This window comes from Cimex lectularius, unplaced genomic scaffold, assembly GCF_000648675.2.
Source record: "Cimex lectularius strain Harlan isolate CLEC.00 unplaced genomic scaffold, Clec_2.1 scaffold133, whole genome shotgun sequence".
NCBI classification, from domain to species: Eukaryota; Metazoa; Arthropoda; class Insecta; order Hemiptera; family Cimicidae; genus Cimex; species Cimex lectularius.
In genome coordinates, this window is record NW_019394230.1 from 551,093 (window position 1) to 695,271 (window position 144,179).

General features: G+C 34.4%; 3 protein-coding genes across 9 annotated transcripts; 1 reads left to right on the plus strand and 2 right to left on the minus strand.

Annotated features, from left to right (window-relative positions):
* Positions 1 to 41,472: 41,472 nt before the first annotated feature.
* Positions 41,473 to 52,044, plus strand: LOC106667346. Of its 2 annotated transcripts, none has more exons than XM_014395238.2 (2): positions 41,473 to 41,574; positions 51,594 to 52,044. In XM_014395238.2, exons 1-2 carry the CDS (start codon positions 41,527 to 41,529, stop codon positions 51,996 to 51,998), a joined length of 453 nt encoding a protein of 150 aa, XP_014250724.1. In that variant the 5' UTR covers positions 41,473 to 41,526; the 3' UTR covers positions 51,999 to 52,044. The 2 variants fall into 2 exon arrangements, with proteins under 2 accessions (XP_014250724.1, XP_014250732.1); XM_014395246.1 differs by having other exon boundaries at positions 41,517 to 41,635.
* Positions 52,045 to 53,425: 1,381 nt separating this feature from the next.
* On the minus strand, positions 53,426 to 92,178 carry LOC106667194. Of its 6 annotated transcripts, XM_014394985.2 has the most exons (29): positions 92,063 to 92,178; positions 91,808 to 91,972; positions 91,664 to 91,723; positions 91,546 to 91,605; positions 91,403 to 91,489; positions 91,281 to 91,337; positions 91,144 to 91,221; positions 87,199 to 87,273; positions 87,086 to 87,127; positions 86,838 to 86,954; positions 86,717 to 86,776; positions 86,584 to 86,637; positions 86,400 to 86,504; positions 84,883 to 84,960; positions 84,728 to 84,796; positions 84,406 to 84,498; positions 84,270 to 84,341; positions 84,042 to 84,098; positions 80,381 to 80,479; positions 80,264 to 80,314; positions 80,146 to 80,199; positions 79,975 to 80,076; positions 79,793 to 79,867; positions 74,353 to 74,397; positions 71,929 to 71,958; positions 71,778 to 71,849; positions 71,086 to 71,181; positions 61,448 to 61,606; positions 53,426 to 53,993 (listed from the first exon to the last, which is right to left on the minus strand). In XM_014394985.2, exons 1-29 carry the CDS (start codon positions 92,141 to 92,143, stop codon positions 53,538 to 53,540), a joined length of 2,649 nt encoding a protein of 882 aa, XP_014250471.1. In that variant the 5' UTR covers positions 92,144 to 92,178; the 3' UTR covers positions 53,426 to 53,537. The 6 variants fall into 6 exon arrangements, with proteins under 6 accessions (XP_014250471.1, XP_014250509.1, XP_014250491.1 ...); XM_014395023.2 differs by lacking the exon at positions 86,400 to 86,504 and having other exon boundaries at positions 92,063 to 92,177; XM_014395005.2 differs by lacking the exon at positions 86,400 to 86,504 and having other exon boundaries at positions 86,539 to 86,637; positions 92,063 to 92,177.
* A 3,074-nt stretch (positions 92,179 to 95,252) lies between these two features.
* LOC106667330 lies at positions 95,253 to 100,492 on the minus strand. Its single transcript, XM_014395218.2, has 13 exons — positions 100,347 to 100,492; positions 100,088 to 100,237; positions 98,829 to 98,897; positions 98,710 to 98,769; positions 98,566 to 98,652; positions 98,341 to 98,502; positions 96,668 to 96,808; positions 96,532 to 96,600; positions 96,396 to 96,455; positions 96,256 to 96,342; positions 96,134 to 96,190; positions 95,457 to 95,552; positions 95,253 to 95,344 (listed from the first exon to the last, which is right to left on the minus strand). The coding sequence occupies exons 1-12, from the start codon at positions 100,398 to 100,400 to the stop codon at positions 95,505 to 95,507; spliced, it is 1,044 nt and encodes a 347-aa protein (XP_014250704.1). The 5' UTR covers positions 100,401 to 100,492; the 3' UTR covers positions 95,253 to 95,344; positions 95,457 to 95,504.
* Positions 100,493 to 144,179: the final 43,687 nt, after the last annotated feature.

The following is a 144,179-nucleotide window of genomic DNA, read 5'->3' on the forward strand; positions in this document are numbered from 1 at the left end:
CTTGCAATTGATTGATTGATTAAACGCCGCCGATCTGGCCAAGCGAGAGGCTTCTGTTTTCTTAGAAACTTATTACCATCTTATTTACTTCTAAACGTGCACAATAAACACAATTTTCCCGCCTTTTCTTGTTTCTATCACAAAATTCATCGAATGTTTTTCATTATTTTTATTACTCTTCAGATATGAATAAGCAAATAGACGCACGTGTAATAATGTCATCCCAAAATAAAGCTTCCCAACTTTTTTATGACGTGAATAAGAGAATATAAAAACTTTTTTTGATCTCAGCAGCGAAAGTTTTGTAATGTTAAAGTTTTCTGTAGCAGCAGATATTAATTTGATATTAATTTCCACTGCTTCTAAATTACTTCTATGTTAAGTTCATTCAACTGCTTACGTTTTACCTACGATGCGTCACGTACAGGAATGTTAAATAATGATTAAAATATTGTACGAACAAGAGAAAATTTATTAAAAATTGGGTTATGAAAATTTAAATGGATATTGGGATCTGAAGACAAGGTTAACGTTGTAGATTTTTGACTAGTATATTTATATACGATGTTTAATTTTCAGATAAATTTCATTTTGTGTTAAAACATTATTGAGATCAGGATAGAAGACAAAAATGGAAAATTAAAATACGTAATTTGTCAGAAGGAGAATATGTGAGAACAAACTCAACACGACACGCAAGGATGGCACAATTATACAGAAGACAAACACTTTGAGCCCTGAAGATGACCTCAATAAAAGATCGAAACGTTGGCACGATAAAGAAAATGTTTTTTTGAAACCTACATCAAACCCGACCGCATCTCACGATATCTGAATAACCAAACTCAACTGAGCTGAAACCATTTTCACTGGTTATAATCTAATCATACCTATAGACAAACCTGTAAATCACGCCTAAAATTAATAAAACCTAAAAAAACAAAACATCAGATAACGTCCTCCAGATCGTGGGGCAAAGTTACAAAAGTGGGATTTGTGTTTTGAGATTTCCTGTCTCCGAGAAGAGCACTACTAAATTCTCGCTTCGTACGCGCATAATTTTTCTTCACTGTAAAATTTGAAACATGAAGGACTCGACGATGATGTAAGCGGTTGCATCTGTACTAAAACAGGGGGAAATAAAAAAAACAATAAAAAAAATAAAAAATAAATAAAAATTTTTAAAAAACGCGAATTAAATCACAAATATATCTTTAGGCTGTAAATTCTTAAATTTTACCCCAACATACCCAAATAATCAGAGTGTAAAGGGTTTTGATCAAATTTGAAAAATTTTAAAGAAAAACTCTAGGCATTGTTAACCTTCCTGTAACCATGTGTGGTGTTTAGTGATAGGTGGCACTCTCAACACGACAGACAAGAATGACACATCTACACGGGAAACAAACACTTTGAGCCCTGAAGATGTACTCAATACAGATCGAAACGTTGCATGATAAAGAAAATGTTTTTCTAAAACCTACGTCACACCAGACCGCACCTCACGATGTACAAATAATCACTTCCTGTAACCCTTTTTTATTCTTACAAAATTATAAACACGAATTTTTTCTGTATCCTGGCTTAAAACATATCCATGTAGAAACCACCGAATTAACCGCCTGAAGACAAACCACCAATCAGTTAAATATCAAAATCAGCAAAATACAGTATTAATCACACTAAAATATTCTAGGGATTGCGGAATTAACCGCCGCAGTGCCCCGGATTAGACGGAGTGTTAATCATCCCGACACTTACGTACACGACCAGACGAGAGAAATTGAAGAGGATGTGTTGCTGTGTATGATTCGGTTACGAATCTGTCAATAAGTCTTTCATTACTTATGAGATGATTGCGTGGGAGCTGAATAGTGGATAAGACAGTAGGGTGATCAGGGGGGAAGGCAAACTAACCAGTTTATACAGAGGATTTCTTCGTAATATGATGATAGATATCGGTGAGAATAGGAAGAACAGCTGCATACTTGATAAAGAAATACGTATTAAATTGTTCTAATACATTATTCCCGGTTGATAAAAGTGGGTACTCCATGACAAGCCAGTTGAAGTTCTTACTTAACCATGAGGGAAAAATTGTGTTGAAATAGTACAAACAGCGAATACAACCAAGTTCACTTTAAATAATCGCCCTCAGCTCAATTTCATAAGAAAATTATTAAGATTATTCGGAGATCGTGAGATGCCAAATGACATAGGTTTTAGGAAAATATTTTCTTTATCCAGCCAACGTTTCGATCTTTATTCAGAACATCTTCAGGGCCTCGGATTGATAAACATTGTTTAAATTTTACAAATACTTACGTAGGAGGTGAGAAAAAAATCGAATTTACACAATGCTAGAAAATTTGAGATTAAAAAATGAATTAATACAATGGTAGAAAATTTAGAATTAAAAAAAAGAATTTTCTAGCATTGGATAAATTCATTTTTTTCACATCCTACATGTATTTGTAAAATTTAAACAATTTTTATAAATCCCAGGTCCTGAAGATGATCTCAATAAAGATAGAAACGTTGGCAAGATAAAGAAAATGTTTTTCCATAAACTAAGTCACACCAAACCGCATCTCATGATATCTAAATAATCATTGACTAACGGTAAAAAAATGAATTTAAACAATAGTAAAAAAATTAATAGAAAAAAATGTTCGTTTTTTTAATCTAAAATTTTCTAGCATTGTATAATGTTTTTCTCACTTTCAGCGTGTATTTGTAAAATTTAAACAATGTTTATAATTCCCAGAACGTGAAGATGATTTCAATAAAGACTGAAACGTTCAGAAATCGTGAGATGCGGTCTGGTGTGATGTAGGTTTCGGAAAAATATTTTCTTTATCGTGCCAACGTTTCGAACTTTTCTCGACTAATCACCACAGAAAAGACTGAAACATTGGCATGAAACAGAAAATGTTTTTCTAAAACCTCAACGCATCTCACTATCTCAGAATAATCATTGATTAACGGTCACTAAACACCACACGAAATTATTAAAATTGAAGTAATCAATAATTGAAAAAGCAAAGTTTGACCGTAGCAAGCTTTTCTATTGGAAAAAAAAATGGTTGGCCTAAGGTTATGCCATAGTTATAAAGTACTTTCTTTTATAATTGTTTCCAGATGAAGATAAAACAAATAACCTAATTAGAATTAATTTTCGGTCATTTTTTAAAACAATGAAATATACGTTTAACATGTAGAATTATTTCATTAATTTTGCTATTTATGTTTTGCACAACGATACAATTCAATGACAGGTTATTTGAAAGCAGATTTTATTAAAAGGAGGCACTCTTTGATGAAGCGATTCCTATTAGTCCTAAGAAATTAATTCAACTCTTTCGGAAGATTATTGGCGTCAGCACAAAGCAAGAAAATTGCTTCAGGGCGTACTGGTCCGTTCTCTTCACCCGAAAGTACAAATCGCTTATCAAAAAGCTTCGGATTTTTATCCTTTCCACAATCGAAAGGCAGTAATTATTTGATTTAATACGTTTATGAAATACATAGAAATCACAAGCATATTTTGTAATGGTAAACATGGCCAACTTTTGGACGAAATTCACCGGCGGAAGTGTGATTACTCTGGACAGTTATGTAGTTGGCCCCCATTCCCGGATGGATCAAGAAAAATTATACTCAACCCTTCTAGTCCAGAGATTATAAAATTGGCATTGCTCGTCTCGATAATTTATAAGTAATGAGACAAATATACTGTTGCACGAATAAACAATAACATATGAATATATTTATTTCTTAACGCAGCAACAACAATAAATAATTCTGTTGTTCAAAGCAGATAATCTCTATACCAGTAACTCATTTAATAGTTGTATTATTTTTTTGATGAGCTATCTACTTACGTTCATTAATGGGAATGACCTTATTATGACAAGCTGAGATAGAAAGAGTACGTGATGGAAAACAGTCCGAAATATGTTTTTTCTCAACTTACTATGCATAATAAAATATAATTATAAAAGCAAGACCTAAAGCCTATATGGGATATATGCTATTCAACTATTGGGTTGTACCAAACACAGCAATTTCAAAATTAAACAAACACAGTAAAATAAAATCTTACGTAACCTAGTCTATACACCTTGGTACGTGAAGAAGGACTTACGTAGGGATATTATGATCCCTAAGGTCACGTCGGAAGTACAAAGATTTGTCGCTGAACATCAGTTTCGCTTCAGCCAGTAAGAGAATGAGGTACCGACTTAACTCATACATATCGGAAACATCGTTACAAAGTTGAAAAGAACAGAATAAAAATTGTAAAACTTTTGTTCCAATCCAACTTGTTTTCAACGAACCGGATTTCGAGCTTTTAGCTCATCATCAGGTTGAAGGAGTTCTTCAACCTGATGATGAGCTAAAAGCTCGAAATCCGGATCTTTGAAAACAACTTATTGTGAGTAGGAACTATCTTTTTAAAAAGGATTGAACACCGCACTCACTCCATCATTCATCATTTCTATTATTGCCCCAATGGTTTTATAAGAATATGTAAATATTTGTTTATTCTATATATATTATTGTAAAATTAATCGTTTTTGAATGACCAGTTTTAGTAAATAAAAAGGAAAAAACATTCTTGCTTTGACTTTGTGGCAAAATTCGGAAACAATTGTTCTGGGACTCGTTTCAAGCTTGGCCGACCAGGGGAGTCTGCTTGGTGTCCAAACCACATACCCTTCTGCTTTGTAAATCCGTGAAATCAGGGTTTAAATTCTAAGCAAGTTCTTTTAAGCTGAGTTATTTAGTCTCGGCATGAAACACCTTTTCTCTAGCGAAACGTGGGCTACAGTTTTCCGACGTTAAAATTCTTCTTCCTCACCCGTGGAAAATGTTTTCAACGGTGTTTTAACCGTAAACTTGAGCTTGTGAATCATTGGTTATACCAGATCTGGAAGTTGGAAACGTACTTATAAAAGTCTAAAACGCGTTTTCTGTTCCTTACAAGCATACTTATTTTCTGGAATGAAAGGAAAATAGTTTTTTTGTAAATATTGTTGGTAGTTTACACAAACTATCTACGTGTGTTTATTTTACAAATAAAATACCCTAATTTGTTTATGTATCTATAATAATAGAAATAATTCTTCAATTCTAGTCACCATCGGTGTATTTTGTATTTCATATTTTAATAAAAATATGGCTGAAATGCCTTTAAATAACAATGAACACAAAATTTAGTAAATTAAATGTTGCACATATAAACATTGTACGTTAGTTTATTTTGAATGGACATTTACAACTAATTAAATAGAATTATCTCTTCGTCTGCTGAAACAAGGTTTATTTTATTGTAGAAAGTCATTATGCTGAAGGGTGGAAAAACCCCTGTGATCAATGATGCAAAGGTGATACACCAGCTGTTCTTCAACAATACATATGGTAGGATCGGGGATTTGGACCAATGAATATTCTGGTGTTGAAAATATGCCAAGCATTCGGTCTTTTATTTCACCTTCCTCAGGGTTAGATTCAATGACAGTGTTTAATATTGTTATTAAACGTAAGTTCTGATTTTGTCTGTGAAAATCGTATGTAATAATAATTTCAATTAGTTATTCTTTCTTTGTACGGTCTTGGTTGAGATAAAAAAGTCAATGTCACGAGCGGGATTCGAACCCACGACCTTCGGCTAAATACGCAGCTACTCTACCACTTGAGCTACCGTGACTTGATCCTTCCAATTCTCCATCTCAACCTACAACCTTTCGAATGTAATATTAATGTTGTGCCATTTATTTATTAAAACATTGTATTTAGTATAAGAAATGACAAAAATAGAAAAAAAATATCTATACATGTTGATAAGAGAAAACAATTTTAAACACTGACAGGAAATCCCTCAGGAAGGTGAAAAAAAACACCGAAAGCTTGGCGTAGTTTCAACACCAGAACATTCATTGGACCACATCCTCGATCCTACGAAATATATTGTTGAAACAATGTTTAATTGAAAGAAATGTAAATGTATTTCGATTAAGACTCTTAAGAAAAACGCTCGAGGAGGCTAAAGGAATGATGACAGGGAGAGGTCGGGCGATATTAAAAAAGAAACAGATAGATAAATAGAGATAGGAAAAAAATTACAGAAAAGACACAAATATAATTTTTTCCTTCAAATCCCAGTTTTAGCGAGAGAGGAAAAGAGTTGACACGAGAAAGAAAGTGCGCAAAATATATGTTAAAATAGAAAATGAAATCGGCAATATAGAGATGGGCGTAGGTAGATTTATAGAGAGAAAATGAGTTTAAATGAAAATGAACAAAGGCAAAGGACAAAAGAGAATTTGATACGGCGAGAAAAGGAGATCGGATAGGGTTAAACATGAAAAAAATTGCTAGAAAGAGAGGGAAAGTGAGAGATAGAGAGGGAGTAAGAGGTAGAGAAAGTAATAGTGGAAAGAGTGAAAGTGATAGACAAAGGGAGAGAGAGAGAGAGAGAGAGAGAGAGAGAGAGTGAGTGAGAGTGAGAGAGAACGATGTTAAGACTTAAATTGAGAAACGTACGAGTAGGAAACTAAAAAAATTTGGTTAAGAACGTAATTATAACTCAATTAATGGAGATAGAGAGAGACAAAAATTGAATCAAAGAGAGAGAGAGAGAGAGAGAGAGGGTATATGTGATAGAATGAGAAAAGGAAATAGAAATAGAAACGAAGTTCACAATATCCAATCATAGCGTCTATATTTATAAAAAATTTATTATTTTTATGGTATTTACGTTTTATTTAATATTAAAGATGAAATTATCATGCTGGAATAAACCTGTGAGAGCATTCTTAAAAGAACAAAAAAATTCAAAAATTCTGGTTTCGGTATATTCGTAGAATACACAATCGTACGTGTTATTGTCGTACATGTACTTTCATATTTATTTACTTTATTTTTATGTTTCACTGTGCTTTGTTTTCATCAATAAGTATATAAGTCTCAACATTTTCTCCTCAGAACTACTTTAAATTAAAAGAATTATTTCGATTATATATTTTCTAAAACGTTAGACAATAATGTATTATAAAGTTTGGTGACTTTTATATATTTCTCTGTCGATAAAATTATATTTTTACTAGATGTTCCTTTATTTCACAATAGTCTGGATGGCTTGGGAGAAACATTATCGCTTGTAATCTAAAATTATTCTCCTTATTGGCGGGTCAGTCGTAAAAAAGGGGTGGGCGGGATTTTTAAAACCGCCATTAAATATGAAAACCACCGGCGGCCTGGTGCCCCCTCTTAACTGCCAACTTCAAATTTCTTACTTACAGCACCGGTCTCGCCTCAACAAAAATGTTCTAAAGAATGCGGACCACCGCAATGCGGCCCCTCGATGAAATTAAGGCTCTTTGATTGTAACAGAAACCTAGGTAAGAGACGAGAGGGGGTTGGTTTATATCCTGTTGTAAAACGGAACTTGCGAGAATGGTGGGCGTATTTCTGACAGGTATCGTCTTTCTGCTTTCGTAAGATATACATCAAACCGCATGGAAAAGTAGGAAAATTTTATTTTATAAACCTCCGGTTGTAAAGTCTAAAAACGTCTCAGTGATCATCGTCTTTCTTAAACTTTTTTTCGACCATTTTCTAAAGACTTCTAAGCAATAAACAACACATGAATAACTTCGTACTTCACAGATAACTATTAAAAATTCATAAAGGCTTCTTAATAACCAATAAATGGGGCGTCGGTGACCGCAACGGTTTAGGCGTTGACACGGCGTTCTTCACTGTAAGGTAAAGGTCCAGGGTTCGAATTCCTCAAAAATTAATGGAACATTTGATATTTAGTGCAAGTCCTGGCATCATATTTTTTGCGACCTTTTAGTGTATATTGTGTATGTATGAGATTCCCTTTTATATTACTTTTTCAATAAATATGTCCACTATTTTTAGCAAATACTTACCAAAATACGAAACTTTTTAATGTATTTAGGTCAAAAGGTTCTGAAAATGATGATAACAGAAAAGAACAATTTTACTTATAAGATTGGAAAAAAAATTAAAAATTTGCAACTATTTAAAAACATAAATACCTTCGGAATTGAGCAACAATTCTTAATAACGAGTGGACAAATTTTAATTAAAATATGGCAAGTGGGTCTGTAAAAAATGATACCGAAGGGAGTTTACTTTTAGTTAAATTCACTAATTTCGTGGTCCGCTTGACCAATTAATACTTTACAATTAATTAAGGTTTTTTTGTCGAGATGAAAAAAGTTAATGGCACGAGAGGGATTCGAACCCACGACCTGGCAAAGGAGGGAAAACTCATAAGGTGGGGTAGAGATGAGGAGTTGATGTCCGAGTGGATCGAGGTCACGATAGCTCAGGTGGTAGAGCAGCGGCGTATCTACCCGAAGGTCGTGGGTTCGAATCCCTCTCGTGCCATTAACTTTTTTTCATTTCGACAAAAAACCTTAATTAATTGTAAACTTTTAGTTAAAGTCGAAGTAGGGATAAACTCAAATGTGACAAATTAGAATATCTAATGACTTTAAGTGAGTCTGTTTTTCTTTCGCCAGAATAAAATTCAAAGATGTAAAACCTTTATACTTATGTTTTGCAGTTTTTCCTCTGTTGTAAAACAACGAAAAAGTCAGAATAGAAGAGATAAGATGATATTTTTTCCTTTGTTGACTTTTCATCTAGCCGACAACCAAGGAAAGCAACTAAAATTCCTTGAGATTATTAAAAATGTTTGCACACAAGTCCGTGGGCCTGTAACTGAAATAAACCGGCTGAGGGTTGGCCATAATTGGCAATTTCAAAAGGGAAAAAGACTGGTTTTCAGAAAGGGCTGGTCTTGCAGTGATCCCCGAGGCGTGCAAATCTCTTGTACTAGAAAGCGTCAATGGGTCAGATTTCAATACGGTATTCTGTTAAAATAGTCAAAAAAGAACTCGATTTCAACTTTGTTTTGTCAATTTTTATTTTTTTAAAATAAAGAAGTCTATATATTATAAAAAGCGCATAATTATTCAAAATGCTATCATTTTCACCACGTCAGCTAGTCATTCCTTTAAAAATGCACAAGTTTAATCAAACAAGCCTTTCTCATAAATAATTCATTCCCTTTGAACCTTCAAACATCTGCCACATAAAAATATTCGTTTCAGAAAGCAATTCACGGGATAATAACCCAACCAATTGGGTCTTTTTGGAGCAAAGTTCTTTCAAAGTTAAGTTTGGAGTTGGGCGCTACCAGGATATCTATAAAACAAATTTTGACAATTGGTATCATGAACATGAGCTGAGTACACCAGGACTGTCCGGGCCAGTTTTGTTAAGCCTTCGATTAGTAACAACTAGACCAGAGAGCTGAGGTTTCTCGTCCTCGGTGGAACGTAAGTGTGGTTATCGGGGAAGAGTATATGTGAGTTTGAGTTTAACGAGAAATCGTATTGACTTCACCTACTCTATTATTGGTTGTACGGGCACACTCAGTGTGCCTTGCATTTAAATCGCCAGCAATTATCACTCTTGAGCCAAGTTTTATCAATTGTGAGAGTTCTTTTGTAAAAGACAAAAGTTTTCGCGTTCTATGCGCTGATATAAAGGGTATTTCGTATTTTGGAAACTCCAGTTTGATACAAATTAACCCCATCAATGTACACGGTAGCTCTAAAAGTTTATCTTCATTTGCGCGAGCAGTTAATATGTATTTTACATACTATCGACTCTACATTAATCTGAAAACAAGAAAACTATGTAACGTTTATTATTTTCGATCAGGCTTTTGTGTTAGCATGGTACTTAACCCCGCTCGTGACACTGAATTTTTTATCTCAACCAATAACTTACATAAGGATTAATTAATTGAAAGAAGTTATTTGGGCAATGGACCACGAAATCTAATGTATATTACAAGTAAAATGAAGTATATTTTCACCAAAGCTCTCCGTGGCCATTTCATTTGTCGTCGAGAATCAAATCGATTACACTACATTTGAAAAATGGCAAAAAGTATTCGAAAGATGGGTTGAGATGGAAAGTTGGTGTTTGAGTGGATCGAAGTCACGATAGCTCAAGTGGTTAGAGCAGCGGCGTATTTAGCCGAAGGTCGTGGGTTCGAATCCCACTCGTGACAATGACTTTTTTATCTCAACTAATAATTTACCTAAAGATTAATTAACTGAAAGAAGCTATTTGGATTTAATTGTACTTAATCTTGAAAGAAAATCCCAACTTAAAATTCAGCAGTGGTCCAACGACACACTAAGTAGGTACTGGTCAGAATTATTTCAAAATGGAAAAATATGAAATTTAATCAGTTTTTACGGAATTTCTATCGTTTTGATTTTCGAAAATTAAGCATTTACTACATGTCACAAATATCCAACGAAAAAAAAGAGTAAGTATGTAACCGACCTGCATTCCCCCTCCCACAAAACATATCTCTTAGCTTTTTATCTTTTTAAAAATGATAGCCTGACAAGAAAAATGTATAAAATATTTTTAAAAAATCAAACATAATACAGATTTAAAATGAAGTATTATTATAAAATTTCAGCTAAAACTTGGTCTCATATTTCCCATTACTATGTACTACACGTGGGAAAACTTTCTGTTTGCTGGAAATTACTGGTGGAGTTTCTTTTTTTCCGATTTTGGGAAAGGTGTTTGTTTGCGCTTGTGCCAGAAAACATAACACTTTTGTTAGTACCTTAATAGTCAAACTTCTGCTCACAATTTTGTTTTTTTAATTAAGAAGACTAAAGTATTTTTCTTCCTCTTATCACGTTCAAAGAGGGACAAGATAGATCTGAGGGGGTAGCAAAGACATTAAATAATAAACCTCGAGGCAGATCGTGCCCAATGCGTGGTTTTTATGGGTTATACTTTTTACACCACACCCTGGATGTATAAGTGAAAAACAAAGAAATAAGAAAAAACAAACAAGTGATAGAAGAACATATCTACTATTTATAATTGATTATCTATAACAGTCTTCAAAAGTTCAAATTTCATTCATTTCTGAGTCGCAGCAGCTGTCTTCAGAAACCTTGTCCAGTACGCCCCAAAGCATAAGACTTCTAAACAAATAAATGAAGGTAAAAGGGCAACTTTTTGAAGACAATTTCAATTCAGCTAAGGCCCAGTAATACATTCAAAATAAGAAGAAAAGCCAGAGAAACTTTAGGGATAAATATCTCAAATATTAATTATTATACGCATATAAACTATTTTTTTATTGATCGATCAGGTTCCCATATGCACAAATAATCGATTGGTCATTTGTTCTGTCAGTTCTTATTCCGTTCATAGTTCGTACGATAATTTGTTTTTCTATTAGTTATATCTCTTGATCCATCTTTCATTTTAAAGGGATAATGTTATTTGTTCGATTCGTCGGACGTACAGTCTTATACGTTTGATTGGTTCACCAATTATTTGTTTGTTTGGTGGATTAATTTTTTATTTGATCAATACAATGATGAATACTTTTTTTTTTCTAAAGGTCATATTTTTGATGTTCGTCTTATTCGCCTTCTATGACTGTCTCTCTCTCACTCTCTCTCTCCTCTCTCTCTCTCTCAACCTCAATCTCTCCCTCTTTCTCTCTCTCTCTCACTTTCTCAATCTCAATTTCAATCTCTTGCCTTCTTTTTCTCTCATTCTTTCTCTCACCCTCTCTTTCTCTCTCTCCCTCCTCTCTCTCTTTCGCTCTCTGTTGCATTGTTGCACATTATATTGTAATATTAGAAAGCAAGTGAGTAGGAAGAAATAAATGATGGTAATGGGTAAGAAACTGATAATGATAAAGAGAAAGAAAGAATATGAGAGAAAAGAGATTTTCCCTTCCTTTTTCTCATTGTCTATCCCTTACTCTCTCTCACTTTCACAAACTCATACATCCACAAATACCAATTTGCATATTAAGATTTAATTATGTATAATTATTTTTTTGGGCTAAACGATTTGTCATTTCATTGTAATTACTATTTTGTAATAATTACAAAACCAAAAAAGCCTTCTCTTTTTATGTATAAGTTAACTTACGGTTGAAAGTAATGTGGTTTTTAACAGTACGTATGTTTAACTAAATACAATTAAGTTTTATCCTGAAATGAAAAGCTGTAAATGCTTGAAGGGTTGTACGTTCGCCTTGTGCGATTTCGTAAGATTGTAATTTTTTACACGAAATGATTACTGGAAGAGGAAAGATTGGCCGCGGCCTAATTTTATTCCTAGATTTATCCCTTGTTTCGTTATATTCCCTTACTCCGATTACAATCAATCTTGCCTGGGCGGCCGCCCACGAAGAATTTATTGCTGTAATCTGCTGGGGGTTGGCTTGCCGGAGCTTTTACCTAGACGTCTTATATAATACTTTTCTGTTGCCAAAGTCTTTCAAGATAATGTTTTTCTGCTGCTTTACTCTGTTTTTATGACTGGAAGGTCATCCGTCAAATCTTGCGTGTCTGTAATACAAATCTTGTGAATCCTAGTCCTACGGGTAAGTCATAAAATGATACACCATTGTCTGATATGGTTGCCAAGTTGAGAACTTAAATTAACAAACCTTGTAAATTGTATTTACAAACTTAGTGAATAATCATTCAATTAATTAAGGTTGTGTTAAATTGAGATAAAAAAGTCAGTGTCACGGCTTGATATGCCTCTACTCTACCACTTGAGCTATCGTGACCTCGATCTCCTCGGGCACTAACTTTCCATCTCAACCACACCTTTTCAATTTTCCCATCTTCTTGCCATTTTTCAAATGTCGTGTAATCGGATTGGATTGAGTTGAGATGGGACGTTAGTGCCCGAGGGGATCGAGGTCACGATAGCTCAAGTGGTAGAGTAGCGGTGTATCAAGCCGAAGGTCGTGGGTTAGAATCCCGCTCGTGACATTGACTTTTTTATCTCAACTTGAAAATCCTTAATTAATTGAATGTTATTAATTGGTCAAGCGGACCACGAAAAATAGTGAACTTAGTTAATAACTTAAGCCCTTTAAACTCTAAACTGTCTATATGCCTATCTAACTAAAATAAAAATTGAAAGATTGTTTTCTAATTAATCTGAATGTTCAATTTTTAATCAAATAACATTAACGAAACATTTTTCACGTAATAATAAAATGTTAAGAAAAAGTTGGCGAAACATAAGTAACATGTATTGCTCTTGCACTGTCATTAAGAATGGTAAAGAAATAGCCGTTGTAACTTAATGTAAATTCTACAATATTTCAGAAAATCTAATTAAAGTATTATTTCAAAAATGTAGTAAGTATTTTATGTAGCCACACGTAATGGCAGAGAATTCTACTAAGTGAGTAATAATTAGTTATAATGTTTGATTCACTTCCCACTTCTGTTTCGACTAATAAGGCCCAAATTTATGGTATACTTTGTGAAAAAAAACACCTCATTTAAATGTGTGGTGAGTAGTGACCGTTAGTCGATAATTATTCAGAAATTGTGAGATGCGGTCTGGTGTGATGTAGGTTTCAGAAAAATATTTTCTTTGTCGTGCCAATGTTTCGATCTTTATTGAGATCATCGTCAGGGCCTGGGATTTACAAACATCGTTTAAATTTAAGAAATACATGTAGGATGTGGAAAAAAGTGAATTTATACAATGCAAAATATATTTTTTCAATATTCAATCAATGTATTTCTACTCACTCAAAGTGTTTGTCTTCTGTGTAATTGTGCCATTCTTGCATGTCGTGTTGAGACTGTTGTCACTGGCACTCTCAACACGACCCACAAAAATGGCACAATTACACAGAATACAAACACTTTGAGTGAGTAGAAATACATTGATTGAATATAAAAAAATATAATTTGCTTATTCAGAAATCGTGAGATGCGGTCTTGCATTGTATGAATTCACTTGTTCACATCTTAAATGTATTTGTTAAATGTAAACAATGTTTGTAAATCCGAGGCCCTGAAGATGATCTCAATAAAGATCGAAACGTTGGCACAATAAAGAAAATGTTTTTCTGAAACCTACATCACACCAGACAGCATCTCACGATTTCTGAATAATTATCTCATTTACAATTTATCTGTACAATAATTGTGTAAAATTATGACGCCAAACTGAAAGTAAGTACCTAAATTACTCAACATAATCTCCACATTTCTTATTCACTTAGACTTTTTTTTAAATTTTTTATTTATTTATTTATTTTTTGGACTCCTTAACATTGGAATATTTTAGGCCATCTATTTTGTCCAATTTGTCTATCTTTGTCGTTGATTCCCTTCCTCTCTTCAACTTCTTCTTTCTCCCTCACCCTTTCACTCTCTCTCTCTCTTTATTTATTTATTTCCATCTCTCTTTCTAAATCTGTGTATCTATCTTTATCTCAATCTTTATATAGCTAGCTCTATATAGAGAATCACTATCAAACTCTCTCTCTCTCCCTTCCTCCCTCACTCTCTCTCTCTCTCTCTCTCTCTCTCTCTCTCTCTCNATCTCTTTCTCTATCTCTCTCCACACACACACACACACACACACACACACACACACACACACAACCATATATATATATCAATCTATCTCTTTCTCTATTTGTGTTTCTCTCTCTATGTTCCACTCTCACTGTCTCTCTATCCCCCTCATCCTCCCTCACTCACGCTCTCTCTTTCATTAACTTGTATCTCATTACCTACCTCATCTCATTAACTTAAATCTAATTAGCTAACTCAACTTATTAATATATTTATACATTTTAGTTTTCTTATATTTGTATTTTCTACATTCATTTTACTTACATTTCCTTTGGGGTTTTGCTGCCATCTATGGTAAATTATATAAAGCATTTTTCCACCTTTCAAAGTTTTTATCGGAAAAACCCGTATGCCCTTTCCGTCCGTCTGTCAATTTTACTTATCAGAATATCCGGTTTTGATTTTATTTTATACATTTTTTTTCAACAATTTCCCTTTCAAAATGTTAAATGAATTTATTTATATTTTTCCGGGTTGTCTTGACTCTTTTTTTTATTGGACTACTTAAATAAATCTACTTGTCTTTGTCTTTTATTTTAAGGTTTTTTTCTTCAAGAGTCTTTTTTCCTTCTTGGGAAATTACGCAACAATTTATACAACCTTCGTTCGTTATGAAATGAATATATTCGTTTCGTACTGTGTGTCTTTGGAACAAATAAAAGCCGAAAGGTCGTGGGTTCGAATCCCGCTCGTGACACTGACTTTTTTTATCTCAGCTTAAATAATTGTATGATATTAATTGGTCAAGCGGACCACGAAAAATAGTTAACTTAATGAATTAAAATGAAGTATACTTCACTAATGCTCTCCGTGGCCATTTCACTTGTCGCCGAGAATCAAATAGATTACACGACATTTGAAAAATGGCAAAAAGGAGGGAAAATTCAAAAGGTGCAGTGAGATGGGAAGTTGGTGCCCAAGGAGATCGAAGTCACGATAGCTCAAGTGGTAGAGTAGCGGCGTATCAAGCCGAAGGTCGTGGGTTCGAATCCCGCTCGTGACACTGACTTTTTTATCTCGACTTAAAACCTTAATTAATTGTATGTTATTAATTGGTCAAGCGGACCACGTAAAATAGTGAACTTAATATAAATATTTTTCAGATGAAACATTCATGTGAATATATACTCAAGGACAATGAAAAGTGGACACTTGTAATTATTGGTTTATTTTTCTATAATATCTGTGTGTAAAGATTAATAGTTGGTGTTCGGGCGCGTCTCCGTCACCGAAACGCCCGATTTGCGACGTACTTTGTACCCTTCTATCTACAACCGCTATCTTCTGGAAATCCACCAATCGTGATACACTTCCCTCCTTTTTCCTCAAAAAACCCATCCCTTCCAGCCCTCTTGGGCTCTCTTCTCCGCCAGCTCTCGGAGTGAGCACACGTCCTATCGCCCCATCTCCCCAAAGTATTGCGCCATAGTAATCATCTCCGTATAAGATCGCCGTTTCTTAAAGTTAACTCGCCACGCGAATCCCCACGGATTCCCTTTCAAATCGCCCTACGATCTTCCCCTCCGCGTGCGTCCTATCTCCCGACCTCATGTTGCACAAACCTATCATCGCCATTTTCCATTAATTTCTGATCTCCCTTGTTCCACCCATATCATCATTATAATCCCGCGAACGAATCATCCTTTTATTATCCCCCGAAGACTCCATCATCTCACTGGCTACTACCTAGATTGCCTCGTCTCATTCTCATCGCCACTGGATTGCAACATCCATCATCATTATCAACGACGCTGCAGGAACCAGGTCGGTATACCGGTCTAATCACCGCAGAACAACGTACGATATCTCATTCAGGAGACATTCATCGCTTTCCGGTCTTCATCGCCTTCAGAGGGATTTATCGCCTTTAGACCGTCATCGCCTTTAGATCTCCAATACGATCATCCGCCATCTTGTAAGCATCCCCTATTCAATCGGGAATGTTCCATTCCCGTTGATGCCGAAACAATCTTCTTATTAAATTCAACTCCTCTCTCCGGCGGTGTTCGTCGGCGCCATTTTGAATTTGGCTCCTGGCGAACAGTTGGCTTGAAACGTAAACACAAAATCAATAAATTGATGTCTACCTTTCTTCAATTTTACACTTTTTTAAACTAATAATACGAAAATCAGTTCATTTTGAACCTTTCCAGAGCCAACTTGTGGAGTGATTTAACTGATTTTATAAACTGTTTTCTTTGATGAAACAATAAATTTAAGTTAATAATTTTTTTTAATAGCACGGTTTTAAGTCGAGAAGTCTCTCCCGGTCAGGTGCTTTGGCAACGACGGACGTTACATAGCTCAAGTACGGGGTATGTGTGCAGCGCAATTACCATCCAAGTTCTACAGCGGTTTAGGACTAGTTTAGATCGACAAGAAATAAATGGATGTAGGACGGTTAGAAACGATGGTTTTATTGTTCTGCCTGCACTATGGAATGGTCATTTAACTTCCTTAATAAGTAGTCAACTCCAAACTGTCAATAATGTAATGGCGAGCTCGAAAACGGTCATCAGAAGACTTCGGGAAAATAGCCTAGTTTCTAGACGTCCTGCATTAGGGTCTATACTCCTGGAGATCGAGTGGAAAGGCGACTATTCGCAAATGGGTTTCTCGTTTGGAGTTTGAACAATGGGGGGGGGGTGTATTCACAGATGAGTAACGGTTTGAAATGAGGCCATCAGGTGAACGAGACCGTGAGTGGAGAGGTCATGGAGAACGCTTTGCTTCATGTGCTATGCATGAGTCGCAGACTTTTCAAAGAAGTAAGTTATGGCATGGACTAGAATCAGGGTCCATTCTCGTACCAAAATGATAATTATACTGGAATGGATCATTGACGTCATTAGGATTCATTGAGCAATTTCACCAGAAACATCCTATTTGCTCTATTTTTTGGGGACAACTTCGTGTTACAGCACGACCGCATGTAGCTCGAGTTGTCACCCATTACATTGAGGATGTAGGTATTACACAAAGAATTGGCCAGCACGTATTCCTCACATGAAACCCATAGTACATTTGTGGGGCGTGGAAAAAGACATGATGTTGAAAAATGGGATTCTGTTTCACAGGACGAAATCCAGTGGCTTATTTTTGTTCGAAGCCTACGGCGTTTACGACTTTCCGCGAGGTCAAAGGGTACTCAATTGTTATTTAAATTTTTAATTGTCATGAAAATCACGACAATTTTTATTTAATTGACTTTTTGTTTATCTTTTTGTTATGTTGTAATTTTCAAGTTAAATTATTATTATTAACAATGAAGTAAACCTTATTAATTTTCAAACAAACAATAATTTATTTAGAAAAAAAAATCTTATTTTTTATTTGTTTAAATTGATCAGTCAAGAAAATTTTATTAATTTGTTATTTCGATTTGTACTATATAAAAATGTAAATAGTTCATTTGCCAAACAAATATTTAGAAAAACTAGCGCTGCTTTCGCCATAACGTGTAGTAGCTTGAAGGCAGTCGTAGAGTCTACTTCATACAAACTATCGTTAACAGGTTGGCAAAAGAAAAATATTTTAATTCTTTTTTTGTATGATTATTTTGAATGAGATTTTTTTATATTTTGTTTCGAAGATTTTGAGTTTGTTTATTTTTTAAAAAGGAATATCATTTTTTGTTATAATTCGGATTTTGTTTTATTTGTATTATTTCCACTGCGCAGTAAGGATCTGCTGAATATTATTTTTTATTAGTGTCCCATTCGGCAGTGTCCGAATAAAAGATTCCACATACCTTCATTACATAATTTATCACTAAATGATTTTCCGATGTTTTGCTGAATTTCCATTCAAATCATCATAATTAATTTTTTTTTAAACTCGTGAATTTGTGATCTCGTTTAATTTAGTTTACATTGAATTTAGTATGTTGTATTTAATATAACGATAAAAAATACATATAGTTCGACATAAACAACAAAATACGAAAATTTCCAAATATCAGACGGGGGTACACGATTTTCAATTACAAAATGTGAATCTACATACTCACCCCACCTAACAAAATGCGTTTGTTTTTGTGATTGATTATAGATCTCACCTTGTACTCTTTTTGACTCAACGTTTTGTCCTTTATTAACAATAATAAAAAGGAACGAACAAATATATCTCTTTATCTGAAATCTTATAATTGAACTTTTGCACATTATAGAAATGTAATTGATATCAAGTTTTCCAATCCTTGTACTTTTGAAGAAGATAATTTTCTCCCATAAGCGATCACAAAAGGCATCTTGAAAACTCCAATAATTAACGCGAGTCTTGAGTTCAATACAGTTTCTTTGATTCCTTCGTCTTTTGATGTGAGTTGAATTTTTTCTTTGAAAAGTCCATTCTAAATGATCACCCTTGCGCTAAACTTTGATCTCTAGCTAGAATTACACTATCTGGAAACGCGGAGAAAAAACGCTTTTACTTTCTAAAAGACAATCTGGGAGAAATAATGTCAAAATGAGACAGAAGAAAAAAAATACAAATAACAATTTTTTCGTTTTCCTTGAGGCTCCAACAATAAAGGAGTAGTGTTTGCCAAGTTTCGCCTAGGATGTGAAACTTCCGACCACCCCGTTGATAGAGGCCTCTCCTACAAACTCGAAAGTCTTTCCTGAAACTCCAAAGTAAATTAATTGAACAATTCTGCAACAACGTCTATTGATTGTTTAGCTAAACTAGCTCCGGGCTAAGCAGTATGCCTGATTTCCTCACAAATCGGGCATCATAATTTAAAGTTAATAGGACCTGAGTGCAAGCTCTTCAGAGCCCGATGAGCGTTTAAGATAACGCGGGGGTGATAAGGCGAAAAAGGTAATTCCGTAGCGTTGCGTCCCTGACCGGTTTTCTTTCGGCTGATACCAGGGACTTAATATCCCGTAAAAGAAGCAAAATGGGGTTTATTTTAACCTAGATGGAAGCTCTGGATAAATATTTAGATTAGTTCATATTATGATTCAAAGGACAGTCGTAATTGAAAATTTCAATACAAATTTCTAATTAGCTATTTATTTGTCTATCAGAACCTTGGTCTCTCTCACACTATTTTCACTCTTTCCCTCGTTCACACTTTTTGTATCTAAACTGTTCAAAAATGAATAGGGATATTTGTAATTTATTTATTTTTTATTAATTTTATTTAAATTAACCAATATATTCTTGTTAGATTGATAAAACAAAATAGAAAATACAAACAAGAAACAAACAAATACTTTTTAAAAGGATAGTTCCTACTCACAGTAAGTTGTTTTTCAACGATCCGGATTTCGAGCCTTTTAGCTCATCATCAGGTTGAAGGACTTCTACANATATACGTCTATTTCCATCAGGCTGTTTATTATGGACAGTTTTAGGTCTCACAACTTACTGTGAGTAGGAACTATCCTTTTAAAAAGTATTGAACACCACACTCACTCCATCATTTATCATTTCTAGAAACAAACAAATGTTAATCCTCATTTTTGATAACGGATTTCCTTAAGAATAGTAATGATGAAGGATTACTCATTTTGTAAACCAACAGATTTTCTCGCCTATTCTTCATTTTGATTAATTTGTTTTCCCTTTATCCATGGAAAGACATCATCTTGAAGTAGAAGTTACATATTGAACAGCAACATACTCTTACCTTTTAAACCAAAATTACGATGATATATTTTTTAACAGTTTGCCAATTTTATTACTTCAAATATCTACCTTTAGTAGCAGTTTAGAGTTGGAGGCGGTGGTCTGGGCTACAATTTACACTGGAGGACGAACTGGATTCCATATTGTTACGACTGCCTCATCGCAGTCCTTTCTGTCCAAGAAATTATCGAGTAATACATCTCTCAAACCAGGGATGTCATTGTCAGGGATTTTTTATTTCTGGATGACAATGCCAGAATTCATACGGGCAGAGTGTGCATTAATGTTTACAAAACCTGGGAATTTCTCATATGCACCTTCCTTCATTGTCTCCCGACCTCAATCCATTGAGCACAAGTGAGATAGGATGCCGAGAAGACGTTTAGATCACTATCCGTAGGCAACAACTGAGTGCAACGCTGCTACATCTATGGAGAGAAATTCCTTATGAAATTAGTGAAAACCTTATTATCAGTATGCAATGTGAACAGAGATTTGAGCTAACAGAAGACATTATACATGGTATTAATTATTTAATATTGTCCACTAAACATAATTATGGAATTAAAACCATTTATTTTATGGAAATCTCGTAATTAAATTTTCCTTCAAGAAAAACATAATAATTTCTAATAAATTTTATTACAAGTACCAATAAAAATATAATAAAAACTCTAGGGATAATAAATACTACAAAATTTTTGAGAGTTTTCCATTCATGTTTGAGCAGTTTATATCGCTATTACGCTTATGAATACTTTTCACCACGTTATAAGTGACAGTGGCCTAGGTGACCGCGTGGTTTCATATCTCTCTCTCTCTCTCTCTCTCTCTCTCTCTATCGCTCGCTCTCTAGCTCTTTCTCTGGCTTACTTCCTCTTTGTCTGCCAATCAATGTTTTCCATTTTCTATTCTTTTCTCTCTTCTCTCTTCCACTCTCTTTCTCTTTCTTTCTCTTGTTCTGTCTATTTCCCTCTACCCGAATTTAACTTTTGTGGTTCATTTTTCCGGTTCACGATTTCTCTGTCAATCCGTGTTTCTACATTTTTTATTTCTTTCTCTCTTCCCTTTTCTCTCTCACCCTCTCTTTCTTTCTCGCTAAAATTTCCGTCCATCGTCAGTCGGTATGTATTTTTCTCTTTATTCCTCTATTTTCTTCTTTCTTTACCTCTGTGTCTCTCTCATGTTAAATGTACGAATGTTCTTTCGGACTAATTTATAAGATAGATAACTGTTTTGCCTATGGCTTCGTGTCCGGGTTAATTTTTTTTTACCCGACAATTTCTGTACCTTTATTTCAAAGTTTTCAATATCATATCAGTTTCTATCGATTTATCTATCGCTATGTCTCTCCTGATGTTGTTGCTAAGTTCATTTATTTTAGTTGTTTCGTTTGTAAGTATAACAAACATTTATCTCAGATTGTACTGATTATAGTGGTTAATGAATAACACGAAACAGGATTGATTATAAAATTATTTAGGTAAGCATTTGAAAAAACATTTGTATAATTATGTATAATGTATAACATGCCCTAGTTCGATATTCCCAGTACATTATAACCCGCAAAATTTATATTTTAAATATTAAACGAACAGTACCAGTTTTAACAAATTCACCCTGTAATACAGTCTGTAAACCTACAGCCTTAATAGTCTTGGAACTGTTATTGCTAAAGTTTGTCACTATTACGTTTGAATTCAGGTCTTTTGTTACACAGCCTAAGGCGAAATACACTTAGAACTGGAGCCAATTTGCTAAGTTTTTAGCAATGTGTCAGCGGAAAAAATGGTCTGCTTGAAATTTTATAAAAATCATAATGATTTAATTGTTAAACAGCGAGTTAAAGGGATGTTTTATTCATCAGTGAAACTCAAGAGAAATTAGTTAACGTAGTTTCAATTGGAACGTGTCAATAATTTTTTAATGTTGTTACAAAATATAACATAAAAAAAGGAACTAAGTCGTGTTAACAGATGAAAAAAGATCAAATCAATTTGCTTATTTATAATAAAACAAATTGATCGATCCAGCCCACCGGTTGTTTAGGGAGAAATAAATTACTCGGAAAATTTCGTTATTAGAAAGAATAACTATGTGAAAATGTTATGCTTCTTTGGCACGCCTGCACAAATTTATCACGGTAGAAAAATCAAAATGGTGTAAATTATATTCTATGTTTTTTTACTTTAGATATAAAATAAAATTACAACGGAAATTTTCCATCGTGACACCTTGACGTTACCGTTATAAGGGAACTTTTAAAAAGCTATCCGGTATTATTTGTTTAGGCATGTTTAATATATATATGGATATGAAAGGTTTAAAATGTTTAACTGACTAGAGGATTAAACAAGGAGGAAATGTCGATTTGGAATCTATGGTATCCAGTTTGTTCTCGGACACGGACAAAAGGTATGTTGCGGTCTCTGTGGATACATTGGAAGAGAATATCGGCCATTTTACAGTTCCTGGATTGTACCGATTGGATTCTTTGAATAGTGAAGTTCGATCCCGGGCAGGGTTTAAAGCTCAACTTCATACGTGCATATATTACGTTTTGCATATCGTAGCCGTTGCCGTTCTAAGAGAATTTAAATTGTATGGAGAAATGGTATCTGATATTTGCGCTTGATTAGTCAACAAACAAATAAAATTGTTGTTTAAGAACTACTTAAATGAAATAATAACTTTTACATATTTGGTTTTGAATGGGATTGGTTTATTTTTTAGCAAGTTTAGAAGTGAACAAGGAATACGTCACTAACACACAAAAAGTGATAGTACAGGGTCTCCTTTTTAGACATCCCAGCTGAATTTACCTTGAACCAATGACGTATAAAAAAATACGTGTTAATATTTTTTAGTCTAGTTTCAAATGTTTAACTTTTTTGGAGAAATATTATACAGGGTACCTTAGGCCTAGTTCAACTTTAAAATTTCAAATACGATCGTATACATTCTGAAACAACGTTTTAGAGGATTATTTACGCTAAAAACAACGGTTCAATCGGGTTTTCAATTGGTCAAAAAATGTCAAATTTATGGCAAAACGTTTGAAAAAAAATCAGTCATTTGGTTTGCTATTTATTAATCATATTTCATGTTCGGGCTGAATGCCTTGCGTAAAGATCCAAAGATTTGCTCTTTTTAACCACTCTTTATCGGTGCTCAGAGCGATAGAGTCAGGGAAGATGGATTGATAACCATTTTTCAACCTTTACCGGAGTTCATCAACTGAAGTTGCTGGGTTATGATTGGCCTAAACACAAATTTTTAAATCGCTCGACAGAAAATAGTCAAAGGGAGTTAAATCGGTTAACCGATGAGGCCAGCAGATCGGCCATTTAGGTTCTATCCACCTATCCCGGAAGTAACGATTCAAATAACGTCTGACCAGAAAAGAATTGTGTATGGTTGAGGTCAAACCGCAATCAATATAATCCACAGTTGGTATCAAAAACAGAAACTCCAACTATCCGAAGAAAAAACCAAAGTGCAGTTTCTGAAAGGAAAAGTGGCATCCTCCAACAACCCAAAGATCAAAATTAATGGTAAAACAATAAAAGTGGAAAAAACGTAACGTATTTAGGGGTAGTCATCAGTAGGAATTTCAACCCTAGCAGTCACATTGATGAAATTGGGAAGAAAATTGACCAAAAACAAAACTTTCTTGCAAACCTATCAAAAGCCACCTGGGGACTAAAATTCGAAAGTACAATAGTACTATACAAAGTAGTAAACTTGTCAATAATGTGCTATGCAGCACCAGCTTGGGCTAATAAACTAAATAAAACACAAATTAATAAATTAACGACAATACAAAGAGCGGCATTAAAATGGCTATGCAAAGGATACCGCACTACCTCAACAGAAGCTCTACAAGTTACAACAGGGCAAACTCCAATAGATCTCGTACTCCAGAAAATAATAAAAATACACAAATTAAAGAAAATAACATGCAATAATTACGGAGATAAAATTAAAGAAATAGAAGACGAAATTTTAACAAAATGGCAAACTAGATGGCGTGAGAGTTTAAAAGGCCGAACAACACACAAATTCATGCCAAGCATTACATTAAAAATAAAAAACGGAAACTTTATACAATCTAATTATATAACAACCCAGTTCCTGACTGGGCACGGGGAGTTTAATAGTTACTTGTACAAGTACAAAATAAAAAACACTAATTTATGCCGATGTGGAGAAATAGAAAGCAGTGAACACATAATTACGAAATGCAAAATATATCAGCAAAAAAGAAGAGAACTAGAAACGAAAATAAAAAGTAAAATAGATGACGAAAACAAGTTGGTGATACTCACAAAAAATAAGTACAATTACGAACAGTTTACAAAATTTGTAAATTTTGTATATGAAATAAAGGGTAAGGACAATTCACAAAATAATAATCTATAAAAATATGTAGCCAAATTATGTATTATGATTGTTCATTTTAAGTTGTTAATTATATTATATTATTTTATATCATAGTATTTATATAATTGCTTATTATTCCCTTACAAGTTCATTGTTAAAATAAAAATTTGTTATAATTAGTTTAAATTGGTTAAATTGTTGTAAAACCGACCAGGTTACAAATTGCATGTTATAATTTATAAATTGTATATAGTGAAATTATTTGTATGGATTGTGTGTTTTCAAATTGTTTATTAAATGGATAAATTGTATATAGGCAAATTGTGTATCAGGATTGTTGATATTAATTTGTTAATATGTTTATTTAATTGTTTTATAGTTCCCTTACAATTTTAGAGTCAAAAAATAGTTTAAAAAAATATACAAAAATAATAAAAATTGTTATAATTGATATTATTTGTTTAAGATCGTTGTTATGATTATTGTTGTTATAATTATTAAAATTAAATATTTAGGATGTTATTATTATAATTTGTAACTGTATGTGGTTAAATCATTTATCTCAAATTGTTGGTTTGAAATTGTTAACTTAATCGTTCAATTATTTTACCAGATTATTTTTATTAAGAAATATAGAATAATAAATCCCTATAAAACCAGATCGCCGCCCAGCGGTCCATCCCGGTAACGTTATGATATCCTTATAACGGCTAAAGATCTGTGTAAGGGACCTGTTGTTATTAAAAAAAAAACAAAAAGTATATAAAATTATTACTGAAAAGTAATTAATGTTAAAGAAAACAAGTAAAATGACCATCTTAATAATCATTTAATTAACTAATAGCTGTAAGAGGTTTATACCGTGAACAGCAAAAACACACAAACAAATTATCACAACAGGTTGAGGTCAAACCACTTTACAATGATTTTTTCATATCATTTTCATTTAAAAAGGCACGGGCTGTGCAGAGGTTTGAACCCATAACCGCTAGAGTGGCAAAATTGATTCGGACACCGCGTTCCTCACCTAACAGTTTCCAACCAAGTCTATTCTATCCTAAAGCTGTAAAGCATAACCATATTAAAAAAATATTTGTCTCAGTTAAATAATTACGTACATTTTACGTTCTGATTTTTACCGGTCACATCAACTGCACCACGCTCAACATTGCTCCTGGATGATATCTGGAGAAAGCTGCCCATGTTGACACTCGCTGTTCAGAGGTACGAGGCGAGTTGGTAGTAACTTTTCAGAGAGCTTTAACTGAAAGGTTAAGTTGAAAAATAAAGTTTCGTGTTTATAAGAAAAAGATAGCCGAACGGTTAACTGTCGGTTCGTAGAGCATAGAGAAGGGTTTCCACCGTCGCCATAAAGTACAATTCAATTAGCATCATACTCTCTACCTAATAGAAGGAAGGAAATGTTTAGGTCATATGAACGGTGAGGTTAGATACATAGTAGGGTATTTTTGGTTTCTAATGTTTGGATGAGTTGGATGTTGTTGTGGTACCCCAAAATTAAACTCTTTTGCGCCCAAATATTACTTTATAGACTGTTAGTTAAAGCAGTGTTCAGGTTGTTAGGATTTCAAGACTAAAGAAGGACTGAGTGAGGAACTGTTATTGTTTGTAAAGAATTCTTGAGTCAACGTTTATCAAATTTAAGTCTATCAAACTTTTCAGTAACTTTGAAATTCTTTATGGAAATCATGACAACCACGTAAATAATATAGCTAAACTATTGTCAATTGAAAAAAATTGATATAACGATTATAGAGAAACTTTCATTGGCATGAATTGGCACACAATATTAAAAATGGATCTAGTGCAATTAACTCCATTACACATCTGTTATTTATATATAATTTCAAGTTTTAGGGCATAGGCGCATTTGTGTAAGTAAACTGGATAATGAAATTATCAACATATCGCTGTCATCCATTTTGCCAAAAACTTCTGGTTACCCTTTTTTTATGAATAATATTTTAAAAGTATATTAAATTAGCCATAAGAATATATTCCAAAACAAATGCAGTAGGTATAGTACCAGGTTTATTGGGTGGGCTGAATCACTGCGGTACTTCACTGTCAAAAGAAACGACCTCCATTCCGAATAAATTGGGGAAAAGGGGAGGTCATTTCCTATTAATAACTTACTGTGAGTTATTCTAATATGCCCTATTCGCATTCCGGGGGGAATTACGCTGTTTTCCTCGTGTTCGCCTCACTCGCGCCGAACAATTCCATTTTATGATAGTTTTGACAAATGCGGCATCATCTGACGCTGAGGAAAATTGTCGGCTTCTTTTTACGTCGGCCAATAACCGGTCCATTTTAAAAAATTGCATGAAAAAATAATCTCGCCTGGCCTTTTCTATAAATTTCTAAGAGTACAGAAAAGCGTAGTGTTTTGTTAATAAAAGTCTGAAACTCAAATTTTAATAAATTCTATTTTTTGCAGAAAATACTGTAACGCGCCAATTTGAACATATGGGTTTTTTAAACAATTTTTTCATTGTCAGCCCCTCCGTTCCCTTGGTAGTTTTATTAAATATGATTGGTATTTAATTAACCTTTTCCAACCATTTAATATTTTATTTCTTGCTATGCATTTTGCAATTATTCTGACTAACAAAATTGCTATGTATTATGGAACAAGTAAGTACATTTATTAAGTTTAGATGATTATATTTATGAGAATACATATAAGTCTACGTTACAAGCCATGAAGTCAAAATGAAAAGTAAAACTTAAATTACGAAGTTAATAAGAACCACTCATATTCCACACGAATGTTATAAATTAAATTCTGATAACATTCAAAATATTGTTACGCACAATCAGTCTTCACGTTTTATGTAGACTTCCTCAATTGAAGTCCTTATATATCCGACACATAAAGTAAAAATTATGTTTCTCAAAAGATCAAAGTCAAACTTGAGATAATATCAGCAGAAACTATTTGTATTTGTAAAAATTCTGTTATGATGTAAGCATTATATTTTAAAATGAAATTTATAAAGTTGTAATTGTTGCCAATAAAGATGGCATATTGACATTGGCATTTAATCATTTATATTTATCGACATTTGAAATGGACTTTACAGGGTGTCTCGTGAACAGACGTCAATATTTCAGGATGTTATATTAAACGTTAAATTGGACTAAAATGCCCCTATTGATCAAAGTCTGCTTTTTAATTGTATTCCAGATATTTCAATTTTCAGGTAACTTCAACCTTTTAACCGCAAAGACTTTCAAATCTCATAACCTTTTAAGCCTACTGTAAATTTAATTACACTAATAGAAAAATAATATAAATAATTATTTAGAGATCGTAATGTGCGGTCTGGTGTGACGTAGGTTTTGGAAAAACATTTTCTTTATCATACCAACGTTTGATTGAGATCATCTTCAGGGCCTGGGATTATAAACATTATTTAAAATTTACAAATACATGTAGAATGTGAAAAAAGCTGAAGATGATCTCAATAATGCTCGAAACGTTGGCATGATAAAGAAAATGTTTTTTCTAAAACTTACGTCACACCATACCACATCTCACGATCTCCCAATAATCTTTGACTAGCGGTCACTATACACCACACGTTATAAATAATTTTAAAAAAATAAACATTAAGAATTTGAAACTTATTTGTTACACTATAAATAATAACAAATGAAGAAACTAGTACAAGGAAACAAAAATCCTCTTTGGTACAAATTGAATCACAGAAAAACGAAAGGCTTTTTAAAATTAAAATCACTGTTGAAAACATCCACCTTCTTTAGAACGAAAGATTGTTGTTGTTTTCTTATCTGAAGTCCTTTCTTTTATATTTTCAATTATATAGTATAAAGTCTTTATATTTACTTTGCATTATTTTCATATTTTTAATATAACTTTCAAAATTAATGATTTAATGTCTAATTTGCTAAACAGTTTATAACAAAAAAATTAACTTTTTACCAATTAAACGTGTATTCCACTTTGGTAATAAAGGACCATTGAGAAATGAAGTACATGTATTAACAGGTCATTAGTAGGGTCAACTTTTCCGTCCTACCTGCCAGTATTTACTGAAAAAAGAAAATCTTATTTAACTTTTGACACGAACTTCTAACAATTTAAAAGTTTGCATTCTACATGATTTTGAATTTTTTTAAATAAATGTTACAATAAAAACTAAAAAACAAATTAAGCACATAGAGCTTTTAATCACCAGACCACATCTCACGATGTCTAAATAAACAGAGTTTTTAATGTTGTTTTATTGCTGTAATCAAAAATTCACTACTTTCGTGGTCCGCTTGACCAATTAATACATGACAATTAAGGTTTTTAGTTGAGATGAAAAAAACTTAATGGCACGAGAGGGATTCGAACACACGACCTTCGGCTAGGTACGCCGCTGCTCTACCACCTGAGCAATCGTGACCTCGATCCACTCGGACATCAACTCCCCATCTCAACCCCAACTTATGAGTCTTCCCTCCTTGTAATCCCTGTAATCACATTTATATTAGGGTTATTATTTTATGAGATCCGAGGGCTTTATGCAAAAAAGTCGTTAAAGTTTGAATTAACATGAAAAATAAAATATCTCAAATACGTCTGTGTACTATTATTTTTTCTGAGTTTGGTATAATGATTTCATAAATATTTATGAATGATTTTTAAATCTATTATAGGAACATATAAGTATAAATTTTTGTCCTAATGATCTAAACTTGTAAAGCTAATGCTCACTTTTACGAATTTTCTTTTTTTAACGTGCACAGGGAAAACAATTTGTTTTCCAGAATCTATCAATCAATTTTCGTCTGAGACATTTTAATTAAAGATTATTTTAAGCGCATTTTAAAATGGGCTGAATTTATCCCTTGTCCCTTGACTCTTAAACTTTGTCAATTTTGTTATTGACCAATAGTCAGCAATACCAATCCCATCAGCATTAATTAACACGAACAAGTAAAGTCAATAAAGGAGAAATTCTCAAACTTTTGGGTAAGCTTGCGATCCCTTTTGTAAATAGGCATTAACCGATGTCAATACTTATTTGGGGATGTTAGTCCTGTTATACTATCAATAATCTAACGGACTTAGCTAAATGGATGTCCCATTTTCGGTTAGGCTAAACTTTTTATTCATTTTTATTTTTTTAAGAAAGAATTATATAAAATAAAACATGAAACTAGACAAAGTTTTCAACACATTCGAATTGAATGATGAAGTGTTTATCTTATTTTAACGTGTAATCTTTACTTCGATAAAGTTTGCTGAAGTTTACAACTTAAGTTTTCAAAATGACAGGTAATTAATTGCTATAGATTTTAATTTTCATATCGCGGTAAGTGGAAACTTCAACATGGATTTACTTAAAGCATAACGGAAACAACTCTGAAATTCAATACGGCAAAGTTAACAGCACCATGCGGACCGGGATGCGTAGGGGCTTTGTTTAGAGGGCAGGCTTGAAAACTATTTATCTCTCTCCACTTTCGAAGGACTTGAGCACTCGGAAATTTGCAGTTTGTAAGTTATATTCAAAAAGTTTATAACCGAAACTCCCCGGCCGTGAAGAGGAACAGCCGAAAATTTACCAGACTGGCTCTCTTTACACTTTCCCCTCGACTTTTTGTATTGTACGTATTCTCTTGATAACCTATTTTATAAATTGGAACAATCAGTCTGGAAATGGAAAAAGTTTTCAATATTACAATTTTTAATATAGAATCAAAAAATATAGCATAACAAATCAAAATATTGAGCGCTGCCAGGTTTTACATTGTCAAATTGTTCCATTTCGAAACCAAATTGACCATCAGATCTTGCTTTCCTATACCGGAAAAATTGTTGACCATAAATATTCCCTGTAGGCAAGCGGGTCATTCACCTTTGTTAGAATAAAATTTTCTTATCCGTCAACCTAGTCAAATGAACTCAAAGAAGGAAACAAACTGCCGTTAGTAGGGGAAACTTTATTACTAAAAACATTCATTGAGTACATAATCTACCTGCGTAAGTTACCATAAATGCAGAAGAGAAAAGTTCGTTTTGAAAAAGAAAAAGAAAACGATAATATTCACAGGAAAACTAAATAATCGCACTCATGCCTCAAACAACAATAAAAGCGAAGGGGATATAGAGTGAAGTGTTAGAAGAGAAGTAAAAACATTGAGATCAAGAGAAATAAACAAAACAACAAGCATAGAGAGGAAGTGTATATGAAACAAAACGAGTAGGAAAAGTAGAGGCAGGAAGGGACAGGAAAAGCAAAAAAGAAAAAAACGTAGAAAAGAAAAAAATAGAGAGAGAAAACGAATCAGAAAAAGATAAAAAGAGCGAACTATAAATATCTAGAAATAGAGTGAAAAAGTAAGAAGGAACAGACCAGAAAGAGAGAGAATTTGATTAAATGAATCGATGTATATTTACTATTTTTTACATTGTCAAGGACCACTCTTACATCTAACGTGCATATCATATTTACAACAATGCCTACTTTGTATGTTTTACACATTATTTTAAACCCTTAACAAACAACTTCCAATTAACGAAAAAAGAAATAATATTAGAAAAAATAATAGTACAAAAATAGGAAAAAAATAGGGTCGGTGGCCCTAACGGTTTAACCGTTGCAAGGGCGCTCATCACTGTAAGGTAAATGTCGCAGGTTCGAATCCAGCGCCCCTGCATTCAAACACGACATACATACAAATGTTTTTTTTTTTTTTTCAAAAACACCGGCAACCTGAATTGGTTGGTTTCATCATCTATGTTAAAATAAACAATATACGTTTAAACGTCATATGATATTCTGTTAATTCGATAAATATTGTTAAATATTTCTCTTATATTCGAAAAATATTTTTTTAATTTTAAGTTAAATCATTAACGCTTGTAACTATTTTTTAATTAATGTAGAACCTCTTGCACCTTTTACAGAAAAAGAGTAAGTACGAGTTTACTTTTATATTTATATTAATACATGCTAATATATGCTAAGTTATAATTTATTAAATGTTTCATCTTAAAGAAGTTTAGTTGCAGATATTTAAACCTCTTTGCAATTCAATTATTTGTAAACTATTCACGCCATCCGTTGCACATAAATAGTAATAAAAATATGAAAAAATTAGTGACATTGATAACTGCTTTCGAATAAATCAATTAGAAAATATTAATAAGTTTTTAAATCTAAAGATTGTAGCATGCATTCTTTTTAGGTAAACCTTGAGCTGTAGGACAAATTGTTTTTTCAAGATATAGTCCAAGACATTTGAAATCTTTTCCTGCTTTAAGTTATCACAGTTAATTTTAACGTTATATTAACTTGTATATTATATTATTTTCAGCAATTGACTGTGGCCACTAATAAATACTTTACATTATATTGCATTTACTCTTAGCTCTAATTGGTTACAAATATTAAGAAAGTTCTTCATTAAATTTTCTAATTTTATCGCTAATGTTATCTATTTAAACTGCTTTAGATACATTTAAATCACATCCCCTTAAACTAAAATTACACTGTGAAAATACATTTGTTTTATTATTTATATTATCAGAAAATAAGAGAGCTGAGAGTGTGGCGCTTTGAGGGATTCTATGATATAAAGTTTCCCAGTTTGAAAATTTACCGTTATTAGTTTTTATTTGTTGATATCTATTACTTAGGTAAAAATCAAATTAATTTACTACTTAGTCTGAAAAATTAATCTATTTTAAAACATGTGGTGTTTAGTATTTTAAAATGGTGGTTAATATAACAGAGTAGTAGATGAGTAAAATCTACCAGTCATGATAGTAACATTATTTTTATCTATATTCTTCCTTATAGAGAGTGAAAGGAAGGGAGAGAGAGTGTGAGAGTGAGAGCGAGGAGAGGGAGAGACGAGTAAAGGAAAATAAATAGAGATAAAAACAGAAATAGTAATTGAATGACACAGACAATCGAGAAAAATAGATTGATTATATTATATAGACCGTTATATTTATACATCATTCAAGATTTGGTTTCCACGATCACTCTTACATCTAAAGTGAAATACAATTGTAGATTTCTTTTTCATACATCATTAATAAATAAAAACCACGTATGCAAGATTAACTTGAAAAAAATAAAAATTAAAAACAATAAAAGTCAATTTCTTCTTGCATAGAGAATTATTTACAAAAAAATTCACAATTGTAGTTGAGCAAGATCATATATCAAACGCTTCTAAAAAAAAATTCCTACATAAGGTATCATTTTAAAAGTAAACAATTATTTTGATTTATTATCATAATAAATCATAATTACATCATAATTATTTTGATGATAGAAAGGAGGGAGGGGGGAAAGCGTGAGAGAGAGAGAGTGAGGGAGTAAGAAAGGGAGAGGCGAAAAGTTACAAAGTTTGAATATCGTGATAAAATAGTAAAGTGATAAAATTTTAACATATTTCATATCCTCAAATATTGGTTAAAGGGAAAATATCCTATGTTTATTAAAACTTACAATCCTGCTGAAAGTTTTCTATTGTTTTCTAATGGGCCGCTAATCCACGAGGTCTAATGAAGATGGCGAAAAGAGCAAGAAATAGTGTGTTTGGTTGTTTTTGTGTTAGTTGTTAGTTAGGCAGTTGGTTACTTAGTTATAAAGTTACGCCTCTGTGTATGTGCGAGTGTGTTGTTTCCAAGGATTTTGCCTCACAATTCCAATTGCCCAGTTTCAAATAACAATACAATTAAATTTCTCCCTCAGACTTTCTCATGACTGACCGAGGCTTGTTGATCTTCCGGTTTTGTTTTATTTAAGAAAATAAATGGACAAAAAATTATATCTTTTGTCGTAAATAGTTGCACAAATAGAATGACCTTATTGATTTATTGTTTTGTTTTTGTTGTAAAATTTATATTTAAAATAAATTAATTATTTTATATTTATCATTTTTTCCAACACGTATAAATTTTTTATATCTCAATTTGTATATTGTTAATTGGCCCAGTTTAACAAAGCTTAGATTTTTTCTCGTCGTTTTATATGATAGTTGAACTGTTTAATAAGCGGAATTATTATTCAGAAAAAGCTATAATGATGACGTCAAGCGTGCCTATTCACGGGAAGTCAGTTGAGCATTACTTTTCAATTAATTAGACAGTTTTCCCTCCGTGAAACTTTTTCTACTAGAAAGCTTTCGCTCATTGAAAAGAGAAAAATTTCAAGCTGTAAATGTAAAACTCCATTTGAAAGTATATTAATTTTTCGCATAAGCTGGTTGAATCGCCCAGTCACTATCACAAACGGTTATTAGTACATGTATAAATTAATAGACATAATTTTAAAGCGATGCGAGGCAATGGTCTCTTATGTCATCACCCGGGCCACCAGACCACGTCCCTTTCAGGAGTGCATGTCCGAACGTGTATGGCCTAACCTTTCTAATTTGCGCTTCCAGGCAGTAAAGACCTTGCCATCACTTTCTCTTACTAAATTTATTCCATTTATTACAGAAATAATTTATTTGATTTTTTTTTTTTTTTTGGCCTTATAATCTTGCATATAGTATAGCATATAGCCATAGTACGAATTCTTGTGTGTTCAAATTGGGGGTTATCGGGAAAAAAAGGCCAGAGGCGACGGTGGGAATCGAACCCACGACCGCGGCGTGAGAGTCTCTCATGCTAACCACTCGGCTACCGCGGTCCCCTTGTTTTTAATTTGTAATAGTTGTCATCATTACTTTTTATTAGTTTTAGTTTCTTCTATTTGCTGTTAAAACCATGGATTCAGATTGCGGGTTCGCAGCAGAGCTCATATAAACCGGTGTTTTTGAAAAAAAGCCCATTTGCAAGTATGTCGGTTTCGAATACACGGCCGCTAGATTCGAACCCCGGACCTTTACCTTACAGTGATGAGCGCCGACGCTTCAGATTTGAGTTGTTATTGTGTAAAAAGTTATTTTTCTAGGCGCGACATTAAAGAAAGTCATCAACTGATTTTCAAATTTAAAAATATATACATACTAATTCAAAAGATGGAAATTTTAATTTTTCAAATAATAATCTTTTTTAATGTAAGTTTTGTTTTCTTCAATTTGCATCGCCAACTGTAAAAGACATGAAATTTTCTGAGCCATTTCCTTTCATTCCACAAGAAAACCTCCCCTTAGTTATTATCAATGTTCATAATTATCGCCAAATTATAATACAATTTATATTTTACGTTTATATTTAAATATTTAAAAACATTGTTTTAAATTGAATGTATACTGATGTTAACAGCTAATTTGTGTAAATGAGCATAATATGAGGTAAAACGTATCTGCCTGTGAACCTGTCAAGTAGACTCTCAAGTGTATGTAAAAGATTATTCAACATGTTGCATTACGACCCTAAAAGTGGATACCGGTAAGGGTAAGTAACAATATAAAAGTTTTGTAGCAGTAATGGTCTGCCTGTCTGCTCCATCAGTCCTCACTTTAAGCATTAGGGAAGAATCAAAACTTTTTGACAATTTCTTTGCCCCGTCGTTTTATGCAGAGGCGACCCTTTTAAGACTTGCAAATATCGTGAGCGAGATGATATTTACAGTCTCGACAAATATATATTCCTTTTCTGTTCCTTATGAATAACGTTTGTACGTGAATGCTAAACAAACGAATAATAAATATTAGACTATGAAATTTCGATAAGAATGTTAATTGTGCAGTACTTTAAACATTTACAATAATATAATTAGTGTTTAGTCAACTTTGTTGCATAATTGCTTGCAAATTACATTGGCGAACTTGCCATTTAAAGTACTTGGAAAAGTTCAAACTATAAATGTTGTTTAAATTCTTTACTCTGGTAAATTGGCTCTTCACATTTTGCCTTAGTTAATCAGTTAGATGGTTTGCTCTTTCCACCGCCATTTTTATAACAGTCGGGAACAGCAAGGATTCGACTTATGCAAATTATAACACGGCTTTCGTTATACGACATTCGATATTATTAAACATTTTATGTTTTTATATTTTTTACATCCTTAGTTAATATGTAAAACAAATGATATCAGAATAAGAAGTCTTTTCAGAGGATCATCGGAAGAGGTCAAAACAGAGAAAACTTCCTTACGGTTTTCGCCGAGCTTTCGACAGTTTTATACTGTCATCTTCAGGGCCTGTTTTATTATCATATAAACAAACAATTAAAACATGAAAAAACAATAATTACAACAATAATTGGATATCTTACTTTAAAACCTTAATAGGAAATTAAACAACATGGTGTTTTGGGCACAGAATTACATTATGTTTTTTTCGGCTCAGCATCAAAATATTGATTTAAATGGAATACATTAACAATTAAAAATTATAGCTAAAATTACAGTAAAAATAAAATTAAAAAACGTGGTCGAGAAAGGTAACCTCATATAAGTCTAAAAAACCAATAAAATCCACCTTTTTTTAGTTTAACAGGTACAAGTGATCACAGTACGTTTCCCAAATATATATATATACATATACAATTAACTTATTTTAAAAATTTAAATAACAATACAGTAGGATCACAGATCAAATCAATAAAAACCGATAAAAACAAAATCTCTACGACGAGGGGAAACAAGGGCTACGGGAAACAATCGTTTTTTCCTCCTAGTTAACATAAAATCCGCCACTAGGGCGATGCCCAGGCGAGGGCCACTACTTTCCCTCCTTTGTTTAGAAATCCTGTATTCATTTAGGAGGCCTGCAAAGAGAAATGGATCCCAACCTATCAGTTTGTAGATTACAAGTATTTGGGGTGACACTGATATATACTTTCTCGGTCAATAATCTCCTTTCCAAGTTCGACTCCCCGGCCAAAATTTTCGGGGAGTCGAACTTGAAAAAGTGATTATTGTTTAACGCATGGGTAGCAAGTCCAGATATCTTCTTTTTATTGTCGCAATCCAACCTGTGTTGGTTCAACCGTGCAGACAATTTTTGCTTTGTTTGACCTACATAGTTGACATTGCATATCTATCGCATTGGTCTATCAGGTGTCGTGTGGGGAATTGCAAATTTTGGCCGGGGAGTCGAACTTGGAAAGGAGATTATTGACCGAGAAAGTTTATATCAGTGTCACCCCAAATACTTGTAATCTACAAACTGATAGGTTGGGATCCATTTCGGTCTTTGCAGGCCTCCTAAATGAATACAGGATTTCTAAACAAAGGAGGGAAAGTAGAACATCGCCCTAGTGGCGGATTTTATGTTAACTAGGAGGAAAAAACGATTGTTTCCCGTAGCCTTTGTTTCCCCTCGTCGTAGAGATTTTGTTTTTATCGGTTTTTATTGATTTGATCTGTGATCCTACTGTATTGTTATTTAAATTTTAAAATAAGTTAATTGTATATGTATATATATATTTGGGAAACGTACTGTGATCATTTGTACCTGAAAAACTAAAAAAGGTGGATTTTATTGGTTTTTTAGACTTATATGAGGTAACCTTTCTCGACCACGTTTTTTAATTTTATTTTTACTGTAATTTTAGCTATAATTTTTAATTGTTAATGTATTCCATTTAAATCAATATTTAGATGCTGAGCCGAAAAAAACATAATGTACTTCTGTGCCCAAAACACCATGTTGTTTAATTTCCTATTAAGGTTTTAAAGTAAGATATCCAATTATTGTTGTAATTATTGTTTTTTCATGTTTTAATTGTTTGTTTATATGATAATAAAACAGGCCCTGAAGATGACAGTATAAAACTGTCGAAAGCTCGGCGAAAACCGTAAGGAAGTTTTCTCTGTTTTGACCTCTTCCGAAGATCCTCTGAAAAGACTTCTTGTATCCAGCAGGTCGATAATCTAGTTCATCGTGATATCAGAATATTTTTGGTGGAAGAGGTTAAGGTCAAAAATTCCAGATGTGACATGAGAATAGTAACACACGACAGCGAGGTCCATGAGCTGAGAGTATGACACGGTAATAACTGTAACCCTGTAATAACAATTAAAACAATTGCATTCCAACTGTTCCAAATACGATTAGTTTTATATAGGTATATAACTAAATCAATTTTGCTAGCACATCATTTATCCCTCGTTCGAAGGCCATCTGCACATTTATATTTATGAACTTCATGAATTAAACGATATCAGATCTGAAATTTTATTTGATGTTAGACAAACGTAAAATACCAAAATTAATAATTGAAAATAACACAAACACACGCTTAAGCAGACCTGCACCGTCTATCTATTTTGGAAAATATAAAGAAATTACGCAAAGTTTATAAAAAAAATCTAACACTCAATTTGAATTTATTGTCCACCTTCACTCACAAACACAACAACGTAATATTCTTTCTATCTCTTCATTTCTTTGTTTATTGTCACTCATTGCAAACACTCAGAGTCCACTCTCACTCTCACTCTCTCTCTCTCTCTCTCTCTCTCTCACTCTCTCTCTCACTCTCACTCCGTCTCTTGATATTCATTACCCACTATCCTTCTCTCTCTCGCTTTCTCCCTCTCTCTATCTCTATCTATAAGATCCAGGAAGGAGAAACAATAAAGTACATAATAATGTCGTAAATTGAAACGGGGAATCTCCTAATGCCACATAAAACGAACAAATAAAGTGATAAAAACTTACTCAAACAAAATATAAAATTATTCAGAAATCGCCTAATGATCACTAATCACCACACAAAATATAAAATTATAAAAGGAATTGCTAGCCGCCTCTTAGAGCGAAACAAAATGTATACAAAAAAGTAGCTTGCTCAAGTATTCGACAAATTCTTTGATTATATAGCTATATTGTATTATAGCTTCATTTATGAATTTATGAAAGATTAAATCTAGTACATTTTAGCTCTTTTGTGCCTGGATGTAATACAATATACTAGTTTCAATTAATCAATCTTTATGTAAGGTACTTATTGAAATGGAAAAGTCAGCGTCACGATCGGGAAACCCACGACCTTCGGCTAAATACGCCGCTGCTCTACCACTTGAGCTATCGTCACTTCGATCCACTCGGACACCAACTGCCCATCTCAACCTACAACCTTTCGAATTTTCCCTCCTTTTTGCCATTTTTCAAATGGCGTGTAATCAGGATTCTATTCTCGGCGACAAATGAAATGGATAAGGGAGAGCTTTGGTGAAAATATAGTTCGTTTTCGTGGTCCGATTGACCAAATAACTTCTTTCAATTAATTAATTTTTATGTAAGATATTGTTTGAAATGGAAGTTGAAGTCACGATAGGTCAAGTGGTTAGAGCAGCGGCGAACTGACCTGAAGGTTCGAATCCGGCTCGTGATACTAACTTTTTCATTTCAACCTATACCTTACATAAAGATTAATTATTTGAAAGAAGTTATTTGGTCAATCGGACCACGAAGTATAATGGTCATTATACTAAAAAAATATATGTCGACAGAATGACGAGACAATTGAAGGTTTATTTTTACACTGTTAGCGCGTTTGTCAAATATCTGTATCAATATAGAGTCCCAATGATTAGGATTGGGTATCTCGGATAAACAATAAGAGGGAGAGAGAACTCGACCTCCGAACTCAGGTGTGCGAGAGATCCCGAGGAATAAGGATTCACAGGATTGAGTACCTTTGATTTATAATATATGTTTCATTTTATTTGCTTTGGTGGAGTTGAAAATTAGTTTAATTTGATTTTGTTTATTATCGTATAAATTCAGTATTTTAGATTAATTTAAAATAAGGAAGGCTTTATTCATTATTTGGTGTTGGCTTTATCGGGATTTTGTGATCAATAAAGGAGGAATAATTAAAAGTTAGCTCGTTTTATTTTATTTATTAATTCAAGGTTAATTAATAGTAAACGTCGTTACTATTTGATAACGGTCGTTACAAAGGACATTCATCGCCTCATTTTCATTATATCAAAAAAACAATTCTTCCACATTCGACGGTGAGAAAATTGCTTTTTTAAAAGTCTTTTAATGACAGAGGGGATAAAATGGATTGACAATGCGGAACAGGTGCCCGGAGCAGTTTTAATTTCGTTTTCAAACGACCACTTTATTTGAATTTTTTCCATTATTTTGTAAAAGTCGACACAGGAAACAAAAACGTCCGTCCAATTTTAGAAGAAAACGCGCTGTTTTGACCATTGTTGAAACCCGTTACGACGATCTTGTTCTCGAAAGGGGGGATTTGCAAAGAAATTGCTCATTCCTCGCCCGCTATCTTCTACAATAGGAAAGCAGCATCACGTCGCCCCGTGATAGTGACGTCGTTTTCGGTTGCAAAACCACAAATAAATAGTCGGCGACTATCGGTTTAAATTGGTTGCAGCTTATGAAATGGAGTTGGTTTAAATTGTCACAGTTTTCCTTGTTTCACAGCACTGTTAATGAAGCGCATAACTGTCCGCAAGTTCTATTGTTCCTGCAGTATCAGCAATTTAGGATTTTTTTGAAATTAAGCCTTAAATTAAACTGTACAATGCTGAATTTTAAACAGTTTCAATTTCTTTTTTTTTCCGTACGTATTACCCAACTAAAACAAGAATTCTAATGGGTCCATAAAGCAACAAACATTTAAATGGAACTGCCGTAAAGAATGTTTTTATTGAAATTTATTAGTGTAGGGTATAATCTTATTTTAGAAATTTAATACTTATAATAGTGAAAATTGTTATAATAATTTTGTTTAAAAAAATTAGTAGTATATTTCTTTTAGTACTCCATTTATGTCACTAAACTCTACATTGTAGGTGACTAAGTTTGTATAAATATTGGCACTCATGTTCAGAAAAAACTTGACTAGTAAAATATTAATAAAAGATAGAAAAAAAACAATGAATCCTTTTAGTAATGAAGCAAGAAAAATCATTATTTGGGGAATGTTTTTCTGTTTAAACTAATTCAGTATCAATAACTAAAAATTATCCTTCATAGTTTAAGCTTGTTGGTAATTAAAAAACAAACTTTCTTTATTCAGATGTTGTCTTAAAGGGCAGAAACAGTAAAACAATTTTTTAAACCACTTGGCGTAAGGAAAAAAGGTTCATATCTCAACTTTATTTATTAAACAATTTACCTTGTTACAAGAAATAGAAAAAGAAAAACACTTTCCTTGATGTCATTTTCAAAATTTTGGGTTTTGCATCAGATGAAATAAATGAACCTAAATAAAATTTCAATTCGGAGGGTTTAAGGAAATTGAAAGAAACTAATTTTTTGACGTGTATTTAAACCGTAGGAAATTATATAATGTTACTCTGAAATTACCTGAATACGCTCGATCAGCCTCTTAAGATATTTAGATAAAAAAATGTGTGATGAAAAGAGTAAGAGAGTGAAAGAAAAAAAGGGAGAGAGTGCTTGAGAGAGAGAAGAGATATGCATGTTCTGAGGGAAATAAAGAAAAACATATAGTTACCCAAATATATATATATATATATATATATATATATATATAGAGAGAGAGAGAGAGAGAGAGAGATTGATTGATGGATCGCCAATTTAACTCTTTACCAGTAATCAATAATGTTTTCAGGAGGATTGACAATTACAAAAGCGCATTAGGTGAAACCGCTGGAAAATGTCCCGGTGATTTCTGGCTTATTGTACGTCTATATACATATGAATCATACTGCTACATACAAATAAACTGAAACAATTTTATTTTTTTACGCTTCGCCGAGTTTGGTTCATTATGTAGTACTCAATTGCTTTTCATTACACCGGGTTACACACCTTTCAACCTGGTTGAAATTTTTCAGCAATCATGAAACTTTCGCGTAATATTTCTAATGTGTTTTAGTTGATATACGTTCAAAATTTAACGGAGGACAGTTTGATGACCATTACATCAGGGCTTACCAAAAGCTTAAAGATTTTTCCCACCGTGCGTTACACATTTGCGTGAAAAGACACGCACAAATGGCGGTTGGTCGCCCCTCCTTCGTCCTCTTGTGTAAACAACTTGTTGACTTATATAAGGTTGCGACACCTTCTTTATTTCCCAGTCCGACAGTTCAATATGTGCAAGCTGCTGTTGTGCTTTTGCCTCCTTTTCGCCTTCGGCCATGTGAGTTTAAACAAAATATTCCATCGATTGGTATATTGACAGCCAATTGCTCATTGATTATGTACGTATTGACTAAATCTACTTTATTTAAAACTGAAATATCTTGACCCAGAAAAACTAGAGCTTTCAATTACATTTTTAACTACACCTACTAACAGTTTACATAATGGTAAATTGATCAAATTATTACATCTATAACTATATGTTATTGTAAATTAGTAATCCTAGTTATAAATAACTTCACGTTCGAGTTTATGCAACTTATTAGAAAGCTGGCAGTGATGTTAATTATTTCAACATCATTAGATGTTTATTAGTAATCTGCATGAGAATGCGTCAAAAATTAACTTTGGTGGTCATATTGTTTTTTTAACAATTTAAAAAGAATTTTTACTCTGCCATGATATTACTAGTCAAGAGAATTTCTTTTGTTTAGGTAATATTCACATATTTTACTTATTCCAGTACAATTCATTGGATATGATTTAACCAAAGTATTCTATTCTTTAAAATTTAATTACTTCGTAGTTCTATTGAAGTATAAAATTACTAAGACCTCTTTGGTGTATTCGGTTGAGTTCAAACAGTTCTGAATTACGTTAAGCAGTTTCCTGTCGTTTACTACTATGCTAACAAATTAAAATAACCGATTGTTAACACTCAATTTTTGTTTATGTTGATTTGTTTACGCTTGTTAATAAACAGGGTGAGTTTAAATTTTCATTTTATTGGAGCGTTTTTGGTTCCGACCCCGAGTAACATCGGCTTTTTTTGCCTAGTTTCTCATGAGCAAAAATGTTTTGATCGAACTCTCAAGAAAACCAGAATACGAATACTATTTCAAATGAGATACCGAGAAATGAAAATTTCTGAAAGCGTTTTGACACATTCATTATTTAATGCTTTATTCCTTAAATATTGAGATACCTTGAGCAAATGATTTACGACCAATTAAAATAATAAATAAACTGGAAAGAAAGTTAAATTTCCATTGAAAGGAAACCAGACGTACAAATTTATTACCCAAAATCCCACCTCCAAATTTAATTTTTGTGATGTTGTGACTGCTTTCCTTCCCCTTAAGGACAATCCCAAATCCATTAAAAAAATGTGGTTTCATCTGGAAAACTTATTTTTGTCACTATTTCTATGAATTAACTTTATGAATAAACGTGTGGTGTTTAGTGACCGTTAGTCAATGATTATTCGCAGATTCTGAGATCGTGAGATGCGGTCTAGTATGACGTCGGTTTAAAAAAACGGTTTTTTTATCATGCCAATGTTTCGATCTTTATTGAGATCATCTTCAGGGCCTGGTATTTATAAGTATTTTTTCAATTTTACAAATACATGTAGGATGTGAAAAAAATGAAGTTATACATTGCTAGAAATTGCAGATTCAATCAAAGTATTTGTACTCACTCAAAGTGTGTTTTCTGCGTAATTAAGAAAAATATTATGAATAAATTCGTTTTTAGTAGAGATGTTTGGAAAATATTTGGTTCTTCTGAAAAAAAAAAATGTTCCAAATTAAAACCTGTTTGCACCGTTGGATTTTTCGACAAGTAAACTTTCAAAAAAAGGACATTGACGAGTATATTACTCTGGAGAGTAAGATCGAAACTCAAGAGAAACTAGACAAAAATAAAAGTTCGCTTGTCTTTGTGTTTTCCCCAAAAACGACCCAATAACAAAAAGTGGGGAGGACAGAAGTTTCACTTTCCCTGTATCTTTAAGTATGAACGAGGGGAACTGCAGTCTTAGTACAATCGTGTTATGAGTAAAAACTCAGTCATTTGGCCTTGGCATCAAAAACACCACTATTACACCGGTGGTTTTTAGTGCGGGACACCGAATTCGAATACCGGCATAGGAAGAACACAATTATTAATTTTAAACGAACTTCTCAGGCTTGCTGTCGAAGAAAACCATTATCAAATAATTTGAGGACTCTTAAGTCGACTGCAACAACAATAGTGCGTACACAGTGTCACAATGCTTACCGAACTAGGAAGAAAATAAGTTATTGGAAACGATGGACGATAACGAAAGAAATGGAAATATAAAAATTAATGTGTGTAAAAAATAATCGTTAAACTTTATTTTTTATTTTATTTGGAGATCGTGAGATGTGGTCTGGTGTGACGTAGGTTTTAGAAAAACAGTTTCTTTATCTTGCCAACGTTTCGATCTTTATTGAGATCATCTTCAGGGCCTAGGATTTATAAACATTGTTTAAATTTTACAAATACAGGTAGGATGTGAAAAAAATGAATTTATACAATGCTAGAAATTTTAGATTCAATCATAGGAAAATGAAAGCCAAATTGTTGAAGAATTAGACTATGTACAAATGTTTGATATGTGTTATATTATATGTTTTGTTGATGTGATGATGATATATGTGTGTTATCGATATATATATATATATATTTTTTTTTTTTTTACGAGGGTGCCGGTGTTTAAAAAAAAAGCCCATTTGTAAGTATGTCAGGTTCGGATGCAGGGCCGCTGGATTCGAACCCGGGACCTTTACATTACAGTGATGAGCGCCGTGTCAAAGACTAAACCTTGCGGCCACCGAGCCCCTTGTTATCGATTTTGAATTTAGCTTGCTGTCACTGAGTTTACATGTTTCTGTTCTGTAATTCATGCTGTGTTTATCCATGTTGATGTAAACCATTTCTAAAAATTTATGTTTATGTTTGTTCCTTGTGTAATATTTTTGGATTATTGAAGTCGAAATTGTGTTGTTGTTCAAACTGGTTTGTAGCCAGTGCTGTAGGATTTTGCTTGGTTTTTTTTCGCAATCATAGATATGTTGCTTTATTCTCTTATCCAGATATTGGGATGTAATACCGATGTAAGTTGCCGGATAATTTTGTAAATTACGTCAGATTTATTTGTTACTGGTGTGTGATCATTAATTTTGGAAAAAAGTGTGTGAATTGTTTTATAGTTTTTGAATCCCAGGCCCTAAAGATGATCACAATAAAGGTCGAAACGTTGGCCCGATAAACAACAATTTGATCCAGTTTTTACACCAGAAGGAAGTGAGAGCAGGCTGAATGTAAATAAATTAAATTATCATATTGTTACTTTGCTTTACCTTTCATAAAAGGTTCAAGTTCATTCATTTTCCTTTTTGCTTTATGCGAATCATATTGGCACATGAATAAATGACCTGTAGGCGGAAATTTGATCAAAGAATTGAACATCATTGTCTGAGGGTCAATGGAATCCATGAATTCTGCTCCTATTGTGTTTGAAAAAGGGATTTTCGAGTTGGGTGAAGATATTTTAAATGGGTTTTGTTCATATTTAGACGAATCTGTTAAAAATTTATTGTATAACAGATGGCTGTTTTAAATATTTCAGTTGAACTACTTTCCTATTATTTTAAAGAAAAGTTGATTTCTTACGGTGATTTCAATTGATGTTAGATTTATTCATTTATTGGACAGATAAACGTTTCCTCCACCGAGGAAATACGTAGTACTTTTGCTGATTTATGAGTAGGGCCTTGCTTGAAAACTTACCATAACGGATGGGTCGACGAAAGAAGTTTAATCCTTGTTTAACCGGTCGGGCCTTTTTGTAAAGATTGTCTAGACGCCAAATCCGCTGTGATTCATTACTCCGGATCGGCTTAACTTGCGGAGATTAAAGAAAAAATCGAAAAGAAAACTAATAATAATTCATGAAGAAGGAACCGAATTGAAATTGGGTGTCAGAGGTAATTAATTTTGGGTTTTTTATTGTTAAAATGTTTAGCAGATTATCCTCCCCCCCACAAAATTTAGACTTTAACACGATTATGTATGGAAAAAATATATTGAAGGCATCTTATCACTGTTGGACAATGCTTGCCATATTTTACTTCACACTCGAAGGTGGTTTTCATGCACCCAGGATCATTTAGTGGTATTTAATAGGAATAAAATATTTAATATGAATAAAATAATAGGATGCCTGTCCATACGGACGAAAAACCTTTTTTTAAATTAAAATATATTAAAATTTTTGACAATCTGTACAACATTTTTACAAGAAATGCTGTTCTAGGTGCTCATATTCAAAAAGAATTTGCATTTTACATTCTTTTATGTGGAATTATTGTAAAATTAAACAATTCGCTGTTTCGAGTTTTTATTTGTTTTATCTCTTATATCTTCTAAAGTATGTGTGGTATTTAGTCATTGTTACTTAATGTCTCTTTGGAGGTCGTGAGACGCGGTCTACTTAGGCGTAGGTTTTAGAAAAATATTATCTTTATCGTGCCTACGTTTCGATCTTTATTGAGATCATCTTCAGGACCTAGGATTTATAAACATTGTTTCAATTGTATAAATAAATGTAGGATGAGAAAAAAATGAAGTTATACAATGATAGAAAATTTGAGATTTAAAACTTCTAAAGTATTTACTGTTCGTTCACGCTATTTGCGACTTTTTTATATGCTGACATATTTTTTACCAAATTAAAGTTTAAACATTAATTGTCATTATTGGTTGAAGTCGTGAGGAGCGGTCAGGATTGAAGTAGATAAAAAAAACAAGAGACCTATATTCAGGTAATTTTTAAAACGTTGGTGAATTACAAAACATTTATTGATTAGAAAGAGTAAAATACAAATGTAATATAAAATTTGTACCAACTATTTCGTACTCTCATAAAGTGTAGTACTATTGTTGTAGTGTCATAATTGTTTCGTGTGAAATTGATGCGAATCGTGAATTTGTATTCTGCTGTTTTTAAATTAATTCTGGCAGGGTAGGGACGCGGTAAATCTTGAAAATTTTCTTTGATCATAGGCGGTTTTATTTAACTCAAAGCAAGTCGAGAATGATGATGTTTTGTGTTAGATTTGTGATTCGGGGTTGATTCAATATTGGAAAGGATGGTAATTATTATGGACGCTAACGAAGGAAAGGGAATTATAAAAATAAAGTTGAAATGTTTATTTGCTTTATGATGTTAACGCAACTACGGCTCAGTTTACATGTATCTGTTCTGTCATTAATGCTGCGTGTTTCTCTATTAATGTAAAGTATTCCTAGAAAGTTATATTTGTATTGGTATATAAAACAAATAAACTGTTAAACTTTATTTTTATATTATTTGGAGATCGTGAAATGCGGTCTGGTGTGACGTAGGTTTCAGAAAAACACTTTCTTTATCGTGCCAACGTTTCGGTCTTTATTGAGATCATCTTCAGGGCCTGGGATTTACAAATATTGTTTACATTTAACAAATACATTTAGGATGTGGAAAAGTGAATTTATACAAATGCAAAATATATTTTTTATTATTCAGATATCGTGAGATGCGGTCTGGTGTGATGTAGGTTTCAGAAAAAGATTTTCTTTATCGTGCCAACGTTTCCATTCCACACATCAAATACTTTTCACGTAGTCTAATTTGCCAACAATTTAGCTTTACTTTCCCCACCCCTTCAAAACCAAACATATATAAACATAAAACAGTAAAATCTCACTGGCACTCTCAACATGACACGCAAGGATGGCACAATTACACAGAAGACAAACACTTTGAGTGAGTAGAAATACTTTGTTTGAATATAAAATATATTTTCCATTGTATAAATTCACTTTTCCACATCCTAAATGTATTTGTTAAATGTAAACATTGTTTGTAAATCCCCGGCCCTGAAGATGATCTCAATAAAAGTTCGAAACGTTAGCACGCTAAAGAAAATGTTTTTCTGAAACCTACATCACACCAGACCGCATCTCACGATATCTGAATAATAATGTCCACACATATATTTTTTATATTAAATCAAAGTATTTCTATTCACTCAAAGTTTTTGTCTTGCAAGAATGCAAACACTTTGAGTGAGTAGAAATATTTTGATTGAATATAAAAAATATATTTTGCACTCTCTATGTACCCCTATCTGTATCGATCTATTTGAAATGAAATTTTACTGTAATTAAAATTAGGAAAAATTTGTGAAGAATGTACATATCTCAGAAAAAAATAACAACAGTAAATTATGACCAAATTAAACGGTTAATTGCTTCATGTTTACAAAGGGAGTAGTAAACAAGTTAATTTAGATTATAACTATGACAGTTGTGCATGTGTGAGTCGCCTGTTACTTCTGACCTTGTTTTTATGTAGCTTTGATAGTTTACTTATTAAGCATGAGGTCTTTTTAAGTTCTTATTATGAAAATGTACATTAATACATTTATGTTTTGTGGTTTAATTGACCATATTAATCATTTCAATTACTTATTCTTTAAGTCACGATAGCTCAAGTGGTTAGAACAACGGCGTATTGAGCCGAAGGTCGTGGGTTCGAAACCCGCTCGTCCCACTAGCTTTTTCACCTCAACCAAAACGTTACATAGTAAGAATAAATAATTGAAATAACAATGTATGCTGAACTTAGGTATTGAAATAAATAACATTGTTCTCTTATTAAATTCACTAATTTCGTTGTCCGCTTGACCAATTAATTTATTACAATTAATTAAGGTTTTAAGTTGAGATTTTAGTTGAGAGAGGTATAGAACTTCCCGTATCAACCCCATCTTTTGAATCGTGTGTTCGAGTCCCGCTCGTGCCATTGACTTTTTTATATCAACTAAAAACCTTGAGAGAAAACAAGTAAAGACAAAAGAGATCAAGAGTAAGAGAAATGTAGGGAGCGAGAAAGAGGGACAGGAGGAGAGTGGTAAAGGGATTAAGTGAGTGTGAAAAAATTCAATGTGAACATAAAATTCTGTGAAATTTCAGCAATAAGACAGAAATAATAACTGAAAAAAAAAAACAATTATGAGAAACAGATAGTGAAAAAGAGAAATACTGTCATCACTTTCAAGCTATTAGACAGATAGACAGACAGAGATAAATAAATACATAGTTATTAAGAGTGAATTAGAGATAGTATATTGTGAGAAAAAGATTGGTAGAGAGATAGAGACATTTATACTTAGAAAGGTAGACAGACATATAAATAAATAGAAAGATGGGTGAGAGGAAAAGAATGAGAAGAGTGAGAGTTAAAGGACAGTGTGTTCGAATCCTGCTAGAGAGAGAGAGAGAGAGAGAGAGAGAGAGAGAGAGAGAGAGAGAGAGAGAGAGAGAGAGAGAGAAATAATGAGAAAAGTGATAGTTAAAGGTGAGTGGGAGAATACGAGAAGCGAAGGGAGAATACGAGAAGCGAATGTGACGACTGAGATTCTATCAAAAAATTACGCAAAAGTCTAATCAGAGAATAATAGTTTGGTTGAATTTAAGAAAAATAAAGGTACATAGAAAAAATGGTGATAAACAGATTGTTTATATAAAGGAAGTGTATTAAAATAAAGACAGGTGTCTGTGTGATAAAGTCAATGATGAGAAAGAAATACGTAACCAAAATAACTGCAAATTTAAGAGCCAGAGTTATTACTTCAATGAAAAAAGGAGAGTAAGTAGTGATAGAAAACGAGAATGGATTTGTTCAATTAAATACAGTTGCGCACCAAGAAATTTATAAAAGATTATTGGTGTACTTTAACCTCATGTTTTACTTTTTGTTGTCAATACACATTTCAGGATCACTACTGGTATTCGTTTTCAAGGCTAACAAATACAAACAGAAATTATTGTCAATAAACTCTGTAAGTTACACATGTAAGATAGAGTCTATATAATTGATTTTTTTGGAAAGAATTTGCATGTTTTTGTTTGTTAGCTTAGTAAAGAGAAACCGTAAGTGGTCCTAAAATACGTATTGACAATAAAAAGTGAAATAAATGCGTCGTGAAGTTCAATAAAGACCCCTCACGTGACTTCAACAAAAACCGAAAGAAAAGAAAGTCAATCTTAAAAGACATGTTTTAACACGCGTTTCATAAATTTTTGTAGCCCCCAGGTTTTTAAGGAATGGCAACTTCTCACAAGCGTACAAAATTACTTGAAAACTTGTAGTTTAGTGTTTTCTTATTCGCCGTTTACCAATTTCTTCTTCTTCTTTCTTTGTCGGGGTTTAAGTTTTAGACTTTTATCCCTTCCGACGCCGAACCTCCTCGGAGGGAAACAACTTTAATTGGGCGACCGAGCGACTTGGGAGGCTTGTTTTCCGTCCCTTTGCTTGGAAAGCTGGGAAACTTTTCCATTTGAGCTGGCTCGCCAGTAATAACAGCTTTTCGACCCCTCTTCGCAAATTGAGAAATGATACATGTACCAGATGGCGTTGGCGATTTTCTATCATTATTTTGACCAATTCCTTCATTTATTATATAAATCGTTTTAGGTGGTATTTATTTATTTTAAATTTAATTCATATTCTAACTCTTATTTTGAACGATTTAAATTTAAAATAAAAACACAATTAAATGAGTATTTTTTCCATTTGATATTTGCTTTTTATGAGGAAAATTAAATAACCGCATTTTTTATTGTATTCAAATTTTCTACAGAGTCCCGCATGGATACCTTCCATGCTCAAAAGAATGTAAATTAACATCGATTCTCTTCTTTTCACTTACGTCTTTCCATGATCTAGTTCCACAGATCTTACGGCGATTGTGATATCATGATTTTAACAAATGTTAACTGTTCAAATGTCAGCCTAACGAAAATAATGGCCAACAATAAAAAATATATTCAATTCACTAGGCATTTATTTAAATTTATTGTTTCACTGTTGGAGGAAAACATTACGTATTCAGTAAACAGATAATCATGCCGATCAATTCTCAATTTCTCAAGAGGTTCCAATATCTTTAAATTTATTTACCAATTTGTTTACCACATAACGAACAATGAGGAGTCAAATAAATTGATGATAAACGTACTACAGAGGGAAAAGACATAATCCACCAAAGGCACCTACTAACAAAGATACACACATTGCGACCTTATAAAAGATACGTAATTTCCCAGAAATCACACAGACCCAACACTGAAGATGCCGAAACGCACCGAATAAATCAACACATCAGCAACGACCAAATTTCATAATAAACCTTAAAATTATTTAGACATCGTTAAAGATCTTCCATTTTCTAAGATTTCTATAAACACTGAAATACAAATTAATTTTATTTCAGGGGCTTAGACTTTTGCAAAAGATTTTTGTTGTAAATGGACATGAAATAGTATAAAAAACCTGTTTTGATTTTGAATTATTGTATACTACTCTTTATCACAGATTTGAATTCAAAACAACAAAAACATTTAAAATTGATAGTGGTTTTAGACAGATAAAATATCATTTTTTAATTAAGTCTTATAGTAGCATAACGAGAGTAAAAATTAGTTTTTCCATGTTAAACAAAATACTATTATATTTATTCGATTGAAAATAATAATTATTTAAACAAACCAAACTTTAGTTCTGATAAGTTCTGACCTATCTACACCATCAGTTTTATTGCACCCTTTCCTCAACCGGAATTAGAAAACCAAGTTTTAACTAACTTTACAGGGGGCGTCGGTGGCCGCAGTTTAGAGATTGACACGGCGGTCACTGTAAGGTAAAGGTCCCGGGTTCGAATCCAGCAGCCCTGCATTCGAACCCGACGTACATACAAATGGTCTTTTTTTCAAAAACACCGGCACCCCGAGGGCTGATATATCTGCTGTTGCGAACCCTCTTAAAAAAAAGTAATACAAAAACTAACTCTCCATCGATTGGAATCCATAAAAAAGGTCACTGTGTAGATGTTAAAATAATTATCATTTTTATGTGTTTGTACATAAATTGTTTGAGCAAATGCAACCAAATTTTGATATTTCTAACATTTTTACATTATCAAAACAGACTAATAAAATTGTTTTAATATATTCAAATTGGTTTGAAGATTTTATATTTAATTTTTGTAGTGTTTGTATGTTTGAGTGGTGTATGTGTGGTTGGAACTCTAAGCTCAACAATAATAAATAATTATGTAAATAAAATTTTTTATTTCTTTTAATTAAAAAGAGGCATAAAATGACTAACAAGATTATTGCAACTAGTATAATTATATATCTCACCCGCTTTTTGAATGTTTAAAGGGTATGAACGAGGAACTTGCCAAAGATGTTACGACCAGGATTGAAAGTTTGGAAAGGGAAATTTCTCAGTTAATCGACGACGTGATAAAAGATACAAACATGAAAATCGACCACAAAGTTAGCCAAGCGTCGAGGAAAGGCCGCAGCTCGGAAAACTGCGCCAAGACGGCAGGAGCCAAGTTGATGAAAGATGTAGAGAAAGCACTGGAAGACGGTCTGAGGAAGGAGCAGAAATCCCTGGAGGCAATCAGACGCAGCATCGAAGACAAGACGATTTCAGAGAAGCAGTTCGAGGATTTGAAGAACCCTTTTCTCGAAAAGAAAATCGAACTGGCAATGACTAACACAGAAGCTAAAATCGAGGCGCTTACTTTAAATTACGCCAGGGTAGCAAATTCATGTTAACACAAATTACTATAATTCAACAGTAGCAATAAAAATATAAACTATATATGTTTTTCTATTTTCTAGAAATATTCTTTTACTTGCGCTTTATAATTTTTAGTTCGAATGTTGTTATAATTCTGTATTTTTTAGCTATTTGTTATCATTATATTGTATCTTTAGCTTAAAACTTTAACTTCTGTAATTATTAATTTTTATATAATCATTCGGGAAAATTATCAAACCATCCTTGATATACTTTTTCAAAATAGTAATTTTCAAACTGTTAAAGCGTTTGTATATTTAATAGTGACAGATTGTGTTTGTTCGTCGGTTTTTTCAGCACAGGATGAACGGATATGATTCAACACAGTACAAATTTCGGATATGCGAAAATTGTTAGCCTAAATGGTGAAAGTTTACCCAAGAAAAACGTTATAGGAGAAGTCCGGTCCTGGTTCCACAGTCGAATAATTTATCACTAAATTAAATCCTCTTTACAGAATAATTTCACCCAAAACAATAGATGCATCAAGATTCATTTAGTAATTCAATTGGTAGCATTATAACGAGAATGAAAGTATTACAATAAATACAAAAATGAGGGGCATTAAAAAGGAAAAACTACATTCACTTTTGTTTTACCTTTTTTTCCCATGCAAACCTGGACAAGGGAAAAAATAATATTTACTACGTAGAAATTGAGAGCAATTCTAAAGGTTTCTCAAAATATATTTGTATATTTTTGGTATCATAAATTAAAAAAAAATAAAAACACTCTTGAAATGACTAACAAACATCCTCTTCAGGAAAATGGAAATTATAAAGCAATCTTTGAAATAAAAGAACATTGTGATATATACCAATAATTATTATTATATAATGTAATCATCCACACAAAGCATCGAAACACATACAGTGGCTTATGATAAAGGGTATCAAATTCATCATTCTAGATTTTACCAAAGAAAAAAGAAAAACAATCTAAAATTGTAGGTAGAAATGCTTATAAAAAATTAAATTATTGAACAACGTATACTTCGTAATTTTACAAGAATATAATTTTGTTCTCCCTCACTTTCAGCAAAGTTTAAAAAAAAATATAATACACATTTTCTTAACTGATTCCATCTCAAATTAAAATGTGATTTAATCAACGGTTCGAATGAATTCACTATCTATCGTCCCCAAATATATGCTGTTCGTCATCATTGAACTGAAGAAAGGGATAGTTGTCAAATTAGACATAACAAGAGGGAACATGGGTATGATGATGAAACTGCTGTCGATAATTTATCTTCTCGTGTACGATACATTGTCCTTCCATGTTCAACCGTTCCTACTAACATTAAACGTTTACATAGTTGGGTTTGAATTTGACTTCGATTTGCAAAATATTTTTTAATTATGAATATTTGTACTTATGTATATTTAACTCAAAAAACAAATATAATAACAAAATTCTTTTTTATACTTGTAGCAACATACAATAGAAACATACAATAAACGATATTAATTAAGATATTAACTAATTGAAAAGAAAGGAACTCAAAAACCGGCCTAAATGGAATTCTTGGCCTTGCATATCATGAACTTTTCGAATAAGCGGACTTTGTTGACTTCGTAAGTTCGCGAGCTGGCTGCTATGGCGTCTTCCACATCGCGCATGAGCTCAGCAGATATCAATTTAGTTATAGTCTCGTCTTTGTCGCTTCCGTCGACGCTGTCCTCACTCCAGAGCGTTTTCTTCATTGTCTCCAGCTCAGATCTGAATCCTTTGAAAACCGTGTTCAGGTGTTTTCTCGTCTCGGACATAAAAGTGACACCGGCACGGGCGATGCAGCTGAGCGCTTCCGGTTCCATTTTTTCACTTTTGGCCAAGATGTGGACGACCAGGCTGATGAACTTGCGGGTCCGTGACATCAGCTCGTTTCTGTGGTTGATAATAGCGCTGATGATCCTGTCCAATGCCTCTTCCAACACAATCTTTTCGTCCTGTGATAACGATAACCTTTCCTAAAACATATTAAATATTTTGAAAAAATATTATCACATATTTTAGAATAAAAGGTTTTAGGTTTACGCTTTAGGAACATCGCAAACTGGAGAAGACTGAAATAAATGAAAACTACTCACTGTATAGAAATAAACTGTAATTTTTACGAGCTAATAAAAATTATTGATATTATTTAAAATTGTGTGGAATTTAAAAAAAAATCGAAGACATCAATGTGATGGGATAAAATTTTGGCCTGGAAATTATTCCGTTAAGCAATAATAGTAAAATAAAAAACTCCCTGGCATGAGGTTAAACTGTGACCATGCACCCCTCCCGCACCTGGTGGCTATCCTTAATCTCCCCCATGCCATCTACTAACTGTACAACCTTACCTTTTTTCCCGTAACTACCCTTTCCCAAAACTAATCTTTTCATTTTCCTGTCCTAGGCGTCCCAGAGTCTAGGGAGGGAGAGGTATGTCGGTAGACCTTAGTGGCAGCCCCACTGGCCGACTATAGGATAGCTACCTACCACCCTGAAAATTAGGCTGCTCCTTTTCAATTAAATAAGGCCGTAGACCCGGAAGGCGACAATGCCGGTAAGCCCGTGGATAGGGATCATCCACGTGCTTATTCATTGGATCCCGTCGGTGTTGGTGAGGCGAGTGGCACTACCCGACTAAAGGCAACCACACGTAGGACTGATAACGGACTCACGAATGTTACCACTTTGTAGCCGTTTGATCCGACTGCCACTCTGAAGAGAAAACGGACAAGGAGAGAGAAAATAATTGAGGATACACAGAATATAGATTGGGCTAGGAAGAGGAATAATTTCGCCAGATTTTGGATCTTAGAAAAGAAAGAGTGTGACTTTAAAGGAGATTCTCCTATCAAATTGTGCCGAATGATACGTAAGCAGCTTGGCCGAATCTACAATGTAAAAAAGACTGCTGCTGGCCAACTGCTATAACCACAACTAAACCGAGCAACCTCCGCCAGTATATTAATTTTCGGTTGATCGCCACTAAAGACACCCAGCCACTGACTTTTGTCAGTGGCAAAAACCAGGGGGTGAGCAATCACCCCCAGTAATAATCAAGGCCCCGACATTGCCGGGGTCAAAAACCCAGAGCGCTCCTCCAGCCAGGGGGGCGATTTTGAAGGAACTAACCCATCCTTCAACAACTGAGGTGGAGATACCCACCCCACAACAAAAAGAGTTGATGCCAGACAAGGCATCACGACCCCATCTCCCTCCAGAGGAGCCCCCCCTTATCTCTTTAATGGATGTCGTGGAAGAGACATCCAAGGGCATAGCTGGGAGATGGAGTCCGTGAGTCAAACGTCAACTGACTCAACCGGGAACGAAGGCTTTACGCCAGTTCCCGGAAAAAATAAAAGAAAAATCCGGGGGTTGGCCGAAGGGGGGCCCCGAAAGCCAGACCCAGCAACGAAGAAAGAGAGTAATAATAGAGAGGCCACACATAAATTATAATGAACGGGATAATCATCCAATGGAACTTGAGAGGCATTAAAACACATATAGAAGGATTACGAAGAATTATCGCTTATACACTTATACAACTTACGCCTATAGCCATTTCCCTCCAAGAAAGCCATTTACGGCCCGGGGAACAATTCTCTTTGAGAGGATATCGCACCTACACCCGGGGAGTACCAATAGCACATGGAGGAAGAGCACACGTGGGAGTGGCTATTTATGCAAAAAACGAAATACAGTCAGAAGAAATATGCATAGAAAACGATAACGTTCAGATCGTAGCTGCCAGAATAAAAATTCCCCAGGAAATAATACTGTGTTCAATTTACTTACCAAATCGAAATTGAAATCATGAAGAAGTAAAAGAAATAATTAATGGATTCCTTCACCCCGTTCGCTAAATGGGAGATTTCGACAAGACACAATGTGTGGTGGGTTCAGAGTAAACTGATAGAATATGAAGAAAAATAGAAGAAATGGTTGACGATACACATTTAATATTACTGAATACGGGGAAACAGACACATATTAACTAATATAATGGAAACTACACTGCTATTGATCTGACGTTTGCCTCTCCGACCCTAGTTCCCGGATGTGACATTGGATACGTTTTACGAATTATATTTCAGTGACCATTTCCCCATCGCTATAACCAGCTCCATTCGTTTGGAACTGTACGTGGCAAGTCCTAGATATAACCATGCAACGTTAGTGACTCTCCCAGATTTAACGGGGGAGGTAGACTCTGACGTTAACGAAATTACAAATGCGATTAAGGCCGCCGCAACAACATCAGTACCTACTACCGGGGGACCTAGACAACGCAGACAGGTCCGCTGGTGGAATAAGGTGTGCGAAGCGGCCAATAAAGAACAGAAGCGGGCCTTTAAAGGATTTAATACGTATCCGACGGAGGAAAATTTAAGCACATTCAAAATAGCTAGGGCAAAAGAAAGAAGGATCGTCAATGCGGCCAAACAGGCCTCTCTACAGAATTATGTAAAAGAATTAACAAGCGACATGAAGGGGGAGGTCTGGAGAAGGATTAACACCATCGCCGGGAAATACAAGCCACCTATGGTTCCGCTCCTTAAAATCAATGACTCAATGGTAACTGATGTCAAAGAGGTGGCCGATGCGCTCGCCGACCATTATGCAAATGTCTCGAGCGATCGGTCATATTCAGAGAGATTTAAACAAATTAAAGAAAGGCTGGAGTTGGAAAATGTATTGGACCTTGAAGGAAGCGTTACGGAACAGGTCAACTTGGACCTGACAATGGCCGAATTAGAGACAACATTTAAAAATACTAAAGATACAGGGTAGTGACAACATTCCAAATGCACTTATAAGGAATCTACACGCTCCCGCTAAAATGAAACTGTTAGAAATTTACAACGAGATATGGGGAGCGGGTGAATACCCGGACAGCTGGAAAGAGGCCATTGTGGTCCGATCCTAAAAGAAGGAAAAGATCCAAGCGCCCCCAGCAGCTATAGACCCATATCCCTGACGACATGACTGGGAAAGATATTGGAAAGCATGATAAACAGACGGTTAGTGTGGTACCTGGAAACACCCAACGCAGGAGCAGGCGGGGTTCAGGAGAGGCCACTCACCCGTTGACCAGGCCGGCCTTCTCTAGACCGCGATACAGGATGCATTCCTAAGAAGACAACATTGCATCGCGGTCTTCATCGATCTAGAGAAGTTCTACGATACAACCTGGCTATATGGGATTGTGAAAAAATGTCATGACTGGGGGCTACGGGGGAGAATCCTTAAATTAATAAATACTTTTTTGGAAAGCCGACGATTTAAGGTTTAAATTGGAGCAGTGACATCGGATGATGGTCGGAAAGAGAATGGAATCCTCCAAGGATCGGTACTTTCTGTAACGTTATTCGGGATCGCAGTAAACAATATAGTAGATAAATTGGAAGCTCCGCTGCTAAAGGTTTTGTGCGTCGACTTTTTCAGCGGAGACGATATCAATGAAATAACTAGAAAAGTACAAGAAGGGATCGATGTGGTGATCAGAAAGCTGAGGGCATCGGATTTACATTTTCGAGGGCGAAAAAAGCAGTACACTTCTGCAGACTGAAGAGGGAACATACTGCCCCTCCTCTTTCGCTAAAAGATAAACTGAGATGGCAGCACCACATCGACCATACTGCGGCCGAGAGTAAAAAAGTACTAAATTTAATGAAATTTCTAAATAATTTTCGATGGGGAGCAACGAGGGAAATATTAATTAACGTATTTAAATCGCTGTTGTGTACAAAATTAAATTACGGATGTATGGTATTCTCCTCGGCAAGGAAAAGTAGATTGCAGAAATTAGATAGAGTATATATCGCTGGTATAAGGATTGCTACTGGGGCTTTCCGAACAAGCCCGTCAACAGTTTATGTGTGGAGGGTGGAGTACTGCCCACGGAAAAGAGGAACTAGCTGATGTTGAATTACAGTGGAAGTATATGGGGCAGGCAATCCCATTTCCTCCACCCAATACTGTTTGATGAGGAAAAAGCCGAGGAGTAATGGCGGCTGAGAAGCCGGGAGGACAAAACAGCCACCCATCCACCCATATTTATTTCGAGGACGAAGGATCCACTCAGTGCGAAAAGCAGGAGTACGTGGGCACTAAACCATGCTTCCTTAAAAAAAGTTGTAGTGTTCCTCAGCGCTGGCAAGCTGTGGAGGTTGGTAAATAGCCTGAAGCTGAGTGAGTTATAATTAACAGAAGAACACAATAGATCTATGTAGGTCGAGGTGCAATAGGCCTTATGGCCGCCTCTCTTATTTCTATCCCAATCCAGTGTAGCGTTCTGGTCCCAGTTTTATTTTCAAATTACTCAGGCGATATAGCGATCATCTCAAGCAATTCTGATTTTATGTTGAACCGGCACACGGGCACTACTGGGTCTTCTTCACTCGCGGGATTTTTATTTCAGTTATTCAAACGCGTTTCGGTATTACGCCATCTTCAGTGAAAACTGTCTGTCATTTAGTCTGAGTAGGGTTATACTACTCCGCGTCCATCGCTTGACACTGGGGGCGTGCTCTTCGTGCTCGTTGGTCGGTCTCGGTGGCGGGTATTTCCGTTATCGGTTATTATTTGTGCGTTGTTAGTTTTTTATTTTTTCCTGGTGTTGGTTGCGATGTTTTGTTCTTCCGAACGTTTTCGTTTTTTGTTATGAAGTGTTTTTATAGGTGTAAAGGTGGTGTGTGATTGTGAGTTTGTTTGTGCGTTTATAAGTTTTCCGTTTTTAAGTGTTATTTGTTTGTATATCTCGAGGTTCTCCAGTATGTTTAGTTTTCGTCCTTTTTGTGCGTTGTGTATTAATGTAATGCTTGTTTCTATTGTGTTTGATTCGTGGTTGTAGTAGTTGTATTAAGTGTGTGGCGTAAATTGATTTTCCGTCATTGTCTCTGAAGGATCTAAGATGTTCTTCGAATCGATCTCTTAATTTCCTTCCAGTCTGTCCAATATAAGTATATCCGCATTACATGTGATGCTATCAACACCGTTGCTGTCTAGCGGGTTAGTTGTGCCTATGTTTCTTTTTAGTAGTTTACCTGTGTTATTGTTGGTCCTTAGTGCTGTATAGATAACACAAAAAAATTAAAATATTATACATAGATCTTTCACGACTTCTTGATAAACCTTCAAACGTACATTTCACGAATAAAACGTAACTTTATAACACCTTAGTGAAGTTGATACGGATTGGAAGTTTGGGTTTCACACGATGAACCATCATCTGAATAGGGAAAGGAAACATCATCTCAACCCCAAACTTCCAACCCGTATCAGCTTTACTAAGGTTACGTATTATTTGTTAAATGTATGCTTTAAAGTGTATCAAGAAGTCATGAAAGATGTATGTATTTTCAATCTTTTGCAGTTCGGGGTCTGGTGATTCATCATTTGTAGCTATAACAGCCCTAAGTGCCGCTATTCGGAGAGAGATATTTCGAAGGATAAAAAAACCGAAGTTAGAATTTTTTCGGAGAGTAAACCTTTCTGGGTTAAATATTAATTTATTTTCACAAGTCTCCAGTATTGGTTAGTGTTGCTGATTCTTTTACGTGACAACGACAAGAACAGAATTGCTTGAGAGGATCGCTGTATCGTCTGCGTAGTTTGAAAATAAAAAGGGGACCAGAACGCTACACTGAGGAACACTAGCAAAGGTAAGTAGTAGTAGATAATGCGTTTGCACTACAATCTCTCCTTTAGATTATTTAAGGTGAGACATAAAATTAACAAGTGATGAATTTAAACAACAAATTAGCATCAAATTCACTAATACTTGGCATAATTGTCCGGATGTATAATTTACATCTAGCGATATCGTCATAAATGCTTTGTTTTATTAACTACTGCATTTATATCCTATTAGTCAGGTTTGTGATTTTGTGATTCGTAAGGTCCGTGTAGGTAAAAATTCCAAGTAATCCGATCTTTTAGCAATGCAAATCAAACGGTAGTACCACTGGGAGTACGATGGTCGGATTACACGTTATAAGTTCCTTGTAACGTTTAATAATTAACATAAACAAAAATAAACAGTATTATCTCCTATTTGATCGTGGTACCTTTCGGGTGTTTAACAAGTAGTTACAAAGGGAGAAAAAAAGGACAAATTAATGGGTCCAACAGAGAAAACCTGAAATTCAGCAGATGCGCTGTGTTATTAGCCGGCCTATAATTAACTCGTAAATAAACTTTTTTTTAAACACACAAATGTTTAAATATTATTGGGAACAAGGAAAAATTTCTATGAAAGGGTTTATTATTAATGATATAAGCATTTTTTTTCTTAGTTTTTTGGTAAATACGAGGTTTTTATAGACTAATTACTGAAAAATGTACTACCGTAAAATAATTTGTCGTTTCTCTCTCTTTGTTTTATTTATTGAGCATCATATTACCGAGGGTTGATGATTGATGATAAATTAAAAAATAAAAATAAATTAACCCTGGTTTTGACCAGAACACAATTTTTCCCCGAGAAAAAAAGGCAAAATTTCATAATTACTCGTCATCTAAATCTTGATTATTTATATTTACATTAGAATTTGTTCTGATGAAAAAGGAATGAGTATTTAATTAACTATTAATAATTAAATTAAAACGTAGACTGTTATTATATCATTCTAATAACTAAATAAGTATCTAGATAGGTAGAATAAATAAGTATGTATGAACACACATATATGTAGACTAGTCAACTGCGCTGGCTTTATGATAAACTGTTCCAAATCTAATTACTCCCACACTGGGTCCGTTTATTTTCGCTAGTTTGCCGACAATGAAAACCTGTATAACACGTAACCTCCACTCGCAGGCCGACCAATAGCAAATATTTATTCAATAAAAAGAAGATATATTTTCTTATTAATTTTAACATTTTTTAGATTAAAAATTAATTCAACTATTTTATTGTTCCATATATTTTTCGGCCATATTTTTTTCATAAGTGTATAATGATAGACAAGGCCCGACGGATCGGGGTACCGTGATATGATCAGGAATGATCCATGTTGAGATAAAATTCCGCAATTTTCAGAGGACCAGGCCATTTTTCATTTATGTTGACACAACGCCGTATCAAAAATGCGGTAATCAAGAGGTGTTATAAATCGCGTGTATAAATGGCGTGTTTTTCGCCATCACATGCGGATGTCGAAAACAGCCCCCTTCCCGGCTAAATAGGAATGTTTAACACTATCTGACAAATTCGTCAAAAGTGAAATTTGTACAAAACCTTAATCCTCCTCCTCCTCTCATAGCCCGTTTCAACCGTCACTGGCTTTTATAATTAACGAGCAAAGCGTTTTCTAGAAGGAACAAAAAATTAATGGAGAAAAGAAAACGCTGTCTTGCATCTGCCCCGAAGCCTCCCGACAGATTAAATTATTTGAATTAATTTTAATTAGTAGATTATGCTTCTCACCTCGTCTTCGCTTGAGCCGACCTCGTCAGTCAGGTTTTCACCAGATGCCCTCCTGATCCTTTGCACGACAGGCTTCCACTTTTTAGACATTTTGAGGGTTGTCGGCTTGTCTCCAGAGCCGCTCTCGATCGCAAAACCATCCAGAATTCCTTTCACGTTCTAAAACAATTTTAAATCAAACTAAAATTTAGATTTTAAAACTTTAGGATATTAAGTACATTAAATAACGTTTCATGAAATGAATTGGAATTCTTACAAATAATGGTTTGAATGGATGTTTTTAAACTTTTAATACTCTCCAATACTTATTTAGAAATCGTGAGATGGGGTCTGGTGTGATGTAGGTTTCAGAGAAACATTTTCTTTATCGTGCCAACGTTTCGATCTTTATTGAGATCATCTTCAGGGCATGGGTTTTACAAACATAGTTTACATATAACAATTACATTTTGGATGTGGAAAAGAGAATTTATACAATGCAAAATATTAATAAATTCACTTTTCCACATCCAAAATGTAATTGTTATATGTAAACTATGTTTGTGAATCCCAGGCTCTGAAGATGATCTCAATAAAGATCGAAACGTTGGCACGATAAAGAAAATGTTTTTCTGAAACCTACATCACACCAGACCGCATCTTACGATTTCTAAATAATAATCAAAAGAGCGTAGATATACCAAAATGGCTCGAACCGACCAAATTACCAACCGACAGACCACTAAATGAAAAGTCATAATCAAAGCCACACAACGGGGTAGGTGAACTCCCGTAATGTATAGACACTACGGTCAGCACATCAAGTAGCAAAATCCCTTCGGTGTAAATGTCCGCATACTCAAAGGTTGAGAAAAATATAATAAATAGGATAAAGATAGAGTGTAAAAGTAAGGATTATTCCTTTGAATTTAACACTTTATATTCGGTTAGAATTATAATTTTTTTTTGTTTTCCTTCATTTGCATACTCCAATAAATTACTGCAAGCTGAATATAAAATATTATTATCTGTACATACAGATAAATACATTTATCGATTAACGGTCACTAATCACCACACACTCTCCAATACCACCACTGAAATATACACTGACAGGCAAAAATTCCACCCAACTGATTTTTTTGTATTTGTTGATAAAAGAACATTCTGCTCTTAACTTGCTTCATTGTTTAAATAAATATTTGTTTATGCAATGTTTTAAATTGGGAATATCAATTAACCATAAAAATACTTAATCCTTAATTCAAAACAAGGATAAAGAATATTTCAATGTATACTTTTTACGGAATTTAAAATGTTTATCGAGTCTCATTTGAATTCTGAAGCAATAAATGTTTAATTTTTATCTCTGTTTTCTTAATTTATTCAATTTTTGCACATAAAATTGCCACTTAGTGTTGAGGATGTTGCGCGTGGTGTGGAACTTATTGATGATGGACGTTCCATAAGGTTGCGGCTATTGCCACGGAGGTTACTATGAAACTCTGCGAGATGCCGTTAGACGTTTTCGAGAAATTGGGTCCTACCATAGAAGGCCCGGTTCTGGACACCCCGCGGTAACAGAACCACAGGATGACCGTTTTTAGACTTTAAGCATTTTGCGAAACCGGCACATTACAATTGTTCAAGCGATTCATCAGCTCTCCAGGAAGTTCGAGGTGTCCAAATTTCTGACCGCACTGCTCGAAGAAGATTAAATCAGCATGGACTGATACCTTTTCGTCCCGTAAGAGGACCAGAATCGACCAGAACACACAGAGTTGCACGGCTCGCATTTGCTCGAGAACCCAGCTATTGGTCTTTAGACGATTGGTCTACTGTACTTTTTACAGATGAGTGTAGATTCGCTCTACTATCTCCAGATAAGCGTGAAAAATTGTGAAGAAGGCAAAATTAAAAGTAAAAGCCTGTAAGTTTTCCCAGAGAAAATCTTTTCAACGTAGCTCAGTGATGGTGGGCGGAAATTTCAATGGATGGTCGCACAGAGTTGGTTGTTCGTGGAGGGTCTTTGACGGTCACTCGCAATGGGCATGATTATTTGGAACATCATGCGTTGCATATCCTTGACGGAATCAAAGACAATCCTACTCTAATGCATGATAATGACCGTCCACTTGTCGCTCGCATAGCACAAACGTACTTTCAACAGTATAGTATCAGGGTCTTAGCCTGGCCAGCCTTTTCTCCAGACTTGAACCTCATCGATCATGTATGAGATAACCTCAAAAGACGAATAAGAGCACGTCCATCACATCTGATACATTCCACGATCTTGAAAATACTCTTCGTAAAGAATGGGCTAAACTCCAGCCAAGAGACATTTCGAGACTGGTAGAAAGTATGCCAAGGCGTCTTCAAGATGTAAGTAAAGCAAGAGGAGGGAGGAAATTCGCGATATTGAAATATCAATTAAAAATCTAAAACAAATTTTATCAAGCCGTCTTTTTTTATTTTTCATTTTCCTTATGAATTTACATTTTTTTATTTTTTTTAGACAAAGACTCAATTATTAAAGTTAAAAAACGTGAAACTTTGATTAATATGTAAAAATATTTACAAATAAAATTATATTGCAAGTGGGCGGAATTTTTTGCCTGTCAGTTAATATTGGATATAAAATTCACAGCGGATATTTTTATATTTCTCAAAATATTCTTGGCGCCATATTACGAAAGATTTTTCTCGTGATATCCGTTAAACACAAATGTTATGTATAACTCCCATAATAATTAAAAAATGTTAGGCTAACAGTTTACATTATTATGATGAGTGGATGAAGGAGCTAGATGTCACTGTGGTTTCTTTGTCTCTCTGAGAGACTAAGAGAAAAAGTGTGAGTGTCACAAGTGGAGAGAAAAATATAATAATAAAAAGAGAGAAGGGGGATTGAGAGAATATCAAAACGAAAGAAAGAAACAGCAGAAAATATCAAACAAGCAAAAGAAAAAAGGACAGAGAGTGAGAAAGAGGTAAACAGAAAAATAGAACCGAAACATGCACAAAACAGAAATAACAAGAGAGAAGGAAAAAAAGAGAGAATAGATAAATGAAAAGAGAGAGAGAGAGAGTGAGAGAGAGCAAGAGATAAAGAAAAAAAAGGGAAAGGGCGAGTGATAAAGAAAGAGAGACAAGAAAGACAAGCAAGTATAACGAGTGAAACATAAAGCGAGAAAATAGCAAGATAAGAAAGGTTTGTTACCCTTAAATTGTAAAGGACCACGTGAATATTGAACTCCCTCTTTTTTTCTCTTAAAATCACCACGAGGCTACAAGATAATTTTATTAGCTGCCCCAACGAAAGGCAACGCTGCGCCTACCCTCAGGCCTGAGCGAGCGTGGAAACGCTCTGGAGAAAGAAAGGTAGCCTCCATTTTAACAATCTTGTTTCCTCCTTGAAAAGCAAACTTTTATGGCTACAAACTAAAGAACGTAACAAGGGGTAAAGGAAAAAGAAAGAGAAATTGAAAAAGAGAGACAAATAGAAAGAAAGAGAAAGATAGAAAAACAGAGGAAAGGGAAAGGAAAAAGTTAAAGCAAAAAAGATATGAGAGAAAAACAGAATTACGGGATGAAAAGGGGGGGCGAAAAAAAAAAGTACGAAAAAGAGATGGAGATAGAGAAAGGGAGAGTGAGAGGATAATGATTACATGATACTATTTAACCTGAAAGATAACGTTGTAGTTAGTTAAACAACAAGTTTATATTTTTTTATTAAGTTTTATTTTTTTATTTGTGTTTAACTGTGAAATCACGTTGTTCAATTGTAAAATTCGTATAAATTGGATACTTTGATTTTGAAACTAAGCTTTGTTCCATTTTTCATAATAATCCATTTACGTTTTAGTGATCAATTGACCAAGTTACTTCTTGCAATTAATTATTCGTTGTATGAAAGGTCTTGGTTGAGATAAAAAGTCAGTGTCACGAGATGGATTCGAACCCGCTAAATACGCCGCTACTCTACCACTTGAGCTATGGTAACTTCGACCCTCTCGGACAGCAACTCTCCAACTCAACCTACAACCGTTCAAATTTTCCGTCTTTTTTGCCATTTTCAAATGTTGTGTAATCAAGTTTGGATTTTGTGTGTGGCCACGGGGAGCTGTTTAGTGAAGTGATACTTCATTTACTTATTAAATGTTAAACAATTTAAGTTTTTGTGCTCAATAACCAAGTTACTTCTTTAAATTAATTATTCTTTCTATGTAAGGTCTTGTACTTCATAAGTAGATGAGAATCTAATCCTGCTTACACGACATTTGAAAATGGCAAAAAAGGGGGAAAATTTGAACGGTTGTAGGTTGAGATGGAGAGTTGGTGTCCGAGTGGATCGAAGTCACGATACCACAAGTGGTAGGGCAGCGGTGTATTTAGCCGTAGGTCGTGGGTTCGAATCCCGAAAGAATAATTTTTCATAAACTTGATTCAAGTGTTTTGCTGTTTACTTTTTTCTGCCTTATTTGTGCGAGTTGATTTCATTTTTTAATGCTGGCTTACTAAACAAATGTGTGACACTTTAGTTGTATTTTTATTTACGATGAAGTTGTAGCAGCTTTATCTACGTCAGTAATTACTTTTTTTTTAAATTGAACCTAACACCAACAAAAAAAGATTATAATTCAAATTTCGAATTGTAAAAGATGAAATGAAGATGTTCATTTGACCTTTAACCGTTGGAGACGCGGCTCAATGGAATTTCTGAGCCGGGAACAATAGAGGTTCAGAATTCTTTCGACCTGGTTAAAACACCCTCTGGATATTAAAAGGCATTAAGCGCAGCGCCTGCTGTTGGCTTTAATGATCGTATATCAAGTGAGCAAAGACCTGCAAAAGCGGGAACAGCAATAAATTACAGATAAATGAAGAAAGGCGAGAAGCGACAACGAACTGGCTCAACAGAAAGGATGTTCTCGGAAAGAAAAGTCCTCCTTGGGTCTTACAAAGTAGAAAGAGCTAGGTGTTTCCACCTTACACAATTTTCTCATCGCCCATAAACTGCTTAAACAAATAGTCTATTTACATAGTATATGTACTAATTTTTTTTATACTCTTACCGAATTTGAACATTGTAGGAATGGCATTTTCTTAACAAACATTAACAGAGAGGATGTTCAGTAAAACAAATATATATATAGGAATAAATAATTAAAATACAAAAGGTAAGTAATACATAAAAACGTGTAGGACTCAGCGGGTATATACAGACTCAGAAAATCGATCAAATTAATGGTTTATCGCTTCGAAGAACTCGGCGAATAATCTCATGATTACTTTAATTAACTATTTACAAATATACCTCCATTCGATTTCGTGGTCCGATTGTACAAATCACTTTTTTCAATTAATTAATTTTTATGAAAGGTTTTGGTTGAGATAAAAAAAGCCAGTGTCACGAGCGGGATTCGAACCCACGATTTTCGCCTAAATACGCAGCTGTTCTACGACTTGAGCTGTCGTGACTTCCACCCACTCGGACACCAACACCGCATCCGAACCTACCTTTCGAATTTTCTCTCCTTTTTTGCCATTTTTCTAATGTCGTTGTTTTATTTCAACCAATACCGTAAATAAGGATTAATTAATTGAAAGAAGTTATTTTGGTCAATCGGACTATGAAATATAGATAGACTTAATATTATAGTGCCACATGAAATAGATCAGGGATAAGCCCAATTGTTATTAATTTGAAACTATTTCTTTTAATTTGACTTCGATCCACTTGGACACCAACTTCCCATGAAAAATGGCAAAAAGGAGGGAACGTTCGAAAGAGGAGGTTGAGTTGGGAAGTTGGTGTCCATGTGGATTGAAGTCACATAGCACAATTGGTAGAGCAGGCGGCGTATTTAGCGGAAGGTCGTGGGTTCGAATCCCGCTCGTGACACTGGGTTTTTTTTATCTCAACCACTACCATTCATAAAGATTAATTAATTGTAAATGTAACATTATTATTGATTAATTATTACTAATGTTTATTTCTTTAATGGATTCATTTATTTGTAGACAAAAATATATTATTCTGACATTCATAAAATAATATCATAAAGAAGAAAATTTAAACTCAACTGTTACAAAAAATAACATCATTTTGAACAAGTTCAATCATTAATAATTTCAGTTTTCCATTTTTTAAACTATTTATTTCAAATGTTACTTGAACGAAATATTTTATGAGGTCAACAATAATTATACATCAAGAAAGAGTGTGATTAACTATTCAATACAATCGAGACCTTGAGATGAAGTATGAAGTTGGATTATTAACTTAAGAGGGGAACAGTGTAGACCGTTCACCGTGGACGCAGGTCGATCCAAGTTTTGGTTGGAAAACAATTAGCAAACTACAACATGGGACCAGACTGACACTAACATCACTCAGAATTGTGCAAAACAATTTTTTTAAAATTACCGTGGCGGTTTATTTCCGTAACATAATTTCGCATTCGAACCGAAAACAAATGGCCATACATTTTGTACAGTTTGAGAAATAGAAAAGATTTCAGTCAATGAAGGTAATCACTCGTGTGGGATAATCCTATATTTGCTACATGAGAAACTTTGCATTGATGTTTCTTTTTTTGTAATTATTTGATCTTTGTTATTGGAAGTTGTATAGTACGAAAAAAATAGAAATGTTCATAGGTTAGCCTTATTTACAGTCACTTTTCTAAATATTTACTCCATTTTTAATTCTTTTCTGGTTGACGTTTCAAAACAAGATATCTTTTTGAAATGAAGATAGGAGATTTTGTTTTTGTGAATAACACGAGCAAAGGTCCAGATGGTTTTCCTTTCATATTGCTCTATGAATGCAGATTCTCACTTTTTAAACCGTTCTAATATTTAACCTATCACTAGCAACAGGTGCGTTGTCAACAAAATGGAAAACAAGCTATATTAAGCCAATTTTCAAAACTGCTGAGAAAAATGTTGTAATCAAATATCGGCCAATAGGTATTCACATATATCGAAAATCATTGAAAAAATAATAAATGACAAACTCACACCACATTTCAATGATATCATCATATGCGATGAACAACATGGCTTCACCAAACATAAATCCACTTTAAGTAACTATCATTCCAATATGATGTTCTACATGCTTTTGAAGCCCAAAAGCAAATTGACATGGTACATACAGACTTCTCAACAGCTTTTGACATTAGCCATTGTATTTTACTCTAAAATTTGAATGCAATTGATGTTCATGGCCATTCACTGATAAGAAGTTACTTAAATAATAGGATCCAATATGTTATCATTAATGATATCTCATCCAATCCCATTGTGTTCATATCTGTTGTTTCGCAGGGAGGACGACATTTATCAACTACATTATTTAATATATTTATAAATGGCATTAAATCATGTTTTAAAAATTTTAAATGTAAACTTTTTGCAGGTGACCTTAAATTTTACAGAACCATAGATTGTGCAACCGACTGCGATATTATCCAAACAGAATTAAATAACTTAGTGACGTGATGCTCAGTAAACTGCCTAGAACTTAATGTTAAAATATGTGACTTAATACGCTTCCATCGTATTTGATGCCTTTTAATCTGTGACTATAAGATCTGTGATATTAAATTTCCTTCACTAGACTCCATAAAGGACCTAGGGGTAATTTTTGATTGATTTTAAGTTAACGTTCCTTGAACATATAGAATATATAAAAAAACAAAAGCCTAAAATGCTAGGTTTAATTAAGCGTAATGTAACTAATAAAAATAACATTAATGCCATTAAAAACCAAAATTTCGCTTTGGTCAGGTCCAACTTAGAGTATAACTCACCTGTTTGGTCACCCTATTTCAATAATCATGTATATACTTTAGAAAAAGTGCAAAAAATTTTTAACATTCTGTGGACTCAAACTACAAATACGGCTTGAACCAGACGGCCATTCAACTGAGATCCGAATTAGGTATAAATCCACTAGAATCTATAAGATCCATGACTAATGCTCTAATTGTTCAAATAACTAACAATATAATTAAATGCCCCTCTCTACTAGAAGAAATAAAATTTCATGTACCTGCCTATAGAAATAGACAAACAGAGTTGTTTCATATAGCACACCATAAAACCAATTATATGAAAAATACTCCCCTGGAAAAGGTTTATAAAATAGTAAACTGTGCAAACGACCAACTAGACATGTTTTACCAGTCACAAAACTGTTATAAAAAAGAATTACAGTCAATTCTAAACCACTAAAGAAAATCATGTATCTCTTCAAGTTTGATTTTACTATTTATAATGTATTTGTTATATTTGTATATGCCTCTATTATGAAGTTTGTAATGTATACATACTGTGTAAATTCAAATATTTTCCGTAAATAACGATATCATTGGGAGCATATTTGGACCATTTGTTAATCCAAAAATAATTGGTAACCGTTTTATGAGTAATACTAAATTCCTACTAAAATCATTGTCTCTAAAGAAAGTTTTAATGAAAAAATATTACAAAATACTATTGTAGTTTGTATAGCACAAAATCAAGAACACTTATTAAAACTTATTAAAAAAAAACAAACAAAAAAGTGTACTAGAAGCAAACTGAGTAAATATTTCGGGTCATACTCGTTTAATTAACATACGGATGCTCTGGACGAAAATAGCACTTTTAGAAATATTTTCGTTAAAGTCTTATATGTACTGATCAGTTTTTACTCAATACTCAGCATCTCTTTCCAGTTTTCAACCAATTTTAAGGTCATCATTAAAGAAACCAATCTTAAGGTGTCTACAAATGATTGAATAATTACGTATTTAATAAATCGGTTTAATTATTTAAAACCATTTATTAACAACTTAATTGAGTTAATTTGTCATTTCATCTGATGATGACTTAAAATAGGTAGAAAGCATAGCATACTACATAAAATTTGCTTTTTCATCAAGATAATTTTTCTTCCCAAGAAACAAAGTTTATATTCGTTTTTTACTTTTTAAAAAAACCACGAATGCAAATTTTCGGAAAGTCAAAAAATATTTTTTACCTATAGACCACTTTCCATATGAGAAGATTGTTTTAAATTGCACAAACTTTTTTTCTATTACAACGACATAGAGAACTTTCTGTGTTTTTGAAAAGTTCAGTTGTAAGCTGGGCCAAAGTTGGGCCGTAAGTTAGGTTGAATTCAGGACAGATGAGTTTCGAACCCGGGGCTTTTACAGTGATGAATCACCGACCTTGTGCCGACCCTTGCTTTTCAGGTTTCAATGATCATCAATAATTTATTTTAAAATAAGTATTTGCACTGTTATTAATTTTAAATTATTCTGAATGTAATTGGGTAACAGCCGGTAAAGTTAATTTTCTCCAACTATTCGTCTGGTTGTATTTATTTCACAATTTTTTTTTAAAGAAAATAATTTTGACGAATGCTTTCATCAATTTTCCTGTCATTTCTTTGCAAGTATGACATTGGTCGAGGTTTGTAGATTAGTTTGTTTTTATTAATTATTGTGTAAGGAAACCTCAAGGCTATGCAAGATTATCCAGCAGAGTAGAATTTGGTTGGATTTTTTACTATCGTTAACACAAACGCCAAAAAATTTTTGTTAACCCTCGAAAAGTAAACGGTTCCCCTTCATTATCGTCATATTACGAAAGGGAATTACCTTTTCTATATCCGTTAAAGATTCATTGTGGGGGTCGATGTTTTCTTGGCCAAACATCTGATTCCTGAAAAACTGCTCCTTTTTTGCTTTCCATTCCTACAAAATAGGAGATTCTTAACGTTTTCTGATATAACATCAAACTCTTATTTGTACTTTTTCGTTCGAAACATTTCGAAACAGATGGAGAGGTTTTTTTTAAGTTGTTGCAAAGGGGAAAAAGCGTCGTCGGACAAAGCGAAGACGTTTGACTCCAAGTGCGGATGGTATATCACTGCCTTTGTATTGATTACTAGACCTTATACTAGTATTCTGGGGAGCATCAGCTAATTGGGGTTTAATAAAAGCGGTGAGAACGTCCGGCAATGTCTACAACAGGAAACCACTCAAGCCGATTGGATCCTTATTAATCCCTTCTCGTTTCGTTTCGCCACGAGACGATGATTGAAAAGGGAAATGATGCAAAAGATGACGTCTCGGGAACAAGCCTGGAAAACTGTAATGAAATGGGACGGATACCGATCGATCCAAGGACATAAAGGAAAAATGAATAGACATTATATGTCTATGACAATTAAGAGAGTCTTCGTAGAAAAAGCAGAGTGCAAGAACGACTACAGACATCATCACCAACCATTTTCATATCAATATTTTTATACTTGAATGTAGGATTAATAAAATCATTGAAAAAATACCTCTTTAGACATTGGCCGATCGTTGGCAGAACGTTTAACCTTCTTCACTAACCGATTCATGAACAGAAAATCCTTTAAAAAATATATATACATATATATCAATAAATTCAAAAATCCGACATCTGAATAAAGTAACTTATTTTGGACTTACTTGATGCAAGCCTCTTCGTAGTCGAGAAGCCTGTAAACAAGATAAAAGAAATCTTACATAAAAATTAAATTAACGGTCGATAGTTAAAAAAAAAAAATGAATCAATCTAATAGCAAATAAATATAAACAATTGTTATATAAACAATTCATTTTTCATTCAGTTTTAAAATTAAAAATTATATGAACATTTTTTTTATTGATCACGCATGTTTTGGTTTAAAGGAATATTATTTACTACACTGACACGCCAAAAATTCCTCCCAAATGATTTTTTTTATATTTTTTTTTTTATGGATTTAATTTGTCTCATTGTATTTATTAATAAATATTTGTTTATGCTATTTTTTAAATTGATAATATCAATTAGATGTAAACACACTCCTTAATCCCAAACAAGGATAAAGGATTTTTCAATGTTTACTTTTTACGGAATTTAAAATGTTTATCGAGTCTCATTTGAATTCTGCAGCAATAAACTGTTTTATTTTCATCTTTGTTTTCTTAATTTCAATTTGAAACTTAAAAATGCCACTTAGTGCTGAAGATGTTGCGCGTGGTGTGGCACGTGTTGATGATGGACGTTCCATCATGTATGCGGCTGTTGCCATCCATTCCTTACGAAACACTGCAAGATGTCGTTAGTCGTTTTCAAGCAACTGGGTCCTACCATAGTTGTGGACGCCCTAGGGTAACTGAACTACAGGATGAACGTTTTTTGACTTTAAGAATTTTGCGAAACCGGCACCTTACTGTTGTTCAAGCGATTCATCAGCTCCAAGAAGTTTGAGGTGTCCAAATTTCTAAGCGCACTGCTCGAAGAAGATTAAATCAGTATGGACTGATGGATATTCGCCCAGTAAGAGGATCTGAATTGACAAGAAAACACAGGGTCGCACTGCTCGCATTTATTCGAAAACACAGGCATTGGTCGTTGGACGATTGGTCTCCGACTTTCTACAGATGAGTGTAGATTTGCTCTACTATCGCTCAGATGAGCGTGAAAGAGTGGAGAAGGCGAAATGAAAAGGACGAAGCCTGTAATTTTTCTCAGAGCCAACCTTTTCCACAGATCTCGGTGATGGTGTTGGCGGGAAGTTCAATGAGGAGTCGCACGGAGTTGATTGTCGTTCGTGGAGGGTCTTTGACGGTCACTCGCAATGGGCATGATTATTTGGAACATCATGCGTTGCATATCCTTGACGGAATCAAAGACAATCCTACTCTAATGCATGATAATGACCAATGAATTGTCTCTCGCATAGTACAAACGTACTTTCAACAGTATAGTATCAGGGTCTTAGCCTGGCCAGCCCTTTCTCCAAACTTGAACCTCATCGAGCATGTATGAGATAACCTCAAAAGACGAATAAGAGCACGTCCATCACATCTGATACATTCCACGATCTTGAAAGTGCCCTTCGTGAAGAATGGGCTAAACTCCAGCAAAGAGACATTTCCAAATTATCAGTCGAAATATTAGTAGTAGATAGTATGCCGAGGCATCTTCGAGATGTAATTAAGGCAAGAGGAGGAAATGCGTCAAATGTTAATTAAAAATCTAAAACAAAATTAAAACAAATTTTATCTGTCGGTCTTTTTTTATTTTAATTTTTTATTTTTCATTTTCTTTAGCAATGTAATTTTTGTTTTCTTTTTTTGACTAAGACTCTATTATTAAACGTTAAAAAACTTGAACCTTTGATTAATATATAAAAATATATACAAATCAAGAATTACAAGTGGGTGCAATTTTTTGCCTCTTGGTGCAGAAAAAATTAGAAAATAATCTTTCTTAAAGTGAAAGCATAACGAAACTTCCAGAGGAAAGTTTTTATTTCCTTTTTTTGTATAATTTTATTGTAATTCCAAACCGTTTTTCACGTTATAAGTATTTAATAAATACATGATCAAACTATTAGGCTACTCTTCAGTTTATAGTTCATCTGTAAATAAATCAAATTAAGATTCCAAATGTTTTTGCATCGTACATATTTCCTCTTCGCGCATGTCATCATAACCATTATTTAAAAAAAGTATAGTTAATGAAGGTCGTAGCTTTTTGCTTTTTGAAACTTTTATATATATATATATATATATATAAGTTATGTACGAGTATAAACATTGTGTTAAATAAATAATGTGATGACAATGCAAGGATGCAGGTGTTGCTCCTAGAATTGTCATCAGCACTCTCTCCCACTCTAGAAATTTTATAAGGATTTTCATTTAACAAACAAGTTAGTCTTAAGTTCGATTTCCCGAAAGCATATCGACGAGATTTGATTTAGATTCATAAAGTTCTGAATGTATATTTTTCTCTGAATAAAAGTTTTTAAAAAACCCATTCGACAAAAGCAATTATTTGTATATATTATGTATATAAATATATAAATAACTTTTTGCATTTTTTATATTTGCACTCACCGCATGTCGATGATGGTGTCCTGCATGGGCAAAGGTTTTTTCTCCCTAAAATATAAAATAAATTATTAATTAGTGGGATAATATAAGTCCTAAGCTAAAATATAATTTTTCAGTTAGTCCGCGACCTTCGGTTCGACACGGTACACATCACTTATCGAAGAAAGCCGGGACTAATCCGTTGCACAACACTCCTAACTGCAGTTTCTTTAGTTAAATACGTTCTTCTTTGAAAAGAAATTTTTAAATTTAATTTTTATTATTCTGTTGATAAATTTGGTTGGCCTCCGGGCGACCAAAAAAAAAAAAAATAAAATGTCCGCCGCCAGTGGCGGACATGCGTCGTTCGCCTCTGACAATGAAAGGGAAGGCAAGACCGAGACCAGGGAATCTTCTGGTATAGGAATAATCAGTGGCGAAAAAACCAACATCAGTCACCTAACCTTAAGCGTGAAAATAGTATGGGAAAACAGGAAAATCTTTTCTCAGTGAAAGATGCCCGTACCACGTATATCTGGAAGGTAAACAAGCGGATGGGCAAATAGGAGGTTCATCTCAGTTACACGCTATGTCCCTAGGAAAATTATCAACGAAAACCACTATAAAATCCGGAAAGACGCGAACATGTTAGTTAGCTGATTTTCTGAAAAGCAAAAATATAAAAGCGTACATCCCGTCTTTTCTTCTAGCAAGGGAGGGTGCAATCAGAGGAGTGGACCCGGATCTTCCTGACACTGAACTTTTACAAACTTTACAAATCGGAAATCCGTACATTCAAATATTATCAGCTAAGCGGTTTAAGAGGAAAGTCGACAAGCAAAAATCTGCCACGGAACCCGGTAATCTGGTTAACACTGGGACTGTTCTTATTACTTTCAAAGGACAGACATTGCCCGAATATGTTACTATTCATTATGTACGAACCTTTTGTCAAAAATGTGGTCCTATGTTTCAAGGTTTGCGCTATGGGCACGTAAAGGAGCACTGCAAAGGAGCTCTAAGATGTACTCATTGTCTAGGAAAGCACGAACAGAAAGATTGTGATCAGAAGGATATCGAGGTGACATGCTTGCATTGCAAAGGGACGTACTCCGTATTCTCCCGAAAAGATTGCCCAGAGGATGAAAAACAAAAAAAGATAAAAAAATAGTAATGGCAGTGGAAAACATATCTTATAATGACGCCATTCCAGTAGTAACCAAAAAATCATATGCAAAAGTTACGACTGCTCCTGCTAGGAATGATTCATCAATATTCCCTGAATTACCTCCCCCTTCAACGCCCATTCATAGATGGACCAAAACCGTCTCTCAAAAGAGAAGAAGCTCCTCTCCTCCCGGAGAAGATATGGCTCAAATTAAAAAAAAAACTTTATAGTCCAATTACTCCAAGTCCAAAAAACTTCCCGGAGGATTAAAACCACACAACCCACACCGCCCTAAAGGAAAAGATGATGAGAAAAACGCAAATTTCGCTATCATTTGTGAAGCCGTCTTCCGCGTCATAAATAAGGTTATAGAAAACAAAAATGAAGATGCCCAAGTCCCCAAATTTGCAGGACGTTGTCCAAAGTAGTGTAATGAGTCTTCCTATTTTTCAAAACATGAAAGGTCGTTCTGACTTAAATTTAGAAAACTAAAAAATTGAACCGATTCATATGTTGTTAAATTTTTCTTACATGTGGATAGATTATGTTCTGTTGCCTGTGTTAAATGCTATCTCTTTCCAAGATGATTGTTTACTCCCTCATATCGTTGTAATTAATGGCCAACTCTTGTAACATTAACTTAAATTGCATACAATGGAACTCTCGATCATTAATGACAAAAAAGGAAGTTTGGAAGCCCTAATGGATGATAAGAAAATTGACTTGGTTTTCTTATCTGAGATCTGGCTGAGCCCTACTACGGTGTGCAAATTTAGCTCATTTTATTTTCACAGAAATTATAGGGAAGTTGGGTATGGAGGCGCCGGAATTTTGATTAAAAATAATTTACAATTTGTAAACTACTACATCAATCTTCCCAGTCTAAAAATATTTATGATAGGCATTCAAATAGTCCAGGGTAACTCGAACCCGATTACCATTGTTTCGGTCTACGTTCCACCTTCGGAAGAAATTTCTTTCGTAGAGGTGGATACATTTTTTAAAAGCCACCCCAAGCCGTTTTTGGTCGCCGGGGATTTCTACGCTCATCATACTGCTTTCAGTTCGGAATGGACCGATAAATTAGGAAAAGATCTCCTATAGGCCATGGAAGATAATAATGTCATATACGCTAATGATGGCTCCAGCACCAGAATAAAAACACCTAGATGCCATAGGAGTTCAGCAGTAGATTTAACAATGACATCGACAGGAATAACCGCTGTCGCCAAATGGCAGGTGCTCGAGGACCCAATGGGCTCTGACCACCTACCCATTCTGTTCTCTCTCTCGAAAGCAGTCGCTCCAAACTCTCCGAAGAAATTTTTCCGAAAAAACGGAAAACGGAAAAAACAAACTGGTCGGAATACGCAGACTTGTGAGAAAAAAATTTCGCTCGACAAGAAAGAGCTAAGGGATTATGAGTCGATTGTCAATGCTATGTCCGATATAAGACTAATGTATTCCATAAGAAAAGCCCGGGACACTCTTCGGAAAACCCTGAGCAAGGTCTGGTGGAATGCGGATTGTGAGGCTGCTGTCAAAAAACGCAAAACTGCTTTTATAGAATACAGAGTTAACCCTACATTTGCAAACTACGAAGCCGTAAAGGCCACTCAAAAAGAAGTTAATACTGTCATTATGAACGCCAAGTCCGTTTCCTGGAAAAACTATTGCTCTTCACATAACAAGAACTCACCAATAACATCTATCTGGATGTTATTGCATTAATAACGTTCCATGTTGCCCTCGGGCCCCCATTGTTTTTGGTCAGTGGACAATAGATCTAATAAACAATCTGTCTATCTGGCCCAGTTAACCGTCTTACTTTCAACAAGTCCGAAGCACATGACTCAGAACTAACTGACTTCTTTACAATGTCAGAACTAGAAGGTGCTTTAAGGAAAAGTAACAACTCTGCGACAGGGTTAGATCAGATACAGTACAGTATGATCTCCAACTTACTACTTTGAAAGAGGTCCTATTAGAAATACTTAATGGATATTGGTCTGTAAAATCAATGCCTGACATCCGGAAAGTTACTGTTGTGCTTTTGATTAAAAAACTGGGGAAGCGACCAAACGATCCAAGATCATATCGCCTCATTTCATTAATGTCATGCATGCTGAAATCTTATGAACGGTTAATTAAAACTCGTCTAGAATGGTGCCTCGAAAGAAACTGCAAACTTCCTGCCACCCAGTTCGGCTTTAGGAGAAATAAGTCGGTGGTCGATGCTCAGCTATCGCTAATTGGAGACGTTTATCTCGGCTTTTCATCCCACGAAAGCGTATTGGGCTTATTTCTAGAATAAGTGGAGCCTATGATAATGTCGATCTATGGATCTTATGATCCAAACTCGTTGATTTACTACTCCTTATAGATTTTGGACGAATTGTCATGAATATAATATCTAAAAGGAGTATCTTCGTGAGCATTAATGGTGACCGGAGAGGTCCTTTTAAGACTTTCTCTCCCTCAGGGAGGTATTCTTAGCCCTATTCTCTTCGCTATCTACACCGCGGATTTAATGTCGATCATCCCTGAATATATAAAGACAGAACAGTATGCCGATGACATTTGCATATACGTGAAGGACAAAAGCATCCCTGAGTGCAAGAAAAAATTAGATGAGTTCATGACGAAACTTAAAACGTGACCTGAATGGACTAGAGATTTCTGAAACGAAATCGATCTTATGCCAATTCACGCGTAAGCGCAAACACGGACTACCAGACAATGTTAAATTAGGTGACTATGATTTCCCAGTCAAGAGTGACACCCAATTTTTGGGACTTCTCGTCAATTCAAAGATGAACTGGACTCGACATATTAATGAGCTGCTGGTAAAAGGCGAAAAACTATTTAACATTCTTAGAAGTTTTAAAAGCTCTCGGTGTGGAGCAGACCCAGCTACAGGCCTACTATTTTACGATCGGTGTTAGATTACGGAGCAATATTTTACGGCCAGTCGGCAGACTCCCACCTGAAAAAGGTACAATTATTTATAAATAAATGTCTCCGTCGAATTTTAGGGTGCCTACAAAGCACTCCCGTAATAGCCATCTGTGCGGAGGCAGCTGAGCTACCGTTTAATTCCAGCATTAAAAAGCTAGCTATCAACAAAATCATCAACTTGTACCAAAATGATAGCCCCATTGTGTCCAAAAAGCTACCGTAGCATCGCAGGATCTATCATCTATTCGGAAACTATTCGGGGTTTCTTCCATGGTTTTCAAACCATATGTTCCAGGCGGATGCCAGGGAACACTTTGTAGTCCATTATATCATTTTCACTGATGGTTCTCTGGTGGAAGGTAAGGCTGGCTTTGCTCTTTATGACTCAGTACGGAGGAAGAATAAAACATTTTCTCTCCCTGCAAATAGCTCCATTTTCTCTGCCTAATCCATAGCTATTCTAAAGGCATTAGGGTATGTACAGAAAATAGATGTTAAGAAAATTGCTACCGTGACTGATTCAAAAAGTATTGCCTAGAGAAAACAAATTACCAATTCGAAACTGGACCATGTAACAGTAAATATTTTGCTATTGTATAGGGAACTGGTCAAGAGCGGAAAAAATAAAACTCTATGCTGGATTAGAGGGCATTCAGGGATCCATGGGAATGAGCTGGTAGATGTGAAGGCGTAACAGGCTATCGATACAGGAGAATTCTGCGAATATATACAAAAAGCGATTGTAAACGTTAACTCAATGCGAGTTGGCTATCTGAGTGGCAGGAATTTCATAATGGCTCCGCAGGCGGATCACTGTATCGGTCCAGGTTCCCCGTGGTACCCAAGGCTCCGTGTATTCAAGGATGCAGTGCAACACGCGACTTCTATACCGTAATCACACGGATCAGAAGCAACCATGGCTTATGGGGTGCTCATAAATATAAGATTGGCCTGAGAGAATCTGCCAATTGTGCTTCCTGTGACTGTACAGAGGACATGAACCATATAATTATGGAATGCCCAGAATACAGAAAGATATGAGACAGAATGACATCAATGGCATCGAATCCTTGGTTGGAGTGGCCAGATCTTTTTCATTGGAAACTTTAACTACATCTGGGAGAAGAGACACATACCATCTAATTTATTGTTTCATAAGGGAAAGTTGCATTGAGGTGTAATTCAAAGGTAGGGTAACAAGGAGCGCGTGGTTCGCCTCGAGCCTCTTGCCACCTGCCTCACTAAGTGGTGGTATCATATTTAAAAAAATATATATATATTTGATACATGGATAATATAATATCATGAACCCCCCCCCAAAAAAAAAAAAAAAATTACTTTATAAAATTCCGGTTTCATGGCTTTTTCTTTCAGGCATTCTACCAAATATTCCAAAAGATCCCGGAAGGTTTTCTAAAATTAGAATAAGACAATCGTTAAACACATGATTTATAAAAAGAGTGATAGCGATACATAGTAAAAGAAATAAAGGTGGACAATTATTGCTTAAGAATACTCACATCGGGAGACATAATGTCCTTAGTAATGAAGTTGTAGACACATTCAAAAAGTTTATCCTTATCCATCATCGAAACCGCTTTGTAAAAGGCCTTCAATACTCGCTGAAAAATTTAATTATTTCACATATAACGTTGCTATACTGTAAACAAAGGTGTAATTAAAACACTGACCAATTTTTCCTTCGCCTGTTGTTCTCGGCTCATTGTATTATAATCGGTAGGAAACTGGGAAAAAAACATATTTATTAGAAATCTATAAAAAAATAATTTAACTAAGAAAAAAAATTACTTTACTATGCTCCAATTCGAGCCCGATATGCACCGCCGATGAAACAAGTATCTAATAAGTAAAAAAGAGTAGAGATTTTAGAAAAACTTTCAATAATTAAAAAAAAACATTAATTACAATTCCAGCGCTTTCCAACGTTACGGTGTTATTGCAACCTTTCATAGGGTCAGACGCAGATGTGTTTGAAAGAGAACAGCTCCTCAAGATTCCTTCCAACTGAAATGAATATTATATGTCATTTTTGTTCAGATTATTAATTACAATTTTCCAAAGTCATGAGGCGATACGGTAATTGTTGAATTAAGAATTATATTTTTAAGAAGACAAAAACATTTGTCTCACTTTATTAAAATTATATTTTCGTACCTAGTTTTTCTTTTATTTTTAAAAATCTTCAAAAATCAAATATTGATTATTTCAATCAGTCCGCTGATCAGAATTTTTTCCGAATTTTTATTAGAAACTTAGAAAACACAAATGTTTATCTCGAATGAAACGAATGTAAAAAATATTATAGGATTTAAAATCTCCTTGAATAATTAAGTCCTATGCTAAGAGAGGGTCCGGCATATAATATACAATTAGCTAATTGGGTAAATAATTTTAGTTTAGCTGGAACGTAAGCACATTGCTTTAATATTTTCTCTAAGATAGAAATTGAATGAAATATGGTTAGTTTACAAAAGGAATTATAATTTTAATGTATTTATCAAGATACAAAGCTAAAGATAAACTTATATCCATTTCCAGAAATATGTACATATAAATTGAAAATACTTTAGTATGGAAATTAAAATAAAAAGGGAAAATTAAAAATGTTTGGTTCTGATTTATAAGGATGAAATGTAATCAAAGAGAGGCGGAAAATAAACATAAAAAAAAATTTGGATTCGACTATTGGAGTGAGGAAGGTAACTCAATAGATTGAACACATGGATGAAGAAGTAACGACTGAACGTAGTAGTCTTCTGTTTTGTGAGATAGAGGTCAGAAGGGCGAATGATAATTTTACAACAATATTATTTGGAGATCGTGAGATGCGGTCTGGTGTGACGTAGGTTTGGAAAAACATTTTCTTTATTGTGCCAACGTTTCAGTCTTTATTGAGATCATCTTCAGGGCGCCAAGTGTTAAGATGTGTCAGTACCGTGTTCAGAGTGCCCACTAAATACCACGTATTTTAGAGTAGAGAATTTCAAGATGAGAGGACCGGGGAATATATCTGACGTTTCAAGCTGGAGTACCGATCAATCAAGTTCAAATGTATTTATTTCCGCGAATGGAGGTGTTTATCCCCCCAATTACCTCGAGGACTACCGGGCACTCTGGTAGTGTCATTGATTTGTCGTATGTGTATGTAACTTATTAGCGTGAATGCCAGGGTTTGTCCCCGATTATCCCAAGGAATATCATTTATTCTGAGATAGTGTGAATGTAATTGTTATAGTAAGAATGGGAGGAGGACATACCCCAAATTACTCCGAGGAGTATCGAATAGTTTGGGGTAGTGAGAGGGCTAACCAGACATCATGATTTTATTTACTTTCTGTGTATTTGTATTTGTTATATGTGTTATTTTATCCCCAATTGAAGATGCCCACATACAGAAACTCTTAATGAAATGTGATTTTGATCCTCAAGACATGAAGAGTCCGTTTTAACTAGTTTAAGAATAGGACACACGAGACTCACACATAGCCATCCTCCTGCATGTATAGTGTGTAACATTCCCATTACTGTGTAATATGTCAAACTGACTCTCAGAAATTATAGTAGATAAAACTATAACAATTGGCAGTCTAAAATTTCTAAAGAAAACTAATCTATTTTCAGAAATTTAAACTGGAAGTCTGGCCATAAGTGTGACATCATGCCAGATTTTTAAGGCGTAAATTACCCTTATGTCGAATGACCCCTTTATAATAATAATATTTTTTTTAAAGTGAGAGTTGATTACCGTTATATCATAAAATGTAATAACTTGGTTGGAAAAACAGTAAAAGAATTTAGAAGGAAAAAACCCGAGAAAGGTAAGATACAAAGCTAACAAAATCAGGGCTGGCGTTGATGAAAATGGCACTACTGATAGAATTTTTTGAGCCGTTTCAACACGGTATATTTTATTCCAATATAACTGAAAAAAAATAAAGATCAACAGAAACCTATTAAACGTTTTATTTTATATCGCCAATGCTAATTTATTTACAGAGATCAAATCTATGTCATTAAGTGTAAGTGTGAGACATCAAGCCGCTGTATAGTTTCCGGTAGATCAATGGATACATTTCAAAGCTATCATAAGTTTGGTGATTTTTCGTAAAAAATTCAGAGCAGTGGTTAGCAAAAAAACAATTTTTTTGAAATACGAAAAGAATCAATTTGCGGCCGAGAAAATTCGAAAATCTATTGATGTACACTGGGCACGTTTTGTGTCTATTAAAAGTTGTAAAATAGGTTAAAATGGTTTTAGTGCAAAGAACCAAAGTCAATGGTTGGTTATTGTGATCCGAAAAACCCATAAATATAAATAATTGAAATAATTTAATATTCACCCTCCAATAATGCCGATTTGTACAAAGTTTTTAAGGGTTTACAACCTTATAAACTACACGTAATGGTGCGTATTTGGTCTGCGTAAAAAAATGTAAACTCGGGTATAGACTAATGTAAAACGTTTTAGGGGTTATGATTTCATCTTTATTTTTCACTCATATATTAGCATAAAATCCATATATTGTTGATAGAGACACAAAGAAAAAAATAGAGCTTTTCAGTGGTAATAGCAATGTGGACATTTGGTCAAATCCATATGTCATATAAATTTTAAGTGAAACATGAGGCATCATAGAAAAACCTTTTTTGTTGGATATAAAATTTAATTTGCTAAAGCTTTAAAGAGTGGTTAGAACAGAAACGTGTGAGTTTGTGTGGTTGTGCTACTCCAACATGAGCCTTCAAGTTTTAGATGTACTGAAAATTCGTTTTTAGGATCGTGTTTTTTATGCGAACAAAATTTAATAAGCATATCTCTTAATGTGCGTTGTACAACTCTGATAGAACCTGGAGTTTAACAAAATTCGTTATGTTTTTGTTTGACTTTTGTAAACCAAGTAACGTGTTAAGGATAAATCGGTTTACAGAACGAAAAATGAAGCACCATAAAAATAATGGGGAATAAATTTTGATAAATTTAAATATTATGTTACGTGAGGGGGTGAAAACGTACTACAGAGGGTACATTTAGTTTTAATACTATAGTGGATTTTATGTGTTTTTATCCAAGTTAAATAAAAGCAAAAGGGTTAATACATAAAAACCTATAAAATGCGTGCACAACGAAGGAATGAAAACACATTTAAAAAAACATAAATTTTATAATTATTTTCTCGCCTCCTAGGAGAACGTTCGGATATGTATATTTTTCAAATTAGCATCATCAAAAAAGGTTTCATTTAAATTAAGACAGTTTGGAATTGACTTCTATTATCTATCGTATTTTTTATTCAATGTTATATTCGAATAAAACTATTTTCGAAAGCTGTAATCTCCTTTCCTTTTATTTGTATTGCTGTTGTTCGTGTTGGAACTTCATATTTGTACTTATAAGTCATACAATAACCTAGATTTTTTACCTGAAACTGCATCATCTTAAAGCTAAAAAATGATTAACATTGAGAGTATGCTTCTAAATTGTCATTGCAAAAATTATATTGACAATAATTACTAATGTTTTCGTTAATTCCTTTTATATAATTAAAATTACTACAGTACAACTTACTTTGTTATTAACACTGACGTTAAACAGTGTAATGTCCTCATCAAAACTCTCTTTTCCCTTAAACAAAGGCAATGAACGAAAATAAATTATATTATCAATTGTATAACCTAACAATAAATTATAAGAACAAGCTTAATTATAAAATGAAAATAATTTTTCCAAATTGTTTTTTTATTTTTTAATGTGTGTAAACTTAATTTAAATGGTATTTGTACAAAGAAAACTCACTTCAGACTCGTATTTGTGTAATTGTTTTCCTAACTGCTCCATCGTGATGGTGAAGAATTTGAAAAAATCCATCTACAATCAAACGTGTATTACATTAATTTTCTTTTATTAAAAAGTTGAGATTTCACTCGCTCACCTTGGCTGAATTGGGTATCGATTTGGCGTCTCTCTTAACACTTTTTAAATTTTGGGAATGCCTATTATCCCATGTTGTATTATTACTGGTGACCTGTCAAAAGTTTACCAATGTATTACTTAGCAATTGATTGACATTTTTCAATAACTATCGTCATCACACAATTTTTTACGTCATTTGTTATAATGATTAAGTAGTTTTTTGCATATCATACATATGTACATCTCTCTTTCACTGTCTCATTTTGTCACTCTCTCTTTCTCTCACTCTCTCTCTCTCTCTCTCTTTCTCTCTTCTCTCTCTCGCTTTGTGTCTTCCTTACCAATAAATTAACAGCCCGTTTTGCTATAGGTGTAATGCAGTAGACTTTGGGCACATTAATTTCTTCCCACTGTGATAAATACATATAATTTTACATATAAATAACAACTCTAGAAATCAATAGTTTGCTTTTATAATGTTTGTAGCGTAACGTACTATAAATAGGCTTGTAGGCTCTAATAATCTGGATTTTATCAATGCTGTCGTGTCTTTTAGTAATTGTCGATTGGTTTTCTATAAATAAATTCTATAATTAATAAAACATTCATCATAATTTAAAAAAAAATTTTTTGAAAGATGTATCTTTTGTACAATATTTATTCATTTTAACACTGAGCGTAAGTATGCACAATAAAATCAGAAAAAATAGTTTGAAAAAACTTAATGTTATGCTTATCATATTTTGACTGCCACGCAATGTGACCACAAAGAAGCAAAAGTTAGAAAAACATATTAATTCCAGACAATTGGTCACCTGGTCATAATAAAATTAGTTTTGAACAGTTAAAATAGAACGAAGATGATTAAGAAGCATGATTATACTAAACGAACCCATACAATGAAAGACGAAGGTGAAATCTGTGCAGTGGCTATTAACACCTCCGGTTCAGTCAGTTTAATCAGTTGTACAGAAGATACTTGCAATGGATATTATTCCGGGTCAGTAGTTCACTATACTAGTTGAAACAATTCAGATAAAACTTCAGGTGAACATCGGTTAAATCATGTTTGAAGCGACAACTTTACACCATTTTTAAAACTTCCATTTTAAATATTTTGATACACCAATTTTTTTACATAGTAGAAAATTTTCAAATTATTGATCAAAAATTCATAATTTTTGTTTTGTTCAGATATTGGTCGGGGGTTTAAAAAAATGAACAGTATTTATTGTAGATACTTCGCAAAAGTACTGTATGCTGAAATTTTGATGTAGTCATTATCTGGTCTACTTATTCTCGGTTTTTCTCAAAATTATTGGAAATGAACTGCAGAAATTACAAAAATTTGTGCACAAATTTATAATAAATAATGTAAGATTGAATCGATAATTATTTACTTTGTTGATTGGTCGGAGATGGTACGTTAATGGTGTTGAATTTTGTCCCATAAATCATATTCAATGGCCACAATGTGTACCGGTTCAGTTAATATAACGTCAATGATGACAAGTTAACATAGTTATGTTTTTGCGATGGATAAAGATCATTTGCTTACAAGACGAGTTTTGCGTCACGGACTGAGTTAGACAGAAGAATAGTTAGAATTAGCAACGGTTTAAGCTAGGTAGGGTGGCTATCATCGGCGTTAGGGTTAGGGATGGGTTGAGGTTAGAATTAGTTGTCATGAACGGTAGGTTCTGATGATTGGGGGGGGGTAGATTTGGTGTAAGGGAAGAGAGAGGGTTGAGTTATGGATGGGTTAGAGTTAGAGTTGGGGTTAGATATTGTTATGTTTAAGACTTAGAGAGGGGTTAAGTTGCATATCAATGATTCAATGTTTTTCTGTGAAACAACTCCATTTAGTATTTCAAACGATACAAAAACAATTTCTGGAGGTGTTAGGATCAACCCTAACAATCACTAGCCATCTTACACAGTTCACTGTGAAGGTCAGATGAAAGGATAAAAATTGTTTAAAAAAACGCTTGATGGCGTATCAAAACTACTTACTTTACTTTTCATGGCATAATTCTTAATATAATTAACTTCATTGAAAATCTGCAATGGGCGATTTATTTTACTGTAAACAAAACTATTGACATGTTGTAAAAATATCTGAAAATAGCAACTGTTGTTTATTATATTGTACCATTATTATTAAAAAGGGATAAAAGAAGCAATATTTGAAACCAACCCTTTTCTTCTCTGCTTGCTCGTTTTTACTAAGTTGATAATACATGTCATCGGGCTGACCAAACAAAGGAAAAATATTTCAATCAGGAAAAAACAAGAAAACCATGATAAAGAAATAAAAATGCGAAACTCACGTCTAATGGATACTCCTTTTGGATAGATTTTATAGCTTGGGCGGCCGCTACCGCAATTAACTATAATCATAGTTCATTGTAATTTTTTACAAGAATTCCAGCTTGTCTGATTTTTTTATACTTGGGCAATTTCAAAGGGTTCTCTCGTTTTATTGTTGCCGTTTTCTTTTGAAAACAATTTCCGAAAATCGGAAACATTTATAAAATCAGCAGCATCGTCAGCCAAAATTGCATCCATCTGCAAAATCCAATATGAAGAGACCACCTATTACTATTACCATAGCGCAGAATCATGTTTTTCTCTAGTTGGACTTATTCAAACTTCTAACTACTTATGAAAAACTAATAAATCATTGAAATAAGTCTTACGGCTGCATCTAACTTCATATTGCTATACTGTTCAAATCCTTTCTAAAAAAAATTTAAAAAAAGAAAGAACAAACTTGTCAACATATTTGTACGCACTCTGTTCTATTACTTACCCAAATCGAGCCATCTTTATTGAGCATAAGTGTTTCACGTACCCAGTTCATACCGAGAGTTGGAAGTAATGTATTCTTTGTAAATCGGAAATAAGAAAAAATAAATAAATAAAACACGTATAAAAACCTACATTCGTAACAATGTGTGGTGATTAGTGACCGTTTGTCGATGATTATTCAGAAATCTTGAGATGCGGTCTGGTGTGACGTAGGTTTTAGAAAAACATTTTCTTTATCGTGCCAACGTTTCTATCTTTATTCAGATCTTCTTCAGGGCTCAAAGTGTTTGTTTTCTGCGTAAGTGTGCCATTCTTGCGTGTCGTGTTCAGAGGGCTCTCAAAAATGGCACACTTACGCAGAAACCTAACACTTTGTGCCCTGAAGATGATCACAATATAGATCGCATCGTTGGCACGATAAAGAAAATGTTTTTCTGAAGCTTACATTACACCAGACCGCATCTCAGGGTTTCTGAATAATCATTCATAACGATACTTTTAAATCGGTATTGATCGAACTACAAATTAATTAATTGTGTTTCATGTAACATGGACATATTTGTAACTTAAAACCATAACGCAAGTATTTCCGACAGCGAATTTCGTAATGAATATCCCCATTTTTCTGCTCCTGATGACCATCGCAAAAGAAGATATAAATGAGGTTTTCCTTGATTTCAATCGAGAGTTTATTCTTTTCAACAAGGATTAATGGAAGATTAATGTAACGGCGAGTCCAGGATAACACGGGCGATTAGAGGGTCCGCCTTCGGTTCATAGAATACAAGCTAAGCAAACTTTTCTCTTTTTTTTATTCAACCAGAATATCTTTTTTTTAATGATATTTCTTTATCATCACTGACATCATTGGGGCATTTGTTTTTCCATTCACTGGACCACACCGAGATACAGATTATTCCTGATGAAAAGATAGATTGATTGAGAGGAAGAGATATGGATGAAGTGACAGAATACAGAATGGTAGAAAAACAGAAATCAAGAACACAGAAATAAAGAGAAAAATTGTGTCGAAAAAAAGGTAGCAAGAGCGAGAAAAATCGAAATTGTGGGAGCATCAAAACCGAGTGCGAGTGAGAAGCAGTGAGAAAGAAAAGGAGACAGATAAAAGTAAATTGATAGCTAGACAGCTTAATAGATACATGGATAGATAATTAAATAAATAGAGAAAGAGAGAGAGAGAGAGAGAGAGAGAGAGAGAGAGAGAAAGAGAGATGAGAGAGTAGATAGGTAAATAGAAAAAGGTAGAAAAATAAAGAGGAAAAGCAGGAGGAGGAGGGAGGCAGAAAGAAAGAATGGACGCCTTTGAAATAAGAAAAACAATGTAAAATGAAAAAAATAGAATAGGTATCAGATAACAAGAGGAAGACTGAGTGAGAGAGAGGGAGAGAGAAAGAGAGAGAGAGAGAGAGAGAGAGAGAGAGAAAGAGAGAGAGTGGGTGAGTGAAGAGGGGATTATTTAATGCACGTATTTCTAAATTATAAACGAAACGACGACCGACTAACTCAGGACGACGCTTTTAATAAAAATCGATACGGTAACACAAATATATTTGAAAATTGATGCACAATATATGTTATTAATCTCTTTTTAGTGTCTAGGTCTCGGCTAGTAAAACCATTTGTCTTCGGTTTACACAATTTAAAACTTTAGACTTAATGGAAGTGCCATTTCCTATAAATTGTAAATTTTTTAAACTGTTATCTGGGGCCTTTCATAAACGTTTTAGATCGATGGATTACCGTTTGACAGGTCTGATAAACGGACCAACTTAACTCATGGCCGCGAAATTTTCAAACAGTCCAGAACAAAAGGGCTTCAGAACATTCTTTCCCCATAAAGGAAACAGCCTTGGATATTAAACGGCATTAGGACAAGGCGTCTTGTTTTTGGCTTTTAGACCGTATATCATGAGAGAGAATACATGCGAAGGCAGGTACAGCAATAAATTACGGAAAAATGAAGAAAGGCGGCGGGAAGCGATATAGGACTGGAGCCCAAAAGGAATGTTCTTAGAAAGTAAAGTCCACCTTGTGGGTTCAAAAAATAAAATTATATATATTTATATATATATATATATGTATATATATATATATATTCATTTTCGGGTGATGTTTTATGTCAGGGGGAGGGAGAGAGATTAAAGAAAAAAGGAACGAGAGAATTTGAAAAATAGAGAGCCGGTGATATATGGGAAATAAAAAAAAGGTGGAGAGAATGACACGTACAACTTGGAAACCGAAGGACAGAGAATTATTGAGAGAGAAAGATAGATAAATCGAGAGAGAGAGAGATAAATAAAGAGAGAGAGAAAGAGAAGAAGAGAGGGAGATAGAGTGAAAGGAAGAAAGGGAGAGAAAGCGAGATCGCTTTAGTAAATCATGCCAAGTTAGAGCTGTTGGAACTTTATATCACTTAACGGGGGAATTGAGGGAATAACCTAGTGTGGGTAGAAAGATGATGTAAGAGAAAGCGAGTGACATAGATAAAAAGAAAATGAGATTAAAAGCAGTAGAAAAACACGTATTGAAAAATATACAGAGTGAGGAAGATAAAAAGAATTAAACAAAAAGACTAATTATTATGACTAATTATTAAATGAAAATTGTTTGAAGTTCAAAAAAACAACATCACTGTTTCATAACAAAAAACTTACGTTTTAAAAAATATTAACGTTTAGAAACAACTTGAGAATAAACATGATACATTTAGAAGCAGTAAGTGTTCAAGGTGTTTTTGCAAGAAAAGGCAATTTTTTAATTAAATACGCTGAGAATCGAACCCGAGACCTATGCATTGATGAGTAACTAACCGTCGCGAACACCCGATGCCCATTGAAAGGGTTAAAACATTATAAATTCTAAAAGGAAAAGTTGTCACTGTCCAATTGAATTAATACATGAATGTAGTATTATTCATATTCGGACAGCGGGTACTGTTCATGCCACATATACTAGAGAAGAAAAAATTGTAAATAGTCGTTTATGTTCGTAAATAACCTGTATTCATGAAGAATGATTTTCGGTTTAATACAGATGCTGCAGTAATTCTGGTATTTCAGATTTTGATTTAAAACCTCCTCTGCTGTTTAGAGAAAATAATTACCCGGTATATCACGGAGCATGCATACAAAATAAAATATTTACAAAAAAGTACTGAATCATCTTAATTAAACGACACCTTTAATCGAAAAAAACACTCAAAAAGGCATCAAAAACTCGTTCACAATGTACCATTTTACACGCTTTAATTTTTCTCCTTGTACATTAACTCCTAAACTTTTTCCACGTTTTGGTCTGCTAGCAGTTTTTTCTTGGGTTTCATGCCGTGATTTTTTTGTTTAGTTGAGATCGAACGAGAGGAAGTCAGAAAGAGAAAGTGAGAGAGAAAGAGAGAGAGAGAGAGAGAGAGGGTGAGAGAGAGATCGCTTAATAAATTACGCTAAGTAAGATCTCTTGGAAGTTTTTATCACTTAGTGAGAGAATCTCCTAGTGTAGTGTGCGTGTGTGCGTGTGCGTGTGCGTGTGCGTGTGCGTGTGCGTGTGCGTGCGCGTGTGCGTGTGTGTGCGTGTGTGTGTGTGTGTGTGTGTGTGTGTGTGTGTGTGTGTGTGTGTGTGTGTGTGTGTGTGTGTGTGTGTGTGTGTGTGTGCAAAGGGAGAGAGAGAGAGAGAGAGAATGAGAGAGAGAAAATTAGATGTGGGTTGTTTTTTAATTTGTTAAATTAATAATTAATGCCTAAATTAATTATGTAGATAATCAGTTGCTTAAATGTTATATTTGTTTTTCGTTGTTTTTTTCTCATTTTTCTATATCCAATTTGCAAAGATTTGAATGTGAATTATATTTTACTTAAATCTTTTGCCCAAATCGAAAAAAACAATGGTACTCTAATTACCTAATTATTACCCTAATTGCTATTAAATTTACCTCTGGACTCCTTTTGCTGACATTGTGCTCTAAACCGAGTAGAAGTTGTTTTAGTTTTAACAAATCGTTGGGTAATTCCTGTAAAGTGAATTTTTATTGTACAATCGTACTAGATATTTTTCAAAAATCAAATATACCTTAAAAATCGATTCCCAGTTCAGGTTAGTGAAGTTCAATTTTGGTAATACGTGTTCCTAAAATAACAATTTTGCCAAATTATGTCAACTGGACTTGCATTATTTCGAAAGATAAAATTTACCGATATAAGGCTTTCGTTATTAGCAAATTCACACCACATGTTGCGGAGTCGTTCGAAAGTAGACCAAACCAACCTCGCATTTTCGCTCTAAGCAAAATGCAAGTTAGACTTACATTCGACAAAATTGAAATTGTTTCTTTTACCTCTGGATCTTTCACTAGGCCCGAGTATGTCAAAAAAGCATTCTTGAATGCTGATGTCGTCTACAAATTATAAAAAACTATTACTTATCAACTAGCGTTTATAGTCTTTGAAATATACCTCGGAAGAATTGTGGCATAAAAATTCATTCAAATGTTGAAAATAAACACTCAATACGTCCTGGAAATAATAATTAATAGTATTACGAGTACAGTTTTCTTTCCCTCAAAGCTATAAAGCATACAAGAAAAACATTGCCAATACCTTGACCAATTTTTGGTTGTCTTTTATGAATGCACACCACGTGTTTTCTATATCCAGCAATAGCCGACCTAAATAATTGTAGCTTGAATTGGAATTTGCTTGAAGGTGCGGCGGAGGTACCTCCGTCCCTTTGTTTTCCTCGGCATGATTCAAAGCAGAGCCAGACTATGAAACAAAATGTGAAAAAAGGTAAGAAATGTTTTGGGCGTTTCAAAAGGGCAAAATGCAGGATTAGAAAATGTGTGTGAAACTTACGGAACGGCCGATCAAAAATAATCCTGCTATAAAAAGGATAAAAATGAGTCTCGCCATCATAAACGTTCTTTTCGAATTCATTTTTAACCCTTATGATTTAATATGCCAGTTAGATAATACAGAATACGGTAATTTCATCAGATGACATATGTTTACTAAAAAGCTTTATTTTGAAAAATAGTTTTTGCTTTATTGAACTTCTATTAAATAAATTATAGATTTATTAACACTCACTTTGTGAAAAACAATACAAGCTTTATTTTTAAAACTTTTATTAATATTTATTTTTTGAATTCACTAATTTCTTGGTCCGCTTACCAATTAATATATTACAATTAATTAAGGTTTTTAGTTGAAATAAAAAAGTCAGCGGCACGAGCGGGATTCGAACACACGATCTTCGGCTAGATACGCCGCTGCTCTACCATTTGAGCTATCGTGACCTCGATCCACTCGGACACCAACTTCCTATCTCAACCCCACCTTTTGAATTGGTGGCCGAGTGGATCGAGGTCACGATAGCTCAAGTGGTAGAGCAGCGGCGTATCAAGCCGAAGATCGTGGGTTCGAATCCCGCTCATGCCATTGACTTTTTTATTTCAACTAAAAGCCTTAATTAATTGTAATATATTAATTGGTCAAACGGGTCACGTAGTGAATTTAATGAATTAAAATGAAGTATAATTCACTAAAGCTCTCCGTGGCCATTTCATTTGTCGCCGAGAATCCAATCCGATTACACGACATTTGAAAAATGGCAAAAAGGAGGGAAAACTCAAAAGGTGGGGTTGAGATGGAAGTTGGTGTCCGAGTGGATCGAGGTTACGATAGCTCCAGTGGTAGAACAGCGGCGTATCTAGCCAAAGATCGTGGGTTCGAATCCCGCTCGTGCCATTGACTTTTTATCTCAACTAAAAACCGTAATTATTTATTTTTTGAGTTTGTAGGAGTGAAAAGGCTAGGAGAAAATTGTCTAGATGACAATGTGTAAAGTGGTTTGAAATAAGTTCTTGTAAATAATTTACGAGTATGTTTATTGGCTGATGAGCCAGGCGAGCAAAGGAAAAATCAGAGATGTGAAATTGATTCCAGGTTGCCCGATCAAGAGAAAAAGAGAAATTCAGGTCACATGCAAGTGGATTGTAGACCGGTAATTTCCCAGTTATTGTTTTTCCCCGTAGAGGTAAAACCGCTCCAAAGAGGATTTGCAAACTGAGGAAGATGGAGTCGTCGATAGAACCAAAACCTGACATGACACCAAGGAAGCAAGGCTGTCCTTTTTATTCTTTCGTGTATAAGATTTTTATTTCCCCTTAGGTTTTTATTTATTTATTTATTTTTAATTTCCAAAGGATTTTCGGTTGCATTGTGTTACGAAATCTATTTTAATTTCTCCAGAGGTATTTCCAGAGTTTTAATTGTATTATAAGTGGTTAACTGGTGTATGTATATTTCATTTTACGCCTATCTTTCCCTTCCAACGTAGCCAAGGTCAGCTTCTGAAAATCAATGTTATCACCAATCAAGTTGGTGCCATGGGGTATACCAGGCAGTACCAACGGATAGAAAATTATGATTGATTTTGCTTATTATTTTGTGCCACCGGGTAACCCACTGACCTTTAATTTGGAAATTGAGCCAAAATTGTAGCCACCAGCTTGTGTGATTAAATAACAGAGTACTGAGCCGATCTAACATTCAATAGTTTACAACGGTAGTTCTAATCGCAAATCGTTTTTGGCAGTTATGCAAATTCAAACATTAAATTCTTCATCTTCAGATTAAGATTAATCAACGTAAATAACAGATAGAGGAATAATTTCCCCCTTAAGCGGTGTCCGGAATAGCTGGTGATTTAGGCCGAACAATTTTGAATATGGTAAAAACACGGATTACAACGATTGTGATAATTTCCCGATGTCCATTGTTCTTTGCCAAGGTTTTTAAACGTTCGTAGGTCATTCGTCTTATTGTTAGGGGGAATTTCAACATATTGCATATGAGGCAAAAATATTCAGCAGCCTTAAGGGTCAATGGTTGTGAAGAATCTACAGATATGATCGTGCCCGTTGTTGTGGGCTTTCCAATAAACTATTAGCTGCAATGTGTGTACCTGGACAGCTGTTATTTATAAATTTAAACAAGATCTGTACTCTCTGACAATTCTTTGATTCCATTATATTATGAATTTATAAAACATTTACAACTGTGTTGGTTTTTCTCATGGCAGCAACTCTAAAACTTGGTGTTGTTATGAAGACATATTTATAAAAAGGGAAAAAGTTAATGTGAGGGCATGCGATCGCTTTCGATATGTGCAGCTCTCGAAGAGAACAATAAACATAAATCCAAAAGTAACGAAAAAAGAAATTGAATAAAATCCAAAAATAAGCAAGTAAAATAAAAACGGTGTGTATGTGTGAGAGAGAGTGAGAGAGTGAAAGGGAGGGAGAGGGCGAGAGAAGTTTGAAAGTGGGAATAAGTAAATAAATTAGAAAACGAGATACGCATATATATTTAGAATGGAAAAAGACAGATTTTTATTTTATATTTTTTTAAACCTACTCTCACATTGATTACAGGTTATAATATTGCATTGTACTAATGTTTCTCACATTTCTTTAAAGTAAACTTTATATTTTACAATTTTCAAGATGGGATAAGTGTAAGGTTCTTCTCATATATAAATCAACTACTATATATCACACTATTATAACAATGATAACAATATAAATATTTGTGAACCTTGTGAAAATCTTTATATAAAAATTAATAAAGTTGTACCGAAAAGATGTTCTCTTTAAAAAGGTCTATTGTTGATAGAAAATATTAAAATTACACAGAAGAAATTGAAGAAAACATGGCGGCGCCTCATCCGTATAAGCGGCAAATTGAAGACACTGATCACATAAAAACTCAAAATAACTGAATCTAATCTATAAAAAAAGACGTTTCGAGCTCAAAAGACTCGGCTCGCTGGACTGCTGGAATGATAAACACTATCATTAAAACTTTGATATCTACCCATTTTCTATGTAATAGAGTCTCTTGAATGAGGGTTGTGGTCAGAAAAACAAATAATTTTTTTATACCAACGTTGTTTCCTCTATGAACGTTCGACATTTAAACGGATATAAGACATATCTCATTAAATTGATAATTACAATGCTTAACATAGTTACAACAACAAAAAAATCAACAAATATTTTATTTCTTCTAGCAAATGCAGTAAGTCTTACAAACAAGATAATCGGTTCAAAGCTCGGTCAACAAATTTTAACTCTAAAAAAATAAAATTGTTATTGGTGTAATATAGCATATATAGTTTTTTAATACTATTTTCGGTAATAATTAGCAATAAAATTAAATTATATTACATTTTTGTATGATTTACCTCTAATTTCATTAACTATCTCTGACGGACTTGTTGAAACGGTATTCTTCAACCAAAGAGATATGTTTTTAATTTATACCAGTAGCCAGATAACACCTGGGAAATAAACTGGTCAAATCAATAAAATAGCTATTTAAAAATACATGAAGAAAGAAACCTTTTGTGAAAAAAATTTACAACCAGTTGTCTTTTTGTAAATTGTATCTAGTCGAACCACAATATTGCTTCCTCTTCACAAAACACAATTAAGTTTAACAAACGTTTTATTGTTTGTTTTATTGAATTAATTAATCTTTAAGGTATTGGTCAAGATAAAAATGTCAGTGGCACGAGCGGGATTCGAACCCACGACCTTCAATTCGCCGCTGTTCTAACTACTTGGGCTATCGTGACTTCCATCCACTCGGAAACCAACTTCCCATCTCAACCTCACCTTTTTGATTTTTTCCCTACTTTTTGCCATTTTTGGTCAATCGGACCACGAAACCTAATCGATTATGTTTTATGGGGATTTTTGCATTCCTGAAGAAGAAGCAGGGTTAGTTCAAAATATGTAAATAGATAAATTAAGACAACTGGTTGTAAAATATTCATAACAAAACATTACTTTCAAGATTTTCAAAAAGCAACAACGTTTGGAATAGTAACAAATAAAAAATAAATTGAATTATATTTACCCTTAATATTGCTTCCCACGTTAAGAGAGTTGGCTTCGTTTTATGCCACATTTGTTCCTAGTGAAACAGATAAAATAAGTATGATTGAACATAATACTGATCATTTCTCAAATATTCCATACCAAAGAGAAACTGTCATTATTAACGACTTCGCACCACAGATTGAAGAGAACTTCAAAAGGAGTCCAAAGCAATGTCACATTGTCGCTCTAAGCAAAGTATAATTTAGACTTGACAAATAAGGTTAAGTTAAAAACCTTACCTCTGTTGATTCAGGCAAGTTCAAATATTTTACCAATTCAGCCTTAGCCTTTTGGCTTGCCTAAAAATAATTTAAATAATTTTATTAAACTCAAGTGAATTCTAATTTAAAGTTCGTAAATTCAGGTTTAACTTACTTCGCTGGGATTCTTGCATTGATTACTGGTAACTTCGAGAAGATCTTGAAAATAAACCGTGTGCAATTCCTAGAATAATTGTAAACAATTATTTCTAATTATAATACAGTTCAATAAAACAAAAAATATACAATACCTTGACTGATACTTCGTTGACTTCTAGGAAAAAGCATAATTTCAAATCCAATTCTAAAACTCCTTGGCTGAGAACTTCAAACTGGTGGTTTCCTCCTTCCACCTTGCTTACTTTTCCGGCTTCGTTCATAGGTTGGCTCGACTGGTACATAAAAAAGTGTTAAAAAATCCGTAGTTGAAGATTTTAAACGATTACGATTTTTATTTTCCTTTGGCAAAACCAAATTTATTGCTATATCGTTAGTTAATCGATTATTTGACAAAATGATGATGAATCGCATGACACATCAATCTGACAAACGGAATTTAATTGGTATTTAATCAAAACAAATAACAAGATTAATGATCACAAGCATTGACAATATATGAAATTACACAAAAGAAGGGAAAATTTAGTTTAAGTGATAAAAAAAACACCACACCGAATCCATTTGTACACATAAAAAGAACTAAAAATATTTCAATTATATTTGAAAGAGAAATATTGGATTCTCAAAAAGTAATTAATGCAATTTTAATTCTTTTATTTAAGAAACATTGTTAAACGTCCATGTCAGGATACGTGATTTGCGTGCAACTTTCAAAAATTGTTTAAAATATTTCTAAAGCTATTCGATAAAAACAGGTTCTAATTTAATAAATAAAAGATAATTGTTTTGGTTCAAGCAGTTCGGAATTGGTATCCGAACTAATTAATTGAAGACATTCAACCAACACAAAAGGAAGAGGAGAAGCAATTCAAACATTTTTTATATAAAATAATTTGTTACACCTATAAAATAGATAATATAAAAATTCAATCCTTAATTAGTATACAGTGTATTTACATGCGGGAGAGTTTAATTTATCATATTAGACTTTATAACAATATTTTCAACAACGAGAATTTTCTCAAAGAATAAGCTAATCCTCAACCGCAGGCTCGGCAATGCGAGCTGAGAGAGAAAAGGGCGAGGAAGGGCACTCTTTCAAGTTGTTGAAGCCACCTGCTCTTTTTTGTCAATGGCAAGGAGTTGTGTATGTCACAGATCACTTATTTTTATTTTATTTTTTAATCTGAATACATTTTAGAAGGTTATTGATATAATTTGTTTTGGTCAGGTCCCGCTTATTATCTTTTTGCGATTAATTTGTTTGAGTTTGTGGCACAGATATTTTTTGTATTTTTATTTTACACTCGTGAGTGAAACGAGTTGCTTCGTGTGAAGGGGATCCACGCAATGATCGTAATAACTTTAATTGAATTTTATTCGAAAATAAAATAAAAATAATAAAAATATCAATCTACATTACATCGGCCAAAAATGATAAACAAATATTTTTATAGATTGACTAATGATTTGATAAGTTGTATAAAGTAATAGCTAGTTAAGATTGTATTATAATAATAACAAATAATAATAATAATAATAATAATATCCAAGGGGAGATCACCTGACTATAAAACGTGTAACAAACAAGAATTTCCGCTCCGGGAAAAAACCGAAGTTTTGAGGTATATTGGTTTAATAAGTGTATGACAGTGGTGTGTTGTGGAAGCTAGGACGTCCCTTTGTTGGTCAAGCGGACCACGAAAACTAGTGAATATAATAATAACAGTGAACAATAACATAAGAAAATGCAATGAAAAATTAGCGAAACGTAACGTAATTTATTGATTAGATTTATTCTTACTTTGACATCAGTAGGATTCGACCTTTCCGATTGCTTCATGGAGGCAAATTGTTCAAAATCTGCCAATAGTGTGCTTAATTTGGCCCGTAAATTGCTAAATTTTCCCTTGAAAACCAATTCCCAATCCAGGTCAAGCGTTTTAAATCTTGAAAACAATTGTTTCTGAAATAAAATTAATCAGAGAGAATAATTTATACATGTCAAAAGTTCAAATCGATTCTTTACCAGTGAAAAGTTATCGTTGTTCATGTAGTCGCACCACAGATTGAACAGAACGTCGAAAGGAGTCCATGCTAATCTAGCCTTTTCGCTCTAATCAAAATACAATTAACTCACGTTTAACAAAACACGTTTAGGTGTTTGGTTTACCTCAAGATAATCCTCTAAGTGGAAGTGTTTCAGAACTGCAGCCTTGGCTTGTAAAGTTGTCTGAAAACATATTCAGAATAATTTCTCTGCTTGAGTCCATACACACAATTAACATATACCAAGCTTGCGTTTGTGCAATACCCGAAGGTCAGTGTTCTTAATTCTGGTAAATACTGCTTCAAAACGTCCTAATATAAAACATAAATGTTATAAATTAATTTATCTTTTTATGTAAGTTCTTGGTTGAAATGAAAAAGTTAGTGTCACGAGTGGGATTCTAACCCATGAGCTGCTACGCCGTTGCTCTAATCACTTGAGCTATCGTGATCCACTCAGAATCCTACTCCATATCTCAACCTACAACCTTTCGAATTTGCTCTCTCTTTGCCATATTTTAAAATGTCGTGTAATCTATTTGATTCTCAGCGACAAATTTTATCTCAACTAAAAACCGACATATGAAGTGGCCACGGAGAGCTGTTAGTGAAGTTATACTTCTTTTACTTATTAAATCCATTATACTTAGTGTCTGATTGACCAAAATACTTCTTTGAAGTAATTATTCTTTGTATGTAAGGTCTTGGTTGAAATGAAAAAATCTAGTCACGAGCGGGATTCGAACCCACGACCTTGGGCTAAATACGCCGTTGCTCTAACCACTTGAGCTATCACGACTTCGATCCACTCGGACACCAACTCCCCATCTCAACCCCACCGCGTCGTGCGTTTGAATCCCGCTGACACTGACTTTTTTATCTCAACCAAAACCTTAAATTATTGAAAAGAATTTTCTTGTACAATTGAAACTCTTACATTATCACATTTATAATTTTAAACAATATGAAAATTTTTCTTTCCTCACAGACTAAGACTTAATTATTCTTTTTATGTAAGGTCTTGGTTGAAATGAAAATGTAAAAAGAATAATTAGTTGAAAGAAGTAATTTGGTCAATCTGACCACTAAACATAATGGACATAAATGCTTGATAAGAGGCACTGATTTAAGCATATATTGTTCAATATGTAGTTGTTTCAAATTTCTACTAAAATTATATTAATAATATGGATGTTTATTTGAGCAAAAATGTAATATGCTACTGGCCTGAAAATTCTTGGTTATATTCGTTATAAAATATTAATTTTTAATATTATTTCAGTTAGCTGTATCAGCTGATCAACATGCAAATTATTGTTTTTCAACTGATGGATAATCATTTTAGTAATTAATAATATGTCATGTTTATCAAATCATTTTTCAGGAAAGAAACATTGTTCTATTTATATTTGTGCCATTGTCCAGAATTTCTACTGTAGACAGCGTATTTCTTGTTTTTATTAATAACAATAAGTAAGAAAGCAAGAATCTCATAAAATTACCTGGACCACATGTTCATTGTTTCGCATAAAATTACACGATTTCATTTCCAAATTGTACAATAGCTGGCCAAAATAGCGAAACTGGGCGTTTCGTTTCGAATCGGCCTCGGTCCCGCTGCCTCTTTCGCCATTGTCCAAAGGATGGCTCGACTGGCAAACAAAACAAGTGGAAAAAAAAATTGAAAATGGAAAAAATTCACTTTCCCGTCAAACGGGTAAACTCCACTATGGTTAGAGGAAAAAAACATGGTAAACTCACGGAGCGGTCGAGTAATAGTCCGATTGTGAAAAGGATAAAAGTCAATCTCATCATTGGAAATGTTTTTTGTTTTCTCTCAATGAAGGATAACCTTTAGATTTTCATATGGCAATACAACAACAAACGCTGTCGATTTAACATATGTTACAATAATTAAAATTTCCTTACATAAATGAGAAGACTCACTCCAAATTATTTCAATAATATCAAATGGTCGCCCACAAATATAATTACTCTAGTAAGATAAGATATTTTCATATTAAGCTCAATTTTTACGTTTTCAGGGCTGGCGGTTATTTATTTATTAATTATTCTTATCATGTTATTATTATTTGTGTCCGTTTGTGATCAATGGCGTACATGTATTATTATTTACTGATAAGAAATTCGCCCATTATAGGATGATGGATAGCATGATACGTCAAGCTGATAACATTTTGTGTATTGAGAAGAACTGCGAATTATAAAAATTTCGTGACAATTATCCGATATGTTCCGTAATAATATTATACTGTAATATAAGTCACACTGTTTCTTTTTCTAACATTTCTCTTAAATCACTTTTTCTCTCGGAGAAAAAATAAATGGTATGTTTATGCCGACTACGACAAAGGTGTGCTATTATCATGATAAATACACTTCATTTACTTTAATACTGCCTGATGATTCGACAAAATAAGTATTTTACAGATCTTTTTCAACTTAACCCTCATATTGAATAATATTAGAACAAAAATACGCCATAAGGTTGAACAAAAATTTTTTTTACAGAACTATGATACACCATTTTTGTGATTTTATCCCGCCCCATGCTGTAAATTTATCAAATTTTAATCCTTGACAGAAACGTAAAAATGTCCTAAATAATTTAATTACACAGTGTCGGTCAGAATGGTTTAATAGCCTTATTTTCCTCGTCGTTTATTAATGGCGTAACTGTTTTATGAGTAGTACTTCATACAAAATCGTCATTCCTAAAAAAAAATTGTGCCGGAAAAATATTGCAAAATATTAATGTAGTTTTGAAGGACGTTGAAAAGTTCAAAACATAAAGCAAATTTAACTAATTTAATATAAGAAAGATGAAATTTGTTGTAATGGACAAAGACACCCTTGACACCCTGTCATATGGAAATAAAGTTTCTATCATCGACTCATTATTTTAAAAGAGTAAACATTAAAAACTATAACAATCCTCTGAAGCATGTGCTGAAGATGTAGTTCTATGAAGTATGCCTCTGGATTAGACAAGAATAACATTGATAATTGATGTTCCTATGTGTCAAAGTTTGCTGTCACAAAACTAATAATACAACATGAAATCTACCAAACACAGACAAACCAACATACATTTCCATGCCATTCATTCACGACCTATCACATAAATTAAACATATTTCTCTCTTCTGACAACTTTAAAATAGCATTCAAAAATTATACAACAATTCACACACTTTTTTCCAAAATTAAAGGTCCCACACCAGTAACAAATCAATCTGACGTAATTTATAAAATCAATAGTTTAAATTGTCCGGCATCATACATCCCAATATCTGTACAAGAGAGTAAAGAATATATCTATGATTGCAAAAAACCCAAACAAATTCCTACAGCACTGGCTACCCACCATTTTGAACACGAACACAATTTCGACTTCAACAATCCAAAAATATTACACAAAGAACAAACACAAACGTAACTTTTTAGAAATGGTTTACATCAACAGGAATAAATACAACATCAATTACAGAACAGACACATGTAAACTCAGTTGCAGTTAGGTCAATATCATTACTCAAATTCATTATCGATAACATACTTATATCATCATCACATCACACAAAACATATAATACAACATATAAAGCAATCATCACATTCCACACATGAAACAATTCGACATAGTCTAATTCTTCAACGATTTATCTTTCCTTTCCCGAATTATACCCGTCTATATAATCTTTCTCTAATCCCGAAAGGATAATCAGGACGAACCATTACCCATTTTTCCCATTGTCGGCTCCTTTCACCTCAAAGAAGCTGATGCATAGAAAATTGTCTTTCTATCCCAACTTCCTTCCCCACCCCTTCAAAATCCAACGTAAATAAACATAAAACATCAATATCTCACTGGCACTCTCAACACGACACACATCTTCACAGAAAACAGACAAGACAGACAGTTAGTACAAATAGTTTGATTGAATTTAAAATTTTTAGCATAGATTGATTTTTCCCCACATCCTACATGTATTTATAAAATTTAAACAATGTTTATAAATCCCCAGCCCTCAAGATCACAATAAAGATCGAAGCGTTGGCACGATAAAGAAAATGGTTTTCTAAAACCTACATTACACCAGACCGCATCTCACGATCTTCAGATAATCATTATTCTAATAGTGATCTTGATTTTTCAAAGATAATAATGAAAATTTAATATTTCCTTATGAAGAGGATAAATTCTTCAAAAGCTAGACAATGGTATTAATTGTTTTATTAGTAATCGACCTTTCATAAATAATTATTTATTAAGTACATGAGCACTTTCAGTTGATGAAATATATACTTTTAATTTTGTACTAGTTAAGCATAAATGTGACTTAAATTCGAAGACTTATGTTTAAAGAGAGGTTTTTTTTTTATATAGCCATAAGCAATATGGGATTTTCGTGAAAGCGTAACGCTGTTCTTATGATAAAGGGAAAGGATTTCCCAGCGGAAGTCTTTGATTTCCCGGTCGTTAAATAATTCCGTCACTACGGACCCTAGATTGAAGCGATATGAGAGCAACTTGGAAAAATGACGAATAGATTTATTCAGCGAAAAGTTATTGTCAATAAATTGTTATTTCTTGTCACAAAGATTATTGACGAGATGCAGTCTTGTTTATGCTGCCTTTTTAATAAAACACGGTCCAAAAGATGGTACTATTTCCAATAACCGCCGGGTTTTTATAAAAGGTTTTATTACATTTAGCATAATTTCACGTGGGTTTTAATTTGAGAACGACGTTTACCTTATTGCAGTCCCGCTTTAATTTCACAAACTACTTCCACATTTTCTCGTTAAACCGAAATGAATTATTCCCAGCTGGGAGAAAGCAGGGATTTTTCCCCAATCTATTTAATCCCTGTTCGAACTTGCGGTGGCTGAGTCGTTGTAGTCATTTAGACGGGGCACGGCTTTGACCAGAATGGTAATCTAATTTTATCGTTTTTTTTTCGTTACAATAAAAACAAAAGTGAAAAAACAGTTTATCTTCTTCCCCCATTGAAAATTTCCATTCGGTCCTGCTGATAAATCGAATTAGTAAGCCAGTAAGAACAGTTTGAAAGCCCTAATTATTGTGCGGTTAAGCCATTAATAAATCATGTTGTGTTGAAAAAATAACGGTACAATCGTGATTTTTCGCTTAGAAATTAACGCTTGATTTCTAGTAGCCACATATAGATAGCTTTCTAAAATTCACGAAAAATTTTCACTTCAGAAAAATCTGTTTGCACGTTGTGTGCATTTCACAACACCAATCGACCGTGAATGAATAATTTCAGAAAGAGATGATAAACGGGTAAATAAAGACTAGGAAAAATGTGAGAAAGAAAGGAAATTATTAGCAAGACAGAATGAGTATGAGCTTGTGTGAACGAAAGAAAGAGAAAGATGGAGAGAAAGAGAGAGTGGAGGTGAGAGAGAGGAGAGAGTGTGAGAGGGAGGGAGGGAGAGCGAGAGAAAGAGGAAAGGAAGAAACAGAGAAAGAAAGAGAGAGGAAATGAAGAGACAAAATGAAAAAGAAAAAGTAAACTAGACGAATGAAAAGTGAGGGAAAGAGGAAGGTGGTGAGTGAGGGAGGGAAAGATAAAGAGATGGAAAAAAGGGAGTTAGAAAAAATGAGAAAGAACATGATAAAAGAGGAAGAGAGAGAAGTCTAGATAGAGAGATAGCCCAATTGAAAGAGGAAAAGAGTGGGAGTAAATGTGAGTAAGATGACGTGATAGAGAGAGATGAAAAGAAAAGAGGTTAGAAAAGTGAGAAAGGATAGGATAGCAGAGAAAAAAAGAGAAGTGAGAAAAAAGGAGATGGAGAGATGGCCCAATAGAGAGAGGAAAAGAGATGGAGAAAAAGTGAATAATTGACAAGATGCGTAAAGAGACAGATAAAGACAGATAGGAAAACAGAGAGGCACAAAGTGAGGCTGAGAGGGAGAATCATATACACGGAAAAAATTGAGAAAGATGGATAGAAAGAAGGGAAGAGATGTGTGTGTAAGAAAAAAAAGATCGATAGAAAGAGAAAAAGTGAAAAATACAGAGAGATACAGAGAAATATAGAAACGAAAAGAGAGTCAGACATTAAAGACAATGTAAAAAAGAGAAAATTATCGAGCACGTGAAAAATACAGAAATAAATAAAGGGAAATAAGAAAGAGATTTCGATAAAGTAATGAAAGAGTAGGGGGAGAGAATTTAAAATTAAAATTCAATATTTTGGTTGAAAAATTTCAAATATTTTAAATTTTTCTTAAAGGTTATATTCTTTAATTTTATGTATTTCCCTTAGCGAAAAAATAAAAGTTAAAAACAAATTTGTAATTGTATAAAACTTTTTGTTTTATGATTCTCTTTCTTTACCTAACTGAGGAAAGATAAATAAAAAACTATTCTTACCAAAATAAACCTAGCTAAAACCTACGCTTGAAAAAAGGAAATAATTCCTCAATTTTCCGGAGAAAAAGGACTTCGCCCCATATCCCAAGATATACAAAGAATAGATTAATTTAAGAGCGATAAAACTTTTCACAACGATTTTTATAAAAAGACAATGTTTTATTTACATTTGTATTCAACGTATTCAGAAAGATTCCAATACTTGAACGATTGACCCTCTTTGAGCCTCGTCTGCACCAGGAAGTAGATCGGTCACATTATGCTTGTAAAGCGAGTGAGGTAGAACTTCTTTCTCTCTGGAAAGATGGATCGTCAGAAGCGATCAAGCCTGGCCATCAAGCACCCCAGGCCACAAATCGATTTTTCTTCCGAAGGGGGGGTCACGTTAACCATCTTTCAAAGAGCTGGCAATAATAAAGATTATTGAAAGTTAAGAGAACTTAAGAGTATTTTTTAAGTAGATAAAAAAATTGTAAAGTCGGTCATTGTTTTGATAAAATATAATGCCCTTTTTTTCTAATTTTCTCTTCAGGTTGCTTATATTTGTTTGTTTCAGGTGATCCAAGTTCAATGCATGAACGCGAGCTCTAACTGGGACTTTTCCAGGATCAAAATCGTCGCCTGAATAAGAGAGACCAGGTTAGTTTTTCCAAATTTTAAATACTGAATAATAAAAATAAATTTAAAAAAATTGAATTTATACTTTAACAAAGCTAAACATTTTTTAAAATTTTCCTAAGGTTTGTCAGGAAACCATCCCTTATGTGAAGTTACGTTGAGATGCCTCAGAGTTGATGAACCGATGAACCTGTTTGTGTATGCGTACGGTAAACTGGAGACGGTTTATCACCTTATCGATCGGCATGACAACATTCTGATATTATTGTTGATAAATTTCATAAATCGCTTACAAACTTTCTGAAAGCATTTCTATATCAATCAATCAAATCTTATACACAAGAAGACTTAAAGAAAACTCGTCAAAACTACCTTAATTGCTTTCACCAAGAAATACTAGACTTCATTTCTATATTGAAATGCCGCAGTTAAAAAATGAAGGAATTTTCTTTGATAAGAATTTAACCTGTAACCCTCACCTGCAGCATACTGTAGCAAAAAGTAAAACATCGCTAATGACCACAAGTAGAACACTACGCAAATCTTGGGGAGTAAAAGCGGATATGCCCTATTGGATTTACACGGCAGTAATTAGACACAAAAAACCTTGGATCATTAATGTACAATAGTAGACCAAATGTTTGTTGTGCGATCAACCAGCCTTCATACGATGTTGATTGGGATTCGAGTTGTGGTCTTCAAACATACGATGTTATTATATCAAAGCCCAAGCTTTCGACAAGTTTTATGCCTTCTTCAGGGGGTCTACAGATACATAGGGACATAATCATTTAGATGGTCATAAATTGTATAAATAGTTATGAAATATCAGTTTTTTGTTACTTACAGATACAAAGTCAAAAGGTGAACACATTGCACATTACACGATATGTACACAAACAAACTATATACATATATAATAAATAAATACCTCTTCTTAACAGCCTCTTACATATATACGCATTTTTTAAAACCCTTAACAATTAATATTCTTTTGGTACATAAATATCACAGACGTTTGACTAGAAAATTGTGTTTATCACGTTATCAGGTGGGAGGTTCCCCACACTATCACCTAATGATAACAATCATTTCCCACAATTTTTAAAAAGAACATCTTAATTTCTAATACATTGGTAATTCTATGTTATCACAGCCTGTTGTAATATATAAATAAATAAATAGGTAAATAAATAAATATGTACGCAAGTATTGTTACGATCTTTTGAGAGAGACCTTATCTTTTTCTAGAATGATTATGACCCTATGTCTCTGTAGATCCCCTGAAGAAGGCAATAACTTGTCGAAAGCTTGGGCGTTGATATAATAACATTTTATGTTTGAAGACCACAACCCGAATTCCAACCAACATAGTAGACCAAAGCTCCACAAAAAGCATTAGGTAGCATATAAAGACTAACAAACCTATGTATCACGGCGCAATGCAAAAAACACCCTACAAGTGCACTAGAAACTCTGCTAAACCTACCTCCATTGGAAATATTTATACAAGGAGAGGCTAGGAAAAGCTCAATTAGGATTCAAAAACAATTAAATTGGATAGGAAGTAAAAGATTCGGGCATACAACTATAATTAACAAAATCAGACCCCTAATCTGAGAAATGGGGACTGGCTATACAATTCCGGAAACATTCTTCACAGCATCCTATAAAGTCTCAACAGACTATAAAGGGGAGGAAGATCACAGGAGAGCGAGTATCAGATGCAATGAAATGGTATACCGATGGCTCCAAAACAAATGAAGGAATAGGATCTGGCATTTTCTGTACAAGCCCAAAACATGAGCATTCAAACTCATTAGGGAAGTACACGTCGGTCTTTCAAGCAGAAATACATGCCATCAATGCTTGGGCCCTGGAAAATCTTGAAAGAAGTTACATTGGCAAAAAATCCTCATTAGATCTGATAAGTCAGTGACTACATCCAAAACCTCCAAAACCTGGGGAAACTCAACAACCTTATGATATTTTGGGTGCCAGAGCACGGAGGAATTTTGGGTAACGAGAAAGTAGACAGGGCAGAGGAGGATCCGCAAGACCATACATAGGCCCCGGACCTATACTTAGAATAACAAAAACAAAATCCTCCATCGCAGAATGGATCCAAACAAAACAAAAAGAGAAGTGGAAAAACTCTAGTGGTACTAGACATAGTAAACTTTTGATGAAACAACCAAGACTGGCAAAATCATTGCAGCAACTGGAGAGGTTTAAACTCAGAAGAGTGGTAGGACTACTAACCGGTCACTGACATCTGAGAAAACTTCTACACAACATGGGAATATACAACGATGATCCCACCTGAAGATTATGTAATGGGGAGGAGGAAACAGCCACCCATATCATCTTCGAACACGAAGCAACAGCTCAATAGAGATTCAACATACGAAAAAAACTTAGGGTATGAAATTGTAGCAGCGGCAGTCAGTGACCTGATACTTTTTAGGAGAAATATTGAGTCTATTGCACTGAACAAAGGAACGAGGAAATACAATAAGCCTGAAGACTGCAGTGCCTGGGGAACATAAACCCCGCTTCCTAGTAGCCTTAACACCGTACCCTATATCCAAGAAAAATAAACTTTGGGTGTTAAAATGTTTTAGATATACAGATTGTCCTGTATGTTATTTTATATGGCGGTTTGTACTAACAAGTCCTATAGTCCGAAGTATGATGCTCAGTGGTATTCGAATTATTTCACTTATTTTCTTACTTCCCATAAAGCCAGAAATATCTTGAGGTTATATTCGGCAGCTTTATAGCACCATGTCGTACCTTATTTGACTTTTAGGTAGCCATTTATTCGTCGTTGATTCTTCAAAATTCATCCGATGGTCTTGGCCAAATACTCTCGAATGAATGTTTCACTTAATCGCATTTGGTCAGTGCGGGTGGCCGGTAACGGATTTAAAGGGCGCCCTTCTACCACAAAACGTCCATACAGTATTCAGGCTGACAGGGTTCGCAGGAACTGACCACAAACTCTATATATAATTTAAGAAGAGCCCGGCGATTGTATTAGAACAGTAGACTTGTAAGTTTATACTTGATAAACGATCTTGGTGTATTAACCTTTCCCCCGAAAGTACCTTTATACTCTAACTATATTATTCATTGACACAAAGTTAATATCGTTAATTTAAATTAACTATAGTTTTGAGATTAGATTGTAAAGCAACCCAATCGTAAGAAAATAATTATATCCATGGTGTCAATTCATTACTGTTCCCTTGATTATTTTAAAAATTATCCAACCTAGAAAAAGTTATTCTATTGATTTGGCAAAATATAATTTTCCGTGAGCCAACCTTGTTTGAACTGTTGGTAGTCGGTAGTCATCTCACACTACTGGAATAATGGTGTTAATAAAATACTAAAATTCAACCCAGAAAAATCCACCCACAAAACCTTCACCCTCCGCTAAAAGATTCCTCTTCCAGTCTACTTCAATCAAATACCCCTCTCAACTGCGGACAAGGTGCGCTACCTAGGTCCTATACATTGACAAACGTCCGACGTGGAATCCCCACACACGATTGAAACAAGACGTTATGAAACGTTACAGAGCACTTTCACTTCTTGACAGACGTTCCAACCTATCTCTTTTAAACAAAAGACTACTTTATACCACCCTAGTGAAGTCGATATGGACTTATGGACTGGAAGTGTGGGATTCAGCCAAACATTCCAATATCCTACGCATCCAAAGAGCCCAATCCATAATCCTGAGAAAAATCCTTAATGCTCCCTTTTATATGTCCAACGACACTACCTATATAGACCTAAGTATTATTCCTTTTGGCCAAGATGTAATCCACTCCCGTTATCGAAAATTTTAGGCAAACCTCCGAAGCACTATAAATCCTCAAATTCAAATGCTCTCAACCCGACGAATTGCTACCAACCCTCTTCGCCGACTAAAAAGACGATGGCCACGGGATCTTCTATCCAGTCCAGAGACAACAATTCAATAAAAAATACTTAGGAGTACTACCAGTGGGTAGTTTCTTGTGCACTTATTCAACTTATATTATTATACCAAAATGAAGGTAGTTATAATATACAATAAAAGCAATAAAAAAAGGACAGGTTAAACAGAGGTGTATAAACCTTTGCTATCTAGATGAAATGTCGGTAAACATTTAAACATATTAATCAATTTAATGAATTCTCATTAAGAAATATAGAAACGTTGGCACGATAAAGAAAATGTTTTTCTGAAACCTACATCACACCCGACCGCATCTCACGATTTCTGAATAATTATCGATTTTTTATTTTACCACATTTATAATTACGAAAATAAATATTTTAACGTGTTTATTTTTCTTTACATTAGGTAAAGTACAGTTGTAATTTCTTTTATTGAGTATAATAACACCAATCTGCGCAAGGCGCAATACATTACACGGTTAACGAGATAATTCAAATTAAAAGACAAACGTAAAGACATAAAGTAAAGAAGCTATCCAGTGTCCTAAATTAGAAATCACCACTTAGTCATTTGCAATCTCTGAAAGCAGGCCAGGAGGCCACTGCCTTTTTAGACGTCGAGGAGTATTGCTAGTAAGAGATAGTGAGGAAGGACTTTTACGTGGGGATTTTAAAGGAATAGGAGATAGTTGAAGAATAATGACATCTTCATGTTAGGATAGTAGTGTCGGGATTGGAACGGATGTTAGCATTGAGTTCGCCGGTGGGCCGGATACGCTAGCTTAAGGGACTCCTGTGAGGATCCCATACTCCAAAGTACGTGTGGGCCAAGTAGGATTGGTAGTGTACATAGGATAGGATGCCCTTGAGTTTCCACAGCAAACCTAGCTGCTAGACTATTTAGACCGACAGCCTTTTGACATCGAGAAAAACTGTCCCTTCTTTCCCTCATTCTTCTTTCTTTTCGAGGGAGGATGCGATGATGTCCGCAACGCGATAGCATTGTTGAACAGTGGAATGGTGGCGCCAGTTGAATTAAAAAAAAATGCAAAAGGTGTTTATTAATTTTTTACTAAATAATTATTGAATAATGATTTTCTTAAAATTAATTTTAATTTTAACGATACTCCAAAACGATATTTTTATATGAAAAAAAAAAAACAAAAAAAACAATGATGTGAGATAGAGTCAGAACATAACTTACTTTAAACTGAGTGAGAACGAGCAACTTCCGTGCTTTTTGTACTTAAAAGTACACAATAATCCATAACTTTAACTTCTCAAATCAAGTCAGAGCATAACAAACAAAATAAAGTGCTAAATATATAAAAAAAATCATTAAAACCGCTAGAAAAGTGACAATAAAAGTTCTCAAACAGACAACTACTGATTTTAATTACTCATTTGCATAATAATATCAATAAAATAATGAGTTGAGGCAACAGCATAAATATTGGTAAAATGATCATATTTGAATAAATTGCAATTTGAATAATTAGCAAGTTGATGGTTCATGCAAGTTTTCACAATAGACATTTATTAGGACAGAAGCGTTTCGGATTAATTTCAGTAACTTTTTTATATAAAGAGATTTGACGATTGTTTATATTCTTATAAGTTCAGAAGTAAAAGCCTGGACGACTTTGGACTTAACGAGTACTCTATCCGGTATATTTACTACCCACATTTTATAATGGAGTTCCACTAAATCAGGATGGACAAAATCAAAACATTTAATTACCATAAGAGAAATAAGCAACGGGCACTGCTTTGGACTAGAGTTTACCATTTGTCTCTGATAAATATCCAAGATAGTAAAAACTAAAAAATATTTAGAGAAGAGGAAAAGAATATTAAGAAAAACCGAATTACAAGAGAGTACTTATCTTTCATTGTCAACAGATCGCAGGCTAATTACTTACAATATGATTACCTTTTCCACCGGTTCTTTCAAAACTTGTCTTTACAAACTAAAAATAATAAAATCCCCTTTTTGTTTATGTGACAGTAACACTTCTCAGAATCCTATCTAATATTCAGCTGTAAAATGTGGGACAGCCAACGGTCACAATTCATATCAGTAATAAATACTGATATGGCCTTTCGAACACAGGAACTGCATTAATAATCAAATTAATAATTATTGTAATAAATTTAAATGTTACCAACCTACCTATTGAAAGGTATTTTCGGTTTTCAAAATGCAAGAAGACGAGACCTGATATACAGGCTGAGGGTAGGTATTCTTTGTTTTCGCGTTTTGTGCATGAGGTTCAAAATCGCTGACTTTTCCATTATAGCTATGATTATGATAATTTAACATTTTAAACTATGTTCTATAGAGCTGTTGAGCATTNTAATCCTGTAAACGTAAACAGAATATTTTATATAGATTTTTTTTAATGAAAACTTAAAATCCTGCATTATTTTCCGGACAACCCGATAAAAAAGGCAGAGTCACGAGCAGGATTCGAACCCACGATCTTCGGCTAGATACGCCGCTGCTCTACCACATGAGCTATCGTGACCTCGATCCACTCGGAAACTAACTTCCCATCTCAACCCCACCTTTTGGATTTTCCCTCCTTTTTGCCATTTTTCCGGCAGCAGCGGCGTATCTAGCCGAAGATCATGGGTTCGAATCCCGCCACACTGACTTTTTTATCTCAACTACAAACCTTAATTAATTAAAAGATATCAATTGGTCAAGCGGACCACGAAAACTAGTGAAATTAATCAGAATTGTCAAAATAAATTAAAATTGCTGAAGTGGAAGCTATTATTGGCCTTGCTTTTTTCTGTACTTTTCATTCATCATCAGGGCTTATATTTAAGGAAAATAATAATTAATATAGATATAACTTTATTATTTCAACAGCCATTTTAGTTTGTCCCATTTTTATAAATTTTTCTTGTATAAAAAAATCGGATCTTGAAAGAAAACAGGTTGAACCTGAGAATGCAATGGTCTCTTAACCTTTAAAGTACTGATTTATAAAATAAATGTAAGCCTCAGAAGTTGGAGTCTGGAATAATTTGAAGAGGATATACCTCGTTTTTTTCAAGATATCGTGAACGAACCTGCTAATGGTTGGAAAATCGCGTTGCTAAAGACCCATACGAAGTCCGGTCGATGTCACCATACCTACGTCTTGTGATACACTATACGTCGTACATCTCATGTTTCGAAGTTGGCACGCTGTTGATCAAACGTTTCGGATAACCAATCGACAAATTCAACCGTACGAGGATTGTTTGAACCTGAGTTTAGCAATTTGATCAATCGCTTTCACACAGTAAATGAAATCAATCGAATTATTCACCCTATAAACTAAATATTTTGGTCGTTTTGTTTTTATTACATAACTTTGTACATAAAATTTCATGAGGGATTTAGTTTGTTTTGAATAATCACTTAGTAAACTTCGTACCGGAACCGCCCGAAAAATTTCATTTGTTACGATAGCACTGATTCAGAATTTTAGTTTCAAATAATACTTTAATCGCTATTAATAAAATCATAATATCTATCATTTTATTATGTACATAATTATATGCACACATTAAACCCTCATTGTCAGTCAAGGACAACATTGTAAAATAGTCATTAAAAATAATGATATATGGATGTTTCTCAACAATCCGATGGTTAAGATTGGGACGAAATCTCCATGGGCGGGAATTGTGATGCTGTTTTACATTTTGAACTTGTTCCAAATGGCATAGCAGTAGTATGTGTTGCCACTAGGGGCAGACGGTCAAAGTCCAACTTTACCCCCTCCACCTTCCCTATTCATGGCGTCTGACGAGGTGAATTGACCATGGGGTTTGACGAGTGTTTTATCCAGCCGTATTTTTTACCTTTTGACGTCACTACCTCTTTACCCCCTCCACCCACCCTGTTCATGGAGTCTGACGAGGGTTGTTTCCACCCTTATTTTTTACCTTGTGATTCACTTTTAAATTCACCATGGGGTTTGACGAGGGTTGTTTTCACCCTTATTTTTTACCTTGTGACGTCACTTGTTTAATTCACCATGGGGTTTGACGAGGGTTGTTTTCACCCTTATTTTTTACCTTGTGACGTCACTACCACTTTACTCCCTACACCTTCCCTGTTCATGGGGTTTGACGAGGGTTGTTTCCACCCTTATTTTTACCTTGTGATTCAGTTTTAAATTCACCATGGGGTTTGACGAGGGTTGTTTCCACCCTTATTTTTTACCTTGTGACGTAACTAAGTAGAGGAAAAACGCCGGTTCTGAGACCGTCTTACTCATGGAATCTGACGGGGTTCACTACAGCACCTGGTGGCTCATACGGTTGCAGGGAAATATATAGTCAATGCATTCATGGGTGCAGATGTGTCAAAATTGCCTGCTCTTGTGACGTCACTATCGACATGCAGTTGCTTGTTTCATTGATTTGTTCTTATCTCTTTACAACTTGTTTTTAATTATGTTTAGGATATATAATTTTATTCCATTTTGATACGAGAGATATTTTTGGTAATTTGCTTATCATTCTATGTCTATAGGTACTTATAAATAAAACATATTTAAATTATCAAATAACACATTTGTATTTAATCAATTACAACATAACAAAATTAACATTTATCTAACAAAATCTATATTATATCTTCTGTTTTCCATCCCTTTGTATATTATATTAATCTTCTTGTGTGAATGATCGTATTCGTCGATCATAGCATCCGTTATGGCTTCGACTATCCTGCTGGGTAGAAACATTTTTCTAGGATACTCTTCATCGAGTGAATACGGCCCGATGTATTGTATATGTGCAATAACTGTATTGCCGTATTTTGTGTTTATTTTAGAATACTCCGGATACGGTTATTACACTAATAACCGTCGATAAACCAAATACCTAACCCCCATCTTTGGGTCTATAAAAATCTACTTCTCTCTATAAAATTCGCAATATTATTGTACAAGTTTATTTCGTCACACCCCCCCCCTCTACATGCTCAACCATTCTCCCCCTTACATATGCGCTCGTTGCTCCCTCTATGCACAAACCCATAAACTTCATCATATCTCCAACTCCGACTGAATTTTTAAACTCTTCCAAAATTTTTTAACTAACAATTTTAATAAATGGCATTTATTTTATTTAACAGTACGTTAGCTATTCTTTAATGTAAAATAAATTCCATAATTTTAACCTGTAGAGGATATTAGAGGGGNCTTCGACGATCCTGCTGGGTAGAAAAATTTTTCTAGGATACTCTTCATCGAGTGAATACGGCCCGATGTATTGTATATGTGCAATAACTGTATTGCCGTATTTTGTGTTTATACGTTGGAATTTTTCTATTTCGTATTCAAATCCTATTCGTAATTGTGAAATTTTGCCAATGCAGTTGTGTTTTTTCGCCATCGTCGACAAATATGAAGCGAAAGGGGAAGACATCTTGCTCCGTCTTGTTTTTATTTTTGTTATATAGATCCTTTCTATAAAATGCGCGATAATTTATAGAAAAATATTATTAGTTATAGCTTTGTAAATTGATAATAAGTTAAAACTTACTACTTACCAATACGTGTGTGTGTGTGTGTGTGTGTGTACACTTCGAAAGTTGGTGATAGAGTGAGCCTTTTGAGACATGATCATACAAGTTTATTTCGTCATACCCCCCTCTACATGCTCAACCATTCTCCCCCTTACATATGCGCTCGTTGCTCCCTCTATACACAAACCCATAAACTTCATCATATCTCCAACTCCGACTGAATTTTTAAACTCTTCCAAAATTTTTAACTAACAATTTTTAATAAATGGCATTTATTTTTTCCATTAAAGAATAGCTAACGTACTGTTAAATAAAATAAATTCCATAATTTTAACCTGTAGGGGATATCAGCGGGGTCGAAAAACGACTTCTCGTTTGGATGGATTTTTCACCTCGTAGAAGTTACCTTGTTATCGCATTAAAATAATATCGTGGGGTCGTTGATGTGAGAGATGTGGTACCACTCTTTCTTTGACGTTCGCGGGTTCGATCCCTGCGTTATCCACTGGTGTTTTTAGTAGACATAGTTAGTCAGTAGGTCCTTGCAAAGCAACCGTTGAGTTTAATAATTTTTTATATTAATTATCTAACTATTGTGTAAACCTTTATGGTTACGCAATGACAACGCCTTTATCTATTAGAGACTTTGAATGGGGTGGCGAGACCTGAGGTTCTAGATATTTCAGTTATGACGGAAGACAACGAGGCTGGCTACATTTTAGACGTTGATGTAGATTACCCAATTCATCTTCAAGATAACCACAACGACTTACCATTTTTTAGCAGAAAACAAAATAATAAATAAACATAGAAAACTGTACGCAATAAAAAAGAAGGAGCAAATAATCAAAAAGTTAAAAGGAGTGTAGAAAATAGTCATAAAAAATCAAATATCGTACGAAGATTATGTGATTTGCTTTTTCAGAAACTTGTCTTTAAGAAATAAATACAAATCACGCCTTCACAAAGTCAGTACCGTCTGCTTGGAAAAGATTTCATTAAACTCTCCCCGACGATTAACGTTTCACTTTAAATGACGGAATTTCACCCTTAGTTCTGGGTCATTTTAGAGTTGATTTCGAAGAAAATGACTATGATGAGGATAATGTTTTTTAAACTTATTAAAAACATATGAAAATTATTTATTTACATAGTTGTATTAGTTGTAAAAGCTCAAGAAGTTGAGAAAATGTGATTTCTGATTGTGTTGTATTAATTTTTATATTTAACGAAACGAAAATTGTTCCGCTAGTCAGTTTATAACAAATAAAAAAGTACAGAACAAGTTCGTCTCTATTGCCCTCAATAATGCACAATTTTTAATATATAATATCATAAAACAACGTTCTACCCTCAGTCGTCATTATGCGCTTAAAGAAGCAGGATTTATCTTTATCGATAAGGAATGTTGACGTCGAATCAGAAGGAAAGCGATTTATTAAGCACAATCCTTTATTACCGAACAGCATTAGGTGTTTAATATGTGGTCCTTCCAATTGTGGAAAAACAAATTTAATATTAAATTTGATATATANCATCCGTTATGGCTTCGACGATCCTGCTGGGTAGAAAAATGTTTTTAGGATACTCTTCATCGAGTGAATACGGCCCGATGTATTGTATATGTGCAATAACTGTATTGCCGTATGTTGTGTTAATACGTTGGAATTTTTCTATTTCGTATTCAAATCAAATTCGTAATTGTGAAATTTTGCCAATGCAGTTGTCTTTTTTCGCCATCGTCGACAAATATGAAGCGAAAGGGGAAGACATCTTGCTCCGTCTTGTTTTTATTTATTGTTATATAGATCCTTTCTATAAAATGCGCGATAATTCATAGATAAGTATTAGTAATTACAGCATTGTATAATGGTTAATAAGTGAAAACCTACTTACCAATACGTGTGTGTGTGCACACTTCGAAAGTTGGTGATAGAGGGAGCCTTTTGAGACATGATCATACAAGTTTATTTCGTCACACCCCCCCTCTACATGCTCAACCATCCTCCCCCTTACATATGCGCTCGTTGCTCCCTCTATAGACAAACCCACGTTCGTTGACGACCGAGGGTTCGATCCCTGCCTTATCCACTGGTCTTTTTAACATAGGTTGTCAGTACGTCCTTACAAAGCAAACGTTGAGTTTAATAATTTTTTTATTGATTATCTAACTATTGTGTAAACCTTTATGGTTACGCAATGACAACGCCTTTACCTATTAGAGACTTTAAATGGGGTGGCGAGACCTGAAGTTCTAGATATTTCAGTTATGACGGAAGACGATGAGGCTGGCTACATTTTAGACGTTGATGTAGATTACCCAATTCATCTTCATGATAACCACAACGACTTACCATTTTTGGCAGAAAACAAAATAGTAAATAAACACAGAGAACTGTACGCAATATAAAAGAAGGAGCGAATAATCAAAAAGTTAAAAGGAGTGTAGAAAATAGTCATAAAAAATCAAATATCGTACGAAGATTATGTGATTTGCTTTTTCAGAAACTTGTCTTTAAGAAATAAATACAAATCACGCCTTCACAAAGTCAGTACCGTCTGCTTGGAAAAGATTTCATTAAACTCTCCCCGACGATTAACGTTTCACTTTAAATGACGGAATTTCACCCTTAGTTCTGGGTCATTTTAGAGTTGGTTTCGAAGAAAATGACTATGATGAGGATAATGTTTTTTAAACTTATTAAAAACTGATGAAAATTATTTATTTATATAGTTGTATTAGTTGTAAAAGCTCAAGAAGTTGAGAAAATGTGATTTCTGATTGTGTTGTATAAATTTTTATATTTAACGAAACGAAAATTGTTCCGCTAGTCAATTTATAACAAATAAAAAAGTACAGAACAAGTTCGTCTCTATTGCCCTCAATAATGCACAATGTTTTAATATATAATATCATAAAACAACGTTCTACCCTCAGTCGTCATTATGGGCTTAAAGAAGCAGAATTTATCTTTATCGATAAGGAATGTTGACGTCGAATCAGAAGGAAAGCGATTTATTAAGCACAATCCTTTATTACCAAACAGCATTAGGTGTTTAATATGTGGTCCTTCCAATTGTGGAAAAACAAATACAAAATTAATATTAAATTTGATATATAATTTTGATGGTTTGAAATTTCAAAATATATATCTCTTTAGCAAATCTATTGCTCAGCCAAAATATGTGAAAATGAAAAATATTTTCTCCACNACGTCGACATAACGGATTTCCTCTTCTGGTGAGGCTTTGTAGTATAGCCGGGTATTTCCTGTCCTGCCACCATAAAAGGCGTCTCTCGGATCTAACGGTTCGTGTTTCAAAAAAGATGTACTTTTGCAATAAGCCGCGCACTCCAGATTGGTTTTCATTATTTTCCTGAATTGACATTCCCACATATGAATTACCGAATACCCTACGGTTTTTAAGAATTCTATTCTCTTCATAGTATCGATGTACCGTGAATTCATAGTTTCGTCAGAATGTTTATATATTTTTTCATTCCTTCGATGAGGATAGCAATCGGGATGCCCGTGATAGAAACATCCATTAAATTCGTATATTGTGTTATTCTTTTCGTCGTACCCGTCAACTTTTAATTTTGTAAAAGGAATTGTTTTCTCTCTTCCTTTTCCAGCGTGCTGAATTTCAACCTTTCGCCAATGTTCTTCCCAGTGCAACCACATTACAGCCATTTTGGATTGGTTTTCAGATAATCTGTACCCGTTTTTGGGTATGATGCCTATTGTATCACTGATTAGATAATTTCGTCTGTAGACTAAGTTGCAGGCGGATGCCAAAGTTATGCACTCGGCAAAAGGATCGACGTTACAATTTTTTAAAAAATATCGACGAAAAATAGTTGACGATCGTCTTAATATATCAACGTCATTAATACAATATTCAATTAATTCCTTTTTAAAATTAAACACATATCCTACTGCCTTCTCTTCTCGGTACCAGTTTAAAAAACATTCCCTATCTTTAGAAGGCATAGTTTCCGGAGAATAAAATTTGATCTCGGGCAACTCTCCTACGTATTCACAATTTTCAAGCTTATTAAAAAGATGAGGGAAATAACCTTTTTTTAAAATACCTGGTAAATCGAATGCTGCAGGTAATTTAGATAATGGAATCGGGAAATAATTCAAGGAATCTATGACAGTGACTTGTCTGAAATTTAAGGATAAAATTTTACTTCCCCTCATGATAATTTTAGGGATAATATTATAATTTACAAGCGATTTTAAAAGAAATTGTGAATCGAACCCTTGTGCGTTATGAGCAAGACAAATTATTTTGCTAAAATTATTTCTAGGTAACAATAAATAATTGACGAAATTATCTACAGGATTTTCGTGAAAAATGTGTTGTTTCACTCCACAAGAAGGGCACAGTTTTTTCATATCATTTTCATTTTCACAAACAGGACATGATTGTTGTGCCACACATAGATTTGGTTCGTGTAACCACGAATTGAGAAGATTTTTTTCTTGTTTCGTCTCAATATCGAAATAAACGAATAATACATTATCTCTGGGTTTTCGGCTGTCCTTCCGCATATAGCACCAATGCGGCGTAGTCCTGAAACTTCTACAAATTGAACAGTACGTTTCGCCGCATTTGTGAGGTTCTTTGCGGAAATCCAGATTATATGTTTTATAACACATTCTGCAACACTTTATTTTTTGGCATATAGCCTTACTCTTGCTACTCGATGTTAAATGAGCATCAAAACAGGATGAATTGGGGAAGTCCCGATAGCAGACACTGCATACTTTGTGAGAAGAGTCATTTTTGCAAGGCGGTTTCCTTAGACAAAACCAACAATTTTCCTTACAGATATGCTTGGTCTTATTTGAGAACCCTACATTGCATTGTTCGCAATAATAGTTAGTATTAAACAATGCTGTCAAACTAGTAATGACATTAAAATGATTACGTTCGTGGAGTAAGTAAATTTTCCAACTTGCTTCATAGTTTCCACCTTGAAATATTTTAATGCGCTTGTTTTCGTTAAGTTCGTAAACTGTAATATCGTAATTTTTCATATACCGTTGAAATTTTCGCAACTCCCGTATCCCAGCGCCATCTTCTTCTTCTATTTTTACTCCAGCTTTTCGCATAAGATTTTTAGCTTTACGTTCTTGCACCTTGGAATAAGCGCGACTTATTTGCGTGTATTTCGGAGATCTTTTGCCTCCAGTTTTTGCTAGTACTCGTCCTACTACTAAGGCACGAGGTAGGCATAACCCGTCATCATTAGTGATAGTGACTATTCCCCGTTTCTTACGGCAGACATCTTCGTATGAAAGATTTTTCACGTTAGTTCTACCTGAACCACGTGGCATATGTACGACGGATGATGATACGGTAAAATTATCAGTATGATCGAAGGTAGCATTGCTTTGAACGATAGACTCAATCATTTTCCACACACAACCTCCTGTGACAGTATTTGCTGTGGTGTACGGAATCCAACCAGGAGTAGAAAAATTGGAATTGTTAAATGTGAAACCTATTTTATCGTGAGGGCTACATTCTTTTATTAGATATTTCGTAATACCATCGATCGCCATTTGGAGCCAAGTTATTTGATCAATATGTGATGATGGTGGTGGATTTGTGATTTTGAAACACACGGATTTTTTGTCGAGATTAAATTTTTTTACTATGGATCTTGATTCCTGAATTATAGCGAAAGTTGTATATTCAGAAATCCTTGATGACTCTCGCTGGGGTATTTCATCTATAACCATCGGTTCCGAAAAGTTAACACCGCAAATTTCCTGGTGAACTGAGGTCTCGAAATTAGAATTAAAAGATTCTCCACAAAACCCACAAATCTTTAGAAAGAAATGATCATCTCTTGAATCCATAGTGACTAACAGAAATAAACTAAAATTCTTCAAATGAACACAACTAAAAAAAAAAAAAATGAACCTTATTTTAAGTATTCTACTTCTTATTATTATTAATAAATAATATTGATAAGTAGAAAGTAAAAATTAAATAACAATTAAACCTTTGGAAAAAATAAGAAAAGTTTGTGTAAGAAAAACGGTGTAACACAAGAAAAACCTATGAAACAGAAGGCGATTTTCACAGTAGAACAATATTTAAATAGAGGTTCAGAGTGGTAGTCTTCATGCGACAATATCTCAGAATGAACTGATATAAGGTGTGAAAAGGCTCCACCCCGTCACACTCTGCTACGACCTGTTTGAACATGCATGCGATAACATACGTAGTACAAGAGACTTGCACGGGCATGTTCACAAGCAGGTCACCGAGAGGACCGCGCATGCGCGTACATGCAAACATTATATAAAACATGCTTAAACATGTCCGTGACGTCAGCAGTGTGGAAGAGCGCTTGTAACGAACATGTTCGTCCATGTGTTAGTATCGAGGGCGTAGAGTGTTTAATCTCTATTTACGCTGTATTTCCCACCCCTTCATTCTACTATCGTACCAACGTTCGAAGAGTCCACCTGCATTCGTAAGTACGCACATATAATTCATTGCATTACACAATGAGATAAAAATTTTCTGTAACTTAGCACATTATTTACAGGAGTGTACGAGAGACTAAATGAAAAAAATTAAAAATGTCAACTTAATTTGCATCGTATATATCGGCAATCACAAAGAGAGAGCAACCGTATTGGAAAAATATCCGAATTACGTATCGGATTTTCATACGAAATAGAAAAGTTTCAACGCATAAATACTAAATTTGGGAACACGGTCATCGCACATATTCAACACATGGAGGAAAATTATCCGAGAAGGATTTTCCTCCCGAGCAGGATCGTCGACACAATCACAAACGCAATGATTGATGAATATGATCATTCACATAAAAAATTAATATAATATACAAAGGTTTCGAATATAGAAGATGTGGTATAGATTTTGTATGATAAATGTTATTTTTGTTTTATTGTCAATGGTTCAGTAAAAATGTGTAATTGAAAACGTGTTTTTTTTTATTGCTTATTACCTATATACATATAATTCTAAGGAAATAAAAATAAATAACCCTCTCTAACATGATATCATAAATTTTTCGCTTAACAGCAAATTTTAAAGTCGAGAGAGAACATTTCAAACAAACATGCACATGCATATATATTAGGGTGGGCGAGGCATGCGAGAACACACGCAGACTTGGTCCGATTTCCAGCATGGTGACGTAGGAGACATGGTAAAATACCTGTAAACCCCGTATGAATGAGAAATATCATATCAATATTACACTGAACTTTATTTCAAACAAACCTCCTTGATGTATCACCACTATGACGTAGTGTGGGGGGGGGGCTTAAACACTAAGAGAGATACGAATTTATAAAAAAAAACTATTAANTGAAACAACCCTCGTCAGACTCCATGAAGAGGGAGGGTGGAGGGGGTAAAGAGGTAGTGACGTCAAAAGGTAAAAAATACGGCTGGAAAAAACACTCGTCAAACCCCACGGTCAATTCACCTCCTCAGACGCCATGAATAGGGAAGGTGGAGGGGGTAAAGTTGGACTTTGACCGTCTGCGCCAAGTGGCAACACATACTACTATTCTGAAATCCTGCTTAACTAACCGCTGCTTCAATTTGAGGTGCGGCAACCGCTCGGAAATCAGATCGATACAACCCGGCGTGCCACAAGGGAGCATGCTTTGACCCATATCATCTAAACTGCTGACCTACCTGCACTCGCCAATACCATCATAATCACCTACGCGGACGATATCGCAATTTTATCCTCTAGCTCTATTCCCATCCTAGCTACCGCCAACATCCAAGGACGCCTTGAACTTATCAAAAACTGGTGCAAAAAGTGTCGAACAAGTCTGAATGAAGAAAAATGTACTCAGTGTAAGTTCCCATTGAAAAATAATCTCGCCCTCCGCTGAACATCAACAACAAAAAATACCGACTTGCATTCAAGTCAAATACCTAGACAAAAGACTGACGTGAAATCCTCCCGCAAGACTTAATAAACATAAGACCTGGACCATTTCACGCAGAACCGAAAACTGGCTTGATTATCAAAGCTAAACTAATTTTTTGACTTTGCTGCGACCCTTTGTACATAGGATGCCAAGCCATCTAATCCTTGCGATCGAAAATCCTAAGACGAATTGTCAAAGCTCCTGACTACGTGACTAACCTCACTATACGCAACCACCTAAAAAGTCCTCAACGAACTATGTGTCCTCAATTTCAATCCAGCAATCTCTCAACCATTCTAACGCTACTACTCGACCGGCTATTTTAAATTTCATCCCGAGAACCGCCACTTCTTCGCCTTAATGGACGATGGCCTCAAGACCTTTTTGTCCCTTAATCCCTCATTCCGAATGGATGATTGGAAGTTACTTGTACAGTTGAAAAATTTTCCAAAGACTGGCCTGTTCGTGTGAGCAAAACTCGGTCCAGATTGTCAAGCACTTATTGATTGAGTGTAGCAACCTGGTAAGAAAACATCTGCGGAAAATTTGGAGACTTAGGGCATCTGGTACTCTTCGCTATATCTACAACCCTCAGACCCTCTGGTACCCTCTACAACGTTCGGAAAATTTTAGACATTTCAAAAATTGTGAAAAAACAACACTGAGGGGAATCATTGGCTGATTGTTAATGGCATTGTTTCCGGATGCAGCGCTGGCCTTAGTGTTAACGCTGTGAACGTGCGAAAAAAAATTTATGATCACAATAATTGTAATATCTACTAATATATATATATACGGTTTTTAGTTGAGATAAAAAAGTCAGTGTCATGAGCGGGATTCGAACCCACGATCTTCGGCTAGAAACGCCACTGCTCTACTACTTGAGCTATCGTGACCTCGATTCACTCGGACACTAACTTCTCATCTCAACCCCACCTTTTGAATTTTCCCTCCTTTTTGCCATTTTTCAAATGTCGTGTAATTTATTTGATTCTCGGCGACAAATGAAATGGTCACGGAGAGCTTTAGTGTGTAGTTTTTTTTTTATCTCAACTAAAAACCTTAATTAATTGAAATATATTAATTGGTCAAGCGGACCACTAAAACTAGTAAATTTAATAAGTAAAAATGAAGTATACCTTCTCTAAAGCTCTCCGGCCATTTCATTCGGTCTTCGGCACTTTCACACTACACATTACACTAATAAATACATACACTCAAAAAAAAAAAAAACACGAGACAAGTATCACGTACTGTATATAATAAAACAACCCCGTTTCATCAAAAATACGCCTACGTGCTCAATCACAATTTTCGGGACGGTATTCTTACTCGCACCTTGTTTGGGTCCATGGAATGACGCATTTCAATTATTCATCGAAACTTCTTTCTCTGCATGCCCGATACGTACGCGGGCTTTACACAAAATTAGTTGTCCTTGTGTCAACCTCGAATGGCCTATCCTTAATCGGGTGAGGATGATGTTTCATAAAATTCAGATCCTCCGAGTGGTACCGATCGACCATATTCTTGATATGTTGCCTCTCTGTTGATCCGAACCCTTGACTCTGCCGATATCTAACTGATAATCTTTTGAACAAATGTAATCAAAATATTGACAATCAGTGAGGTTATGTACAAGGCGAAGCTACACATTTCGTATCGGTCCTTTTTTGGACGTACAATAATCCCCTTAAGAAATGTAAAATGCTGAAGCAAGAGGAAGTAATGCCACGGGAAGAAATGTAGAGCCCTCTCGGGAGATTTGCAAAGTTGGTGTACCAAAATAGTAGTAATTGGGCGGTCAGTGGTAGACACAAATACGGAGTAGTTGAATCGCCAGCAGTTGAATTGACCCTAATCGGTTCGTCACGAATCAGTTTAAAGTTTATAGTTAATCACTGGTCAGTGCCCGACGATGAGATGGAAGTTGAATGTTGAAGGCGAAAGCTGTTGCAAAAAGGAAGACGAGTTAACAAGAACTTAGATTTTTATGGGCTGAGCTTTGGTGGAGAAGTGTCTTCTTCGGCATAGATACCTCCTCTGTGGATTTTAAGGAGTTAATAATCGTGAAATGAAGACCTGAATTATTTTTTTTATTGCCCCAATGACGGATTCGCACGAAATGTCAGTCCTACTGATGATCTCTCTCTCTCTCTCTCTCTCTCTCTCTCTCTCTCTCTCTCTCTCTCTTTCCCTCTCTCGCTCTCTCTGCCACCATACGAATCTATGAAATACATAACAATATGCATATAATAATTATTAATTATTTAATTTCATATTTTATATTGATATAAAAAAACGTCAAACGGTGTATGAAAATTCTAAATTAAAAGAAAGCGTTTTGTTAATAATTTTTTGACAGTAAAATTGGTGTAATTTTGCTCATTTTTTACGTACACGTTTATATTAAATTTTGATACACATAGAGCTCTGTGTGCTATCCGTCCCAGCCTATTATGCATTAATTGGTGTAATGGTTTTTATAATAATATATAGAAAACCTACTAATACAAATTTAAATGAATAAAGGGTATATGGAAATATTATAAGGGAATAACACAAATATTATTTAAATATGGGTGATTATTTTTGGAATATCAAAAGTTTGAATATTTATCTGAAACCCAACAAACGGCTTTTCTCTCTGGAACTATATTGATTTTTGGACGCTAATTTCTCCGAGGGCAAAACTAAGGACAAAGTTGCTGTCAACACTGGCGAGTTAACAGGGCGGAACGGGAGCAAATAAAACAAGAACAACAAACAGCACTTAGCCTAGCACTGCAACGACGCTTTCTCAATGTAATGTTGAATCTTCCAAGTTGTATTTACAAGGTCGGAGAGGAAAACCAATATTTTCTCCGACATTTCTCAACGGATACAATCCCGACCTGTGAAATTAAATCTAAGGGACTTATTTTTGCAAAAATACATAAAAAAGGATGATTCGTTTATATTACTATGCCTGTTTGATTGTAAATTCGATTGGTTTCGACCTGGCTTCTAGGTCTTACACCAATCAAGCTGAGATTCTGTTAATCGTAAAATTCTGTAGACAAGAAATTTTCAAAAAAGGATTAATAGCAGAAGCATCCATGCAGCATTGAAGGGTTTAGACTCACCTTCAGCTCGGGGCTGGTCTTGGAACGACTAACATTTCTACAACTCCTGGGAAGTCTCGTTGGGTGACATGACATGTCCTTACATTACGACAATGAATAGACGAACCAGCATAAGCATGAGAAGCTATCACACCCTATATTCTACAATAGCAAATTGGTACACCGAAATGGATGGAGGGAGAAATGTCTGCATTGGAGTTATTCACCAGGTACTAAATAATCAAGGACATATATCAACTTATGTTTTTTAACTATGTTTTTTACATATGGGAAGTTGAATTAAGGGATTTTTGAAAAATAAAAATAAACAGAATAAAAGGTTTTAATTCCATAATTTTGTTTATTGGATACAATAAATTTTTTAAACAATTAATACAGTGTATAATGTCCTCTGTTCGCTAAAATCACTGTTCACCAGTTAGGCGTACTGTTAATAAGATTGTCACTAATTTAATAAGGAATTTCACTTTATAGATGTTGCAACGTTGAACTCAGTAGTTGTACGTCAACTGGCTGCAGATGGTGATTGAAAAACCTTCTCTGCAACGCATTCTACATGTGCTCAATGGGATTGAGGTCTGGAGACAATCAGGGAAGGGGCGTTCTCATTGGGGGTCGCAATGGCTTTAGGCAATGATGTTCTTTAACGTGGGCACCTGGCACATAGGCCTTATCAACGTTTAGTTACTCACCTCTGCTCACGGTTGATAGTGTGAACACCGTGAGGTTCGTTGTAGAAGCCACCAAATCCACAAACTAATTAAACAGACATGCTGATTTCTCCCACTTGCCCTGTTCGTAGGGGTGGCTTAACATTGTGCACTCAAGTGTGTAGTATCAACGGATACCAGAAAGGGCTGAAATCATCAGCCGATCTCCCAACGCGCTCTCTAGAGAGAGACGACAACACTACCTCCCTGGGTCCTCGCCAGCGTGGAAACTATCCTCTACGCTCCGGCCGCGGTTTAGTTTAAAGTGGAATTTCCAACCATCCCTTAGAGGAGACTGCCTTCGGTAAAGGAAGCCCTTGTGAGCACTACCGAACAACAGCCTCCTCACTAGGTACCCACTGGGGTCGCAATGCCATATAACAGCGACTCACCTCCGCGCGCGGAAAATCTCCTTCTTCCGAGAGGTTCGGTGTAGAAGCCCGCATCCAGTAGCAAACTGTCGACATACTGACTTCTTCCGCTTGCTCCTTCCGAGGGGGTGTGTTAACTTTGTACACTCAACCTGTGCCGCGCGTAATGGGAACAGACAAAAGTGACCGAAATGCATCAGCCAAGTATCTACATTGTGTTGTTGTATTTTTGTGATGTTATAGAAATTAGTTGGATATTAAAAACTCGAAGATAACTTATAGATCTCTATAAATATAATTTTGAAAAAGTATTAATGAATTATGCTTTTTATCTAAGATCTAGGTTCAGATGAAAAAGCTAGTGTCACAAGCGGGTTTCGAACTTCGAACCTTCGGCTATACTGTTTTTCACCGAAGACGGCGTAATGCCGAAAGGCGTTTGAATAACTGAAACAAAAAACCCGCGAGTGAAGACAGACCCGGTAGTGCCCGTGTGCCAGTTCAACATGAGTTCACCAACTCGCAGACCAAACCCCATCACCTACTTCAAAAAGATAGCTCAAGTGGTAGAGCAGCGGCGCATTGAGCCGAAGGTCGTTGGTTCGAATCCCGTTCGTGGCACAAGCTTTTTCATCTCAACCAAGATCTTAGATAATAAGTGTTAAAAATATTCCCTTTGTAACAGATCAGAGGAAGAGAATGTTTTCCATTTCATTGCTATATGTCCTATTTTGGGGGAATTAAGAACTATTTATTTTATAAAATTAACCTCAACATAGTACGATTTTCGGGAAAAACGAAAACGAAATAGATTGGTTTAGTGTAATTAATTTTTGCAAACATGTATGAAGGTGAAATTAATGGTGCTTTAAGAGTTCAACTGATAAGTTTTAAAATAACAAAAATACATACATTTAATTTACATGAGGGTTTGTGTGACTGGGCAATTGTTTGAGGAACTTCTTGTAGAGGATTTTCACTACTGCATGGAAATATTGGATATTAAGGCCATTGTGAATGGTAAGTTGGCTACATGAAAAGGACAATTGGTCGCAGGATTTTGGATTGTAGAGAGATTGATGCGTTGGAGGTTGGAACATTATGTTGAACCCAAGAATTCGATGTCCATACGGGTGTCAAAATAGTAATAAAAACGAGTCGTTTGTTTTGTAGAGACAGATTGAATCGTTAGTCGAGCAATCTTTTAAGAAATCAGTTTAGGTTTTGTCTTTTGACTCGTGTGTGCTTCATGTTTGGCGTTTATCAATTTGTCCAAGATAGTGAACTACATTAGCAGTTGGGAGGGGGATATAATTGAAGATGGGAGCAGTAGTTTCTCCGAAGAGTGAATGTGTCATTTTACATTTTTGTCTGTCATTCTCCACCCTTCGAACCACTGCTCGAGGGACGTGTCATGAGTTTGCAGGTTTCTAGTTGATGTGACAGGATCTTTATGAGATGGTTTCAGGAAGAGTAGGAATGTCTGCGGTGTATACTGTGCACAGGATGGGTCCGAAGATACGTCCTTGTGATAGGACTGCATCTGTGGATTAGCCGGCCTGTAATATTTTTTATCGATTGTGTTATATAATTATTAATAATAAAGTAATTATAAAAATGTACCAACATTCAAGGAAAAGGATAATATAAATGATTATTTAAAATCGTGAGATGCGGTCATGTGTGATGTAGGTTTAGAAAAACATAGAAATGATAAATGATGGAGTGAGTGTGGTGTTCAATCCTTTTGAAAAAGATAGTTCCTACTCACAGTAAGTTGTTTTGCAACGATCCGGATTTCGAGCCTTTTAGCTCATCATCAGGTTGAAGGACTTCTACAACCAAGTCTCTCGACATGAATTGCCAAAGTGAACCCGCTGATACCTCCGCCAACGTCTAAAAAGTTGAAATAGGACTCAGCCACCCCACCACAAATGAATCATTAGATTTCCGTTGTTTGCCATACATTGGTGAATTATCGGAAAAAGTTAGTAAAATTTTTAAACAAGAAGGTTTTAGAATAGCTTTTAGAAGTACGGGTTCACTTAAAAACATCCTCTCAAAACCTAAAGACAAAGTAGACAACTTGGCAAAAAGCGGGGTTTACCAACTCAATTGTAATGATTGTGATATTAAATATATAGGACAAAGCGGTAGAGAAATAAAAACAAGAGTAAAAGAACACTTGCCTAAATCGAGCAAATTTTCGGAATTTAAGGACCATCTAAAAGAAACAAAACATAATTTCAATTCAAATCTAAATACAAGAGTGTTACATAGTTTCAACAAAGGGAAAGAATTAGATTGGTTTGAGAAATTTGAAATTAAAAAATGTAAAATTGAACATGGTGATAAATGCATTAATAATATAACAGATTTTGATCTACCTCCCATTTTAAATATGTACATAAATAATATCAAACATCCAAATAATTAAACTAATTATTTTAATTGTTATTATTTTTATAGTAATTTAATAATATTAAGTATTTACTAGTATAATATTTATTTGTGTTATAATTTCCGCGTTTCGCACGTTCAAATTGAGCGCCATTAAAAAAATCAGCTGCTAATTGGAACGTCGCGTTGGCGGAGGTATCAGCGGGTTCACTTTGGCAATTCATGTCGAGAGACGTGGTTGTAGAAGTCCTTCAACCTGATGATGAGCTAAAAGGCTCGAAATCCGGATCGTTGCAAAACAACTTACTGTGAGTAGGAACTATCTTTTTCAAAAGGATTAGAAAACATTTATCAAGTTTATCATCAGGGCCTGGGTTTTACGAACAGTGTTTAAATTATGCGAATAAACAAAAGATATGACTATGAATTTATACAATGATGTACACAATATAGAAATTTTAGGTGTAATCAAAGTATTTGTACGCATTCAAATTGTGTGTTTTCTGTGTTGATGTGTAACTGTTGTGTGTCGTGTTGAGAAAAGAAATACTTTAATTAATAAAATTTCTATAATGTTTATATCACTATCTATCAATCTATAAAAAAATATTATAGGCCGGCTATCCCCCAGATGGGGGTACCTCAAGGAAGTATCTTAGGGCCCATCATCTGCACAGTATACACCGCAGATATTCCTACCCTTCCTGGAAGCCATTCACACCATTTATGCGGATGATACCGCCATCTCCTAAAGATTCTACCTCCTCAACTAGAAATCCTTTCACCCTTTGGAGAGTAGACAGATCTTATATGTATTTGTAAAATTTAAACAATGTTTATAAATCCCCCAGGCTCTGAAGATGCTCTTAATAAAGATCGAAAAGTTTTCACGATAAAGAAAATGTTTTTCTAAACCTACACCAGACTACATCTCACGATCTCTAAACAATCATTACATAACGTCAATAAATAAAGCAATAACGTAATTGTAATATTAAATTTATCTACAGAAAGAATATAGTGTAATTAAGAATGGCACAGGATACGGACACGCTGTAAATTTGACCAATTGAACAAAAGATTTTAAGAAACAGATCTTATAATGACAGAACTTAAAAAAAGATCGTAATAAAATATTTTTGATTGTGTGCAGAACACCGACAAATTTTGCTTCATTTATTCATTTTTCTATGGTGGGTAGGTACAATGCAATGTTATTCTCATAATTAATTAAGGTTTTTAGTTGAGATTAAAAAAGTTAATGGCACGAGAGGGATTCGAACCCACGACCTTCGGCTAGATACGCCGCTGCTCTACCACCTGAGCTATCGTGACCTCGATTCACTCGGACACTAACTTCTCATCTCAACCCCACCTTTTGGATTTTCCCTGCTTTTTGACATTTTTCAAATGTCGTGTAATCGGTTTGGATTTCTTTCATTAATTATAAAGTATTAATTGGTCAAGCGGACCACGAAATTAGTGAAGTTATTCTCATACTGGGTGCAAGTAATGAAAATAATGTCGTCAGTTTTTCTGCTCAACGATGATAACGATGGTGTGCTAACACTCCGGAGTTTTTTTGTGTTTTTTAAGGGCGAGTGTTAATAGGCGATCCCTTACGATGGGTGGAGCCCTCCCATCCTGTTTATTAGAGACGGATGTTTTCCTTCCCTCATTGTCAGAAGGCCCCTTAAGACATCTTTTGTGATGTCTTCTCGGACAGTTATCAGCATCAATAATTCATTTTGCGCCCTTGTTCCGTCTTTATGCATAATTGAGACGTTTCCAACGGCATCCCATTGACGGCGATCGTTGTCAAACTGAATTTTGTTCCATTGCCGGTTGAGCAGAGTTGGGAAGGTTTGGGTGAATAAAACCTGACAACAATTCGTTCTTCACCGTTGTCTTCTAGAAGAAGAAGGTCTATTTATTGTTTATTTTGTACGATTAATCTTAAAAAAAGGAAATTTCGGCAATATATTTATACATATTTGATTTACGTAGAACCCCACCCTCTCATTTATACACCAAACTATAATAAAATCGAAAAAAAAATACATTAAGCATCATTTACATTAAATAATATTACTATTTACAATCAGTAAAAAAAAGTGCATATGTAAGCCTGAAGGATCAAGCAATTATACAATCATATACAAATTGTTTATAAATCACAAGTCATAACATTTGACCAAATCGAAACGTATACTCGTATGGCCAAAAACCCCTGGACTTTTGTATTTGTATTTTAAAAGTTAACCATTTTTTGGCCCGGGCTAAATAACATTGTAACCAACACAAGACTCGTATAATTGGTGAACAAATATAAACGTCCTTGTGCGCTCGTCTGAACCCAAGGACAACAGCGATAATAAACGGACCTAGATATGATCTGTAATGACACAACTACAGAAGATAGTCAGTTCTAAGAAGAGAAGCAATTACCAGCCTCTTTTTCACGCAACAACCTTACTTTTACTACGGTTTAAACTACACAACTATCTGTGAAATGTTAATAATCTAAGAGAAAGGAAAAGAGAAAAGAAGGGATAGAATAAAAAGAGGAAGAGAGAGAGAGAAAATGAGAAGATCCAGAGAAAGTGTAATAGATAGATAGATAAATAGATAATATAGTGGAGAGAGTAATTGAGAAAACACAGAGACATCATGTAAATAAAAAAAATTTAAAAACATATGTATCATAGGTTAGAAAGACAAAAGAAGTGGGTAAGTGAGTGAGTGTGTGTGTGTGTGTGTGTGTGTGTGTGTGTGTGTGTGTGTGTGTGTGTGTGTGTTTATTTTCTACTACAGTAACCTTGTAATGAGTCCATTTATTCGGCCTGCTTCCATTTCTTATTACAGGATATTTGTACATAGATTTTACATAATAACGTTATTTCATTTTATCATAATTAACATTATTCAGAAATCGTGAGATGCGGTCTGGTGACTAATCACCACACATAATTAACATTCTTTAATATACAACGTTCAGAAAATTTCAGACATTTCAAAAATTGTGAAAAAACAACACTGAGGGGAATCATTGGCTGATTGGTAATGGCATTGTTTCCGGATGCAGCGCTGGCCTTAGTGTTAACGCTGTGAACGTGTGAAAAAAAAATTATGATCACAATAATTGTAATATCTACTAATATATATATATAAGGTTTTTAGTTGAGATAAAAAAGTCAGTGTCATGAGAGGGATTCGAACCCACGATCTTCGGCTAGATACGCCGCTGCTCGACAACTTGAGCTATCGTGACTTCGATTCTCACGGACACTTAACTTCTCATCTCAACCCAACCTTTTGAAATTTCCCTCCTTTTTGCCAATTTTTAAATGCCGTGTAATCAGATTGGATTCTCGACGACAAATGAAAGCCACGGAGAGCTTTAGTGATGTATACTTCATTTTAAATCATTAAATTCTATAATTTCGTGGCCCGCTTGACCAATTAATATATTAAAATGAATTAAGGTTTTTAGTTGAGATAAAAAAGTCAATGGCACGAGCGGGATTCGATTTGAAAATTGGCAAATAGGAGGGAAAATTCAAAAGGTGGGGTTGAGACGGGAAGTTAGTGTCCGAGTGGATGGAGGTCACGATAGCTCAAGTGGTAGAGCAACGGCGAATCTAGCCGAAGATCGTGGGTTCGAATCCCGCTCGTGCCATTGACTTTTTTATCTCAACTAAAAACCGTAATTAATTGTAAAATAAAATAAAAACGCTAATTTATAGTTACATCAACATAAGTTTTTGGTGTGTGTGTGTGTATAGGAAAGATAGATATATAGATAGAAGACAAATACATCGCTAGAGGGAGAAAGAGAGGCTGTGAGAGAGAGGGGAGAGAGAGAGAGTGAGAGAAAGGGGGAGAGAAAAAGGGGGAGAGAAAGCAAGAGCAAAAAAGGAAATAGAGAGACAAGGAGAGAGAAAGGGAGATAGCCATAGAAAGAGTGAGAGAGAAAGGGAGGGAGTGAGAGAGAGAGAGTGAAGGAGTGCAAGTGAGTGATAGATGTGTTATTATTGCTTCAAAAAAAAATAGTCGAATTAAAGAAAATGTATTAAAAAGATAATATCAGAGCGGGTCCAGCCAAAGGAAAAAAGAGAGTGAGAGGAAGAGCGAGAGAGAGAGAGAGTGAGAGAGAGAGAGAATAGTAAAAGAGTAAGAGAAAGGGAGAGTGAGAGGAAGAGAGAGAGAGAGAGAAATAAGTGTGAGAGTAAGAGAGAGAATGAAGTATAGAAACAACCAAACTCGCTCTACCGTACGATTTGGTGTAGGTAAAATCAGAAGGGGAATAATAATAAAAAACCAAAAAAATAACAATGTGCAACATTGACCCTTTGTTTGTGTGTCTGTGTGTGTATGTGTGTGTGTCTGTCTGTCTGTCTATGTCTGTTCTGTGAGTGAGTGTGGTGCGGTGTGGTGTGTGTGTGTGTATGTGGTGTGTGTGTGTGTGTGTGTGTGTGTGTATGTGGTGTGTGTGTGTGTGTATGTGGTGTGTGCGTGCGCGTGTGCGTGTGCGTGCGTGCGTGCGTGCGTGCGTGCGTGCGTGCGTGTGTGTGTGTGTGTGTGTGTGTGTGTACGTGAAAATGTGCGATTTATATTATTTAATACTGTCTATTTGATATTTTCTGTTTTTTTTTTTAATGGTTTTTATGTATCNTGTGTGTGTGTGTGTGTGTGTGTGTGTGTGTGTGTGTGTGTGTGTGTGTGTGTGTGTGTGTGTGTGTGTGTGTGTGTGTACGTGAAAATGTGCGATTTATATTATTTAATACTGTCTATTTGATATTTTCTGTTTTTTTTTTTAATGGTTTTTATTTATCGTAATGATAGGTTAAAATTTAATTTCGTTGGAAATTTCACCGTGTTAAGACCCCGCAACAAGTAAAAAGATTTCCTTCACTTTTTAATTAAGAAAGTTATTTAAGACACGGACTTAAATTTCTTTTATAATGTTTTATGTTTTTTACCACTTTTCTGTTTTTGAGCTTTAATTTTAGAGAAGCAAGTTAGGGTAAAAAAATTTCGCACGCAGGGCAGCAAGCGAGCCCTTAATTTATGGAAACACGTGCTCATCCCCTGAATCTCATTTCACCCCGGCGGTGTGCCCCGTACCCCGTCACCCCCGTAATGCCGGTATTATACCTCCCTTTTGTTTCAGGCAATTTGTCCGCCTTGAGGAAGAACTGAGACAGGAATAGGTTTACGGCTGTGGCGGTGAAGGCGAAGGGGGTGGGTAGTAATTTCACGTTGATCCCTTCGGAGGCGGGGGTTGCAGGGCGTAACTACCGAGGGGGATGATTGCAATCTGCAAATAATTTCATTTCCGCTATTTTCCAATTCTTTCCTTATAAGAGTTTGGCGTTTCATCTATGATTTTTCTCGTTGATTCAACAAAAGCAATAAGAACAATTAGGATAAGAACATTTCCATCAATTCCAAACCCATTGACATTTACCCAACTGGTGCACCCTCATTAACAAGCAAATGGGAAGGAATATGTTTATTAAGCAGGGACATAAAATATAAAAAATACAACTAACATCATGCTAGGATGACAGATATCCAAACTACATAATTTAAGTGATCGAGTTGACGAGTTTAATGTACGATTTACATAGGTTACTAGCACATCGGTATGTATGATGACCAGAACCTTACAAGACATTTGCATATTAATTAAACATAACAAACTGGATAAGACAACTCCCTAAATACAGATGGTCTCAACCTTGATCAAAGGTCCTTTATCTAAGCATTAGGTTAAATCAGTAGAGAACGTCTTAGATTGACCGCAAGCCAAGGCATGAAATACACTACATATTATACCAAACTGGATAAGAGGATATAAAAACTACATGAATTCGACCTGGATCAGAGGTCCTTTATCCAAACTTGTTAATAAAGTTCATTCAGTCAAAACCGACTTAGCTTTCGTTTTTCCGAGATATGAATAAATGCATCAGTGATAATGAATCCGATATAGTAGGACCAGAACTTGTACTAGGCGTTATCTACTTTATTGGATGTACATATCAAACTGGAATGTGACTTCTTAATTAAAACGGATACAACCTGGTTTACAGGTGCTCTATGTAACTGGTTCATTGCGTCTACACAATAGAAAAACTTACTGTCTAGTTTAGAGGTCACACATGTACCGATGACATGGATTGACATAATTAACCTGAAGAATATTTTAGAATGGTGGAATATGCCAAGTTATCTAGATGGTTTCGTTATACAATTAGTGCCTTGGGCTTAAACAATAGCCTGTGTTTATGAAGTGTATCCTGAACACATGTCATCAATAGTACGATTATCCAAATCGGCTCAACTGGAAAGCCTTAATCAACTCAACTTGACGAAGCCACGGAATTTCATTCAAACTCGCTTTAACCCGTTTTAATTTGATCAAGGCCGGAGACGCGTAGGTCAGTTAAGGCTGGATTCCAGTCACCTGCATCTCGGGAGTTTGAGGGCGATAGCTACATGTGTCACCCCTTCAGAGAGGGGCGGTTATCCCTGCCACCCGCCAAGGTGTGTGTATTGACTTTAACCCCGGCGCATGCCTGCTTCGATCCCCGCCCCCACCCCCACACGTGCTATAAACCTCTTCTTCTTCTCCTTATTCTTCTTCTTCTTTTGTCACTCTGCCACCCCTGAGTTTCCGGCAGACAATGTAATGGTATACTTTAATCGAGTTTTTTCTCTCTCTCTCCCCATGAGTCCTCGTGTCCCCTGCTCTTTGCTCAGGGGTGATTTTTTCTCTATGGTGTTTTTTCATGAAATCCACATCACGCCACTCTGCTTAATACGTTTCTTTTTAAATTCACCGGGCTAACGTAGATTTGTCAATAAACAGTTATTTTGATTGTTATGTACCCTAAAATGAAACGGTAAATATAATTTAACTGTGGCTGATTACCTTTAATTTCTAACCATAACAGACAGGTTAAAGCATCATTGTGATAATATCAAACGGGTAAAAAACTGACAAAAGTCTACAGAGTGAATGTATAAATAATAATATAATTTATCCCTAATTTTGAGCATATTTTTCTTTCCATCTGGCTTGTAATCATTACACTATTACAAGCACAGTTTTTATTAAAGGTTTTATTAGTCTTCCTGAAAGTTTAGTAGTTTTTTGAGGTGAATTTGATGTGTAGTAATTACTACTTCTTATAATATTTTTTTACGCTGCTTCTCAAAATTCTGATTTTTTATGTATGTATAATTATTGCATCTTCTTTTTACTTGAAATTACATTAATTCATCAACTATTCTATTATTAGACGTTTAAAAATATAAATTAATTATTTTTTTTATGTAAGGTCCTGGTTGAGAGGAAAAAGTGTTAGGAGCGGCATTCGAACCCTGGACCTTCTGCTTAGTGCCACGATAGCTCAAGTGGTTAGAGCATAGGTGTATTGTTAGCCGAAGGTCGTCGGTTCGAATCCCGCTCGTGACACTGGCTTTTTCATTTTAACCAAGATCTTACATAAAAAGATTAATTAATTGAAAGATGTGATTTGGCCATTAGACCACTAAATATAATCGATATAATTTATAGAGTTGGTTAATAGAAAATTCAGACATAAGTCAGTCAACTTTCCTTTCGTTAAACTAACTGGCTTTTCTAAAATTTTATCTATTTGAATGTGTAAAAACTACATTTTCTAACTAACAAGGTAGTTTAAATTCTGCCAACATCTGTGTTTTCTTCATTTTTTTGTCTATGTCATCTTAAATCCTTGACAAAAAAACTGTTTAATGAGTACCTATAAATATTAATGATAATAACCTAATAACATAATAAAAAGGCAATCGAGAAATAAATTATAGTGTGCTTTAAATGTTGGGATGCTTCATTCAAATTATAAAATAATAAATTAGATTACAATGTTCTTAAGAGACCAATTAGTCAATCTGACTGCTAAAAAAATTACGCTTACTTTTTTACACATTACAAAACTAGATTTTCATGTTGAATGTCATAATTTGTTTAGATGAAATTGGTAAATTGGAAATGTAAAAATTGGTAGAGATATGCAAGTTTAAAAATTTATTCTTTATGGGCGCCAACTCGTATTAAGCACGCGGTTCTGGGCTCGAATCCTGGCACATTCCATGTAATTTTAATTCAAAATAATATGAAAATTATTGCCAAGTGTTTTGAACTCTAATTCACTTCAACCATCGGTATCACATAAATACATTTACTTTCAGTATTTGGCCAAAGCCTGCGCAGGTGCCCCTTATGCAGAGGTTGCTCGATGTGTCCCACATACTGGAAACATGTTATGCCTTGGCTCCATACAGGGAGCGTGTAGGCAGGCCATCCAATCTGAAAATGGTACTCGAGCACTGCAGCGGGTTTTTGGGTCGCCTGTTCCGCTTTTTGGGGGTAATTGTGGTTTTTTATTTTATATAATATGTCTTTTGTGTTGTGTGTCTATATGTTTTGTCCGAGTGATGTATTTATTAGCGTGAATGGCGAGGGGTGAGGGTGAAATATAACGTCATCATCGCCCCTCGAACTTTGAGAGCGTATGAGAGTGTCCATCGACCCCAATCTAGATTAGTTTGAGTATAGGTCGGTGGAGGAATATCAAGTACTCCACCGACCAAACGGAATGAGTGTGCTGTATGGATGTATTTATGTGTATGACTGTATTTATTTGTATGAATGTAGCGTTTGAAAGGTAAATAGAATATAGACTTAGTGCTTAGCTGAAATGACCTAGATGTCTGAAGCCCCAGTCAAAAAAAAAAAAAAAATGTCAGCATCGAGTTAATTTATTGAAAGTGTAATGAAATTAAAACCCCAGTCTTATTCAGACGAAATACAGATACTCGCTCAAATTTAATTTAATTTATTTATATTTATTGTTGTTTATTATTGAGAACATTGTATCATGCTGAATACCCCATCACTGATTTGTGTTAATTTGCTGAAACGATGGCACCTATATTGGGAGAATTTGGAGAAACGAGTCTTGGTAATGGATCATCCCTGTTTTTCAATTCGCATTAATATGTGAGGTGATCCACCCCCGAATCCGGAGCGTAGTGCTATAATTGATCCGCATAGTGTTTTTCCGTAGCGTGGCAACCGTTTCCCACTTCCACATGTCAGGGACGGTCCATTAGACCCTGTCGGGATGCAATTACCGTATGCAAATGCATTGCCATTATTTGGATCGCCCGTTTTTCCGACGGGCCGGGTTCCAAACTTAATCTGATATTTTCTGTTGTACTAAAAAACTCCAGTTGGGATAGTAGCCATTTTTGCATTGTAAGTTCCAAAACAATGGCTATAACCAGCGAATTTGTGAATCAATGGAATCAGAAGGAATAAAAAAACTCACATTCTAACCTTGCCATCAGTCTGTATGATTTTCCATACTATTTAATAAAATAAAAAACAAGAATTTTTCTAACCCTGCGATCATTGCAAGGCTAGCAGGTTTCTAAATTTTACAAGTTACAACCATCATTTCCTTAAGGTGTATTAATAACGGTAATCACATTTTCGTCACATATTAAATCTGTAACCCAATCAAATTGAGGACACCAAGTATAAACTGTAGTCAACATTATAAACAATTCAGAACTCGTGAGATGCGGACTGGTGTTATGTAGGTTTCATAAAAACATTTTCTTTATCGTGCCAACGTTTCGATCTTTATTGTGATCATCTTCAGGGCCTGGGATTTACAAACATTGTTTAAAGTTAACAAATACATTTAGGATGAACGTCAATTTATACAATGCAAAAATTTTTTTTTATTACAATGAATTAAGGAGTTTAGTTGAGATAAAAAAGTCAATGGCACGAGCGGGATTCGAACCCACGATCTTCGGCTAGATACGCCTCTGCTCTACCACTTGAGCTATCGCGACCTCGATCCACTCGAACACTAACTTCCCAATTCAACCCCACCTTTTGAACTTTCCATCCCTTTTGCCATTTTTCAAATTTCGTGTAATCAATTTGATTCTCCGCGACAAATGAAATGGCCACGGAGAGCTTTAGTGAAGTATACTTCTTAAGTATACTTCATTTTAAATCATTAAATTTACTAATTCCGTGGTTTGCTTGACCAATTAATTAAGGTTTTTAGTTGAGATAAAAAAGTCAATGGCACGAGCGGGATTCGAACGATGAATATATATATAAANTATATATACTTCACTAAAGCTCTAAGAATCCAATCCGATTACACGACATTTGAAAAATGGCAAAAAGGAGAGAAAATTCAAAAGGGGGAAACTGAGATGGGAAGTTAGTGTTTGAGTGGATCAAAGTCAAGATAGCTCAAGTGGTAGAGCAGCGGCGTATCTAACCGAAGATCGTGGGTTCGAATCCCGCTCGTGCCATTGACTTTTTTATTTCAAATAAAAACCTTAATTAATTGTAATATATTAATTGGTCAAGCGGATCACGAAATTAGTGAATTTTTTTTATATTCATCCAAAGTATTTCTACTGACTGAAAGTGTTTGTTTTCTGTGTAATTGTGCCATTCTTTCATGTCGTGTTGAGAGTGCCAGTGAGATATTGCTTTTTCATGTTTATATGGATTTGAAGGGGTGGTAAGGCAGGATTATTACATAAACTAGTTTTACAACCAAATTTTATATGTTGTCATGCAGAATTTTTTTATACCCGAGGATACATAAAATCATCTATCACTGCCTATATAGCCTCAAATACCAATAAAAACTCAATCTCGATTCCTGCATGTGCCAATTATGAGCCGACTATTTTTATCATCTGCGCCCTCAGGTTGCCTAATAGAATAACAGAACCATAAATTATGTCCGTGTGTTAAGTAAACTTATATCCAAGAGTGAATTTGCCATATTAAGCGTGTAATTGCAATATTTGACCTTCTATTCGCATGTATTCTGTTAACTTGCACAACCCTCTGCGAGAAAAGTTATTACCATTGGGTCTGTAATGTATGCACTTACAACACGTATAACCTAAATAGTTTATGCCTTGTCAACGTCATAACTGAATTGCAATGCAAAATATAATATGCCAGCTCAACGTTTTTGTAAAATTCACTCTTTTTCGAGGTCCGCTTGACCAATTAATAACATTCAATTAATTAAGGTTTTTAAGTTGATATAAAAAGTCAGTGTCACGAGCGGGATTGAATTTGAAAAATGGCAAAAAGGAGGGAAAATTCAAAAGGTGGGGTTGAGATGGGAAGTTAGTGCCCGAGGGGATCGAAGTCACGATAGCTCAAGTGGTAGAACAGCGGCGTATCTAGCCGAAGATCGTGGGTTCGAATCCCGCTCGTGACACTGACTTTTTATCTCAACTTAAAAACCTTAATTAATTGAACGTTTTTGTTAAATTTCATAATTGAAAAACCAAGGGATGACATCAAATTACATAGTGGCCATGTGCAAAACGTAATTGTATTTGACCAATAAAAAAGTTTCCAATGTAAGAGATTTATATTACTTTCAAATAAAAAAATTAAATTATGACCATTGGCGATGATTTTCATTCAATAAAGCAAAGTGATTCGCCTGGCATTATTTCAATATAAATTATGTATAAAACCATACCGGTACTACAAAACCTATTCTCTTCGTCGGTTAAGATGTATTATGTAATTGCTCCATGTACCTCCGTCATGTTCTATAAGAATTATTGGCAGAATTTTTATGGCGTAAAAAAATGTAAAAGTTCGTCACTACTATCCTACCCTTTTGGATTAGGTCGCATCTTACAGTTGAAATATGAGGAGCAATTAAGGATTTGTACGTACACCTTTCGCCATTCAAGATGCCTAATCAGCGGGCATGAGATGAATCTACTCAATTTGTACATATAACTTAAGTCAGACAACATGCTTTCACGTACTTTCAAACTGTAATCTTCTTCATTCCAGATGTCATGACTTACCAAACATAAACAACCTTTATCATTCCAGATGTCTTATTGATATCCACAACTGTTCATAACCAACATTCCATATCGGGTAATAACTAAATCTAAGTTCATGTATTGGTGCAATTTTTGCATCATATATGCACTGTCATATAACCTCAGTTATTCCAGATGTCTTCTTAAACCACTAGAAACTAACCTATCACGTTTATTTATAACCTCCATGTATTGATTTGCATATACAAAAGCTTAAACTTTTCATGTCATTTGGCCAAAGCAATTTTTTCAAATGCGTATCTGCTGTATCATAACCATCATGCATGGGTTGCACATGTAATTTTCGTCATTCATTTGTCATACCAAACATATGACGGATTTTAACATAGAAAATCTTCATCATTCCTGATAATATATTTACAACATATAGCCTTCCGGGTATGGGAATCTGATAGGTGATAGGAATCTGGTGTGCCTCAGGGTTCAATTCTGGGGCTTATACTTTTTTGTATGTTTTTAAATGCTTTGCCTACTCCCAAATCCTGTCAACTTTCTTTGTACGCCGACGTCATCGCGCTTTACAGTTCATCCTTGTTGATTAGTGTGATCGAAAAAAACATTAATAAGGAGCTGGAAAGAGTAAGACGGTTCTGCACTAGATGGAATATGAAAATTAACTCTTCCAAAACCAGTTGTATGCTTTTCTCTAAGGGTAGGCCCCTACTCTCCCACAATATATTACTCGCGGGGAAGTCGTTTAAGTGGTTAAGAACTGTGAGGTATCTAGGAATCACTTTTGATACCAAATTGAATTTTGGTGCTCACACAAGAAATTTCGTAGGCAACAGGAAAGCGGCTATACGAACACTTTTCCCATTGCTCAAAATGGAGCCTGGCATGAACCAACACAATAAACTACTAACTTATAAAGTATTTATTAATATATGCTATATGCATGCCCAACATGGAATTTCACAAGTAAAACAAATCTTAATAAAATACAGGTAATTCGAAATAGATTTCTGCGGCTTGCCACTGCCTGTCCCAGATATTATAGATTGACAGACCTACACGAGCGAACTGACATAAAATGGGTAGAAATGATAAATGATAGAGTGAGTGTGGTGTTAAATCCTTTTTAAAAAGATAGTTCCTACTCACAGTAAGTTGTTTTGCAACGATCCGGATTTCGAGCATTTTAGCTCATCATCAGGCTGAACGACTTCTACAACCACGTCTCTCGACATGAATTGCCAAAGTGAACCCGCTGATACCTCCGCCAACGCGACGTTCCAATTAGCAACTGATTTTTATAATGGCGCTCAATTTGAACGTGCGAAACGCGGAAATTATAACACAATTAAATATTATACTAGTAAATACTTAATATTATTAAATTACTTTAAAAATAATAACAATTAAAATAATTAGTTTAATTATTTGGATGTTTGATATTATTCATATGCATATTTAAAATGGGAGGTGGAACAAAATCTGTTATATTATAAATGCATTTGTCACCATGTTCAATTTTACATTTTTTAATTTTAAATTTCTCTAACCAATCTAATTCTTTCCCTTTGTTGAAACTATGTAACACTCTTGTATTTAGATTTGAGTTGAAATTAAGTTTTGTTTCTTTTAGATGGTCCTTAAATTCAGAAAATTTGCTCGATTTAGGCAAGTGTTCTTTTATTCTTGTTTTTATTTCTCTACCGTTTTGTCCTATATATTTAATATCACAATCATGACAATTGAGTTGGTAAACGCTTTTTGCCAAGTTGTCTGCTTTGTCTTTTGGTTTTGAGAGGATGTTTTTAAGTGAACCCGTACTTCTAAAAACTATTCTAAAACCTTCTTGATTAATAATTGTACTAACTTTTTCCGATAATTCACCAATGTATGGCAAACAACGGAAACCTAATGATTCATTGTGGGGGTGGCTGAGTCCTATTGTTGATTCGTTTAAAGTTAATTTTTTTATTCTTTTAACTAGCAGCCTATCAATAAATATTTCTTGATACCCGTTGTTTTTTGCTAAGGTTTTAATAGTTTTTAATTCTTTTGTATAGTTATCAGGTGTTAGAGGAAGTTTGAACATCCGGTCTATGAGCCAAATGAAACCAGCAGCTTTTTGGGACCATGGGTGGGAAGAATCCGCTGGTATCATAGTGTCTGTAGTTGTGGGTTTTCTATATACGACTATTTCTATTAGGTTGTTTATTATGGACAGTTTTAGGTCCATATGGGTAGAGGAGGAAATTTACGATGAGTTCTGCAAATTATTTAGGCGTATGAGAGTCTCCTCAAATCCCATTTGGAGATCCAACGATGCATATCCAACAAATGCAAATTGGAAACATAAGAGGGTCAAACACAATGTACCTGGCTTATAAATTTGTCATAGTTATCAAATTCATAGTTATAAGAATATTTATATACCTATTTATGTATTTAATTATTTATTAAACTATTTATTTATTCACGTCTCATCTACAATTTTTATATGAATTTATTTAATTTATATATAGACTTCATCCCTCTGCTTGTGGTTTTTTTTAACATAAATTTTTTCCC

Excerpts from the sequence above, each read along its gene's own strand:
- LOC106667346 (XM_014395238.2), top strand. The coding sequence starts at position 41,527 with ATGTGCAAGCTGCTGTTGTGCTTTTGCCTCCTTTTCGCCTTCGGCCAT. Across the intron at positions 41,575-51,593 it reads TCCTTTTCGCCTTCGGCCAT|GGTATGAACGAGGAACTTGC; the intron begins GTGAGTTTAAAC and ends GAATGTTTAAAG.
- LOC106667194 (XM_014394985.2), bottom strand. The coding sequence starts at position 92,143 with ATGAATTCGAAAAGAACGTTTATGATGGCGAGACTCATTTTTATCCTT. Across the intron at positions 91,338-91,402 it reads ATAACGAAAGCCTTATATCG|GAACACGTATTACCAAAATT; the intron begins GTAAATTTTATC and ends TTGTTATTTTAG. Across the intron at positions 84,499-84,727 it reads AACGGGCTGTTAATTTATTG|GTCACCAGTAATAATACAAC; the intron begins GTAAGGAAGACA and ends AACTTTTGACAG.
- LOC106667330 (XM_014395218.2), bottom strand. The coding sequence starts at position 100,400 with ATGATGAGATTGACTTTTATCCTTTTCACAATCGGACTATTACTCGAC. Across the intron at positions 100,238-100,346 it reads GACTATTACTCGACCGCTCC|TCGAGCCATCCTTTGGACAA; the intron begins GTGAGTTTACCA and ends TTTGTTTGCCAG. Across the intron at positions 95,553-96,133 it reads CGTGGGAAGCAATATTAAGG|GTGTTATCTGGCTACTGGTA; the intron begins GTAAATATAATT and ends TTTATTTCCCAG.